Source organism: Hemicordylus capensis, chromosome 4 (assembly GCF_027244095.1).
Source record: "Hemicordylus capensis ecotype Gifberg chromosome 4, rHemCap1.1.pri, whole genome shotgun sequence".
Taxonomy (NCBI): Eukaryota; Metazoa; Chordata; class Lepidosauria; order Squamata; family Cordylidae; genus Hemicordylus; species Hemicordylus capensis.
Window position 1 is genome coordinate 271143780 of NC_069660.1, and position 144179 is coordinate 271287958.

Genomic DNA, 144179 nt, shown 5'->3' on the forward strand with positions numbered 1-144179 from the left:
GTTGACTATATTTTATGTTGTAAACCATCTTGAGGCTGTTGGTGGAAGATGAGCTGTAAATCCTTTAAATAAATAAAGGAGTAAGCAAGCACACATGCGTGCACGCAAGAGAAAGGAAGAAAGGACATGTCTCTGACTTAAGCAGCTGGCAACCTCAGTTAGCTCACCTTGGTGTGGCATTGCTCTTGCCTGCTAGGCAACTGTTCCTTCCTACCTGAAGGACTGAACTCAGCCTTTCCCTTTCCCTGACAAACCACTGGTCACTGAGACCCTGGAAACTAGTCTAGGATTCTTCCTTTCCTTTGTGTATGACTAGGGCACTCTGGAACAAAATGGGTTTGGGACCCATTTCCCAAGATTGAGTCATCAAGATAGTATGGAGGTCTGGAGATGAAAGAAGCCTTCCTGTGCTGCGAACTGGGACACTTTCGGGATTTTGTCTTAGAGATTGCTTCTAAGGAATGTGGTCAGGGTTGGACACATGACCTGAAGGAAGATGAGGATGAGAGGAAGCTGGACCCAGCAGAGAGCTCCACCTCAACAGCAAACCCTGGCACTAGAGCAACCAGAGTCTGCTGCTGCCACAGACACTTCATGGAGCACTGAGGATCTAGCACCTCTTCATGTGAGCAGCCCCTGCCCTAGAATCACCCGAGGCTCAGAGCACATGTTTTGCTGGCAGAGCACCTGTTTGGCTGCTCAGAGCTTACCTTGCAATGTGTCTTCTCAGGAGGAGTGGAGAGTCAATTTGGCGGTCTCCTCAGAAATAGATCTTCTCTGGGGAAAGCAGGAAAGGCTGTGGATCCAGCAAGCTATACAAGCTTCTAGATCCAGCTTGCCTGTTGCTGGTTCAGCTCCATTCCTTGTGAGCTCTACGTGTTCTGAGCTCTGCGTGGACAGCCTTGCTGTGTGTATCAGGTACTGACAGCAGACACATGGGGTGGGTTCACACGTAGAGCCAAACCTCAGGTTTGGTGGAGATGCTGGAGTTCTTGGAACATGTATGAGCCCTATTCCCAGTTCTGGGAACGATATGCCAAGATTGAGTGTGTCATATGAACCCACAAAGCTTGGTATATTCTATCCAGTTTGCAGAACCTGACATCTGTAACTAAGATTTGAAATGAGTGACAGATGCTTTGTTCCCTGTTGGAAGTAGGGTAGGATTGTTGAGATTAGTGGGTTTGTAGGATATGCCTAATTTTGGCATATCCTTTCTGAGGCTAGAAGTAGGGTTTTCTTGTCTGTCTGGGGCTGTGGCAGTTCCACCAAACTGCAGGTTTGGCACTGCACATGAAACCGTTCCCCCATAGTGTCCAATGGATCTACAAGCACAGAATCAATTGTGCTTAAGCCCACTGATTTCTATGGATTTGATGTACTCACTCTGAATTGGATTGTGGTCAGCACATTTTGTGAGTGGGATGCTAGAACTAGGAATGGGATCATATGATATAATGCAATGTCCAAATGTGGATAAAATACAGAAAAAACTTCATCAGAATATTTAAACACTGGAATAGTTGACATAGCTCTTGCCCTAAGTGACAAAAGCGGTGACTTTCCCATTTCAAAATACACTATTAACCAAGAAACAAGCCAGTGGATTGACAGTGTTTCACTGCCATCTATTGGATTTTAAAGGAAGAGAAATATACAAAAGGACATTATTACTGAGCTGGTTCCTCAGAGTGAGGGGGAAGGGGAAGACAGCCAATTTATTTATTACATTACATTACAATCCAGGCCGAACTGTCAAACTCTCTTTTCTTGGACCAATTGTCTGGTGATTACTCCATACAAGCTTTATAGTTCTTCATTCTTCACGTCAAAGATGATGGCTGCATAGCAGGCACTTGCAGGAGCCAGAGGTCTCCCTAAATTACGTCTGAATGTGTGCAACTTCAGTCCCACTCATCCAGCAACCCAAGGTTTCGCTCTGCAGACTCCAACTGGACCCTTGGTTTGAGGCAAGTTTTGCTGGTCATAACCGGGGTTCCATCTGTTGAGCATTATGTGCGAATGCAGCACTAGAGGCAACCGGAGTTGAGGGAGGAAGCCCCCCTCTCTCTCTGGTCGTGGTTGGCTGTGCGGGCTGTCCTTCAAGCAAGAAGGAAACCCACACAGTCAGTTCCCCTTCCTCTCTGCAGTTTCCCTAACAGGGAGAAAAACTGAAAGCGCTGCAGGGGGGCAGGGAGGAGAAGCTGCCAGTGGCAGGAGGAGGCACAGACCAGCACTCAACTCATCGCGGACCGGCACCGGTCCGGGGACCAGCGGTTGAGAAACTGTGCTCTAGAAGACATCCCCTACTTGCAAGAACCTTTAGTACAGGAAGATGAAGTTAGATCAGCACTCTGGTCATTGCCAAGTCGGAAGGCTACAAGAATTGATGGAATAGCTACATAAATATGGCGAGCAACAGAAGAAGAATCAGTCAAGGCTCTAACCAAACTATGCCAGCAAATTTGGAGAACACCACAGTGGCCAACAGATTGGAAGAGGTCAGTCTACATACCCATACCAAAGAATGGAGACTTAACAGATTGTGCAAACCATTGCACAATAGCCTTAATTTCACAAGCTAGCAAAATAATGCTCAGGATCATCCAACGCAGATTAGAGCCCTACGTGAAAAGGGAAATGCCAGATGTTCAAGCTGCTTTCAGAAAAGGCCGAGGAACAAGAGACATCATTGCTGATGCACGCTGGATAATTGAGAAAGCCAAACAATACCAAAAAGGTCAATATGTGCTTTATTGACTATACAAAAGCCTTCCATTGTGTTGGCCATGTCAAGTTGTGGAATATCCTTAGGAAAATGGGTGTCCTAGAACATTTCATTGTTCTCATGAGAAATCTGTACACAGGACAGGAAGTCACTGTCCAGACAGAACATGATGAAACAGACTGGTTCCAGATCGGTAAAGGAGCAAGACAAGGCTGTATACTTTCTCTTTGTTTATTCAATTTATATGCTGAACATGTAATGAGATAAGCTGGATAGGAAGAAGATGAGTGTGGTTTTAAAGTTGGAGGAAGAAACATCAATAACGTGCTACGCTGATGACACCACTCAGATAGCTGAGAATGTGGATTATCTGCAAGCTCTAGTAATTAAAGTCAAGGAGCACAGTGGGGGGAAAAGGACTATGACTTAATGTAAAGAAGACTAAACTAATGACAATTGTACAACAACTAGCCTCAGAATTGACAATGAAGACATTGAAGTGGTGGATAACTTCTGCCTTTAGGAACATAGGAACTGCTATATACTGAGTTAGACCATTGGTCTATCTAGCTCAGTATTGTCTTCACAGATTGGCAGTGGCTTCTCCAAGGTTGCAGACAGGAAACTCTCTCAGCCCTATCTTGGAGATGCCAGGGAGGGAACTTGAAACCTTCTGCTCTTCCCAGAGCAGCTTCATCCCCTGAGGGGAATATCTTGCAGTGCTCACACATCAAGTCACCCATTCATATGCAACCAGGGCAGACCCTGCTTAGCTATGGGGACAAGTCATGCTTGCTACCACAAGACCAGCTCTCCTCTCTGCCTTTTAGGATCGACTGTCAAGAGTAAAGGATCCACCAGTCAAGAAATACTCCACAGACTAGGACATGGTAGGGTTGCAATGAAGGCCTTGGAAAGGATATTTAGATGCCGTGATGTGTCTATACCTACAAAGATTAGAATTGTTCAGACAATGGTTTTCCCTATGACACTCTATGGATGCAAAAGCTGGACTTTGACGAAGCAAGATAGGAAAAGTATTGATGCTTTTGAACTTTGGTGCTGGAGAAGACTTTTGAGGATACCATGGACAGCCAGGAAAACAAACAAAAGGATCATAGAACAAATCAATCCAGAATTTTCACTCGAGGCACAAATGACCAGGCTCAAACTATCATATTTCACACACATTATGCGAAGACCCAATTGCCTTGAGGAGTCCATAATGCTGAGGATAGTTAAAGGAAAGAGAAGAATAGGATGACCAGCAGCAAGGTGGATGGACTCGATTACGACAACAATGAATGCACTACTGAGAGACCTTAAAGACCAAGTTGAAAACCGATCATCCTGGAGAAAATCTATTTATCCCTAAGAGTCGACACCAACTTGACGGCACTTAATCAATCAATCAATCAATCAATCAATCAATCATAGTAATGTGAATGAATGGAATGTGAGATAAAAGTACAAATAACGTAATCATCACAGCACAAGGCATTGTAGGCATTAACAATTCCACAATTCACAATCCCACAATTCACAGCAGAAGGCACTCTATGTCCATTCACAATTCCATCAAACTTTTCTTTGTGAAGCAAGGTAGGAGGAACCATGCTTCCCACCAGTGTTTCTTCATCGTCAGGGTGGTGGTGGTAAGTTTTGCACATTAAAAATTCACCTTTTAAATCATTTTTAAAAACTAGCGAAGTCGTGCTTGGAAAGAGTTTTCTATACGTATCACACACAGCACGCATATTCAATGTTTGTTGTCAACTGGCATTACAAATTCAAGCAATTCAAACTTTCACAACCAGGGTGCTTTCTGAACTTTTGGGTTCTAATAGTTGGCCACTGTAAAACAGGGAAACTCCTCTCAGTCAGAAGAGCAAATGAGTCATTTGGGGCCAAGGTTGCTAGAGTCTCCTATTAAATGTTAAGTACCTCTCTGAAACTTGAAACAAAAAAGTGGGGGTGGAATGTGGCAGAAGTGCGAGATATTTTTTTAAAAACTTCTAAGTTTCACAATAGTTTTCAAAGTATAGAGGCATAATAGTTCTATTTTAGCTGGTAAGCTCCTCTAAATATCATTTCTGGGAAAAGCACTAGATACAGGAAACTGGTTGAGAGTTGTAGAGGTGTAGGTGTTTTTTTCCTGTTGAATACTGTCTTATATTTTGATCTCAGTTACAAGTGTTTAACCTGGCAATGTGTGATGGGCTTAGGACTGGCACTGCTTTTATTTTGAAATCTCTGCCCAACAGGAAAAAAATGCTTGCTTATTTTCAAAAGGAAAGCACAGAAAGAGCCAACATTTTAGAGCATATGGATATAGTGATCACAATAGGGGTTATTATTATTATTATTGGTCCAGTTCACTGATATATTTCTGGGTGCTTTGATGACAGGTTTCCTGCAAAGTAAGGGTTGAGTCACGTCGACACCCCCCCCCCCCGTTAACTAAAGTTAGCCATTGAACATTCATGCTTTTTCTGTGCTGTTTGGTCCCTTTTCATTCCCTTGGCTGCTTCTTTTTGGCACCATATTCCTTTTTACCCTTACAGTCCTTGGCCTTGTGTGCTTTCCTATGCTGCCCTTTAAGCCAAGTAGCTGTGGTGACCCACATGATTTTGTTTACAACCATCTATGACATGGGCATTGTGATGTCATTTTAAACATTTCAAAAGGTCCCTAGAGCCAATATATGATTAAACAGCAGCACAGATTATAGCCTGAGAACTGTAAGAGACAAAGAAGAAGAAAAATGGTGCTAACAAAAAATGCTTAGATAGGGCTTGCACAAGATAACTTCCTGGTGGATTGTAACATTTCCCTCTTTTTATCTTGTAATGATGAACCTCTGAGAACTTCACCTTGTGGCTTAACAATACAATTTATTCTCTTGTTTTTTTTTTTTTTTTTTTTAGACTTCCTAAAAAGTAGTTAGTGTTGGAGTTGGAAAAATGTTCAGAAGTAGTTGTACTAAATATGAGGTATGCATGTTACAGTAGGTATTTACTGTATTAACTAAGATATGTTAATGATATTTGGACTTGATGGCTGATTTGATTGTGTATGTAGGTGTGTGAGACAGACCAGACACTAGTTTCAATATTATCATTTAGTGTAACTGGGAGTACAATCAGCATCAGGAATTTGCTACACACTGGACTAACTACACACACATTACGCATCTGGACTAACTACAGACTCCTGATCTTTTTCAGTTGCTTGTCTTACAGAGAGGAAGAAGTTTTGTGTATTTTGCTCTCTTACCTAAGGGTAAGACCCAAACATTTTACCCAAACATTCTGTTTATAGCTGTCATGGACATGCAACTGTTCCTTGTTTCTTAAAGAGGTCCAGACCTTTCGCCCTCAAGATAGTGAAGGTGGGACTACTGCTGCAGGGATCTTGCATTTCCCCATTGTTCATACTACTAGATTATGAAAACTGAAAATGCAGTTTTCTTCTTGTCAATTGTGATTGTCCATTTTGTAAAGATTATAATTGCATAAGGGTGATAGGAACCGAGGTTTCCCAAATGGCGACTTACTCCTGCTTCGCAACCCTTAGGGTGTGTGTGTTGTGGGGGGAGTTTCATACTAGAGAGTGATTTACAGTGACTTCAATACAGTAGCAGCAAGATGCTGTTCATACAGCCAGCAGCATTATTCATCTTTTTTTCTTGACGATTGGTGCTTAACACACAGTAAATGCATCCTTTAAAAGTTGCACTTTTAAAAACTTATTCATGGACTACACCATCATTTATATAGCACCGTATGGAGAAACCTCTGGAGAGTTCTAATTTCATTACTAGGTGTAAACAATGTAAGTTGCTCCCAACATGGCTTCATCTTTTTGAGAACTTTTTAAAGGTTCTATTTTTTTAAAGCTGCATTAACCATCTCATTCAGTTCCCCATTGATGTTACTGAATGCTGATGATTACACTTCCTTTCACACTTCCTTCATTCCCTTTCCTTCTGGCTTTTGGAAATGCAGGAGGCAGGAGAAGGAGAAGGAGCCATAGTGCCACTGGTGCCAGTGTGCTGCCAAGCAGGGTAAGGTAAGGGCAGGGGCTCACCTAGGTATTTTTGTCACCTGGACCTGAGACAGAACAGCTTTGGAGGGGCCCCACATTGCAAGGCCCCCCTTAATTTTTTTAAAAAATATTTCTTGGACGGCAGGCTGGCCCCACAGCTGATCTACCACCTGGTCCCTGCCATGTACGCTGTCACTATTTCCCCCTTGCAGCTGCTATTTCCCCCTCTTCACAACCGGCGGTGTGTGAGTGGAGCAAAAGAGAGGGAAAGAGCAGCGATGAGGGGGAAATAGTGGCAGTGCACACGGCGGGTGTCATAAATCTGTTGGCTCGGCTAACCCGACAGGATTTACAACCCCTTCAGCTCTACTTCGGTGAGTTAAGCAGAAAGTCTGGAAATAAGAGTAGAAGCGAAGCTGCACGGATGAAAGCAAATAAGACTCACAAAGAAAAATAGTAGCAAAACAAAATAAAGACCCTTGAACTAAACTAAGTACCCCCCCTTTACGATAATTGAGTAATAACTGGAAAAACAACAGAGCAAGGAATGAACAGAACAAGGGCAGGCTGGAACACGAAAGGTTGAAGAATGCTAAGTATGAACACGGTCTGCAATAGCAAAAGTTGCTAACAGCAATCTGTGCCAATAACAGTCTGCTTAATATAGGGCTCAAGATAACCAGCAGCCAATCAGGCTTTCCTGACTCAGCTCTTTTATTCCCTCTCCTGTGATATCTTGTGCCTGCATGTCTCCCACTGAGCCTTTCTCTTGAGACACCTTCTTAACACAGGTGAAATTCCAGCTTCCTCCTGATCAGCCTCTTCAGCCTCATGTCTGCCAGCTGTCGAGATTCCTCTGTATGCTGCTGTTCCAGCCCAGGCCAGAGTCTGTTTCCCCAGCCAAATTCTGCTGCTGTGCCTCTGAGCCTGCACTCCCAACCAAGTCCTCCCATACCTCCTCTGACTCTTCTGACTCAGAGGTCTGAGCCATGACAGTGGGTCCCGGGCAGCAGTGGCGGAAGCTGGGCAGCAGCAGCAGGGCATCAGGGCTCTGGGGAGGGCCCCCAGAGCATTGGGGGCCCCCAGGAGGCCATGGACCCCAACCCCATGGTCCATGCCAACGTGTATGTGGAAGGGGGAAGAGTAGTCCACTGAGGTATAGTGGTGGGGTTGGTGGAGGTAGGGAAAGAACCAGGAGAGAGTGGTGCATGCCATTCACCATGTGTTGCCATGTGTAATATGTACATTATATGCATTGAGCTCGGTGCAGCAAAAGCAATGTTCAGTCATGTGAAATGGCCTTTGATATTGTATTGGATCAGAATGTTTTGTTTCGTTTTTTAGAAATACTGTATATCATCATCAAGCTCTTCGTGTGGCTCAAGAAGCTTGTATACCTAAGCCAACTTTCTTGAACAAAGTAGAAAGTAGCTCAAGAACTTCCTTTCTTTCCTTGTTGGAATATGATCTTCCACTCCCACACACACTGCTGAAATCACATGTGCCCCATGTGATATACAGACGTATCATATACAGAGATACATCTACAAAGCTAAACAACATTTAGCCTGAGAATAAATATTGCCTTTGGATGAGATATGTTCACAATATCCAAGGAATACTTTAAAAATTTATTGCTCACAAAACATTTGTGGCTGGAGGAGAAAAAAATACTTTAAACTATTTACATTTTAGATCCAGAACAGAAGCAAGCAGTCTATGATAATAGAGACATGAAATTCACCCTACCGTCCCCATCTAAAATTACCAGTTTCGCTACCCAATGAGGAAGCAGCTTTTAAAATCCTGTTAACTGCTCCTTGGCTCATGTTAAATGGGTTATTCAAAAGGGATTAAACATTACAGTTTGTATTGCCTACATTCTCCCTAGCAGCAAGGTTATGCCTATTTACTTCTTCAGGATCCTGGAATACATTCAACACAGTTCTTTCAAAGGTTATCTCTCCCCCCGCCCCATTCCTGTCTGCTCTCTGCTCTGTTTTGTGTGTTGTGTTGTCAGACAAAGTTTTGAACTTCGGATACCAAGGGGCATGATCCCACCAAAGTTATGTCCTTCCAATAATTTCAATGGGACAGATTTACATGTGTTTATTTGTCCATTGAAATCAGTAGGATTTAGCTTTTATTGTATTGTTTCTCCTGCAAAAACTAAGATGGGGTAGGCCACTTTGGCTGTCCAGCTGTTGTTGAACTACAACTCATATCACCCCCAGCCACGATACATTGACTGGCTGGGATGATGAGAGTTGTAGTTCGACAACAACTGAACAGCCAAAGTTACCTGCCCCTGAACTAACAGAAACTCCTACAAACTGTCCTCTCTCAGTGACTAAAGCTTAAAAAAAGAAAAGAAAGGGTCTTGTGGCATCTTTAAGAAGAGCATATTTATTGCATCAGAAGCTTTGTTTATTTATTGCATCAGAAGCTTTCCTGATGAGCACACTTCATCAGGAAACTTCTGCCACAATAGGTTAGTCTTTAGCATGCCATAAGACTCTAGTCCAATTCAGACATTATGCTGTACAAGTGTACAGATGTCTGTAAACTCGTACATGTTTGTGTGAATGATTGTACCTGTGTTCATTTTAAAAGTGAACCTGGATACCACCCTTCAAATGCTTGGTGCAGATAGGAAGTGTACTTCTGTACCTGTGTTCAGCATAACATGTGAATGATTGTACCTGTGTACAGATGTTTCTGTGTACACTCTACACTTGTACAAGTGTAGAACATTATATGTGAATGAGCTTTCTGTTGTTTTTTTTGCAAGGGACTAATATGGTGACCTTTCTTGAAATTAAGGCTGTTTAGTGCAAACTTAGTCACTTTAAGAGGTGCAGCAGAGAAATGCTTGACTAACAAGCAGAAGGTTGCCTGTTCGAATCCCCGCTGGTACTATATCGGGCAGCAGCGATATAGGAAGATGCTGAAAGGCATCATCTCATACTACACAGGAGGAGGCAATGGTAAACCCCTCCTGTATTCTACCAAAGAAAACCACACAGCTCTGTGGGTGCCAGGAGTCAAAATCGACTCAATGGCACACTTTACCTTTAGTGCAAACTTATGCAGATATCAAATGTTCAAAGCAGTTCCCCTTTCCATGAGAGAGATCCTGCACTGATAACTAGATGAACTATGCATGCATAATAAATTCTCTTTCCCCTCTGTAAAGGGGGATACCTTGCTGAAAGGAAAAAGCCTGCTTGATCCTTTAAAAGAAAAACTTACATCCAGGAGATACTGGCTAATTCTGGAGAGGGAGATTACACTCCATTCAGTGAAAGAGAAGATATGTTCAGGACTTCTCTTTCATGCATACACCTCACACATGGAGGGAAGTGGGAGTGCACTTGCTTGTTAGTCCCAGCCCAATGTTGCCATGCCCTCCTGACCTCCATACATACCCAGTGACTGAACTGAAGGTCTGCAAAAGGTTCCCTAGGCACTCAGTGTGATCAGCAATCACACAATGTGCAGGGTTCTCAGATACACCGTGTCTCTGTGCACAAAGTGCTGTATGCACATAGGTGGCCCTTTTCAGATTTTCCAGCTAATGCAAGGAGGTTGTCGGTAGAACTAACAGGTTATTGTGATGTCGAGGTGGGGCCATCTGAAAGAAGCTACAGCTATATAAGCTTCTCTGGATAAGAAAACAAAAATAGGGAAGGGATGTTAGGTTCTCTTATGTAGAATTATGTAGATCACTTGGGATCACTTTTGGTGGGAGTTACCATCTCTATTTGCTCTAGAAGCAATTCTGAGTTTGTTTACATGCCCCCAGAATGTTTGTAGAGTGGATGGGAGGTTCTGTGATCAAAAACACTAATAAAGAGTGACGCCGGCATGAAAAAAAGAAATGATATACCTATAGAGATGGTAAAGAGGAGATGGGTAAGAATCAGTTCAGCTGTACCCTCATTCTCCCACTTACAAGTTTGTCAGGCCACACAAGCCAGTTCTGCGTCTCCCTACCCCTCACTGACTGAAACCCTTTTAGAACACACAATGTTGCCAAGATCCGGGCAGCAGTGCACAAAATTTTCTGGGATCTGACCACCAGCAAGAATTAATCAGGCCTGACACAGCTCATACCTGCTCTGCCACCCCTGCTACCTAGTTATACAGTTTTCATTTTATCATATTTTAATCACATTTTAACTTGAATCTTAACTATTTTATAATTTCGCATAGATTTTCATTTTATGCTCACACTTTCTAACTTCTTAACCTATATGCATTTACTTCATCATGTTTTAATTAACTTTATAACACTCCATAGATTTGAGTTCAACAAGAAGATTTTAGCTTTAACTTTACTATTACTGTCTCCACAGGCATAGACTGCTTTTAATGCTACTGTTGTTATGTTTTATCTTATGCTAATCAAAGACCAAAATAAAGATACTGATTGACTGAGACTCAGTTCAAACCATCTTACCTGTCTGGAAGGGAGAATGGTGATGGATGTGAACGCGTATGACCTCATTCATGTGGTGCCAGGTACAAGATTTTCTTGAGACTTGTGTTTGCTTTACTGCACCAGGTACATTTAAACTAGGTATCAGATCAGACTGTGACCAGAACGCAGAAGCAGACTGGAGCTTTCTTGTATTAGAACTGTGCTACTGTGGTGGCAGGAGTGGACAAATAATGTAAACCCAAGGGATCCAAAGCGAGGCTGCACAGGCCAGTTCTACGTCTCCTTATTACTCTCCGACTACATAACCCATTCGTATGAAATGGATTACGTAGTTCTATTTATTACTCTCCTGAACAGCTAGTCAAGCATGATAGTGTCTTACTTAATGAAAGCAACTGTTAATTTCTATTTCTTCTTGAGGATACCCTGAAATTTGAAGAGAATTTCCACTTTTCTACAAAAATCTCCTCAGATATTTTCCACAGCTCTTCCTGTTGCATTTAAGACAAAGCAGAGCCAAGTAAAAGTCCATAGCTATCAACTATCTCCTAGCTGCTCATAGCAGCAAACAAGTCTGGCCTGAAAGGTTTCAGAATTCCACTTGACCTGCTCTGGCCTATTGGACTTTTCTTTCTTGTTGTGGCTGGTCTCTACAGGTCTCTTGTTAGGCTTTAGCTGGTTGGTGCAGAGATTAAATCCTTTTATTTTAATTTAATGTTTTTTGACATTTTGTATTTTACATACATCTTTCTTTGTTTCCTCCATCCCTTCCCCCTGCCCCAGAGCCTGACCTTCCCTCCCCAGCCAGCCTTTGCACACTGCGCTGGCTGTGGGGAGGTGAGAAAAGAAAGGAGAGATAGAGGAAAAGAGAAAGAGGGAGACAGGGAGGGAGGGAAGAGGAGGAGGAAATACACACCATTGCACCAATAGATCACAAAGGGTTTTTTAAATTATTAATATTCTCAGAATAGTTGAAGAAAGTTATCCCAGATTTCTGACCATTTATCCAGTTTATTTACTTTTATGAGGGCCCGTTTTTCATGTGCCACTAACTGGAGCAGATCATGCACACATTCCTCACTCCTACGGGGAGTGAGAGATTTCCATTGCCACAGTATTAATTTCTTGGCTACCAGTAAGCTTCTCCATAGCCATTGTTTAGGACCTGATTTTAATCCCCACTCCGTTGGGATATAACCCAGTACTGCATTCAGATCCTTCAGTGCAAGGGATGAATCTATCCCTAAATTAATATGCGTAATAACCTCCCTCCAGAATCCTCACACTAGGGGACAGTCCCAGAACATATGTATTAATTTGGTGTGAGGATTATTGTATCTCCAGCAATTACTATTTGAGGCCATTTTTAATCGCTTAAGGTGTAGAGGGGTCCAATATGCCCTGAAAATAATCTTCTGTTGGATAAGGTACAATTTAAGATCCATTACATTACATTTAACACTACCTAAAATATCTTGCCATTGCACTGGTGATAGTTTGTGTGTAAGTTCCAGGTTCCATTTGTCCCTAAGTATATCCAAGCCAGGGTCCTTGTCTCCATTCACAAAGGCATACAGAAATGTATTTAGTTTTGAAAGAGGGGACATCTTAATGGCATACACTAATATATCTGGAGTTGTTGGGGCTGCCAGTGCATTGGTTCCAAATTGAGCAGATATACTATGTTTCAGTTGCATATACTGCCAGGTACTGGATGGGGGTAAGTGGAACTTCTCTTTCAAGAAAGCAAAGGGTTGGTAGTTATCCTCCTCATTTATCAACTGTGATAGCCAGTTGATTCCTTTTTCCACCCAGTGCTTCCATAAAATTGGCTGTTTACCTATCAGTATATGCGGGTTTCCTCACAGTGTCATTTCCATGTGGGCGACGGGCGTAGGGGTCAAAGTTTAGTTGTCTTGCCAGTTACTTCTAGGCATATTGGGCTGCTTGTATTGTAGGTGATTGGTAATTGGGGTGTTTAAGATAATTGGAGCCTGTTGCTTCCCAGCCTTCTAAGGGCTGCAGTTCTGCTAGCTCCATTTGTGCCCATTCTGGCTTTTCGCTTTCCCTTTCCCTGCTGGATCACCAATGTTTACTTTGTGCAATTAAAAACATATTATGATACAATCTAAGGTTCACTAGGTTAAAGCCCCCTGTGTTTGCAGCTAGCTGAAGTTTGGTATAAGTATCTGAAGTATCTTTGAGGAATAAGCAGTGGAAGTCCTCTTAAAGTATAAATACATCTGGGCATAACATTCGTCTTTATCACATTTATCTTACCCCACAAACTCAGAGGGAGGTCAGCCCAGGGGAGGGGATAAATCTTAATCTGTGTGAGTTTTCATCTACATTAGTCTTGGCTCCCAGATTAGGTTGCTTAGTAATCAGAATTCCTAGGTATTTCTGGGAGTCTGCTTTCCATGTTAAGGGCCATAGGATTTCCCTTCTATAAAGAGGTAATTTCCCTATGGACATAGCCTCAGATTTTCACCAGTTAATGTTATATCCACATAGGTCCCCAAATTGGCACAACAATCCATAAACTTAGGAACAGATTCCTGAGGTTTTGCAAGGAGCAGAAGGGTATTATCAGTGTATAGCGCAATTTTATGTTCTTGTCCATCCACCTCAATCCCCTTAACACCTCCATCTTGTCTCACTGTGCAGGCCAAGGGTTCAAGGGCCAACTTAGAGCAGAAGAGACAGGGGGCAGCCTTGTCTTACCCCACACTTTAGAGAAATGGGTCCTGTCTGCTGGCCACTGGTTGTGACCCTTGCTGCAGGCATTTTATACATAGTATGTACCCAGTTTAGAAAATTAGTTGGGAACCTGAATTTCTCAAGGGTTGCCAGGAGAAAGTCCCTTTGTACCTTGTCAAAGGCCTTCTCTGCATCAAGGGACAGCAGGAGGGCCTGTCCATTCCTCCGAGATGTAATAGTAACCAGATTGTGCACCAAACATACGTTGTCTGCCCCCTGCCCCCTAGGTATAAAGCCAGCTTGTCCTGGGTGTACAATATGATGTACACATCTATTAAGATAGGTTGCCAGAGTTGTAGCAAAAATGGCAACATTTAGTAATGATATTGGTCTATAGTTTTCACATTGGTGTGGAGCCCTTTGTGGCTTTGGTATAAGAGATACGTTTGCCTCATACATTGTACGTGGCAACTCATGTATATTTGTAGCTTCCATAGCCACCTCTGCCAACAGTGGCTAGAGAATGTTTTGTACCAATCAGATGGGTAACTATCCTCGCCTGGGGCCTTTCCGGATTTGATTTTTAAAATTGCTCCTTGGATTTCAGCTAGAGAGATAGGCGCAGCAAGGAGTTTAGATTGTGATTCGGTAAGGGTCAACATCTGGATTATATCCAGGAATTGCTGGATCCCTTCACTATCATGGGACAGGACATGGTTATATAGTGCTGAATAAAACATAGGTATGAGGGGATGGGTAGGCATTATACCCAAGCCAAGCCATTTGAGTTTCTCTTCTGAGTCCTTGTTTCTCTTGAGCTATTCTTTTTTAAAAAATATGAGGCAAAGGCGATAATCCTGCCTCATATGTATGCCTTTGGAGTATCCCAAAGGAGCACACAGCTAATTCCTGGGGTCCTATTAGACTGCAAGAATTCTTGAATTTCCGTTCCAATCACTGTAATAAATTCGAGGTCCTTTAACAGGGATGTATTTCGTCTCCATTGTTTCTGCTTCAGCTTTCCAGTATCAGTCAATAGTATTTTTAATACTACTGGTGCATAATCCAAGATAATAAGTGGGCCGATTTAACATGCAATCACGTTTCCTCATAAGTGGGGGCAGGAGCCAAAAGTTGGGCTTGTTTTATGGGTTTTTAATAAGAGAGTGTAATCCCTGTGTGTGGGATGCAACAGTCTTCATGCATCATAGAGGCCAAGGTCCTCCATTATATCATTTAAAAGAACCCGAGATTTTGATAATGTGGATTATTTTGGATAATGTGGAGCCAGCGTGGTGTAGTGCTTAGAGTGCTGGACTAGGAGCGGGAAGACCCAAGTTCAAATCCCCATTCAGCCATGATACTAGCTGGGTGACTCTGGGCCAGTCACTTCTCTCTCAGCCTAACCTACTTCACAGGGTTGTTGTGAAGAGAAACTTAAGTATGTAGTACACCGCTCTGGGCTCCTTGGAGGAAGAGTGGGATATAAATGCTAATGCTAATAATAATGTGGATTGTTCCGTGCTTCTATCAGTTAGAGGCTTCAGGACTTCATTAAAGTCTCCCCCATATATTAGATTATTCTCCCCTGTAAGAAGCTTAGAGTGAAGTGCTGCAAAGAAGGAAGGGCAATCCCCATTAATAGGAAGATTTTGGGTCCGATCTGGGCTTCCACAATGATGTATCTTCCTAGGGGATCCACTTCTACATTAAGAGGGTTAAATGTGATGCTCTTATGTACTAAAATTGCCACCCCTCTTGATTTGGAAGAGGATGCAGTCCCTATTCCATGGCCCACCCAGCTCCGTTTGAGTCTGTGAATATCTTTTTCTGAAATGTGTTTCTTGTAAAAAGGCCATGTCTACTTTTTGTCTCTTTAATTATCTGAGAATTTGGGACCTTTTTTGCAGCATTCTCAGCCCCTTAACATTCCAGGTAACAATATTCATATGCCCTGCAATGCTGAAATTGTAAAGTTATAAATTGATGCCCGAAGATCTATTGTCCTAGTGCCTGGCATTCTAAACCCATTAGGTCTCTTTCACTCACTCACCGTTCCCCAGATTGGTTCATTAATGCAAGTAGCCATGAGTCCTTCCATCAGGCATCAGAGATCAGGTGTTGTTTGGGCAGCTCGGTTCAAGAACTTCAGTGGGAGGTCACTATGACCCTCCCAAGTTGGACCTTTAGAACTCAATAGAAATATGTTTTTTTTAAAAACAGGTTGGTAGACATCAAAATGGAGCACCTATATAACTCTTTGTATGCTGGGATAGCAGTTCCGGCATTTATTGGTGTCGTTGTAGCAGTGAGTAAAGTGTGTAGGGAGCAGTGGAGTAGAGAAGTGGAAGGTAGCAGGGAAGAGGAGAGAGTTAAGAATCAAAGGTAGAAGAAAAGGAAGACAATCATTATTAAACTTTTCAGAAGGGCCAGCTATGAGGCAATTCCCAAGTTCTCCCCACCCCCCACACCACATCCAGCACAAAAACTGTAAACCTGAGACAATTCCTACCCTCCCAGTGTTCTATACACCCTGATTCCGACCTCCCATTCAAAAGGCCAGAGCAAGTTAACAGGACAAGAATAATTTCTGTGCTTTTAGCTGTTGTAAAAAGGCACCGTGTGAGCTGGGTCTCCAAGGCTGATGTATAGCATTCTCAGAAAGGCAGTTTCTTTGGTGTTTTGTGCGTGTGGGCACTTTGTGGAGGTTATAGCTCCCATCTTCAGTTCCCAAGAGAGGGTGTCAAATGCACGCCCCCTGCCAAAGGCACTTTATATAAATTGTTCATTCCTACATCCTTACACAGTCTGTGGCCATCTAAACCTTTCATATGCTCCCTTGGATCCTTTGCCATGCATCCAGTTATCATTCTTTTTCTTCTTTCTTTCACTTTAACACTTTAAACCTAAGAGGGAAAGAACCCAGCAGCTTCACCCAGAGAAGAAATGTAGCACACAACATATGTTATGGAAATATCTTACTACAACTATTTTATTTTATTTATTTTATTTTATTTAACACATTTGTATACCGCCCAAAATACAAGTCTTAGGGCAGTTTACAACAAAATAATAAAAACAACAAATAAAAAAGTTAAAACATTACAACAATTTAAATTTAAAAGGTAAAAACTATTAAAAACACATTTAAAACAATATCTAATTAAAAGCCTGGGTGAACAAATGTGTCTTGACTGCCTTCTAAAAGGTTGTAAGAGATGGGGAGGCTCTTATTTCAGCAGGAAGTGTGTTCCAAAGCCTCGGGGCAGAAATGGAGAAGGTCCACCCCTGAATAGCCACCAGACGAGCCAGTGGCAACTGCAGACGAACCTCTCCAGGTGATCTCAATGGGTGGTGTGGTTCATAGTGAAGAAGGCGTTCTCTTAAATACCCAAGGTCCAAGCTGTTTAGGGCTTTATAGGTTATAACCAAAACCTTGTATTTTGCCCGGAAACTTATCGGCAACCAGCATAGCTCTTTTAAAATAGGAGTGATATGGTCTCTCCAAGATGACCCAGAGACCAAACTGGCTGCCACATTCTGTACCAATTGCAGTTTCCATACTACCTACAAAGGCAGCCCACATAGAGCACATTGCAGTAATCAAGTCTGGAGGTGACCAGTAGATGTACTACTGTTCTGAGGTCATTTATCTCAAGAAATGGACGCAGCTGGTATATCAGCCGAAGCTGATAAAAGGCACCTCTGGCCACTGCCTCAACCTGGGACACCAGGGAGAGGTTTGTGTCCAGAAACACCCCCAGACTGCATACCTATTCCTTCTGGGGAAGTATGACCCCATCCAAAACTGGCAGATCAAAATCATCTCCCGAGTTCCGACCCCGCACAATAAGTACCTCCGTCTTATCTGGATTCAGCCTCAGCTTGTTATCTCTCATCCAGCCCATCACTGCCTCCAGGCAGGCATTTAGGGAGGTTATGCCTTCTCCTGATGAGGCTGACATGGAGAAAAAGATTTGGGTGTTATGAGCATACTGGTAAAACCTTGCACCAAATCTCCTGATGATCTCTCCCAGCGGTTTCATGTAGATGTTAATATCGGAGAAAATACAGAACCCTGAGGGACACCATACTGAAGTTCAGTTTTTGAAGAACAACAGTCCTCGAGGACACCATCTGGGATCTGCCTGAGAGGTAAGAGTGGAACCACTGCAAAGCACTGCCTCCCACCCCCAGTTCCCTAAGATGTTCCAGAAGGAAACTATGGTCAATAGTATCGAAAGCTGCCGAGAGGTCCAAAAGGACCAACAGAGTCACACTTCCTCTGCCAATTCCCAATTGGAGATCATCCATATGTAGATCATCTATGTAATTAAGAGTCAGCCATTTGCTTGCATTCTCTGCAGGAATAATTCAGCTGTGTTCTCAAAGCGATGCATTTTGCCCTCATGGAGGCAGCACAGAATTGCAGGGTATTTGAAGAGGCATGATTCCCCCCGACCCTCTTGCTAAGGTCCTACAAAACTGGAATTTCTTTCTTTGATTAACGATCACTTTTGGGAAATCCTGAAACAGATAAATCCTGTCTTCATCTGGGCCCCACGTTAGTGTGCCTTTTGCTCTGGCCCTTGCCAGAAGATCTTCTTTAGTTGTAAATCTTAGTAGTTTAAAGACAATGGCCCTTGGAGGAGCATTTCCAGCTGGAGGTGTACCCAGGGCTCTATGCGCCTGCTCAGTCTCAAGATCATAGCTTTGTGGGAGGTCCAGAACTTGTTGTAAGAGGGTAGTCACAAACCTTATCATGGCGCTTTCCAGACTAGTTGCTCAATGGCAGCAAAATGCCTCCATTCAGGCAAGTCACATTTGAATAGTAAACAGCAGGGGAAGCAGTCTTGCGGAAACTAACAACCCGTAAAAACAACAACTTTTTAACACCGGATATACAGTGCCCTAGCTCTATATAGCAGTGATTAAATTTGAAACAAGGCTTTGGAAATGTGAGTGGCACCCGGCTGTCTGTGTAGGGACTGCGGTGTCACAACGCAGGAAGTGTGGAAGCACTGTGTCCCCCCCCCCCAGAATCCCTGTCCCAATTTCTGCCAACGCAATGTTGACAACCCTAGTTCTCACATGTTTGATTAGGCTATTCATAACCCCACTATTCAAAGTGGGGTTGCTCAAAAAGGTGAACACCACTCTCAAATTATTATAGGAGCCCCAATTTGAGATGAACACTGCACTTCGTACTGGCCCACGCTAGAACTGGGGCTTGCACCCTGTCTCCACTTGCAGCCAGAGATAATGCAGCTGGTTGTTATCTGCATGGATCTCATTTCCAGGGATGGTAAGATTTTGGCTGTAAATAAGCACCATGTAGGTTATAAACAGTTATGCTGCTTATTTACAGAGGACATACTCTATGAATAAGCAGCATGTAGAGCTGAACTAGATAATGCTAACATCAGTACATGAATCAAGTGACTTGATGAGCTGTGACAGCTAACTACTAGATGACAGTGCAAAAGAGGACAGGACTTGAATAAATGGCAATTGGAACAGAAGCTGTGAGCTGTAATAGTTACACTTCCACATTTGCCAACACCAAATTTGTACAACATTCCATAATATCTTCAACAAAGCTCCATAACATCTAGAATTACTTCTCACTCAATCTCTCTTCCCTATATAGCCATAGATTAGTTTCTCCTCCAGTGCATCAGAAAATTGCCACAACTAGGGACAGAATGTTAGGTGGCTTGGAGATGTACCCAATAAACCTAACTTGAGGTGGCTTGGTTGGGGTTGCAAACCTGTTTATGCTTTTCACCAAGGCAGTCTGTGAATTGGACATTCATGTATAGTCTCTCACTACTACTACTACTACTACTACTACTATTACTACTACTAATGGCTAGGAAATTTTGACATGGATGCTCAAAATCTGGGAGTGGCTGAAGAAAGGAGACGAGTTAGCATGACAGTGTCTACCCTCTGTTGTCACTTTAATCCCTTCTACGTGTGTTGGTTGGAGAAGATGGGAGTGGATAGATTATGACAGTGACTTAGAGATTATGCAGCCCCCGACTCTTCCATCAGTGGGGCATGCACACTGAATCATGAGTGTGGAGATCCCATCAACACTCCATGCCAACATGCAGAGCCTCAGTGGCTCTTAAGAATCACGTTGGCACTGTAGGATGATTCTGATATTATTCCTAATGGAGAAAGCATCCTACAGTGGTGATGTGGTTCTTCAGGACTGCTGAGGCTCTGCACATTTGCAAGGAGAGTCAATGGGCTTTTCACACTTATGGAGCTAGTACCTGCACCCGGCTGATGAAAGCCAGTGTTTCCTGATCACTCTTGTGCTCTCTTCTGCTGTTAATTGGCTGACTTAGGGCTTGTGTTGACACTGCTCCACTTAGAAGCGTAGGACTGAGTTCATAGAGAGAAAAAAGAGGAATCACGCTAGCATGAGCCCTAGATGGTTTAATGGATAGCAGAAGGCAGAAGAGTTTAGGGGAACAGACTCATCACACTAGTCCACTCCCTCCTGCAGCCTTGTCTGTCTCTCCTCCAGGATCAGAGGAATGTTAAGACTGTAAAGAATATGCTTTTCTTTAATCAGTGACCTTGAAGTCACTGAGTTGAAACACCTTGAGCTTGGGGTGTAGCAAGGTTTGGCCCTGGGACAAAAGTGGCCTCTGCTCCCCGACCTCCTTGCCTTTCTCTTTGGAGAGGGGGAGAGCAAAGAACAAACCATTGTTCAGCTGGCAGGCCCTCCTCTCCGTCAACAGCACAGGGACATTTGCCCCCCTCTTCAGTTATAGCTATGCCATTGGCTTGAGGCCAATAAACTAGATCTTGAGTGCACCTTTTAGGTTCCCTCTCTTGTTGGCCCTGGCAATGGAAACACCACTGTGCTTCTCTGAACCCTGCGTGATAGTAAGAAAATGACTGCTCAGTCCCTAAACCCTACCAGCTGCTCTGAAGAGTCTGCTTCCTTGGCATCAGAACCAGCTTCTCCTTTCAGCTTCAGGAGAGAGTAAATACATATTCTAAATTATACCAATAAATTTAATCAGAGAAGCAGGAGGTGACCGTTTTAAATCTTTGTTTCCATTCACTACTTTTCTGATGCATCTTTCCACTCCCGAGCTGCTATTCCCACTGCAGAATTCTTTTTTTAAGGCAGAAAACCCAAATCCAGCGGTGGCATGCATAGGCTTGGTAGGTGGGCTTCACTCACACTCTGGCTGATTACCATTTTTAGAGTTGGAAATGAACTGGGGAGATGTGTGGCATGGTTTGTTGATGTAAGCCAGAATGGCCATCTTGAGGCTCTCAAAATGTTGCTGGACTACAACTGCCATCATCCCCAGCTGCTGTTTATTGTAGTAAGTATGATGGGGGTTGCAGTCCAACAACAGCTGTATAGCCTTCTCTGAAGTAAGTAATCTAAAACTACTTGTTCTCTGGCTGTGGCACATTTGGTATGCATTATTTAGGTTTTTGTTTGGGGGAGAGGAGAATCAATGACTCTGCCAGGAAGGATCTGAACTAGACTCCTTCCAATTCTGTGAAACTACTATTCAATCACTTAGGCAATATTCACATGGGGCGACTGTGTGTATGTATTAACAAAACCCCTGAAGGCACATACAGTGGAGAAATAAGCAGAATCATAGGTTTCTATGTTGTATTAATTTGTTGGAACTAGAAGATCCCTACAGCTTTGATCTTTATCATCTAGGTGGGTAATGTAGGACAACATTGTTTACTTAATAATAATAATAATAATAATAATAAAAATAAAAAATAATAATAATACCAAAATAATCCCAGTGGTAATTGGCGCCCTAGGTGCAATTCCAAAACAACTTGAAGAGCACCTCAACAACATAGGGGCCACAGGAATCACCATCGGCCAATTACAAAAAGCAACTTTACTGGGAACAGCCTATATTCTGCGACGATATCTATAACAACAGCAACAACATTGATAATAAAATTCAGCCATCCCAGGTCCTTGGGAAAGACTTGATGTCTGGACAAAACAAACCAGTCAATAACAGCTGTCTGACTGTGTAAACAATAAATAATAATAAGAAGCTGGTACATCAATGATCTAAAGTAGGTATTCTACTACTACTACTACTACACAAGTATTTATATACAGCTTTTCAACACTTATTATTCTAGACTCAAAGATTTTACAGTGGTTGTCACTACACAATAAGCAACATGAGAATTTTTCATCAGAGTACCTAAAATTCTGGTAGAAGCCATAAGAATGTTGAAGGAAGGGTTCTCCTCTAGTGGGAAATGACAGAACTTTTATTACTTTGCATACAGATAATGGCCACATTAGCCATAAATATTTTGGGGTGTCATAAATATTTCAAAAGATGTACAGTAGCCTCTTAAAATCAGTGCTATACATTGATTTTCCAGGAGAGGGAGTGAGGCACCTACAGACTTACCTTTCTTTATTTGAATGGGACCTGATGGATCATATTTAATTGTAAATTCTTTTTTTTTTTTAGTAGTGAAGGGACAAAGATTCTGCTGTTGATAGAAGCACACATAGGCAGCACATGTTTACACACTACATTGGGCTACAGTAATTTAAAATCAGTCACTAGATTCAATTAAGTATGACCTGAGGAAAGTGCTGTTAAAAGTTGAAAAATGCCAGCAGATTGTGTCAGAGTTTTACTAAAGTGCTGAAGAAAACACACAAACTATTGACACTGAAGGATCCACTGCAAAGAAAAGCAACACCACTTAATGGTGGAATCAGGTGTATGCCAAATCCAAGGAAACCTAGAATTTACTCAGTAATGCATGCTGATGCACACATTTGTCTTGTATCATCACATAATGTCATAGGTTCAGCTAATATGCCACCAAAGATAAACAATCTTTGTTAGGACTGGCCTGAGAGATATTGTGGCACCTGAGGCGAATCACCAAATACTGCCTTGCCAGACACCCCTGGCTGAGGCCAGTCCCCAATTAAAAGCATTGCAGGTTTTGAAAGTAGTGCAGGGGGCAGGGAAGAGGATAGGTTGTTAGCAGCCTTCTCTTCTCTTGTGCTTCTTGCAGACTTTGCAAGGAACGTGAGAAGTGCAAGGGTCAGATGGGTCCTCAAGAGCTGTTCCAATGAGAGCAGCAGGGGACATCTTGCTGCCCTGCTGCCACCTAAGGCAACCACCTCACCTCACACCATCAGAAAGCTGCTCCTGCTTTTTGCAATGATGTGTGTTCACTGCATCTGGCATCATGTGTATCAATGGTGCATATTTGATGCGCATGGTGCCAGATGCAGTTTCATATTTTTAGCTTAATATTTTTAATTGTCATTTTTATTGTATGTTTTTTAACTTTTGTAAACCGCCTTGGGATTGTTTTTAATGAAAGGCGGTATATAAATTTAACAATCAATCAATCAATCAATCAATCAATGCTAATGGAGGAGCATGCCCAGGGAAAATAAGCAATTTGATATGACATGCATGTTAAAATCCATTCAAGGGGACTCAAGAGTATTTAGACATATATCACACCCTTTTAGTTATCTCTTTTGGTGGATACCAGGCCTCTCAATTTCAGATTTGGAGGGCAACATTTGTCCCTACTGCAGTGCAATGGTTGTGTCTCCAGGTGAAATGTGCAAAGAATGGGAGAACCTTCATATCACAGGGACCACAGAGGGGCACAATATGTCATCGTTGCATACTGTAACCCCCTCTCTATTTGCATGATTCATTTCATATGTGAACATATGTAGCAGCCTTATATTTAATCAAAGCATTGGTCCATCTAGTCAAATATTGTCAACTCCGATCAGCAGCAGATCTCCAAGGACTCAAGCAGAGGTCTTTCCAAGCCCTGGTCTCTGAGATCTTTTTAACTGGAGATGCCAGAGAGTTGGAACTGGAAAATTAAGCATGCGAAGAATATGCTTTTTACTGAACCAGGGCCCCACTGAACCATGGTCCCTCCCCTAGATGAGATTACCAAGCTGCATCATTCACCATGCACTTCTGCATAAATCAGATTTATTTTCCTGCGCTAAATGCACAGATAATATAAACCTGAGACTCTGAGAAGCATATCATTGCAAATATATACTTAAGATAAATTTGAATGAGAGATCACTGCCTTTGTACTACAGGTTTCTTGGGCCAGAACTAAATTCATAATGTCAACAAAAAAATGTTAACAAGACACAGTGTACAACCCAATGAACAAAGAAGGGAACAGAAGATGAGGTTATTTACTTTCACACCAAATTGCTATCAAATGCATGCAGTGAAACATAATAGGCTTGATAGCTTGAGCAATGAACTGTCAAGAGCTAATATTTGGGAGTAATATTATTTAGTTAATCAATCAGTCAATCAGAAAAATAAATAATGCCATTCCATTTTTCAGGCAAAAATTGGATCCCAAAGTAACAAGAATAATTCAGTACAGTTAATACTTAAAATGCATGCAGAATACTGCTGCGTAGAGGGTTGCTTCTCAGCTGAGAATGAGTTCAGCAAAACAGTTGGACACCCTTTTAAGTCCTTCTGTAGCATCAAGAATGGAGAGAAGTTGAGTGATTATTAGACAGTGGCAGACATGATGTGCAGTAGTACATTGGCTTAAGAAAGGCTGAGGGTCTGTAAGGAGCCTCTAGCACCCCGTAGTGATGGCCCATTGTGCAGCTGAGAGGACACAGAGTGGGAGGGGAAAGCAATTTCTGATTCTTTCCCTGCCTCCAGAAGTCCTTTCCACTTGCATAAATATGTCCACGAGGACTGTGTGATTCTCAGGGACACATTTATGCAAGTGGAAGGGAATTCTGGAGGGAGGGGAGCGAAGCAAACATTGTTCCCCTCCCCCTCCACACCCTCCTGGTTGCACAGCAGGCCATCACTGCAAGGCCCCTAGGGACTCCTTGTGGGCCACCAGCCCTTCTTAAACTGATGTTCTGCTGAACATCATATCAGCCAAGACTAATAATTTCAATAATTATTCATGTACTACTTTCAGTATTCAAAGCACATCACCTACAGAAGCTAAGAGAGAATGGCTTGCCTATGGCTATGATGTGAGATTTGGTGATGACCTCATGTGCTTACCCACTTTGCTACACCAGTTCTCAGAGCCTATGCCGCTTGGCTCTATATGTACTGTTGAGTGTTCTTCTCTTCAGCTTGACCGCCATCTCTTTTCAGTCCGACCCCAAAACATCTGCTGCCTTCTTCATATTCACACTCATCATATTAGCCCCTACCGTTAGCTGGGGGTAGGGTTCCCCTCCTCCAAGCTCTGATGGCTAACACTGAAAAGAGAATACTCTCCGGACCATTAGCACCTATTAAAGAAATATCAACCAGGCTTCCTGAATTATTAGCCAGTAATCTGCCTAACAAAAGAAATGGCTCGCAAGCAGCCTTACAGTACTCAAAAGTCCCAATACATTGCATTCTGTAGAATCTCTGCCAGGTACAGGCAGTCCGAGTTAAGGCAAATGGCACTGAAGACACTGGTAAATTGCCACCTTGTTTCAACTTTACAACTGTGCTTCAACTATACAACATTTGCCACAGGAGGGGAGGCTCTGCTAGGCAGTTGCTGGTAGGTTAGAGGAGGAGGAAGAGGTGACAATGGCAACTCAGACCCACATTTTCATCTATACTGGCTCTTCTACCATGAAGCAGGCCTAAGCTGACCCCATTCAGACTGTGGAGTTTGGGGGCACGTTCTCAGGGACAACATGGCAGTCATGGAAGACCTTCCTGTAGAGAAGGTAAGGCACCATGCTGTTTTCTTCTCCCCTTCATAATAGGAAAGGAAGGAAGGGGGACAGATTTTGAAAAAAAGCAATTTGGGGTATTATTTTTAATAAGAAGAAAAGATAAGGAGGATGTTAGTGTTCTGATTCAGGCAGCAAAATATCTCGGGCAAGACTGCATGATGTTATCCTAAGCAGCCAGCTGTGGGGCTCTGTTAACATTTCCCAATCAGAAGGAATGACAGGGGGCAGTGGGCGGAGAGAGGCAACTTCAAGACTGCCTGACTGAACCAGAATCTGATTCCTGTTATGCTAATCTGTCAGTGTGATTGTGAAGCCAACTTGCTGCATGGTTGAAGAATGTGCTTAAGTCCTGCTTTTGAATTACATCTGTTTTCACTCAAGGTGTATTGTGCACAGAACTGTACATTCATGCCACTTTACATACAACTGATATAGCCAATCCCCCACATCATCTTGTGTAGCCGTTTCTTGAGAGATGACAGCCAAGATCCTGGAATGACCAAACTTAACAAACTTTCTCCCCTGAAAAGTACGAAGAGCAGAACTATACCTGTGTTTGATAGGCCAAGTCAACTGAAGGGTAGTCACTTCGGTTCCCCCTGGATCTGCACACACTGTACCCGGAGGCACACTAGTGATTGAACAAGACCACATGTACACACACACACACACACTCTCTCTCCAAATAATAAGTTAAGAGTATTTTGAAGGTGATGTATATGTGAGAAGGGGAATAAGTTGATCTTGTGGTGGCCAGCATGATGTGTCCCCTTGCTAAGCAGGGTCTCACTTTGCATTTGGCTACATGTGAGTGCTGTCTGCTGTAAGATATTGCCCCTAGAGTACAGGGGCTGTGGCTCAATGGTAGAGCATCTGTTTTGCATACAGAAGGCCCCAGGTTCAATCCCTGGCATCTCCAGATAGAAAAAGACATCTGCCTCAGAGAGCTACTGCCAATCAATGTAGACAATACTGAGCTAGATGGATCAGTGGTCTGACCCTGGTATAAGGCAGCTTCCTATATTCCTATGTACCTGTACCCAGTAAGGGTAAACTATGCAATGTGAGAACTTCCTGTTTTTTAAAATATATTTATAATTTGCTTTTCTAGCATTCAAAGCAGCTTTAAGATATTCTTGCAAGTTTATTTATGAATCTGATCAGCAAAGTGTGCTTAAATGTAATGCATTTAGTGTTTTGGAGTAGTATGTTTTTCAGTGTGGGAGTTCTCAGGAGGAAAGCAAATGTTTTATATATGCTAGTTTTGTGGTTGTGCCACTGTGGGACTGTGGTTTCAGTGGTGATTACTAGTTCTCTTCACTGCCTAGCATGCCTCTTTTACCACTTAAACAAGCAGGCTGATGTTGTGGTGGGGCTAGCAGCCAAAGAGTAACGAGTCAAGGCCAATCAATATACAGAAAGCAATTCTGTGCAATTTCTTCTTACCATATCAAGTTATAATTAGTCAGAACACTGGTGAAGGGATACCTTGCACAGAATTATGATGCCAGTGAAGAGGATAGAACGTAACAGAAATATCCTCATTTAACAGTAACAACCTCAGCTTTAAATTTGTAAACAAATGCATCTCTTTCTTTTATTAAAGGATGTAATAGCATTCTATTGCTTGTCATCTTTCATTCTGTCTTTTGTATATGTTATCTTTTTAGTCACACTCAGCAATGTTTAACTGCTGACATATCACTTGCATATCTCTGATTGATGGGCTTCAACCAACTTTCAATCTAGATGGATGTAGCTGAGTACCAAGTTATAGGAAGTAAAGTGTGTGATCAGTTGGATAGATAGATATCTACTTCTGGTTTCCCCCTGAAATACACATGCTTGTTGATTAAGCAACATATGCTGTTGACTAAGGGTATTTAGGCCTCTTAAGACTCATATCTATAGCACCCTAACAAGAAAATGCACCATGCACAGATTGATTGACACATAAACAACATAGAACAACAAAGTCCTGGAAGGGTCCTCATAGGTCATTAGGCTCTTGCCAGAGGTATGGGGTTATCTAAAGCTGTCTATTTTCAAACTGTTACACATGTTCATCCGTTGGATTATGAATGGAATTTCTCTAGTCAATGCTTCTGTTTGGATGGATTGACTCAATCAATCATTCTAAACCTAACTAAATCCTTCTCTGGCCTAAAGACCTTTATAGAAGACCTCATACAACTCATTAATGAACATATTAAATAGCACTAGACCCAGAACAAGACTTAAAGTAAGGTAAAGTGTGCTGTCGAGTCGATTTTGACTCCTGGTGCCCAGAGAGCCGTGTGGTTTTCTTTGGTAGAATACAGGAGGGGTTTACCATTGCCTCCTCCCACGCAATATGAGATGATGCCTTTAAGCATCTTCCTATATCGCTGCTGCCCAATATAGTACCAGTAGGGATTCGAACCGGCAACCTTCTGCTTGTTAGTCAAGCATTTCCCCGCTGTGCCACTTAAGGTGGTGGACAAGATCTACAGGAACCCAATTTGTTATGTCATTCTTTTAAATGCTGAACTACTCTTCCACATAGCTTTCCAACCCGCTGTTACTCTTTCTGTGGCGATAAAAGCAACCCCATACTTACTTAACATGATAAGAAACTAGAAGGCATTATCGAAACCTTACTGAAGTCTCGAGATGACATCCTTCTTATCAACAAAGGTTGTCATTTTAGCACAGAAGAACATCAAGTTTGTTTACAGTTATTTCTTACCCCATAAGTCCATGTTGAGTCTTCGTAAATAGTCTTCTTCATGACTTCACAGAGACAGCATCTTTCCTGGTATTGGAGTGAGACTGACTGACTGGTCAGTTTTGGTTTCCTGGATCTTCCTTATTCACCCTTTAAAAGATAGGTGGCACATTTTTCTTTTTTGTTCTAGGACTTCCACAGAGTCTTTAATTTCTAACAGTACATTGAATGCTCTAGGCCAGCAAGTCCCAAGCCGGGGGTCTCCAGATGTTGCTTCACTACAGCTCCCATCAGTCCAACCACGGTTCTAGGCCATGTACCCCCACTAATGCGATATTTAACTTCTCTTAAGCTTTTTATGTCAAATCAAGACAAATGTGGCTGTAAGATGGAGTCAAAATTGGCTGTATGAAAATGCAGTGTACAGAAATTTCCCTAGCCTTCTTGAATATTTATTGAAGTTGTGATCAAGTGAAATAGTAAATGATAGTTGATTTGTTTTCTAAACCCTACTTACTGTTCACAGCAAATATTACTTGCCTCTGAACAGAGGTAAGTTTACTTAAAAAGATACTTGGAATTCAAGTGTGCTGAGATGTCAAGCAAACTGATTGGACAAAAGCTTACTTTGAAGATGTATAGTTTAGGGGAAATTATTCATTCATTTTCCCCATGTCAGTTAAAGGAAGTTCTGTGGGTATCCTAAAATCCTTGTACTGGAAAATAGCTTCAATGACCACACACCGAGTTTATAAAAAAGTACTCTTCTTTTGTATGCATTTTAATACTAGCACTGTGGTGAGAGAAATAATTTCCCTTGTATATCACAATTGATCCGATATATGTCATGTGAATTTTAGACAGGAATGTAACCACAGAGATTCTGAGGTTCTGAATTATTCAGTGTTACAAGTAAAACAAAACTCGATTGGGGTTCAATCCCACTTTGCACCCAAGATAAACTTCAGCTCAACCAAGTAATGCTACATGTTAAGGTTGTTCACACAACCTTTAATTGGGATGCTGAGGGTGGGGTGGGGAGGAGACAAGATAGCATCTACCCCTACCTCCCCCCCGACAATCTGGTGGCTTCTTGTGGCTGTGTGGTTTGTGCACCCACACAAGCCACACATGTGAGCCATGTGGGCATCCAAAGACCAGGGAAATAAAACCTGTTCTCCGGAAATCCCCCAGTGCACTGTGTGAGGAATGCAGTGCATTGTGGGGATTTCCACAGAGCCAGGTGCTCTAGCTACCCAGCTCTGTGTCTGCAATGCAGCCTGAACAGACACATGACCAGGGAACCATGTAGTGTGCTCTTCTACCTGGGTAAAAGCCCGGGGGGGGGGAACCTTGGGCTACCCAGCAGGGCAGCACTGGGATCGGCTGCAATCCCAGCACTTCACATGAGCAGTCCTACCCTGGTAGGGCTGCTTGTGCGAACAGCCTTATTGTCTAGAGTAATTGCCCTCAGTTTCTAAAGGGAATTACGAATGACTAATCAATGGTTGTTTCTTGGAGATGCTGATACAGACAGCTCCTACACCTAAGCATACTTGCCCCTTCACATTGCTGTCTGTCCGCTTGGATTTTTATGTGTGCCATCTGTACCTGGTTTATCTGTCTGCTTGCTTGCTTGTTTGCCTTGCCTTGCCTACATGCCTGATTTTGTCCATTTTATCTGTCAGGAGCTGCTTGGCTAGAATCAGGAGGCTTATGGACCTATATGATGCTGCTCTATGTGGTAAGCCATAGATTAAAGTGTTCCCTGGGTTGTGAAGTGTTCCTGGGCTCTGCAGTGACTCTGTTCAATCAGGCAAGCCATTGGTCTCACCATGACCTGGAAGAAGTATAAAGCTTCCAGGTCAGCCTAGAACTTTGCCTGGCCAACACACTCTGTGGCTGCCTACGGCTCAGCACCAATACCATCTCTCTTTCTGATCCTGAACCTGCCTATTGTTTAACTGTGACATATTGCTTGTTATATATTTCTTTTCTACTGTTGCTTGGTTTCTTTTCTTGATCATCCTATTTATTTGTTTTGAGTTGGTTTTCAGTCCTGTGCAAGACTTCTGCTCAGGCCTTCTTTTGTCCCAAGCCCAACCTATGCACTAGGCAGACCTAGGCGATTGTCCAGAGCACCAAATTTTCAAGAGGGGGTGTGTGGGCACCACCATCCCACATTGAATAACCACAACTCCCAGTGACTTCTGGGGCAATGGGGTAGTAAGGGAGCATATTCTACCTTTTTAAAAAAATCATATGTCCCACCCCTGCCACCTGCACAGCTGTGCCATTCCATATGGAGTCCACCCTGCTCTGCACCCTGCTCCCACTGCTCAGTTGGCCAATTCACATGTGGGTCAGCCATTTGAGGAATCAACCTGGTAAGAACTTTGCTGGACTCACCCCACAAGCAGCGGCTGTGCATGCGCACCAACCAACTGAGCAGCAGGGACATGGTGTATGGTGGGGTGGACTCTGCACGGAATAGGAAAGTACTGCAGAGAGGCAGAAGCGGGATATCTTATACATTTTCAAAGGTATAATCTGCTCCCTTACTCTTCCCCCTGCCCCAGCCAGTGCTACCCATCAAGTATGACTTTGGCACACCTCCTTACATTCAGTTACAATTATATTCTGTAAAGTATAGAGTGTAATTTCCATAGAATGCAGGGAGGAGTGCCCAAGTCATACTTTGCCTAAGGTGCCAAAAACCCTAGGGCCAGTCCTGATCTGTCCTGAAACTCTGGATCTTATTCTGACAAAATGGCACAATTGCCCGGTTTCTTATAACTTCTGCTTTTATTAAACTACCTATGAACTTAGTTAACACTGATTGTTTTATGCACTTTCATCAAGCTAATTTTGCCTATACTTTGGAAGAACCTTTTTTTTAGCATTTAAAAAAGGAATGTAAAACATCTGGAATCAATGCTTTATGCAACATTTTAAAAGACCCCCCTCATTTGGGGAACAGAGACATTTCAAAAGCTTTCTCCAGATTGCTAATAAATATATATAATGTCTTGCTGACAGCCCCCCCACCCCGAACCTTATCATCCTAACTTAGAGGGTGGGTGGTCCCATCAGGAATTAAAGGGAGGAAACACATAGCATTCATAGATTTGTACAGTAAAAAGTGGGTTACCACACAGTTCCTGTGGGCATATGGCATGTGAGTTTTTACTGGGCATGTAACATTTAATAATCCATTCAACGTGAACAGCATGGAGGAACCAACAGAACATTAGTAATTCATCATCATTTTTTCCTACATCTAAGCCTGCTTGCCCATTCACCTTGCAGTCTATGTCTGTATGAACATGGAATTGGCCATCAGTTCTTTATTAAAAGGATAAATAGGTGTTATGATATCCTTATGTATGCTGCAATTTGGGATGGTTCATTCTAGATATTTCCATTCCTTTCCCACAAAATTATTAAACTGGGAGTCTGAGTAGCATCTCTGATTCTCTGCAAACAGTGAGCACACAAAAAAGTCAAACATTTTAAAGTTCTACAGATCTCAGTAGGAGAGATTTAAGCACAAGCTTACAAATGCTTAATTATGACTGAACTGTGTCCATAGATTGTAATAATTTTGAATACAGTGCATGTCATTTACTGATTACTTTCTCCTAGGCAAAGTGATTGCTGAATTATGCAGGTTTTACCTTTAATCCATGATGGGCCAGTGTGGTACAGTGCTGAGTTTGGCCTGGAATTGGTTTGTACAGCTTTCACAAGGTGTTACTTGAACCACTACCGATTATATATTTTGTGTGTATTATGTTGTCAAAAAATCAGGTCACTTTCCAGCAAAAGTTAGTAATGATTTAAGTCCCACTGAAACCAATCGGATAATTTGGGTGCACCCAGTGATTTCAGTGAGACTTAAATGTCCACTGCATTTAAATTCCCAGTGAGATTAGATGCATTCCATTTCTTCTAATGAGACTTAGCCATGACTAACTTTTACCAGATTGTACCCACTGTACTGACAGATATTAAAAGTCCATCCAACAGGGCCAAATATTCACCAACCCACAACTGTTCCAGAACACAAGCAGAGAACAGGTAGCTTGCAGAACAGACACCTTTGCCCTGCCCACGGTACTTGTCGTTCAATGCCTGTTTTATAATTCACATAATGATTCTTTATAGCATCTCCAAAAAGTCAGAAATGGGCAAACAACAACAACAACAACAAACCCTGGCCTGACATCTATAAAGCAATTTGCCCAGTACAAGGAAGCACTGTTTAGCCAGGTTAACACTCAAGCCCATAAGCTGAATTGTAAATGACTAGCAAATAAGCTATTAATTAAAATGGAAATTGAATCCATCTTATGGGATTTACAGGAGAAATCTGATTTTCATAAGGTCTCTTCTGAGTGCTCTTTGAGTTTAGCTGGAAGCTGTGCTTCAATTTTTGCATAAGCCAACTCAATAATTAAAATATTTTTTCATATAATTTAAAATATTAATAAAATCAGAACAAGTCTAGCCAAACTGCTGCTGGGCAACACTCAGAAACTACTAATGATAATCCTCTTTGAAAATGCATTAACTGTCCATTACAATTGTTATTCAAAGCTACACGTTATTGAAATAAGTTAAAATGAGATAATTGGTAATAAGACATTGTCCATCATTTTGTTACATAATCTCTTAGTTGTCATAATCTGAGATTCTAAAAAACATTCAACGTTGATGCAGACAGAATGATAGCAAATAGGTGTGGAGCTAGGTAGGGCTGTTTCAACCCAATAAGAAGTAAAGAGAACTCCCTAGGGCATCATTATCCCAGGGACTGCAAGTTAAGAACATCTTTTAGGGGAAACTGTCTCCTGGCCCAGACTGATAAGGCAACATTGCCTGATTTCAGCCCGCTTTTCATCATCATCATCATCATCATCATCATCATCATCATTGACTGATTTGAATTCCTACTGGGACCTACCCTGTGGTGGAGATGGTAGTTTCTGCACAATGGTAGCTTGTGCACAGACTGCACAACAGTCTGACCAGCAGACTGTTTCTGAGTGATAAAAGGTCTATAATGATTCAGCCCAGGAGCACAGTTATCAGAACCCTTGAAAGCCCACTGTGACCAGACACAATCATTTGCTTGGACTCCATACTAGGAGCAGCATCAGAGCTGAATAAAGTCAATATGCCAGCTGGTCATGTTGTTATGGATACCTTTCAGCTTGTTCATCCTGAGGCCTACCACACGAGCTTGACCTTTGCCCTCCCTAGCTAATTGAAGTGACCAGAGTTGGCTTATGCACTTGTGTTTCAGAGGTTGCTAATATCTCCCTCAGAGAGAATGGCCACCTTCGCATGTAACGGCAAACCCAAGGCAGATGAGTCAGAGGTTAAAAAAAACATGGTAGTCTGAATGCAGAAAACAGCAGTTTCATTGCCAAACCACGGGTCAGTTTTAGCCCCCAAACTTGGATTGCCAACTTAGGTCTGTAGTGAGTTTTGCCACCGAGACCTCAGGTTTGAAAGCAGCAATGCGTTGTCCGAAAACTGCCACCATGTTCTAACCAGGGTTGAGGGTAGGAAGCTCCTCCCCTTTCTCCTAATGAATTGACTGTCGTGCCTGTCCTTCATGCTGTGCGAGCAGCCAGTGCCCCCCACTTTGCAGTCTCCCAGACTGCATATTGGATCATCCAGGAGCATGCGGGAGGAGGGAAGAAATGGAGGCAAACTGCAGGTCTGTTATGTGTGAAGGCAGCCATTGTGTACTTTCTCTACTGTACAGAAAGCAGTGGTACAACACCTTCTGAAGAAATCTATCCTAGGTCTAGCTGATTTGAACAAGCTGCCATTTTTTGACAGGTTGCCAAAGTGTATGGTGGCATTTATCCAAACAATAGCTAACATGGGCAACCAGAGCTGAGGAGGCGGTTCCCAGAAGGCAGTCTCCACTAGGGATGTGCGTTTCGTTTCAGATACAAAACATTTTGTGAACATAACAGGCCATTTCGGCTGTTTTGTAGCCAAAACAAAACACCCAATGCTCAAAACAGAAAATTTTGTAGCCAAAACAAAACGTCCCTGTTTCGGATACAAAATGTTTTGTTGTTTCGGCTGTTTTGGAACTCCATTTTGCAATCGCAGAAAGTCTTTCTCCTTCAGTCTCCATTTTGAGTCTTGACATCTGTTTGAATTTCCAGGCCTTCCAGCCCACAGATAGGCCAGCGAAAGCATGGGCTGATCTGCTGGCAATTGCCTCCTTATTCCTTTTAACAAATTTAAGGGTAAATTTTACCCTCATTGGCCAGTGGAGCAGTGTGCATTTCTTTGTTGTTATTTCACACTGTTGTGTGTAGCTCAATTGCATTTCGGGCGGGGGGGGGATGTGGATGTGCATGACCTTTGGAAATCTGCTTGATTTTTTCCAAAGCTCTGCTGTTGTTGATGTGTGATATTGATGTTATTTGGGGTGGATTTGGGGCAGAAAGGGGGCTTTATGGGCAGAAGAGTGGTTCAGGTGGTAGTGTCTCAAAGGGCTGATTTTTAAAGAATTTCTGAAGTTGAAATGTCTTTGGGGCAGATTTGGGGCAGAAAGGGGGCCTGGGGGGCAAAACAGTGGGTGGAGTGGCAGTGCCCCAAGGGGTGCCTGCCACAACCCAGATTCCAAAGGAATAGGGCAAAGGGCTGATTTCTTAGGAATTGTTGGAAGTTTACACTTCTTTAAGGTTCCCCCCCCCAGGGAATAACGGAGGTTTCAGCAGACCCATAACTCCACCTGGGGGGCACTGGGGTGGCCGGGAGTGAGTGGTGGTGTAGTGCACATAGGGTGCCAACCGCCCCCATGGGTTGCTAACCCATGGGGTGCTGTGTTCTGTTGTTTCTGAGGTGTTCTGAGTGTAGATTCTCTGGTAGCATATGAGATTTTCAATGACAAACCATGAATCCACTCTCATATGCTACCAGAGAATCTGAATCGACACTCAAAACATCTCAGAAACAACAGAACCCAGTACCCCATGGGTTAGCAACCCATGGGGGTGGTTGGCAACCTATGTGGTCTACACCACCACTCGCTCTGGGCCCCCCTGGTGCCCCCCCAAGTGCAGTTATGGAGCAGGAATTATGGAGGTCCATCATTTCCTATGGGGAAGAACTTTACAGACATGCAAAGTCCATTACATATTTAAAAATCAGCCTTCTGCCCAATTCCTTTGAAATAATTCTGGCAGCTTCCTTGCCCCCACTGGGCACTACCACCCACCCTACTCTGCTCTGGGCCACCCCTTTCCCCCCAACATGAAGCTATACTTTTGCTAAAACCTCAATTCTTCCCTAAGTGAAAAATCCTATACTTCAAAAATTCACCAAAACCCAGCCCTTTGCCCAATTCCTCTGAAATTTGGGTGGTAGATTCCACCCATTGGGCACTACCACCCCCACCCACTAGTTTTCCCCCGAGGCCATTTTTTAAAATCCAAAACGTTTCGGATTCGGATTTTGCAATTCCGAACAAAGAACAAAATTGGGGTGTTTCGGATTGGCTGGTTTCGAACAAAGAACAAAACGGGGGTATTTCGGATTCAGGTCAAAAACAAAACGCACAACCCTAGTCTCCACCCTCTCCCACATGGATTGAGCCAGTTCCATTGAATTAAATGGGGCTTATTCCTAAATAAGCTGCTATAGGATTGTAGCCTTTGTTCCCCGCCCCTGGAAAATGTCCTGCAGACGTCCATGTAGTAGCAGCAGCAGCAACAACAACAACCTCATTGTTCTTCTTCTTCTTCGTCACCCTGATCTTCTTTGTCACCCCAAACTCACAAAGATGTTTTTGTATGAAGCACATTTAATCATGTACTTTTTTGTTTGAGAAACTATGTTTAAGGTATTGCAGAATAAAATATATATGGAATTATAAACTCCTTTTACCCAGTAAATGAAACCATTTAAAAAGAAAGGACAGTACCTTTTATATCTTTAACCTTCTGGCCTTTTAAATAATGCCATTTACAAGCTTTCTAAAATTAGAAATAATTGAATGCAAACTAGACTTTTATTTACCCTCCATATATGTAATTCATTTTGACTTCAACGGCTGTATAGTGACTCATTCCAGTTTCAGTCAAATCTGCATTTGTCAAGGTCGCAATGTTATGTTCCCACAAATCAAACAAATGTATGATCATAAAGTTTAAGTGCTTATTTACTCTCTGATAATTTAACAGCCAAAACTGAAATTGTAATCATCATAAAATCTATCGTTTCTCTTATATTTTCCTGAACATAAAAGTTGTAAATTGTAATAAATTTTAAGCGGAGATGCATAATGAGTACATAAGAACATAAGAAGAGCCCTGCTGGATCACAGCGGAGCAAAGTAAAATATTCTACTGGATTAAATTTTGATGATGCAGGAGTATACACACCTGCATGTCATCCCAAACTGGCAACAATGACATTACAACTACTACTTACTACTATTATTTATATACTGCTTTTCAACAGTAGAAAAAGTTCTCAAAGAGGTCTACACAGGAAGAGGAAAAGGGAGAAGGAAGAGGAGGAGGAGGCACCCTGTCCCCCAAAGGGCTCACAGTCTACAAAGAAATGCAAGGTAGACACTAGCAACAGCCATTGGAGGGTTGCTGCTCTGGGTTGAATAGGGCAAGTTGCTTTCGCTCTGCTAAATTTAAGAGAATTACCATTTTGGAAGGTGCCTCTTTGCCTAATTTGCAGAGGACATACAAACATAACAGCTGTATGAACACAGATGTTTCTTTTCATAATAAAATATTTTACAAGAACAAAATTATAGAAAGACTAGTATTTTTAAGCCCGTTATGATAACGGGCGCTAGCTTTCTCTCACGCCTTTAAGTTTTTTGTTTTTTTAAAAAAACCTTTCTGAGGCCGGGACCGGGGGCGGAGCGGAGGCCGTAGAAATCATTTTTTAAAATGCTGATGCCGCCGCCGACCTACCACCCTCCCTCCCAACTGCCGAGTCCACCTTACCCCGGCCCATGTCAGTTGGGCAAAGATAGTCCTTAATTTCAGAGGCAGAGAGGAGCTTGCAAATAGAGCTCCTCTCTGTGCAAAGGCTCCGCCGGAACTTGCAGTATGGACGTAAAGGACACAGTAGGCGTCCTTTGCGCCCAAAACACCATTTCGGGAAGAGGCTTTGCAGAGAGAGGAGCTCTGCTTGCGAGCTCCTCTCTGCCTCTGAAATTAAGGACTATCTTCGCCCGACTGACACGGGCCGGGGTAAGGTGGACTCGGCAGTTGGGAGGGAGGGTGGTACGTCGGCGGCGGTGGCCGCGGCAGCATTTTTTCTCCCTCCTGCCTGGTTCCGGCGCCGCCGCCAGGCCTCGGCGGCAGCTCTGCCACCACCTCAGCCGGCTTCCCCAGCCGCCTCTTCCCCCCGTCCGGCTTCAGCGGCGCGGCCAGGCTTCGGCCGCACCTTGGCCAGTTCCCCCCACCGCTGCATACCCGGCTTTTTCGGGACGGCCGCTTCTGGCTGCCCAAGATGGCCGCCGGGTGCTGGCGGTTGTGTCTCCCTTGCTGTGTTCTGGGCATGCGCTTCGCGCATGCCCAGAACAGCCTAGGGAGGCACGAACACACAGCTTGGTGTCCATCCACGGACGGACACCAAGGCTTTTATTAGAGAGGATATCAAGCAATTATACAAGTGCAAACAAGGAATATGGATGGATATTTTATGTTACAATAGTTTATAACGAAAATTCACTTTTCTTACAAATTTAAGAATTCTCCTTTGCTCACCAATAATAATTAATGTTAATTTCATTCACAGGGCTATATCCCAGATATACTTGCACCAAAGTGTTGGACTGCAAAGAGATTTCCAAACAAAATCTACACAGAGTCTAGCTGCAGTTAACAAAGAACCAGCTACACATAATCAAATATAATTTCATAATTTCAAAGATCCAGCGTGGTGTAGTGGTTAGAGTGCTTGACTAGGACCGGTGAGACCCAAGTTCAAATCCCCATTCAACCATGATACATGCTGGGTGACTCTGGACCAGTCACTTCTCTCTCAGCCTAACCTACTTCACAGGGTTGTTGTGAAAGAGAAACTTAAGTATGTAGTACATCGCTCTGGGCTCCTTGGAGGAAAAGCAGGATATAAATGTAAAATAATAATAATAATAATAGATTCTCTGATAGCAAATGAGAGTGGATTCAATGACAAACATTCCACCCCACTCTCTTGCCCCTGAGACCCATTTTTCTTTTGCCCCGAATCAATTCGGATTCAGATTCAGAAAAATCGGGTGCAAATTGAATCTGGGGTGATTCAGGGGGCAGATTTGAACCCAAAACAAATTGGGGATTATTCGATTTGGGTACAAATTGAGAGAAAAATTGATTTGTGCATAGTGATGTGCACGGTCCGGAGAAGTCTGGACCGGCACCGAAGGGGGGGCCTTGTTTTTAGGGCGGGGAGGGCTTGCTTAGCCCTCCCGCCTCCTTGCCCCCGCCAGCGCCTGTATTTTCTAGTATAGGGGTGCTGGAAACCAGCCGCCCCCCCCCCGCCGTGGCGGCGAAAGAATTCCCAATGCCAGCCCTCCCTCCCTCCCAGCTAGCTGCCCGCCCGCCCGCTCGCTTGCTCACCCGCTCACCGCATAGGAAACGAGAGGAGCTCCGGCACAGAGCTCCTCTCGTTTGGAAGGCCTCCGGCATAATGGTGTTTTGCGCGCGCGCGCGCATGCGCGCACCGCAAAGCACGCCGTTCTCCGGAGGCCCGGTCTACCCACTGGGAAAGGGCCGGGTAGACCGGGCCTCCGATCGCTGGGTAGACCAGGCCTCTGATCGCCGGAGGCCCAGTCTACCCAGCGATCGGAGGCCCGGTCTACCCGGCCCTTTCCCGGCGGGTAGACCGGGCCTCCGATCGCTGGGTAGACCGGGCCTCTGGCGATCGGAGGCCCGGTCTACCCAGCGATTGGAGGCCCGGTCTACCCGGCCCTTTCCCGGCGGGTAGACCGGGCCTCCGGCGAACGGTGTGCTTTGTGGCGCGCGCATGTGCGCGCGCGCAAAACACCATTATGCCGGAGGCCTTCCAAACGAGAGGAGCTCTGTGCCAGAGCTCCTCTCGTTTCCTATGCGGTGAGCGGGTGAGCGGGTGAGTGAGCGGGCGGGCGGGCGGGCAGCTAGCTGGGAGGGAGGGAGGGCTGGCATTGGGAGTTCTTTCGCCGCCGCCGCCACGGCGGCGGGGGGGCGGCTGGTTTCCAGCGCCCCTATACTAGAAAATACGGGCGCTGGCGGGGGCAAGGAGGCGGGAGGGCTAAGCAAGCCCTCCCCGTCCTAAAAGGCATACCCCCCACCCGGACCCGAACCAGGCAGGGCCGGACCGGTCCGGCAGTTCGGCCATTCTTTGGAATGGCCGCCGGACCGGTTCGGGCACACTACTATTTGTGCACATTCCTAATATCCAATTATTTTCCTTATCTTCTCCAGACCTTTACCCATTTTTAAAAAACTAAGAGACACATAGAAAACAATGGGTGTGTGTGTGTGTGAAAAATGTCATCACATGACACTTGCAGACTTTCCACAGAATGTGTGGAGATTGGTAGCTGGGTGGGTGGGTGCCATCCTGCTCTCTTTCCACATATTCAGTATACAATGAAGGGAGGATATGAATTGGGCTCTCCTTGCAGTCATTGCAGTCCCAGGGGTGGCATTCTCATGAGGTGAACTGAGGCAATTGCCTCAGGCATGCCTTTGGATAGCCTTTTCGGGGTAGCAGAATGTGCTCCCAAAGGTCCCATGCCCCCTGCCTCCCACCCATATAGTTGCTTGCCCCTAGTGGGCTAGAGCCAACCTAACCCAATCCCAGGCTCCCAAGCCCAAGTGCCACTCTTAAGAATGCATTGTTGCTGTGGCACTTCTGAAAATGGGCAGGACACTGCCTGGACTTCTCCAAGCTGCCTCACTAGCAGCAGTTAAGCTATAATTGGGTGAATGGTTTCAAAGAACCCAAGTCACCCCGCTCTTGGGGGTTGTCTGGCACACCCCTCCCACCCCTCCCGCTGCCTGAGCTCCAGGGCCTCATTTCCCACTCGGCTTCATTGTTGGCTGGGTATTTTCTTTGTTCTCTCCTCGCTTGGAGCAAGGGAGAGAACAAAGAAAAAACCTAGCCAGCAAGGAAGTCAGCTGTGAAATGAACTCTGGAGGGCCAAGCTGGCCACACCCCAGCTCGGAGCGGTCATGGCAGTGGCTGTGGTGGCAGCTCCCTGGTAGTGGCAGCAGCCCCTCTTGCCCCCCCCACTTCCCCCCACACTGTGGGCTGGTGGGTGGCCCACAGTGTAGGGGGAGCACCAGCAGGGCCAAGAGCTGCTGCCACAGCCAGTAAGGTCCCCTCTTGTCTACCCCCAAACTCCTTTATAGATAGGGAATCCCTCTTTGCTAGTAAAGCGGAATCCTTACTGGATTCCCCTTTAAAATCAAAGCCCTTGAACCAGGTCGAACTGGGTCGACAGCATGAACCAAACCACCACTGGTTCTAACGAACCAGTTTGTGGACTGGGCGGTTCAGTTCAAATTAGAGTTGAATTGGAACAAAACCGCCCGTACCTGTTCCATGCACATCCCTAGTACAGACTGCCTCTTTTCAAGATGAGGATACAAAGGATATGGATCACCCCCCAATAGAGGGCAAGGCACTTCAGATGGAAGTAGGCACTGGCTTGGCTGTGTCTGTTGTTTATTTTATTTTATTTTATTTTATTTTATTTTATTTTATTTAACACATTTCTATACTGCCCCATACGCAAGTCTCTGGAAGGTTCACAATCCTCAGACAGAGTATGAGAAGAAATTCAACAATGTACGCTTGTGTTCAACAGCCATCAAACTAAAGACATACATGGGACAAAAACATATCCCTCCCTGGAATGTGTTATGTGGCAATTCAGTGCAATGGCCAGTTTCAAATTTTAAATCTATATGTCGTTCCCACAGGGGCGTTAGCACTTTTTTGGACACAGTTAGTTAAGGGCAACCCAGTTACACTGGAAATCCATCATGACTCTCTGAGTACCTTGGAGGACTGATGTGCAGGCACAGCTGGACATTCTTTTGTCTACTGCTTCTTGGGTTTTTGAGCAGAGTATTGACTGGCTAAAGAATATTAAGGCCAGCATCATTCTTGTGGGGGGAGTCTGGCCGAAATTCTTAAGAGCTCGACAGGTTCCACTTGCCATTAAGGATGCTGTTGTCACAAAAGAACTTGAAATACTTGAGACCATGGGCATATTGGCTAAGGTTGATTGGAGTGAGTGGGCTATACCAATTGTTCCCATCGTGAAGAAAAATGGCTCAACAGGGATTTGTGGTGATTTCAAAATGACCATCAATCCTATGTTGAGGCCTGAACATTATTCCTTGCCTTGTACTGAACATATCTTATCATTAGCTGATGGACAGAAATTCAGTAAACTGGATCTTGCACAAGCTTATCTACAAATGCAAGTGGAGAAAGCACATAGGAAATTTTGACCATCAGCACGGAAAAAGGAGTGTTCTAGTACAATTGCCTGGTGTTTGGAGTGGCATCAGCACCTGCCATGGATCAAGTACTGCAAGGCATACCTGGCTGTAGGTGCTATCTTGATGACATTATTGTGACAGGGTCCAGTGATGAAGATGATTTTAAAAAATCTGCTGCAAGTCCTGAAAAGACTGGAAGAATATGGACTGGGTGTGAATTGTGATAAATGTGAATTCTTCAAAGACTCAGTCACATACTGTGTACATATTATTGATGCAAAAGGACTATATAAATCATCTGACAAAATAAAAGCTGAATTAGGAGCACCACGTCCAGAGAACGTCTTACAGGTTTGATCGTTTATTGGTTTTGTGAACTATTGCCATGAAGTTCTGCTTAATCTGGCAACTGTACTTTCCCCCTTGAATTAATTGCTTCAGAAGGAAAGGTGTCGAGAATGCTCTGAACAATGTGAAAAAGCATTTCAAGAAGCCAAGCAACTTGTTAGGTCATAACAAGCATTGACTTACTTCAATCCTGAGCTGGATATCAATCTGGCTTGCAATGCCTCCGCATATAGACTTGGAGCTGTTATCTCCCATGTCATGCCTGATGGCACAGAGCGACCCATAGCTTTAGCCTCCGGCTCAATAAGTTTGGCAGAGTGCAACTAAGCTCAAATAGATTAAGAAGCTTTGGCCTTGATCTGGGGAGCTAAAAATTTGAACATTATCCTTATGGTAGGAAGTCCACCTTGGTTACAAATCAAGCAGACCACAAACGTCTGCTGTCCATTTTCCATCCTACGAAGGGTATTCTGGAAATGGTGGTGGGCCATATTCAGTGTTGGGCATTGTTTTTGGAGCTCATACATATGATGTTATGTTCAAAGGAATGGCTCAACATTGCAATGTGGATGGCTTGTCATGACTGCCACTGCAGGACATAAAGGAAGAGAACAACCATCAAGACATGCTCTCTGCTGTGGAAGTGTTCAATATGACACAAATGAATATCTTGCCAATCACATCAGCAGTATTACAGGCCAAAAATGTTTACTGGTGGAAGTCTATGATGCTACTTTAAGGGGTTGGAAGGTGAATCCCGGAGAGAGCTTGAAACTCTTTTTTCACCGAAGGCATGAAATTACGGTTTCCGTGGTTAAGTTTAAGGCTTTGGCTTATGTCTGGTGGCCTGGCATAGATGGCCAAATTGAACAGTTAGCTAAAGACTGCTCGGGTTGCCACCCCTTCACCCATGAAATTGGCCCATGACCCCATGAGAATGCATACGCTTGGACTTTGCAAGAGCCTTCCTGGGTACCAATTTTTTGGCGGTGGTGGTTGGCTATTCCTGAGGTTTTTTGTTTATCATTCACAGCTTCTGCAAGTACTATCCATGTTCTCCAGAGCCTTTTTGCTGGAACTGGACTGCATGCACATATGGTCACTGACAATGTACTACAATTTGTTTCTACAGAATTCCAAACCTTCCCGAAGCAAAATTGGATCAAACGTGTGACTTCTGCACCTTATCACCCTGATGTGAATGGGTTAGTAGATAGAATGGTTCATCCAAACAATGAAGCACACCTTGCAAGCTGCAGAGGACCAGCCAGGCTCTTTATCTGTTAAACTGGCTAATTTTCTACTGGCATATAGGAATGCTGTACATAGTTAAAAACATAAGAACAGCCCTGTGGATCAAGCCCAAGGCCCATCTAGTCCAGCATCCTGTTTCACACAGTGGCCCACCAGATGATGATGATGATGATGATTTATATTTTATATCCCACTCTTCCTCCAAGGAACCCTGAGCAGTGTGCTACATACTTAAGTTTCTCCTCACAACATCCCTGTGAAATAGGTTAGGCTGAGAGAGAAGTGATTGGCCAAGAGTCACCCAGCAAGTATCACGGCTGAATGGGGATTTGAACTCAGGTCTACCTGGTCCTAGTCCAGCACTCTAACCACGACACCACGCTGGCTTCCAGATGCCACTGGAAGCCTACAGGCAGGAGTTGAGGGCATGCCCTCTCTCCTGCTGTTACTCCCCTGCAACTGGTATTCAGAGGCATCAGGTGGCCTATAGCCCTCCGACTAGTAGCCGTTGATAGACCTCTCTTCCATGAAGTTATCCAAACCCCTCTTAGCAAACCAAAGCCCTCTTAGTTCAACAAACCAATCACCTGCCAGTTTGTTTGTTTCTTTCACAACCTCTGATCTCATATGGACCTTTTGAAGCCTGACCTGTACAGAGATGTTATCAACAAACAGACTGACCAGATAAAGCAATGGGAGCATTGCAGGCTGCGGGGACTATGCGTAGGCCAAGCTGTTTTTAGTTGGGCCTACCATGGTAAGGACAAGTGGATTCCAGGTACCATTTAGGTGGAAAGTGGACCATATTCTTATGATGTCTCAGTTGCACCTGATGTCAGATGTCACCTGGCATCACCACATCAAACAGATCCAGGACACAGTTTCAACACAAAACTGTACACCACCACTGTCAGCACTGACTTTGGGCTCAAGAGTCAATGTGCCCTCCTCCTTCGGCCTTCTGAAGAACTCTGGCCTTCTGAATTTCTGAAGAAAGTTATGAGTCCACACAAACTGGCTGATGAGCTTCCAGCCATGAGTGACCAGGAAGCCCGTCAGCCAGTTTATGTGGTCTCACAACCTTCTTCAGAAATTGTAGTTTCCAACGCCTCCCCAGAGGGTTCAGCTGAAGTCTCAGCAGTACTGAACTGGTGTTATCTTGTTTGCATGTGTAAGACAGACTCAACCTTTAGCTATATTCTTTCCTGTTCTCAATTCTGACATGCTGTTAGAGAGCTAAGGAGGGGAGATTTCTTTATCTGCCCCAGCTACAGCGGAAGTGCACAGGTAAGGGAGCACTGGTAGTTAATACTGTCTAGAGCCATGGAGTTAAAGGTTCCAAATAAAGTAGTTTATTTAGGAAATCTATCAGGGAGATAGTTTAAGACCTACATGCCTGATTGCTAGCTACATACAGGAAGAGGGGAAGGGAGAAGAAGGAAGTATGTCTTACAGGAGAGAGGGTGAAACATGAGACTATCAGTCTAACAAAGGGGAAGTAGAGTAGAGAAAGCATAGTCAGAGAGGGAATGCCCTTACCAGCTGCCTCTACCCCTAAAGCCCCTAGTGGTCAATAGGGTTGCTGGTACTAAAAGTTGATGCCATGCAGGAGTTGCATCTGCAACATGTGCTAGTTGTTATTTTTATGTGTTTTAGAACTGCTTTATTTGTGGGGGTGGAGGGGGAGGAATGTTGTGTACTGTATGCTCTGCCAAGCCAAGCCTCTAGGGGGCGTCTGCTGCTGTTTAACTTTTAAGAAGCTGCTGCCTGCCTGTAGAAGTTCTGTTTTAATAAAGAACCTGTTACTGAGGGTTTTGTCCAGTTTGTGTATGACCCACGGATTTAACAGTGGCGGCGGCGGCAGCATTCTCCAGCCCTTACTTGGAAGCAAGGCTCGAAGAATGCTGCTGAAGCGGCCTCTGCCACCATCATCATTGCTGGACGTGTGGCTGTGGCGGCATTCTCCGACCTTTGCTTTCAAGCAAGCTGCCTCTGCCACCACTACATAATCTAGACAAGGCTACCACATACCCCGTAGAGGTGGCGGTGGCATTCTCTGATCCCCACTTCCAAGCGAGGGTTGGAGAATGCTGCTGCCACCACTACACACCCAGCTGCACCACACACTCGGTCAATGTGTGTGTATGGCGGGGGTGGGGGCAGGGAGAATGCAGCTTTTTTGCTGATGGCCTCAGGCACAAGCAAGTGTCCGCTCAGTGCTGTGTAGTCCATATATTTGGGAAAGTGATGCTGACAGAACAACTCAGAGGCTATTCACACAATGGGAGAAGATCAAGCTAGCGGAGGCTAGCTGGATTTTCTCCCATCGTGAGAACCACCAGGCTCGGCTGCAAGCCCGGTGGTTCTTAAGCGGGTCACCCACTTAAATAACCCTCCCCTAAACCTGGGCTCTACGGTTGTGAGTTGCTGTGGCGTGGCTCCGTACCACAGCAACTCATGAGTAGACCCCCAACTGGGAGGCTTAAAAGCAGCCTCCCAGCTTGGGGGTCTCTCCAGCATGCCCTACGCACTTGCGCAGGGCATGCTGGAGCTTCCAAGGGTCGCACAGCCCCCGATCCCCCCAGCCCCTGCCTGCTCCATAACGGAGTCGGCAGTCGTGTGGGCGGCTGGTTCGGCTGCCCGGAGCAGACCACTGGGTTGTCTGCTAAGCCCGCTCTCCCCGCTAACCCTGCTGAGGCGGTTCCCACTGATTGTGGGAACCGCCTCCCTGTTTCTTCTGCTGTAGTTGAAACTGGGAATGGGTCTATAACTCAGTGAAAGAGCATCTGCCTGGCAGGCAGAAGGCCCCAGGTTCAACTCCTGGCATCTACAGGTAGGGTTGGGAAAGACTACTCTCTCAAACCTTGAAGAGCTGCTGCCAGTCAGAGTGCACAATACTGAGGTGGATGGATCAGTAGTCTGATTCAGTACAAGGCAGCTTCCGATGTATTGATCTCAGCTGACGTGATGTTGTACAACCACTGATATGCTTTAATTTCACATCATAGCAAAACAGGAGCAAGGATGGTTTCGACTATGGGCCTATTTCCACGATCAATGGAAAGTGGGCTATGCAAGCAGCTGCCCGGGCTCAGGGTCTCTCCATGATGCTCTGCACACTTGTGCGGGGCATCCTGGGACTTCCGGGGGCCACACAGCCCCCAATCCCCACAGCCCCCACCGGCAGTTGTGTGGGCGGCCGATCTGGCCACCCAAGGCTACAAGCTCGATCGTCTGTGAGGAGAGCGGGCTAAGCCCACTCTCCCCGCAGACCCGACAGAAGCTCTTCTCAGTGATCGTGAGAAGAGCTTCATAGACTCTTTCTTGGCATCAGATTTTTGTTATCTTATAGGACATTCATCACCGATCACAAGTGTTGGTCTTCTTGGTGTTGTGGGTTGCTGGGCTTGATTTGTTTAATTTTGGTTAACATTTTGGGAGATAGTTTGCCTATCTGTTTGTAATCTATGTTAGTTGTGGATGTGCTTTATTCTGTAATAAAATTTTTTATTATCATGTCTTTATAGGTATTGAAAATGTTATGAGTCACATTGGGTTAGCAACAGCAACAAAACAGAACAGAAAATTTAAAAAATAAATAACAATGTTAACAAAGTCAGTAGAGTCAGCTTATCATGTGAATTGTTGTAGGGCCAATTCAAATGTTATCTGTGTGACATAGCTTCTGTTTTCCATGTGGTCTGGTTTCATGAAGCACAAGAATGTGTGAATCATGAACCCTGTTCAGACAGTGGACTCTTACACACGATCAGAAGTGGGTGGTTTGGGGCTGGGAAGAGTTCTTGCCCTATTTGAGTCTCTGGTCAGCTCTGCAAGCCCCACTCCCAGACGAGCAAAGCAGCCACATTCTCCACTGCTACAGCCAGGAGCTGAACAACAATGACAAAAAGGAGCCTCCAAGCACTGGGGAAGCCTCTCCAGTGTAGTCCATGCTGCCGGGATAAAGGAAACCTCCTGACATTATTGGCTTCCCTCTGATTGGCCACAATGGGGAAGAAGGTGGGGCAAGCCCCATTCAAGCCATTTTGAGCAAGCTATTATAGAGTGTGCTGTGCAGAGCAGCACATTCACAGATCACAGCCCCTCTAGCTGCAGCGCATGGTGGCTGGCTGCTGGGTAGGGGTGTGCACGGATCGGTTCGGAGGCCATTCTACTGGCCTCCGAACTGGTCTGGAGAAGGGGTGGTTTTGGTTCGGGAGGGTTAGGGTGGGGGGTTCCATTAAGGGTGGGGGGGGCTTTATTTACCCCTCCTACCCTTTGCTGCTTTGGCGCCATAAATATTGCAAGAAATCCGGGCGGCAGGATCCCTCGCCGCCCGCTTCTATTACTAATTATGGCTCTGCTCCTCCTCATTTTAAAAATCGGGCCCCCTCGAAGCCCCCTGCTGCCGCTGAAGCCCACTTAAATCTCGCCCGGACCGGAGAAGAAACCGTGCTTGGGCGAGTGGCAGCGAGACGTATGTCCGCCCGCCCGCTCCCTGCCTTGCCGAGTGCGAAGTGCAGGGAGCCTTCTGCGCACGTGCGAAGAAGGCTTCCTAGTTCCTTCTTCGCGCATGCGCAGAAGGCTCCCTGCACTTCGCACTCGGCAAGGCAGGGAGCGGGCGGACGTACGTCTCGCTGCCGCCCGCCCAAGCACGGTTTCTCCTCCGGTCTGGGCGAGATTTAAGTGGGCTTCAGCGGCAGCAGGGGGCTTCGAGGGGGCGGCAGGGAAGCACCCTGCCACCCCCCGATTTTTAAAATGAGGAGGAGCAGAGCCATAATTAGTAATAGAAGCGGGCGGTGAGGGATCCTGCCGCCCGGATTTCTTGCAATATTTACGGCGCCAAAGCAGCAAAGGGCGGGAGGGGTAAGTAAAGCCCCCCCCGCCCTTAATGGAACCCCCCACCCCAGCTCCGAACCGCAGCTCCGCGGTCCGGTGCACACCACTACTGCTGGGACTTGCAAAACCCAGGAAAAGCATATACATGATCAATGACTGGGGCAGCTCCTACTCTTCACTAACCTGGGTTAAGATTGAGCGTTCGAAGCAGGGTAACCCAGATTCAGACTACCAGGGCTTGGAGGATTTGCCTTAGTTCACAAGCATGCAGCCCTGGGCTCTCTGTCTCTAACACAGATTTTGATTATCGTGTGAAGAGGTTTATTATGTTGTACATACATAAAGATGTCTGTACACTTGTACATGTTTTTGTGTGAATGACTTTGGACTGGGAATGACTTTGGACGATCTGTGAGACCCGGTTTGGGGTGGTGAGTGGGAAGAGCGGGCTAAGCCTGCTCTCCCCGCTCACGAGCGGGGAGGGAGTGAGACGGAGGCGGTGGGGGCTGGGGAGCTCAGGGGCTGCACGGCCCACAGAAGCCCCAGTATGCCCTGTGCGAGTGCGCAGGGCATACTGGGGAGACCCCCAGAGCTGGGAGGTGGCTTTTCACCTCCCCTACGGGGGTCTACTCGTGAGTAGGAATGGCGGGAAGCCGCGCCTCAGCTACTCATGATTTTAAAAACCAGGTTTGCGGAGCACTTGCTCCGCAAAACTGGTTTTGGGGCAAGGGTTCTCAAGTGGGTTACCAGCTCCAGAACCACCGGGCTCGCAGCTGAGCCCAGTGGTTCTGATGATCGGGAAAAATTGGGCTAGGCTTTCTTAGCCCAATTTTTCCCAATTGTGGGAATAGCCCCTTTATATGTGTTCATTTAAAAAGTTAACTTAGGAATGGGGCTGCTCAAACAGAGGGTACAGATAGGAAATGTCCACTGAACATAAGGTATGAATAGATGTACATGTGTACAGATCTGTACATGCATGCATTTTGCACAGATTGTGCATGTATTGAACATAATTTGAGATCAGGGCTAGAAGGATTTTAGAATTTCAGGACTAGAAGCAATCTTGGAGGTCTTCTAGTCTAAATGCTGAAATAAGAGCCTCCCCATCTCTTATGACGTTTAAAAAGGCAGTCAAGACACATATGTTCACCCAGGCTTTTAATTAGATACTGAATGTACCCATGATTAACAGAAAGCTGGCTAGGAGGGCTTAGCCCACTTTCTGTGGAGCAGGGGAACCGCCGGGCTCACGGGCAAGCCCGGTGTCCCCTAGGTGGCTAGCCACCTAAAGCACCCTCCCCTTAAATGAGGCTAACAGAGCGAGTGCTCTGTTAACCTCATTTCATTGCACGTGTGTCGCCACGGTGCGCGGCAACACATGAGTAGACTCCAGGATGCCCTGTGCGCTTGCGTGGGACATCCTGGAACTTCCGGGGGCCATGCGGCCCCGAATCCCCACAGCCCCCATTGGCTCAGTGGTGGAGCTGGCAGTCGTGTGGGTGGCTGATCTGGCCACCTAGCTATGAGCGGCGGAACCCCGTCAGGCGCTTCACAGGTGTCGTGTGCAGTGCCTCACTGTTTTAATAGTTTGATGGTTTTTAATAGTTTTAACATTTTAAATTTTAAATTGTTGTAATGCTTTAACCTTTTAAACTTGTTTTTATTGTTTTGTTGTAAACCGCTCAGAGACTTGTGTTTTGGGAGGTATAGCAATATGTTAAATAAATACATAAATAATTCCTCTGCTCAGTGCAGGAAGTGCTATAGCACCTCTGACAGACTGCGGTCTAGCCTCTGTTTGAAAACCTATAGAGAATGAGAACCCACTAGTGCATGAGGTAGGCTGTTCCACTGTCAAACATTGAGGCTATTCACACACGCGTGCAAAACCAGGCCAAGGAAGCCCAGTGTATGTGAACTGCTGCGATTGAGCCTGATCCCAGTGGCAGCATGGTGGCAAACCCACCTGTGAAGCCATCCCTCAAAACGGGGTTAGGAGGGCAAGTGCTCTCCTAACCCTGTTTTGGCAATCATCTGTCAGCCGCAGCTGGCAGACTTGGGGGTGGAGGGGGGAGCCCAATAATGCACTGCACATTTGCATGGTGCATTGTTGGAGCTCCGGGGATGGGGGGTCAGTGTGAACACTGTTCGTCTTCAGGGAGGGTAAGTGTAGCCCGCTCTCCCTGCAGACTGCCCCGGAGCCCTTCCCATGGATCGCAAGAAGAGGCTCAGTATATACAGCTAGGAAATTCTCCCTAATATCTAGCCCAAATCTTCTTCCTTGTAATTCGGTTCTACTCTATTGGTTCTACTCTTGCCCTCAGGAGAAACAAAGAACAGTTCTACTGTGCGACAGCTCTTCAGATATTTGAAGACAGCAATCATATTCCCCCTTACTCTTCTCTTCTCCAGGCTAAACATGCCCAGCTCCATCAACCATTCCTCATAGGTTCAGGAATTACTTACTTCCCAGGCTAGCATTTCACAAGGATTTCAGAAGTGGGTGTGGCATTTTCTCACTTGCGTGTGTGCATGTTTAATAAATACATAAGCTCCAGTTTACAGTGGTGTGCATTCGGGCTGTGCACGAACCAAAGGTCCATGATTCGGTCTGAATTTTGACTGAACCACTGGTCCAGAAATTGGTTTGGTCCAGTTCGGCACAACCGCAAACCACTTTGGCAGTTTGAGGACCAGGGAGGGCAGTGCCAGGGGCGGGGCAAGCGGCAAGAGGCATCTTATGTTTCTTTTAGATTGTGAGCCCTTTGGGGTCAGGGATCCATCTTATTTATTTATTATTTCTCTGTTTAAACCACCCTGAGCCCTTTTTTGAAGGGCGGTATAGAAATCAAATAAATAATTTAATAATAATAATAATAATAATAATAATAATAATAATAAAAGCAAATAAGCAGCTCCTCACCTCTGTAATGGTGCAGCGGATAAATGACTTGACTAGCAAGCCAGAGGTTGCCAGTTTGAATTCCTGCTGGACTATGTTGCCAGACTATGAGAAACACCTATATCAGGCAGCAGCGATATAGGAAGATGCTGAAAGGCATCATCTCATACTGCATGGGAGGAGGTAATGGTAAACCCCTCCTGTATTCTACCAAAGACAACCACTGGGCTCTCTGGACGCCAGGAGTCGACACCGACTCAATGGCACACACTTTACCGGTGAGACCGGCACTCCAGGCAGCTTCCTGTTGCAGTGCTGCTCCCCCCAGCAGCCCGTGCACAGTGGCGGCGTGGCTCCGGCAGTCACCTGGCCTCCGCACGCACCCCTAGAGCGTATTCTTTTTCCCACTCCAAGTACAAAAATATCTGTCGTTGGCATTTGAGGGGTTGCATGCACACTGCTGGCTCTTGGGGTGAAAAGGAGTGTCTAGAATTGCAATGTTTCTCTGGGGCAAGACTCCTCGCTCTCCGCAGCATTCCAGGAACTGTACATCCGTTCAGCTCTGCTTGCCACTCAGGGGATCAAGGGTACAGATTTCCCCTCAAGCACCTGAGGAGTCCCCTTTCTCATTTTTCTGAACACTTCCAAAACATGTTTTCCTCCCCTTTCCAAAAGTTTTTCCTCCCCACCAGTCCCCCCAAGTTAAGTGAGGACTTCCCCTTGGCTGGCACCCTTGCAGCTGACAACACGTGAGCTCGGTCAGAGCCCTCCGTAACAGAAACTCATAGCAGTTCCATTTTGCTCTCGGAGAGGGGTCACTCTGGGGCCAGCCAGGTAAACCCAGGGTTCCCCCTCTCCCACATCAGTGAGAGTAATTGTCCACTGACCCGCCCTGAGCAGGTCTTGGAATAACATCACGCCGCGCGTCTCACCCAAGTCCCTGACGTTGGCTGCTCCTGCGGCATCTCCTTACCCACACGGGGGCAAGCTGGCTGGCAGGAGGGCTGCCGGGGAGGGGAGAGCAGCCCGAGCGCGTCATGGTGGGTGTGGGCGCCCTTCAGTTCGAGATAAATGGCTGGTGGCAAAGGCGGCAAGAGGAGAAGCGCTGAGGCTGAGCTCCTCAGACATAGCAGCTGGCGGCAACTGGGAGGCGGGGAGACTCCGTCAGTGAGAGAGGGGGACGGGAAGGGGTCTCCCACGTAGCCAGAGCGCGGGAGAGGCGGGAAAGGCGCTGAGCTGCAACTCGGGCACAGACTTGGAGGACGCGCAAAAGTTTGCAGCAGGCAGCGCGCCTCTCCCCTCCCAGGGCCGGAGCCAGACTTTCCCAGCAAGGCTGCTGCAAACTCGGGTTGCTAGGAGCTGAGGGAGAAAGCGCGCTCGGTTCTTTTGAGCTCTGTGTAGACCGCGCGACCTGCTCTCCAGAGAGGCCCGAGGTAAGAGCTTTCCTCCTTGACTCTGGCGCGGTCTCGTCCTTGTCCTCGCAGGACCAGCCCAGCAGTCTCTCCTCTTTCAGTTGTGCATCCCTGCAGACATCTGAGCCCTTGAATTGCTGCCCCAGAGCCCGGCAGCTGAGCGGAGGCTTTTAAGGGAAGAGTCCACTTGCTCTTCTTTCGCCGCTCCAGTGAGATCATCGTGCCCAGTTCTGTGCAGAGAAGGGGAGAAAAAGTCATAGTACTACTACTCCATACACCCAGTTATCGGCACAGGAGCTGTGTGGCTCCTGGGGAAATGGCACTCTGAGAGTTGCTTGATGAACCTTTCATAACTAAAGAGCAGATGTAGTATCTGTGGTTGTTCAGAATGACGCAAGACACTTTTTGATTGAATTAAAACCTCCAGGCTCATTCCACTGAATAGGAAGGTGGCAGAAAAGTAGTATTCTTCTTCATAAGGGGCAAAACCACCACCAGATATTCTTTTAATAATACATTATTGCTGCTCTCAGGTGCTATGTAGGAATTTATAGATTGCATTTTACATTGTTTCCAGTAATAAATTGGGTGGGGGGAATCCTTCTCCACCTCTGTCCTCCAGTATCTGGGACCACAGCTGTGTCCTCAGTTTTTCAATAGGGATGATGTAACATCTTTAGGACTGAGTCACTTTCCAAACGAAGCAATCTTCTGTCAATAGCAATTTAAGTATATATAAGCTCCATTAATTTCTGTGAGACTTGTCTGTGACTGAGTGCAATGCTATGTATGTCTAATTGGAAATTAGTTCAGATTAATTAAATTAGTCAAATTAGAATTATTTAAAGGGGCTTACTTCTAAACATGAGGCTTAATTATTGCAGGTTTGCACCCAGATGTTCAGAACTATTTGCAACATTTACTAGAGTAATTGAAATTTGAGCTATTCATTTAAATCTCTAAATTATTTATTCTTTGTATGGTACAGTAATCTTAGTGTGTGGCTTAAATGTTTTTAAAATATTGAGTTTTGATGGTACATGGGGACTTGAGGATACTTTCAAAAGCTTTTCATCAGACTTTTGAAATGATACAGCCAACATGAACAACTTGATATCAGTCAGAGACTTGGACACATGCTTAGTTGTCTTCCACTAAATTCAATGATTGACATACAGAGTGAGGATTCACCAGTGCAGTGAGAGCAGTCTAACAGAACTTCCCAGTTAACTGCATCAGTGCAGGGGGGAAGTGGCAACTTTTGACATCCTCTCCTTCCCCAGGAAGCCCTCTGTGCCATATAAAAATATGTCCCCAAGGGCTGCCCAGCCCTCAGGGATATACTTTTTTAGATGGCACAGAGGGCTTCCTGGGGAAAGAGAGGGTGTCAAAAAATGGCCCTTCCCCGCTGCACCAGTATAATTAGTTGGGAAGTTCTGCTAGGCTGTTTTCTTGCTGCGCTGGTGCATCCATGCTCTGTATGACAGCCAATAGGATTTGACATGTTTATATTTGATTAGATTGTGCCTTTACTTTTTAAAATTCTGACTCAAAGAAAGCTCCTACATTTCCACATGCTTGGTTGAATTCCTAATTGTGGAGTAATCTTGGAATTTACAAAAATATATTTCAGAATATCTTGTTGTAAGGGAACAGAATTAATCAGTTAATACTGTGACTACCTCTTTTGAGTACCTTCATGGGGAAAATGAATTTCTTTCATGCAGGCTCTGAAATGCAAATTCAGGTAGTTTGTACAGTCTTCAGTTCATGAGGGTGGAAACACGTTGTAGATTCAAAACCATAGCACAGATGTTGAGTGTCTGCATTAGCTGGCTTTTTAGTCAGTCTCCATAGATACCACACTGGCATATTCTCTTCGACTAGTTCGACTTTTGTTATTCAATAAACTAATTCAGGGCAGTACCTTCATGCTAACCTCACTTCACTCTCTTTTGCTGTTGCAGCCAACATACCTAGAAGAAGGCTTTGTCTTGGAATTAATCCAGAATTGTTTTGAGATCATCATGTGGTGCGTAGCTAAGGAATGGCTCAGAGTAACTGCTTTGCTATTCATAGCTCAAGCAGTTTCTGCCATGGTACTTCCCAATGCAACACTATGGGAGGAGCTGCTAGAAAAATACATGAATGAAGATGGTGAATGGTGGACTGCCAAGCAAAGAGGGAAAAGGTCTATCACTGACAGTGATATGCAAAGTATCTTGGATCTGCATAATAAATTACGGAGTCAGGTGTATCCGCAAGCTTCCAATATGGAATATATGGTAAGGATATATTGTTCCTGGTTTCCAGAAAACAAAAATAATGTAAAGGTTTCCTTCTTGGTATAACATTAAGATATTGCTTGCTTGACATTTACCTGCTTTAGAATTTACCTTTCAGAAGTTATAGAATCTTCAAAGCAGCTTGGGTTTTTCTTGTGTATTAAACACTTTGTTCAAAAAATATGGAACATTTCTCTCAATTCCACATCTCAGAATTATATATTTAAACTCCCAGAATGCATCATTGCTGCCTCAGAGTGGGTAGGAGGCCTTCCCTGTCACTAGTTAACTTTCTTTTGCAAGGATAAGTTTGCTTGGGGGAATTGGTGAGGAGGGCTGCTATCAGTGGTGGCAAGCCCATTATGAGTTGAGCCTCAGCTTCAGGAAGAGGTTTAGGTTTGGCTTGCAGAAGATCATGGGTTTCTGAACTATGGGAGGTCATAGTGCAACTCACCCATTCCAAAATATTCATTGCCATTACTACTGTTCCCAATTATCTGGAAACATGGTGGAACAGAGGTAAAGTGTGGGAATGTGTCCCCTGCTAACTGGGCAAAGAGGCACCTTTTACCGTGGTGATTCTCTTTATTTAGCAGGGGGAGAGTAACTGGCCCTATCCACCCCCAGTATCTCTAGTGACTGTTGCTGGTGTCTGTCTAATGTTTCTTTTTAGAATGTGAGCCCTTCGGGGACAGGGATCCATCTTATTTATTTATTATTTCTCTTTGTAAACCGCCCTAAGCCACTTTTGGAAGGGCAGTATAGAAATCGAATTAATAATAATAATATGTACATTTCAAATTAGTGGTGTGCACGGAACTGCGGGGATGCTTCTTTAAGAGTGTGGGGGGGGTGCACTTAACCCTCCTGCCGCTTTTACCCTGCCGGCGCTTTTTTAAAAAAAAACTTATTGGGGCGGCAGCGTACCTCCCTGAGACCCCTGCCCCCATTTTCGGCTGGAAGTGGCCAGAAGTACCGTGCGCTCATGTACACGTCCATTGTGGAGGCGTGCATGCGACATGTGCGTGTACACACAATACTTCTGGCTGAAAATGTGGGCAGGGGCAGCAGGGAGGTACGCTGCCACCCCAAGAATTTTTTTTTTTAAAGGAGCATTGGTGGAGGAAAAGTGGCGAGAGAGGTAAGTGCACCCCCCACCCTTAAAGAACCACCCCCGTGGCGCTGAACCTTTGAACTGCGCCACATTTGAACCAGTTTGGAGGCCTCTACAATGGCCTCCAGACTGGTTTGTGCACATCTCTATTTCAAATGTCTCTTGTGATGTACATTATGCATAATGCTTAGGATGTATATACCATATTTACCTGAATCCAAGGCTAGGTCCCCCCCACCAATTATTTGCTGTTAGAAATCAGATGACCCAGAGGGGTCATCTTAAATTCTGTCTTCTACTTTTTGAGTAAATACAGGCATAACCTGTATTTAACCTGCATTTTGTAAGGGCATTGTCTTAAATTCAGAGTTGCCTTTTCTTTTCAGGTAAATGTGGTAGCACTTTAGAGCTCTTCACATTAGAAATCCTTCCAACCACTCTGTAAGGTGTCTCAGGAGTACAATTTGTATATTGGAATGGATACATGTAGGCCTCTGTGGATGAGAGAGAGTGACTTGTGCAAGGCAAGAGTTGAGCCTGGACTTCTTTAAAACCTAGTGACTACACTACATTGGATCTCAATTCTGGCAAAGAATGTTTACTCTTTCTGCAACATGTCAGTTATACAGAATAACACACACCCTCATTGTGTGCAGTGTTCTTTGGAGGGTAGATTCAATTATTACTCCCCAGGTGTAGAGACCATGGACAAATGCTTCCACATGACATCATTTCAGAATAGGGGCTATAACATTTGAAATCCACTTGCCACATTGATTGCTCCACTATATGGAGAAAGTCCTTTACAGCACTAGTACTTAATTTTGATTCTTGTTAAGAGATGCTGGTCATCAAAGCTAGCCCTAGGAAGCAAATGGTACCAGATTGGGGGTGGGGGGAGGGAGAGGAAGGCTCTTTACAATGAAGGGTGTGAATGAAATATTATTATTTCTTGTTTACACAGTCAGACAGGTGTTATTGACTGGTTTGTTTTATCCAGACATCGAGTCCTTCCCAAGGACCTGGGATGCCAGGATTTTATTATCAATTGTTATAGATATCGTCGCAGAATATAGGCTGTTCCCAGTAAAGCTGCTTTTTGTAATTGGCTGATGGTGATTTCTGTGGCTCCTATGGTGTTGAGGTGCTCTTCAAGGTCTTTTGGAACTGCACCCACGGCGCCAATGACCACTGGGATTATTTTGGTCTTTTTCTGCCACAGCCTTTCAATTTCAATTATTTCAATGTCAATTCAATAATAATAATAATAATAATAATAATAATAATAATAATAATTATTATTATTATTATTATTATTATTCTTCATATAGAGCTTTGCCATTAAAAATGTCTCCAAAGCAATTTATATAGCAAATAAATAAATAAATAAATAAATAAGAAAATGGTTCCATTTCCCAGAGGGGCTCACAATCTAGAAAGAAACTCCCATGCTTCTGCCAGTAACTTTTGAATGTGGAAGTCATATGAATTGAACTAATGACATGGATTCTACTCATACAAGACAAAGCTAGCATGGAAAAAACAGTATCACTGACCTTACACACGTGATTGCTATCATTTAAGCATTATCATTCAAACAGCATAGGTGCACTGAAGATAATATATGTTTTGGGTTACATATAATATGTTTTGTGACAGTTGTACCATCTTTCTGAGTACTTTTGCCCCTTCTTCAAAGTGCTGGTTTTAAAGTATGGCTTCAGCCCATCCTATCTCAAGAGACCAGTTTTCCTGATGAGCCACCAACAGGGTGGTTGAGGAGTTAAGTCCCCTACCAGGTGACTTAGTAGCCCACTGGGCTCAGACAGGGCAAATGAGAGAGGAAGGGAGGTAGCCAAGGTGGGACAGAATAGAACCATCACAGGCTGCACTTGCGGCTTGTTTTCACACACACCCCAGCTTGTTTGTACTATCTACCACGGAATGTTGTGTTCTGCCCACCAGTACAAAACTTTGTTGGATGATTTCTAGGCCTCAAACTTCTGTGGTCTGCCCAGGGATTAGAATCATGTTGGTATGATATCCTTCAGTGCCAGTCTTAAAACTTTGTGGTAGCTGTGGCATCTTCTAGGTTAGGCTTGAGTCATATGTTATCAGAGCAGCATGGGAGTTATTTGGCTGTGTTCTCTCTAGTCCCATGCTGCTCCAGTAACATTTGTACGAAGGAACCATGTGGTTTGGCTGAATGACATAATGCTTTCCCACTACAGAATCTTCTCAGTTCCCATGTTACTTTAGCAGCATATGACTCAAACTACAGAGGTGGCAAAAATGCTGAGGTGCTGAAGTTGGACTGGTCTGGCTGGAGTTAAGGAGGCTGAAGTAGCTCTTACCACAGAGTCAGGGTTCTTCCAAAGATTTCTTAATTTGAGTGAGGAATGAGACATTTGGCAGAGATTGCAAAGCTCAGGTACCAATTGCTTTGATACCATTTTAAAATGAGCATGTACATCAGCCTATTCATGAATTTTAAAAAATGTTTTATATTTTTTAGTTATTCAGGATTCAAGAGTTAGTATATACAGGTTTTGTGGTGAATGGCTTTATCTTTCAGTTTTACCTATTCCCTAAATTATTATTGGGCAGGATCCAGACTAAGTTATTAATAGCTAAGTCATATTGAAATTATTGGGACTTAAGTTAGACACTAATTTGTCTCATTATTTTCAATCATGTTTAGTCATGTCTAACTTAGCCTAGATCCTGCTCATTGCTGTGTTATAGCAATCCCCATGGCTTATTATAGCCATGAGGGCTGTACATTGAAAAAATTAATATATTCTCGACGTTTTCATTACTTCATTAAAAAAGCATATTCAAGAATAGGGAGAGCTTCTGGACAACATTTGGTACTTCTGTGGTGCTTTTGCAGGTGACTGGAATGCTGATATGTTGGCATGCTAGATACTCACAAACTACGGTAGATGTCAGAGTGCTGCAACTCATTCTGATCACTGCTTGTCCTAATACAGGCTGCACAACTTTGGCCCTCCTGCAGATGTTGAACTAATCCATTATTGGCCAGTGGCTGGGATATTGGAAATTGTAATCCAAAAGCTGAAAGGCCAAAGTTGTATAGCCCTGTCTTAACATAATATCAGGCAGCATGGGGGAACATAAATGACTGCACAGATTTCTTGTGTTCTTCTGTGAGGTACTTCCTGTTTTGTCTTTTGTTGGAAGCTACCATAGCAGAGGAAACTGATGCTTGGAAGCATCCTTTTATTCAAGCAAGTATAATGACAACAGGCATAATTAATAATGTTGTTTGGATTTGTAATACAAAACTTTATTTTTAAAATATTATAACCATCATTCAAGGATTACTAGTACTGTTGAAAGATAAAGCCGCATTCGGACATAATGCAAACATGCTAGAGGTTTGAGTTTGTGGTCGTCCGAATGTATGAAACAGCTGTTTTGTCACCCAACAACGGGTCGATTTCTGCTTAGAAGGTCGCCTTGTGTTGTCCAAATTCTGTTGCTGCTGTAACCTGGGATTCATGCACAAGCTCCTTCCACAACCATCAAGAGGTCCACTAGGGATGTGCAAACTGGTTCAAACTCGAACCGGTTCGAATTCGAACCGGGGTGGTTCGATGGTTCAGATTCGAACCAAACCAGCCATCAGATTCGAGCTGCAGGTTTGAATTCGAACCAAACTGGGGGTGGTTTGATTCAAACTGGTTTGAACTGGTTCGAACCTCCAAAGGTGGGTGGGGTGGTAGCTGGCACCCATGGGTACCTACCACCCAAACTACAAAGCAATCGGATACTCGTACAATTTTTTATGAATTTTTGAAATTTATTTTTATTTTCCTCTCATAGGGCATAATGGGACTCGAACCAGCCCATTATTCCCTATTGTGTAGCACCCATGGGTGCCAACAACCACCCAAACCCTGAAGCAATTGGACACTCCTATGATTTTTTATGAGTATTTGAAATATTTTTAATTATTTTTCTAATATTTTAAATTATTTTTCTCATAGGGTATAATGGAACCCGAACCAGCCCATTATCCCCTATTGTGGAGCACCTAGAGGCACAAAAGTGGGGTAGGTGGCAGGCACCCAGAGGTGCCTACCACCCACAAAACCCCAAAGCAATCAGACACTCCTCCGATTATTGGTGAATTTTAAAAGTATTTTAAAATTCCTCATAGGGAATAATGAGGATTGCAGCAAATGTATAGCTTAACGTCGGGGGGAAAGGGGTGTCCTAGAGTGGAGTGTGGTGGGTGGTAGTGCCCAAGGGGGGCAAGGAAGTTATCAGAATTATTTGAAAGGAATTGGGCAAGGGGCTGATTTTTAAGTGATTTTTGAAGTTTACGTGTCTTTAAGGTTAGCAAATGAGAGTGGATTCATAGTTTGTCATTGAAAATCTTTAATGCTACCAAAGAATCTACACTCAGAGCACCTCAGAAACAACAAAACCCAGTACCCCATGGGTTAGCAACTCATGGGGGTGGTTGGCACCTCTGTGCACTACACCACCACTCACTCTGGGCCACCCCAGCCATGTTTCGTGTTTCTCAATGGCCACCTCTTGGAGCTGACGCCCTGCCCTCTGCCATCTCTTTCCTCCTCCTTCTGCCTGGCAACAGGGACACCATGTCCCTGCAGTTCCTGCTTTTAAAGGGAAAGAAACATATTGATGAATGCCCACTTTTCCCTGCGACTTATCCCCCCCCCGTCCATCCCCAGTAAAATGATGGGATGAAAAGACAGGGACAGTGAGAGAGGTCTCCAGCAATTCAGGACTGCAACGATCTGTGCACAAACATCCGACAACACAAGAAATTGAACAACTAGATTGCTTTCCCACAAAGGGCACATATGCCATGCCATTGGGGGAGTGATACTGTGGCATTTTCAGAAATAACAATGTGCCAACTCTATACACAGTGGGGTTCCCATCAAAGCTACATAATGAACACAGCTGCAGAAGCCCTGGCCATAACAACCTTCCTGCTGTCCAGTCAATTAAAGAGACAACATATTGCCCCCCAAATCGATGTCTTTTTTTATCTGCCTCTGTCCATTGCACCCACTCATCAACAGTGGGACCTGTGTGCAGGGAGGTGGTAAGAGGCTAGCAAGTCAAGTCTTCTGTGGCACTTCTCATGTGCTGCAGTTTGAAAGAGAAGAGTTCCAAGGGTCTGGATAGGCAAAGCTTGACTTGCTCCAAGGAAGAGAGTGGTTGGTTTCTTGTGCTCTTGGCACCAAGAGGGAGTGAGGATTGGATTTCTTAAGCAACCTGCAATATATACCTTTGCGCATTGCCTGGCATGAAGAATTTTTACTTAGAATTACCACAGAAAACATTTTGACAGCTTACATTGGGGGAAGGAGAGGAGGCACATGTTCAAGGAACCCTTCCATTCACAAAACACAATCTAGTGCAGCTGCTCAACAAGGCTTCTTTTAAAAGGTGTTTCATATGTTTCATGTCAGGTTGCGCAGCAGGACATTGGTTGCCTTGCATGCCTGAAAATTGTCTGTAAGTTTAAAGTTCTGTTTTGGAGGTACCCCAGACTGGCACGTTATAATGCATTTCAGCAATGGGATAATCAATCACGATTGGGATAACCCTGAGTTAAAATAAAGCCCTTGGTTTTTCCAGTGATCCTATTTTTTGTACCAGATTGTAGGGGAAGGTGGACCCAGCCACTTCCCCTTGGGTGAAGGCATGCAGTCTCAGCCATGCCTCATGAGCGGAGCCATACAATGAGATAAAGGGATTGGGCTCAAAAGCCCTGTGTGAAGATAGAACATGCAATAGATGCTTATGCCCTTCTCCCAAGAACTGCTCTCTCATGAGAGTGACTAGCCATGGAGACACGCATGTGGGCCGGAGGACTGTTGCTGCCCAGCCCAGTTGCTAGTTCCATATAAGCCCCGGGGAAGGGTCCCTCAGCAATACTTTTCCCGGTCCCAGCAACTGGTGCAAACCAAGAGTGTCAGTGCTCCCTCTGATTCCCCTCCCTGGAATAACAGATAACTAGCCTCGGACCTTGCACCTGGAGTCCTTTCCCGGGATTCATTAGCATGTTCCTAGGTCCAGTCTCCCCACCTCTATGTACATTTATACCACACTCAAAGCTACATCACAGTATAAGCCCTATTGCAAACAATGCAAACCACCAGCTCATGACTGGTTCTCTCCCCTGAGACCCCATCACCATCTCCAAATGCCCCTCTCCATCTCTCCCCATCAGTAATTATGCTTGTGCAAGATTGTATAGCTGCAGGGCTCCTGCAAAGGCTGTGTGTGGTACAAGTGGTGTGAGGAAAGGGTTAAAATGTATTTTCCTTGCTGAGGGTGAGCGATAGTTGCCAAAAGGGCACGGTCGCACTGAGCATGCCTCATCAAAAATCGTAGCCAATAATTGCCACTTTACTGACATGCTGACACCTTGCTCACAGTCTGGCTGGTGACACAAATGGTAGGTAGCTTGCTGGGATGCAGCCTCAGTGGACCAGGAAGAAGGAGGGGTCCCTCTGCCCAGGAGCCAGAGGTTGTGAAACTATGGTTGAACGATCATCTGAGGACTGATTCCCAGCTTCACAGATTGACTGCAGATTAGTCTACCCAAGGTTTCATGCTATTTCCGAATGGGCCCACAGTCTACCTCAAAATACTGAGCCACTCATTGCGTTTGAGTGAATGAGAAAATAAAAACATTGGACTTGGTGGCTTCAAGAGTAGCAATCCTTGATTCATAAAGAGGACCACTCTTTATGGTAACTCTGTTTTTACAGGATAGTACACTGTAATCCTTGGGTCACATGTTTCAGGTCATTGCCATGCTTCCATCCAGCAAATGCAGAAGTGTTGCTTTGTTTGCTTATGAGCTAAGTGGCAAACTTTAATTTGATAAATTCATTCTGATCCTTTCCAGCTAGGCTCTTTCCAGTGAGATGGGTGGAGCTGTGAGTTGTTATAAAGAGGTGGCATTACAGTATTGAACTTGTGAACTTTTTCTCTAAGCTTACTCTTTTCAAGTATTTCCCAAATTGCAGCAAGTAGCCATACTTTCCAAACTATAAATGGAGCAAGTAGATTAATTACAGTTCCCACAAGATCGTCATTCTGTTGAAGTGTCACAGTTGTATTTGTTCCCAGTTCTGTTTAATATAAATGCCCCTTGATGCAGTGAGGAATTCCCTGGCTCTTGGCCATGCACTACTGAGAATACTGTTTTGCAAGCAACTACTGTAGCTGGAAGTTAACAATAACACAGGATTTTTTAAAAAGTTCTCTAGCAGCTTGGGTGTAACTAGGACGAGGGGAAAGAAGCAACTGTAGAATAAAAAGATTTATTTCATGAAGTGTTAGTGAAGTAGCTAAAATCATACAAGATTTAAAAAAAATTTTTTTTACAATGAATCTGTAGACTCTTGGCTTCAACTGATTTTGGTTGTAATTATGCTTGTATATTTAGAAGCTGTACTTGATATCCCTTTCCTATGTTGCTTTCAGGAAGCAAAAGAGAATTAACATTCAAAATCATACTCTAATCTACCCATTAATAATTGTATTGTGCATATTGTCCCTTGTTTCTTTTGAATAAATTTATTTTGATGTCTTCTCCATATTGGTAAGCAAAACATGCATAGAATACTGTTCATTTCCAAGCAGTGGCAGCTCATTACTTCTGTATGCCTGAGGCAGGGTGCCAAATGTTACTGCCTTGTGTGTAACCTCTTCCCCCTCTTTCCCTTTTTAAAAAAGTGGGGGCAGGAGGACATCTTGCTGCCTCACTGGCATCTCAGTGATCTGCTACTTGAGGTTACCTCTTCACCTCACCTCATGGAAGAGCTGCCCTTGTTTCCAAGATGTATTGTCTTTGACATAGGTGGTGGCTCACACAGTTTAGAACATGGAAATAACCCATAAAGTATACAAGCTTTAATTTATTTTTTCATATTTAAAAAAAGTTACCCCAGTAATTACCCCTGCTGAAGGAGAACCAACATGGCTTCTGCAAAGGTAAATCTTGCCTCACCAACCTTTTGGAGTTATCTGAGAGTGTCAACAGACATGTGGATAGAGATGATCCAGTTGACATAGTATACTTGGACTTTCAAAATGCGTTCGACAAAGTTCCTCATCAAAAGACCTTGAGAAAACTTAGCAGTCATGAGATAAGGGGACAGGTTCATGTGTGGATTGGTATCTGGTTGAAGGACAGGATATAGAGGGTAGGAATAAATGGACAGTTCTGAAAATGGAGGGAAGTAAGAAATGGGGTCACCCAGGGGTCTGTACTGGGACTAGTGATTTTTCATTTATTCATAAATGATCTAGAAGTTGGGGTAAGCATTGAGGTGGCCACATTTGCAGATGACACCAAACTATTTAGGGTAGTGAAATCCAAAAGAGAGTTAAAGGAGCTCCAAAAGGATCTCTCCAGCTGAGGGAGTGGGTAACAAAATGGCAGATGTGGTTCAATGTTGGCAAGAGTAAAGTGATGCATATTGGGGCAAACCACCCCCACCCCCTTCACACATATGATGATGGGGTCTGAGCTGTCGGTTACTCACCAGGAGAGATATTTGGGGGTCATAGTGGACAGTTTGTTGAACATGTCAACACAATGTGGAGCAGCTGTGAAAAAGGCCAATTCCATGCATGTAATCATTAGAAAGGGGACTGAAAATAAAACTGCTAATATCATAATGCCCTTATACAAAACTATGATGTGGCCACATTTGGAGTACTGTGTACATTTCTGGTCATCACACCTCAGAAAGGACATTATAGAATTGGAGAAGCTGCATAAGAGTGCAACCAAGATGATCAGGGGCCTAGAGCACCTTCCTTACAAGGTAAGGCTACAACATGTGGGGCTTTTTAGATTAGAAAAAAAGAGGACTGAGGGGTGATGTGATAGAGCACTGTAAAATTATGCATGGTGTGGAGAGAGAAATTTTGCATAACACTAGAACCAGGGGTCATCCGATGAAACTGATTGCCAAGAAATTTAGAACCGACAAAAGGAAGTACTTTTTCACACAGTGCATAATTAGCCTATGGAATTCTCTTCCACAAGATGTGGTGACAGCCACCAGCCTGGATGGCTTTAAGAAGAGCTTAGATAAATTCATGGAGGGAAGGTCTATCAATGGCTACTAGCACAGCATAGCATAGTCTTTATTTCAAACTTGACCAGCATAACAGCAAAATAGACAAAAATGGTTCAATCTACTCCTACAAAATGATAAAAAGTATCTATAAAATTACTTAGTATAATAAGTAGAAGAAGCTAGAAGTTAAAACTATGAACATAAAACTATATATAAAAGTTAGTCAACACTAATAACAGAATGACACTGCGTATAAAGGTAGCAAGACAGCAAAATTATGTAATTAATACAAAGCGGTGTTAAATCTCATCTCATATTGTATTCTATACTATGTATGGCAGCAACATATCCAGCGAGTGTGGCAACATACATATAGGCTTTAGAATATTTAGTGCTTAATTAGCTCTAAATGAATTTTGCTAGCTATAAGGCAGAATTTAGCCACATTATAGGATCTAGAGTCATTCTGATCTGCCAAGAGGAAATTTAGGTAAAAGGAATCAGTACAGCCTGGATATAAGCTAATATCTGAAGAGATGAGCTTATGCCGAATATCTCAGTAATAGTGACAGTACAAGAGTACATGAACCTTTGTTTCAATATCACTAGAGCCACAGGGGCAAATACGCTCTCCATATGGAATTATTTGCTCCTCTGTAATGCCAGGTCAGTTCAGAATAAGACCAAAATTGTCCACAATTTGATCATAGATGAGGGGACTAACCTGGCATGTATAACTGAGACCTGGTTGGGGGAGGCAAGTGGTCCTGTGTGGGCTCAGCTTCTCCGACCAGGTTATTCTGTCATGGAGCAGGCTAGAGGATTTGGGCGGGAGTGTGTGTGTGTGTGTGGAGTGGCTGTGGTCCATAAGAATACCATTTCCCCTACCAGGGCCCCTGTGAGACAGCTGACTTATATCAAGTGCATATTTTTGTGGCTGGGAACGAGGGATAGATTGGGGGTTCTGTTGGTGTACCATCCACGCCGCTGCCCAACAAACTCCCTAACTGAGCTGATGAAGCTGGTCGCGGAGTTGGTGTTGGAGTCTCCTAGACTTTTAGTGCTGGGGGACTTCAATATCCACTTTGGGACTGGCTTGTCTGGTGTGGCTCAGGAGTTCTTAGTGGCTATGACAACTATGGGCCTATCCCAATTAGTTTCTGAACCAACTCACATTGCCAGCCACACACTTGATTTGGTCTTTTGTTCAGATCAGGGGGGTGTTCAGTGGGTGGGAGATCCTGTCATTTTCCCTTTGTCATGGACGGACCACTACCTGGTTAAGGTTGGTCTCACAGCCGCAATCCACCCCTGCAGGGGTGGTGGACCTATTAGGATGGTCCGTCCAAAAAGGCTGATCGACCCAGTGGGATTTCAAAAGGCCTTGGAGGATTTTGATGTTGGTGCGGCCGGTGATTCTGTTGAAGCCCTGGTGGGAACCTGGAACAAGGAACTCATCAGGGCAGTAGACATGATTGCTCCTCAGCGTCCCTTTGGACCTGCTTCAAAAATGGCCCCTTGGTATACTGAGGAGTTGCGGGGGCTGAAGAGGTTGGGTAGGCGACTAGAACACAAGTGGAGAAGAACTCGGTTCGAATCTGACAGGATACAGCATGTGACCCATTTGAAGACTTATGCGGTTGCGGTGCATGTGGCAAAAAAGAGATTCTGGTCTGCATGCATTGCAGCTGCAGGTTCGCGCTCAGCGGAGCTATCCCGGGTTGTGAGGAGTTTAGTTTCTTCTCCTTCGACTTCCAATCAGTCCCGGGGGTCGTTCAGCTTCTGCTGTGATGCTTTTAATGGGATCTTTGCGAACAAGATCTCCTGTATTCGGGCCGACTTGGACTCCAGTGTTTTTGCAGGGTCTATGGAGGAGGTGTCAAGCAATCCCTCTTGCAGTTTCAGTCTGTGACTCCTGAGGATGTGGACAAGCTGCTTAGGGCAGTGAGGCCTACCACCTGTTTTCTGGATCCTTGCCCGACTTGGCTGCTTCTATCTAGCAGGGAGATTGTTGGAGATGGCCTAGTTAATATCATAAATGCATCACTGAGGGAGCGTAGGGTGCCCCCTTGTTTGAAGGAGGCATTGATTAGACCACTCCTAAAGAAGCCTTCTCTGGACTCCTTAGTGATGGACAGTGAGAGGCCAATCTCCAATCTCCCTTGGTTGGGCAAGGTGATTGAGAGAGTGGTGGCCTACCAGCTTCAGGCAGCCTTGGAGGAAACTGATTATCTAGATCCATTTCAAACTGGCTTTATTGCTGGCTATGGGGTTGAGACAGCTTTGGTTGGCCAGATGGATGACCTTTACTGGGGAACTGACAGAGGGAGTGTGACTTTGCTGGTTCTTCTGGATCTCTCATTGGCGTTCGATACCATCGACCATGATATCCTTCTGGATCGCCTGGGGGAGTTTGGGATAGAGGGCACTGCTTTGCAGTGGTTCTGCTCCTATCTCTCGGGTGGATTCCAGATGGTGGAGCTTGGTGACAGTTGTTCCTCAAAATGGGAGCTGCTATATGGAGTCCCCCGGGGCTCCATTCTGTCACCAATGCTTTTCAATATCTACGTGAAACCATTGAGTGAGGTCATCAGGAGATTTGGTGCTGGGTGTTACCGGTATGCTGATGACACCCAAATCTACTCCTCCTTTTCATCTTTAGGAGATGGCACTCATTCTCTCAATGCCTGCCTATAGGTAGTAATGGGCTGGATGAGGGAGAACAAATTGAAGCTGAGTCCAAGCAAGACGGAGGTGCTCATTGTGAGGGCTCAGAATCTGAGGGATGAGTTAGATCTCCCTGTGCTGGATGTGGTTACACTTCCCCAAAAGGAGCAGATGCGAAGCTTGGGAGTATTCCTGGACCCAGGCCTCACCCTGGTATCTCAGGTGGACGCCATGGCCAGGAGTGCTTTCTGTCAGCTTTGGCTGATTTGACAGCTGTGCCCATTCCTTGGAGAGGATGACCTCAAAACAGTGGTGCATCAGCTGGTAACCTCCCGGCTCGACTACTGCAATGCGCTCTACGTGGGGCTGCCTTTGTACATAGTCCGGAAACTTCAGTTAGTTCAGAATGTGGCAGCCAGGTTGATCTCTTGGGTAACCCGGAGAGACCATATTATGCCTGTTGTAAAACAGCTACACTGGCTGCTGATATGTTTCCGGGCAAAATACAAAGTGCTGGTTGTTACCTTTAAAGCCCTGAATGGCTTAGGTCCGAGTTATCTAAGAGAGCGCCTTCTATTACATAATCCCCACCGCATGTTAAGATCATCTGAGGAGGTCCGTCTCCAGTTGCCACTGGTTCTTCTGGTGGCGACGCAGAGGCGGGCCTTCTCTGTAGCTGCTCCTGGGCTGTGGAATGCACTCCCAGCAGAAATTCGTAATTTGAGATCATTGCTGTCCTTCTGGAGAGTCCTAAAACCTACCTATTTGGCCTGGCCTTCCATGATTTTAAATGATTAACTGTTTTAAATTATTTTAAATTGTGGTCCTGATTTTCAGGGCTTTTAGCTGTTTTATTGGTTTTATTGTGTTTTAATAGTTTGATTTTAATTGTTAATTTGTTTTAATTGTTTTTATCATGCTGTGAACTGCCCTGAGCCATTTTGGAAGTGAGGTATATCAATCTAATAAAATAAATAAATAAATAATTTGATATCTCCCTTCCGTCACAATGCCTTCTGTTCACAAGGCATTGCATCAGGCCATTGTCAGGGCTCTGCGGTACTTTGGGACTGTTAACAGGTTTAAATAGTTGGCAGGGGTAAAGCTCAGAATTGGATTGCCCCAAAAGACACCAACCAGAATGGAGCCCTGATCAATTTGCCACTCTATATCATAAATTCTTCCCTTTATTTTGAGTCTGGCATTTTCCTAACCTAGGGCTAGCAGTGCGGTGGGAGAAAAACCGTAATAATATAGCCTTTCCTCCACCCCTTGTTCCCACCTTGACTGATATATGTCCTTTAGCACCACTGAAGCTAAACCAATGGGATGGAAAATCATCTTAAGCTATAATTCAAAAATAATAATCCAAGCCCTAGCCTTTATTTTGAGCAACCCTGCTCCCAACCGCCCTAGGAACACAGCTGGGGACCTGAAATACATTCTTCAGGAAATTAGATTGAACTGCTTCTAATTTAGAGAAATTAGGGTATATATGCCCAGCTGCACGCCGTACAGGAGCTGTGCATGGACTTTGGTTCAAAGAGTTTAATAGCCGCAGGGATAAAATGGGCACCCTTGGAGTAGTAATAAGATTGAATTGCCTGTGCTCTTCTTAGCATTCTGTCTAACATATTCTCTGCACAGATCTGCATCCAGAGGCCTGAAATATTACACCAAGGTACTTAAATTGTTTTACTTGTTCCAACTTGTACCCATTTAGCATCCAATTGTTAATGTTTGGTCTTTTCACAAACTCTAGAACAGGGATTCTCAAAGTTGGTTCCCCAGATGTTATTGGATTTCAACTCCCATAATTCCCAACTAAAGGCCACTGGGACTAGGGATTATGGGAGTTGAAGTCCAAAAACATCTGGGAACCCAACTTTGAGAATCCCTGCTCTAGAACCTTAGTTTTACTAGAATTAATTTCAAATGAATGCTCCTTACAATAGGAGGCCAAAGAGCACACTGTTCTTCTTAAAACTATTGGTGTTTGTGAAAGAATGACAGAATCATCTGCGTACAAGAGAATATTGAGATGCTTATCCACTAATTTGGGAGGGTGATGATCCAAATTGTTTAAATGGGAAGCAAGGGAATTAATGTAAAAGTTAAACAGTAGTGGAGCCAAAATGCATCCTTGTCTTACTCCCCGAAATGTTAGAATTTCCTTGGTGAGGTGCCCCTGTGCACTACAGCACACTCTTATATGGGAGTTTTCATGAAGTCAGTGACTACTAGTCTGAGGGCTACAGGCCACTTACAGGCTAAGAGGCAAGATACCTCTAGATACCAGTTGCAGGTGAGCAACAGTAAGAGAGGGCATGCATTCAGCTCTTGCCTGTGGGCTTCTCAGAGCATCTGGTGAGTCACTGTGTAAAAAAGGATGCTGGACTAGATAGGCCTTGGGCCTGATCCAGCAGGGCTGTTCTTACATTCTGATATTAAATTGTTTCTAGCCATTTGTGGTTGCAAAGATAGACTTGATGGTAGGGATGAATGAATTTCCTCCATTATTTGGTGGTAGTGCCATTTTTTGGTATCACTTATTTTGTGAATAATTATTTTAAAGTTTCTGCCAATGGTTCTTTTTCTCCTCAGTTTCCTCTTTTTATTGGAGTCTTTCAGGCTCATTTATTGAAACTTAAGGTGCTGGTGCTAAATGCCAGATTTTTCTATGGAAAACCATTTGCCATCTGTTTGCACCACCTGAATTTACACCACCAGAACCTGTTTGGATCAGGCAAATTATGTCAGTCTGCCCCAGTTATGTCCTACTTATTTTGTCAATTCAGAACTAAGCAGCTGAGGTAGACTGGTCATCCCATACCTAAAGGACTTCCTGCGTAAGCTGGTGGAAGTGAGGATGCCCAGGCTCTTGGTTCTGGGGGGACCAACATTCACACTGAGGCCATCTTGTCTGGTTTTGTTGGCTGGGAAACCTTTTGAAGATTGGTGTGTCCACACAGTGCCATCCAGCTGAATATAAGGAGTCTTTTTCATATGGGTCCTCATTTGAATCCTCAACAGCATGCTGTTACTTATTTGCAAAGCACTTTGTGGATAAAATTGCTTGCATTTGCTCTGATCAGGATGCCACATTGGATACTGTACAGCTACAGGATGTTCTCTTAGGCTTTTCTGTTTGCTTCTGCTTAGGTGAGTTCCAGTTATTTCAGTGACAATATGGACAGTTACTTGGAGGAGTGTGGCCTGTATTCATACCCTGTGTTTATACTATTAACATATTCACATTTTTGCTGTATGCACCTAGTATAATTTAAGTGATTTTATAAAAAGAAAATGATGGTGATTTTAGACTGTTGTACCCCAATCCAAATGTAGTCATGCTTTTAAAAAAGGATTTACACACACACACACACACACACACACACACACACACACACACACACCTACCTTTTTAAGATTACTCGAGAATGTGAAAATGAGCATATTAAAAAGAATGCAGTGTTCATAAGAGACATCTACACTCAGCTGCACTCCAGTACATATGTGGATACCCATCAGATTTGTGCCCATGGTTCCAAATAGAGCAAATAATGGAAGCCCACTTCTATGAATGTTTCTCCTTAGCTAAATACAGGTGTTGATGTATAATTAAACTTTTTTTCTTTGCTATGATATTACAATGAATATTGTAATTAGGAAAATTGCAATGAATTATATTAGGAAAATTACAATCAATAAGAAAGAGACAACATGCATTTTTGTATCTTTCACTTCCTTATTCATTGTAATTTCCCTCAAATAATATAGTGACTGTATTTACTATATTATAATTATTACCTTAAATATTATAGTGACTATAATAATATAGTTATTAAAAAGTAAATCAGTACAGGGCCATGCTGTCTTGTAATATTTACTTTACCAGTTGGTTCCTTATATTTAGAATGAATACAGCATTGATGCCACGGCAAATGTTTACTCTTGTTGGTGCCAACTGTATGCATTGCTGTCTTTTCTAAGTCAAAGTCTTAGCTCTTTTTAATTTTACTTTAGGTTTCTGCCTCTGACTGTGCCAGGATTCTTTCTGATCTGTATGCCACTCAAAGGGGTTGAATACAGATTAAAAGGTGCCTATACTAGCACTTGGCAATACAATTAGAAAATGAAAATGAGTAATTTCATTATCAATTATTTGAGAAGGACCACATACTCTTACTTTGAGACTCAGTCTTATGTGGAAGCTTCCCAATGTGAGGTTCACACTATATTCACTCTACATCATTCAGAGCTTTTTTGAACACTTTGGGCCTATTCACACATGCAGGCAAAACCGGGCTAAGGAAGCCCAGCCCGGTTTTTCCTACATGTGAGAACCACTGGGAGCTGCACAGTTCCTGGCAACAGAACTGCAACAAACCCTGTAGGGAGCCCGGCAGTTAGCCAGGGTTAGGGGTGCGAGCATGCTCTTACCCCTGGCTAACTGTGTGTTGGTGCCACACAGCTCCATGTAGCACTTATACATGAGTAGCCTCCTGGCCTGCATCGGGAAGCTCCCCATAATGCACCACGCACTCACGTGGTGCATTATAGGAATTCCAGGGGCCAAACCTCCCGTCTGCTGGTAGCAGCCAGTGAACATCTGGGCGAGTGATCTGCTCACCCAGCCAGAAGACAAGGATCATCTGTGAGAGAGGTAAGCATTTGAAGGCTTCCTCCCCTGCAGTGTGGAGCCCTTTCTCTCTGATCGTGAGAGAGGGCTCTTTGAGTCATAAACTGGACCCAGGGCAATGGGGAGTTTGGGGTGGATTTCGAGTTCATGTGCTTCCTGTAATGTAATTTATCCATTCAGATCTCATATTTTGTGTCTTGTGTCATACCAATCATAGTAAAATTAAAGACCAGCCTAAAAGGATGATAACTGGTGCTTTTCAACAACATACGTATTCTGGTGAGCTGGGTTGTATGACCAGATGTGAATGAAGACTGGATGTTGTCAGTACCTTGAATAAATGGATTAGCACATAGTTGGTTATACAATTTATGTTTTTATTCAAGATTACTGAATAAATATTGTCCATTTTCCTGTCTTGAGAGAGGATAGATAAGTTACACAGAGCTTCAAAATGTAGGAATAGTTAATAGCATGAGGAATGGGAAACTTAAGCATGGATATATTATTAGCACTAGTAATTTGGAAGTTGATTTTTATTGTGCTTTGGATAACTTCCTTTTTCCTTAGGTCTGAAACCTGATCATTAGTTGCTGACATGATACAGAGCAGTATGGTGTCACTGCAAGCCATGTTGGGGCTGCGCCGGCCCCATAAAGCCGCCCCAAGGCTGTAGATAATATGTGGTTGTGCAGGCATCATTGTTGCAGTTTCCCCTATTCATAAAAATGGGCAAAGCTACAGCCAGTGGTGCACCTAGGTGATTTGGGCACCTGGACTGCCCCCACCGTGAGGCGCTCCCACCGTGTCCCCAAACCGCCACATTTCTGTACTTTTAGCTGCCATGTGCACACCCGGGAGTGGGTGGGGGTGAGCCTAGCAGCCTCTCCTTCCTGCACCGGTGGGCAGAGTGGCCGCTGGTCCTGCCCATCTGGCCGAGCAGCCCTTGAAAATTGCCAGGTGCAGCTGTGCAGTTCGAATGGATCATTGCAAGCTGCGCGGCTCACCCTCCACATGGTGGCTAAAGGTACAGAAAAGCAGTGGATCGGTTGTGTGGGATGGTGGCAAGAGGCCCCCTGGTCATTTGGAGGTCCCCCGGACCTTGGATGCCATGGACTGGGGCCAAAGGTCCGGGGGTAAGAGTGCCTCTGGCTACAGCGGCTCTGCTAATGAAATAGCATGTTATCTACAGTGTTGGGGCTGCCTTAAGGGTGTGAGCCATCCCCAACATGGCTCACTGCGTCACCATACCGTTGTGCATCATGGAAGCTGCGGATAGCAATCTTTTGACACTTATTCATTATCTAAAGTTTATTCTGAATAAAGGCTTAAAGCTGTTCATCGGTTTTCTCTCTGAAAGTGGTATAGTTTTCTGGAAAACAACCTGAATGGATGAAAAGTGAGGGGAGCTGAGCTTCCTATGCTCCTAAAACCCAATTGGGAATAAATCTTTTTTCTTCAGCTGCACAGTAGAGGATAAAGGGAGTGGAGAACTATAGTGAGCTGCTTGAAGGCAGGCTGGGTGTCAGGACCCAGCCAGCCCTCAGTCCTGAAGTGGTCTTCAGGAAGAGGAGCTCTCTCCTCCAGGAACCTTGCAATGATGATGTTCCTGCAGTGACCTCAGTCCTGGATGAACTGCTAGAACCAGATCCATAGGAGGATTTAAGGGGATCTGATAACTTCACCTGGATCCTTGCTTTAGATCAGGGCTGCTCAACATTGGCCCTCCTGCAGCCGTTGGCCTACAACTCCCATAATCCCTGGCTATTGGCTGCTGTGGCTGGGGATTATGGGAGTTGTAGCCCAAAAACAGCTGGGGGCCCTAAGTTGAGCAGGCCTGCTTTAGACCCCCCCCCCAGCCATCCCCAGGAGGCACTAGATCCAGACTGGCATGCAGAACCAGGGAAGCAGTGCTCACCTGGGTAGCTGAAGCCTACCCAAGAGAAGGAGGAAGCCAGTGGAGCTCTTCTCACAATTGGTGAGAAAAGCTCCTTTGAGATCTGTGGGGATACTAGGTTTATCCGACCCTCCCCACAGATGATCACTTACTCTTTGCTGGATGGGCGGATCACCTGCCCAGATGATTGGTGGCTCTCCCACGGCTAACCCGGCCACTCCGGGGGTCGGGTTCAGGGAAGCACCACTGCTTGGTGGCCCACTGACCAGACCCCTAATAATTAGTGGGATCCCCCCAAGTGCCCCCCAAGGGTGCCTGCCACAGCTGCAAGCAACCACGGCAGGCACACGATCAAAAAAATGAGGTCAAGGGAGCACTCACTCCCTTAACCTCATTTAAGCAGGAGGCTTCATGGGCGGGTTTGCCACCATGTAGCCACCAGGATCGGGCACAATCCCAGTGGTTCAAATGAGCATGCAAAACCAGGCTGGGCTCTCTTAACTCAGTTTTGTAAGCTTGTGTGAATAGCCTCAGTATCAGGGCCAAGTTAACACCTGGAAGGTGGGGAAACTCCTTCTCTTATATCAACTCTTTACTTGCTCTAAACACTCACCCTGGAAAGCTCGCTGGGAAGTCTGTTCTTCTAATGAAGGGCTGGGCAATCTTGGCCCTCCAGCAAAGATTCCTCCACAATGTATTGTGGCTGGGAATGATGGGAGTTGTAGTTCAACAACAGCGAGATGGCCAGAATTGCCCTCCTAATGCCTTGCTGCAGCCTTCCTCTGTGATTCCCAACCCTATCCTTGTTCCAGTTTCTGCTCCAGTATTCTTTTCTGGTTCCCGATAGGTATGTGCACGAATCAATTTTTTTAATTCAATTTGTACCCAATTTAAATCACCCCTGATTTATTTTGGGTCTGAATCTTGCCAGCTAGTACAGGGGCGATTTGTTTTGTCTACAAATCACCCAGAACAGGTAGATTTGGGAACAAATCATTTTGTACTCGAATCAGTTTGCACAGACAGCAGGTGCAGGCAGTGATTCTCTCAGCAGCAAGGGGGTGAAAAAAATTTATCTCCTCTTTTCCTTAATCAGGAAAGCAGGAACAAAAAGAAGAGAATCCACTCCAGGCAGTAGGCAAGGCAAAGCAAAGCTGCTCAGGTGCTCTCTCTCTCACTTCTCCCATGAGGCAGGAAGGCAGAATGGTGGCCGTCTGCCTCCTTACGTACATTTGAAAATCCCCCCTTCAAACTCCCTCCACCCTTGTCCCTTCTTTGACCCTTCCACTAGCCAATGCTGGGTCAGTCACACCTGGCAACACAAGATTTGAATGGAAACGAGCCAATCTGGAACCAGTGGGGAATTGCCAGCCAGTCATTGCACACTGTAAGTCGCCAATCTGAAGCTTGGGAGGGTGGGATTTTCTAAAAAATTTCCTGACACAAAATGAAGACAGCAAGAGAGATTGCTACAAAATGGAGGTCCGAATCTACACATTTTTCGGGTTTGAAATCTGGGTGATTTGTTTTGGACCCGAATTTGGCAAGCTAGCACAGGGGTGATTTGTTTTGTCCACAAATCGCCCCAAACAGGTAGATTTGGGTACAAATCATTTTGTACCCAGATAAATTCACACATCCCTAGTTCCAGGCACGAATTTTGCTCCAGTGTCCTGCTCCAGCTTTACTCTCTTATTGTTGTCTCATTCTGACTCACCTGCTATTGCTCCAGCTTGGCAATTGCCCAGGTCACATCTCCACTGTGTATCTTGTAGATTTATTTCCCTGGGCACTATAATGTAATAAATATCTCATAGGAAGATATACCTTACCATCCTATATTATATTGGTTGATATTATGGGATCAATATTCAACAGTATATCAATATTCAACAGTATATCAATATAAGCAGTTTTTAACTTAAATATTAACATTCACATTTGTTTCCTTCCCCCTGCCCCCTATGTACAGTTTCCAGAATGGCCCAATGCCTTTCTGCCCAAATCTGTTATTGTTTGGAACATACCTGAAGGCTCCTTCCCTCCCCCCCCCCCGCCTATTTGCTCCCAGTTGATGGCATGTTTAATGCAGAAGTACACTCAGCTATTGGACATGAATCAGTACTAAGAAAACAAATGGCTTCTTTGCACCAAACTTATATGTGTTGCTTACTTTTCAAATATAGCAGTGAACTTTTGCCAAAAGGTCAGAGGCCATATACATTCTTGTTTCTACAGCCAGAGATGGAGGATAAGCAAGGAAAGTATTTTGTGATGTGGACACTATAGAAAAAAGAATATTGTTCTTTGACATTTGGCTGGAGATTGTTTTGAAAAATGTAAACCTTTCAGAAACTTCTTGAGTATTCCATCCAACTTCAACAGTTCCCTGGAGTGTATGTGTTCATTTGTCATGAGTATCCACAATAAATGAAATGTTTCATTGAAGGTTTTTTGAAGTGGTTGGGACAGCTGCATTTTTTCAGTTCTCTGCACAAAAATGGTTTCCTGTTAAAAAATCAATTTCCTGTTAAAAAAATCACAAACATTGTCTTGCTTATCTGAAGATACTATTGATAGATCTAGCAGTTAATCAGAGTTGAATACTAAGATAGCTGTTTAAAGATATTGATATTTTGGGATGAAAGTGTGGAGAAAAAACCTTGAAAATAGCATTACTTATCCCTCAACAAACCTCTGGTAAAGACTTTCTGGGAAGGAGGCTGATCGGGCTCGAGGAATTGCTCAAAATTAGAATGAGGTTTATTTGAAGAAATAATAATCTTGGAAAATTCAGCAATGAGCATTGCACTATTTAGTTTTTCTGTATATCTCATTACAAAGAAGTATAGTTATAAGGAAGGTCAAAAAGAAAACAAGAAAACAATACGCTGAGTGCTATGAGACACATCCACAGGTTCAAGAATCCATACATATGAAACACAAATGAATGCAGAATCTAATCAAATGTATAAGCTAAATGACTAGAGAAAATAATTGTTCTTCTTTAGGTTTTGTTTTTACTATTGTTTTTGCCATGCCATGCTGAGTCTGTCCTGGTATCATGAGTTCTGTCCTGGTATCTTCTGGTGTATAACAGTTATGAGTCTGCATTGCTTGACCTTTTGGACACACTTTGATAAACCAACCAACCATTTGTGCCAGAACAAATGTGCTAGTTTTTAACATTTCTCAATACTCTTTGTTGTTTTTTGCTGCAGCAGAATATTGTGGTACAAGGAGCTTTATTGCTAGCTGTTAAATTCTTTGCAGAAATAGGTCTGTTCAGAAGCAATTCTAATTCAGTCTGCTTTTTTGGTACAATAGTACATAGGAAGCTGCCTTATGCTGAGTCAGGTCATTGGTACATCTAGCTCAGTATTGTCCTACTTTGACTGGCAACAGCTCTCCAGGGTTTCAGACAGGAGCCTTTCCCAACCCTAGAGATGCTGGGGAATGAACCTGAGAACTTCTGCATGCCATGGTGATGCTCTGTCACTGAATTATTATTCATTCATTCATTCATTCATTCATTCATTCAATTTATATACTGCCCTTCCGAAATGGCTCAGGTCGGTTTACAACAGGATAAAAATAAAAACCAGTTAACAATTAAAATCAAAACTATAAAAACAGAATAAAACCAATTTAGACGTTCAAACAGCTAAAAGCCCTGGAAAACCAGGGCAACAATATAAAACAGTTTACTGTAGTTTAAAAACCCTGGAAGGACAGGCCAAATGGATAGGTTTTAAGGGCTCTCCTGAAATATAGTAATGAACTCAAATTATGGATTTCTGCCAGGAGTGCATTCCATATCCCAGGAACATCTACATAGAAGGCCCGCCTCTGAATTGCCACCAGACAAACCGGTGGTAACTGGAGACGGACCTCTTTAGATGAACTTAATGTGCAGTGGGGATAAAGTAGAAGAAGGCACTCTCAAGATAACTCGGACCTAAGCCATTCAGGGCTTTAAAGGTAATAACCAGCACTTTGTATTTAGTCCAGAAACATACTGGCAGCCAGTGTAACTGTTTCAAAACAGACATAATATGATCTTTCCGGGTTGCCCCAGAGACCAATCTGGCTGCTGCATTTTGAACTAACTAAAGTTTCCGAACTACGTACAAAGGCAGCCCCAGGTATAGAGCATTGCAATAGTCAAGCCGGGAGGTTACCAGCTGATGCACCACTGTTTTGAGGTCATCCTCTTTAACGAATGGGCACAGCTGTCGAATTAGCCGAAGCTGACAGAAAGCACTCCTGGCCATGGCGTCCACCTGAGATACCAAGGTGAGGCCTGGGTCCAGGACTACTCCCAAGCTGCACACCTGCTCCTTCTGGTGGAGTATAACCCCATCCAGCACAGGAAGATCTAACTCACCCCTCAGATTCTGAGCCCCCACAATGAGCACATCCATCTTGCTTGGACTCAGCTTCAATTTGTTCTCCCTCATCCAGCCCATTACTGCCTATAGGCAGGCATTGAGAGAATGAGTGCCATCTCCTAAAGATGAAAAGGAGGAGTAGATTTGGGTGTCATCAGCATACTGGTAACACCCAGCACCAAATCTCCTGATTACCTTACTCAGCGGTTTCATGTAGATATTGAAAAGCATTGGTGACAGAATAGAGACCTGAGGGACTCCATATAACAGCTCCTATTTTGAGGAGCAACTGTCACCAAGCTCCACCATCTGGAATCTACCCGAGAGATAGGGGGCACTGCTTTGCAGTGGTTCCACTCCTATCCCAAACTCCCCCAGGCGATCCAGAAGGATACCATGGTCATTAGTATTGAACACCGCCGAGAGGTCCAGAAGAACCTGCAGAATCACACTCCTTCTGTCGGTTCCCCAGTAAAGGTCATCCATCAGGCCGACCAAGGCTGTCTCAACCCCATAGCCAGCTCTAAAGCCAGTTTGAAATGGATCTAGATAATCAGTTTCCTCCAAAACTGCCTGGAGCTGGTTGGTCACCACCATCTCAATCACCTTGCCCAACCAAGAGAGATTGGAGATTGGCCTATAATTATCCATTGCTAAGAGGTCCAGGGAAGGCTTCTTAAGGTGTTGTCTAACCATTGCTTCCTTCAGACAAGGAGGCACCCTACCCTCCCTCAGCAATGCATTTATGATATTAACTAGGCCACCTCCAACAATCTCCCTGTTAGATAGAAGCAGCCAAGTTGGGCAAGGATCTAGAGAACAGGTGGTAGAGTGCACCGCCCCAAGCAGCTTGTCTATATCTTCAGGAGTCACAGATTGAAACTGATCCAATCTAATACTGCAAGAGGGATTGCTGGACACAGTGACACCTCCTCCATAGATCTTACAGAAATAGTGGAGTCCAAGTCGGCCCGAATACAGGAGATCTTGTTCGCAAAGATCCCATTAAAAGCATCACAGCAGAAGCTGAACGACCGCCGGGACTGATTGGAAGTAGAAGGAGAAGAAACTAAACTCCTTACAACCCGGGATAGCTCTGCTGAGCGTGAACCTGCAGTTGCAATGCACACTGGCCAGAATCTCTTTTTTGCTTCACGCACCGCCATCACATAAGTCTTCAAATGGGTCACATGCTGTATCCTGTCAGATTCGAACTGAGTTCTTCTCCACTTGTGCTCTAGTCGCCTACCCAGCCGCTTCTTCTTCTTTCTTTCTTTTTGCATTAAATTTTTATTGATTTTAACAATATCTTGAATATCTCATTACATCCAATTAAACAAAAATTGACTTCCAGCTCACCAATCAGCACGAATCACTAACTATACAATTAACCCTTGCTATAATAATTCAAAACATATAACCTATATCTTACCAAACTCGATTTTAGTCTACTCAACCTGCTAATATTACTAAATTTCAAACCCTGTTGAAAAATCAATATTAGGAAAATAGTTCTTTAGGTAGAGTAAGAATGATTTCCAGTCTTCTTTAAAACCTTCCAAATTTTGATCTCTTATCAGTACTCTAAGTTTTGCCATCTCTGCCTATCCCAAAATTTTTATCAGCCAATCTTCTGTCTACCCAACCGCTTCAGCCCCCACAACTCCTCAGTATACCAAGGGGCCATTTTTGAAGCAGGTCCGAAGGGACACTGAGGAGCAATCATGTCTACTGCCCTGATGAGTTTCCTGTTCCAGGTTCCCACCAGGGCATCGACAGAATCACCGGCCACACCAACGTCAAAATCCTCCAAGGCCTTTTGAAATCCTACTGGGTCCAGCAGCCTTTTTGGATGCACCAGCCAAATAGGTCTACCACCCCTGCAGGCGTGGATTGCAACTGTGAAACCAACCTTAGCCAGGCAGTGGTCTGTCCATGACAATGGGGAAGCCACTGGATCCCCCACCCACAGAATACCCCCCTGATCTGAACAAAAGACCTAATCGAGTGCGTGGCCAGCAATATGAGTTGGTTCAGAAACTAATTGGGATAGGCCCATAGTTGTCATGGCCTCTTTGAACTCCTGAGCCGCACCAGTCAAGCCAGCCCCAAAATGGATATTGAAGACCCCCAACACCAAATGTCCAGGAGACTCCAACACCAACTCTGCGACTAGTTCTGTCAGGTGTCAGGGAGTCAGTTGGGCAGCAGGGCAGACAGTACACCAACAGAATCCCCAATCTATCCCTTGTTCCCAGCATCAAAAATATGTACTCAGTATAAGTCAGCTGTCTCACAGGGGGCCTGGTAAGGAAAATGGTATTCTTATGGACCACAGCCACTCTACCCCCCTGCCCACTTCCCCTAGCCTGCTCCACGACAGAATAACCTGGTGGGAGAAGCTGATCCCACACAGGACCACTCGCCTCCCCCAACCAGGTCTCAGTTATACATGCCAGGTCAGTGCCCTCATCCACAATCAAATTGTGGACAATTTCGGTCTTATTCTGAACTGACCTGGCATTGCAGGAGAGCAAGGCCAGACTCTGCGGGTCACTGGAACAGCTCCCCGAGGCCTGAAGTTACCAAATTACTGATTTCCCTTTCCCTGTAATGGCCAGCTACTCTGCCAGTGCCAATTCTTCTATTTCCCACCACTACAGCAATAGCTGCCCCAGAGCTGCTTGGCACACCCCCAGCACTATCCCACTCAAGAGAGCCCCAACACATACCTGCAAAAGACCTGGCACAACCCAAGCTCCAGACATCAGCCCCACCCTCAAAGGCCCAGCCCCTAACCCTTCACACACCCACAAGGGATCTTGAGCCAAGCAACCTGGCCCTGGCCCTCATTATCCCCTGAGATGACTCCCCCAACAGTGACAGGCCCAGTCAGTGTTCCTGTAAAGCCCAAAGCTGAGCGGGTGACCTGAGGAACTGCTGAGTCACCCAGAAGCTGGTCCCAATCCTGCACACACTCCCCACAGATATTACCCAGAGGCAGCAGCCCCACAGGGGAAGCAGGAACAGGCAGGCAACAGCAGAAGGAGCCCACAGCACCCACCTGGTCTCTCACCCCAGGCAGCACTGGGTGGGAAGCAGATGGACTCTCTCTCTCTCCTGTGCTGGGCTTCTAATTACAGAATTACAGCCCTATCCTCCTGTTTCTGGATAGATAGAACTGTGGCTGTGAAAAGGCTATTGATTACAGATGTTGTGACAGATCAGAAGGCTTTTAATAGACCTCTTAAATTGCTGAAATAGTCTTTGTGGAGCAGTTGTAGGAGCAAAGAACCTTCAGGAATCTAAAACAGAGTTGGGAAAATATATGAAGAATGATCCCTGGTTTTTCATTCTGTTTCCTACTTCTTCATCTTAGGAAGAATAATCAAGGACTGCCACACTAGAGACAGTTTGCTGGTGACACTGTGTACCATCATTTCCCCCCAAAAGCACTTGAGAGAGCACATTGATTTTCCCCCTTCCAGATTGGTCTTCTCTAAGGTTAGGAAGGAACCTTCTCTCTGGGAGTGTTTTCCCACAATCTGTAAAATGTCACTTGGCTATTTTGCTCTTTGAGCTCTATGTTTCAGTGTCCTTGTTGTTTCCTTGTACATATAATGATCTGCATTGTATAAATAGATCAATAGAGAGTCTGGTTGTCCTTTCTTGAGATGAAAGCCTGGATTAGATGGCAATTTAAGCACTTGTATCTATGACTTTATAAAGGTAGCATATCTCTTAGAGATTTTCCTTAAAATCCTAAAGTGAGGGTTTCCAAAGTGAGGGTGTTCAAGTGAGGGTGGGGGACATTTTTCTTTCATAAGATTGACATTTGTAAAACCAACAACCCTTTTTTGTTGTTCTTCTTCCCACCCTGCTTCAAATACAGACGTGGGATGTAGAGCTGGAGAGATCAGCACAGTCCTGGGCTGAAACATGTCTTTGGGAACATGGGCCTTCAAGTCTACTTCCATCCATTGGGCAGAATTTGGGAGCACACTGGGGAAGGTATGAAAAGAAATAGCTGTTAAAAATTATTTTAGAATAGAATGAAAATGTGCTTTTGGCTAAGTGTGTGGTTGATAGAATGACCCTAAATCTGGGACCCTCGCAATTGAAAAACAAGGCAGACTGTTCAGGGGATGAGACAGGGTGAGAAGACCCTGGCAACCCCACAATGCTGGGACTCCCAGGCCAGGAGAATGATGGGTCTCCAATCAGCACCTCCTCCAGAACCTCAGGACACAGGCTGCCTTCATCCTCTGACTTGAAGAAGTACTTTGAGGAACTAATAGCCCAATAGAGGTCCTTCAGTGCCACTGGATTCAACACTTGGAAAATTGGGCAAGGCCCCTTTAAGAAGCAGAGCTTTACCTAGAGAAGGGGGCAGGGCTAATTTGCCTGGGTAGCAGCCATAAAAACCATTAGTCTGTTCTAGGCAGTTATGGAGTAACAACTCTCTTGTGTTGTTAGACTTGGCTCTCGTAGATTATTGCCTGGAGCTAGCTAAGGTTCTGATCCTTTTCCACTCTAAACTTTCTGAGCCCTGTGTTTCTTTCAGTTCCCTGCCTCAGTGGAGACCCCTGCTAAGCCAAGAACATGATACAGAAACATTGTCTTTACTAATGGCAGCAACAGACACTTTACTGACTTTTGATGTTTGAGTGATGAGTGTCTTGCGTCTGATCTGGAGCTTTTTCCTCCTTCTAGACAGATCAGTTCCTTGCTATTCTGATCTATGCTTCCATAACTTTCAGGCTTGATTACTGTAATGTGCTCTGGGTATGGTTACTCTTGACAATTTTTTGAAAGCTACAACCCATCCTAGTACTGGGATGTAGACACGTATCCAGTACGTTCTTTGTCTGTTATACTGGTTACCTGTGCCTCCATAAAGTATAACATATCCTTAAGATAAAAGGGTTCCACACCATGCAGAGCTTTAAAGGTTAAAACCAGCACCATAAATTGAGTGGTGCTGGTTTATGGTGCTGGTTTTAACCTTTAAAGCTCTGCATGGTGTGGAACCCTTTTATCTTAAGGATATGTTATACTTTATGGAGCCTCATACTCTAAATCTTCATACACTTGACTTTGAGTCTCTTTGCCTTTGTGGAAATGGCATAAAATATATTAACCATTTATTTCTTTTCTTTTCTTTTTGTAGATATAGGCCTCCAACATTTCATGTCCAAGCATGGTATGATGAAGTAAGAGACTTTAGCTATCCTTATCCTCAAGAATGCAACCCTTATTGCCCCTATAGATGTTCTGGTCCTGTATGCACTCATTATACACAGGTATGCATGCTTATTTCCAGTTTATAGTCATTAGTTTAGATATAAGATAGCTTAGACCAATAGAAATCAAAAGGAAGTTGCTCAAAAACATAGGAAGTCATACAGTTCAGGATTATTTCAAAACCTTTACCAAGGTATGATTCACACGCACTTTTTTTTTTTTTAGTTACAGCAAATATCCATTGTGGTTTGTTCCCCCTTCGCCGCCATGTGGATGGAATATGTACATGCCTAACTTGTCATATGGTCATGAGCATATACGGCTGGTATATATGTAATGGATTATATGAGAAAATGCACATATCTTATTTGCGTGCATACTATGAACTATGAGGATTTTCTGATACAATCGATAGCATACATGCCAGCACTATATGCTCCTGGCCACTGATTCATAATTTGATTTTTGCATGTGGCACTTCATTCATACAATAGGCTCATTAATCACTGAAATGGATGGGTCAGCCTGCTACAAAACAGATCAGTGTGGATACTGGCATGTGTTATAGATTAGGATGCTGATTTTCTAAGTTTATAAACATAAGAAAATATAATATACAAATGGATAAATTGTATGTCCAGCTGTCAGACCCGGGACATTCGTGTTTGTTTTTGAATTCTGAAATAAAAAAGACAAAGTCTGTTGCTGAATCCAGCCCACATATTACTACGTATTACCAATATATATATTATACTTTACTCATATGTACACATGAGATCAATTCCTGAATCTGCAAAAACATAGGATGCAAGTGGACTCTCTTGTCAATGTAACATGAAGAAGAGTTCAAGTTCTCTTTGGAGCAGACATTACAAAGGATTCCTAGCATAATCATATCACAAATTAATTGTTTTTTACTCTTGAGTTTTAAAGAGTATTCACTTTCCATTTTTCTAAACATGTCTGTACTACTACCATGTATTATTTTGACTTATTTCTAATTTCAGAATGTATCTCTTTTAGCTGTTCAAATCACAAAGAGAAAAGACTGAATTAAATAATTTATTTAAATCAAGTATTTTGTTACACAACTAATACATTTCCTAAATGGATACATACTAATTTGCTTCTATCATAAAATAAAATACTGGGTTGCAACTTAATAAAAATATTAAAATCTTCACATTGCTTTTTTTAAAAAATCACATTTATATCCTGCTCTTCCTCCAGGGAGACCAGAGCAGTGTACATGGTTGTGCTTATTCTCACAACAATCCCTTGAGGTAGGTTAGGCTGAGAGATAAGTGTAACATGTGTCTGTCTCATTTGGGGGAATTTCTCTCTCCTTTGTTGCTCCCTGCACTACATATTCTGTTCTGAACCTCAGGAGCAGCTTTTCAGGTCACTTGGGGCTGAAATGGGGAGGAGTTGTGAAAGTCTACATCTGCAAAATTCCTTGCATTTACAGTACTTTGGATGTCACCTATGTCCGTGCTTTATTATAAAGGGGAATGTGACAATTACTGTTTTGCAACTTTGGTAGACTACATTTTTGTACACATTTGTTTTTATTTGGAAGAGATGTTTAACTTTTTCTTTTTTGTCTTCTAGGTGGTTTGGGCAACAAGTAGCAGAATTGGTTGTGCCGTTAATTTGTGTCATAACATGAATGTCTGGGGTCAGATATGGCCAAAAGCAATTTACTTGGTGTGCAATTATTCTCCCAAGTAAGTATGTGCTGCAGACTAAGGGGCAATGCACATTGCATTGTAAAATGTGTAACAGAGTACCAATGCAATTTGTTTACAAAAACAAAACCTACTTTGGATAGTGTCATTTGGATTGGAGACGAGGAGTGGCAGGGAGGAGTTTAACTCCTCTCCCTTCACACTTCTGCAATCCAAATCATCCCAAATACCAAACAACTTTCTGCACTATGCCGTTCCAAACAAAAGTTAAGGGTTAAGCACCTCTAAAGCAAGGGTGGGTAGGGGTGGGCCCTCTAGCTGTTGTTGAGCTACAACTCCGATCTTCCCCAGCCACAATAAATTGTGGGAGTTGGAGTTCAACAACAGCTGGAGGACCAAGTTTGCCCACCTCTGCTCTAAAGTCGCCTTTAAGCAACATTTATTTTATTTTATTTGAAAATGAATCAGGACTCTGCTGCACCCACATTTCCGTGTAATGTGTAGGTACACCCCGACATTTATATTTATTTATAAAGATAAAATAAACAAATAATTAACTAGATAAGGTTGCTGGGGAAAAATCAGATCAGATTTTCTATCTTGAGTTTCTACAATGTGATGCATTGTTTCTAGTGGGAATTTGACACAGTGCAACGCTATCACATTTTAAGTTAGGAGAGCTCCAACTAAATCTGTTGTGGTCCAAAATTGCAACATTCCAAGCATTCTTTAAACTCTGCCAGCTCTATTTATGAACATAATCTGCTCATTTCGTAAGTGATGATTAGAAGAGATTTGATTGGCAGCATTTCACCTGAATTATGGTTTTTAATAAGGCTGCTCAATCGTGCTTGGCATTTGAGCAGCATTAAGTCAGGTAAAAACGGTATGGGAACTTGTGGTTTTGCGTTTCTGTGGTTGGGCAATATATACCCAACTTCGTTATCCGCGGTACATGGTTTCAAATATTTGCAGTTTTCGGCAGCACAGTCCTGCCCTTACATGGCCATTCTCTTGATGCACATGCTCCTGGGTTGTGAGAGGAGTTTGCAGGAGGATAGTGGAGTGCTTTGATCTGCATATTTAGAGATGTTGTGTTTTCTAAAAGCCATTTGGGGTAGCATTTGGTATCCATTGGGAGCCTTCTGGAGCTTTTGGTGGCTTTTTGGAGCCATAGCTCTTGAGCTTCTGGAGCCTTTTTAGAGCCATTCCTGTGGAGTTTCTTAGAGCCATTTTCTGGACCCTCTTGCAGCATTGTACTGCCCTTGTAAGATGCTAATTATCACTTTTATAAAAGTTAATGAAATTTTATTTTTAATTAAAATTTTCAAATTAAAAATTAATTTTAATTTTGATAATTACAGAATTGAATTGAATTTGAATTTCAATTAAAATTCAATTTAAATCAAAAATTGATTTTAATTATTTATTTTATATTATTTACTTATTCATTTGATTTATATACCACCCTTCCTAAAGTAGCTCATGACAGTTTACACTCCATTGAACACTGATTCTCCATTATCCATTGTACACTGATTCTCCTCTCACTCCTTGATTCTCACACACTCCTCTGTGTGTGTTTACTTGAATTGGATTTAATTTTGTGCTATTTCTTTGGCCAACCTACCAACCAATCAGGCCATGTGCTGCTAAGTTAAAAACCACCTGTGGGCTAAGGAAACATCATGATTACGCATTACTGGAGAAACTGGGGGGCATTGCTGGAGAGTGGGAGAGCTGAGGTGGCCAAGGTAGCATGCTGTGCTCCATCCTTATTTCTGCATTTACCCTGCTTTTTCAGTTATTTCTTGGTCATTTTCCTGGGCTCCGGAACCTAATCCCCCAATTCCCATTGACTTAAGGTTTCATTATCCACAGTTACATTATCTGCAGATGTAGGCCAGAACAGAACCCCCCCACTGCGAATAACAAGGGCCACCTGTACCCCACTCCCAGTGGAATGTCCATTTTGTGACCCGGGCCTTCATAATCAGTAACTGTCCATGTGGTTGGGTAACTTGAACACAACCACATGAAGCTGGTAATGGAAAAAAATCTAGTCATGAAAAAACTCTTCACACATGCCCAGGGTATGTTTCAAGAGCTTCTAGTAAAGTCATAGTGGGCTGCAGATGACTCAGCTTCTGGGTGAGATGAATGTAGACAATATTAGACACCAATACTTCTGGTAGCCCTAGCTCAAAGGAGATGTGTTATCAGCTTCTGTGCAGGTAATGGTGATGATGAAGAAGAAGAAAACTTCTCTACCATCACTGTCAGAACCATCTCAGGTGGAGTGTGTGGTCGAATCTATTGCCATTTGTGATTTAGTTGTCTTCTGGACTCTTTCAGCAATATAGCAACCAGAAATCAAGGGCTGCATTAGTACTCAGCCCAACATTGCTCAGGCTGAGGTGAAACATGGAAAGTGGCACAGTTATTAATTGTCTTCATGACATTATATTTCTGTCCCTTGGTCTGCCATCTGACCCATCCGCCTTCACAACATAAATGACAGCAAAAGCTTATAAAATTATCCAAGCCCTTTCAGCTTTACTCCAAGTAGAAACTTCCCTAAGGAGTATGTAACCCAGTCTCCCCACTGCTCTCATGAGGAGAAACGTCAGTAATCCTGAGTTTGCATACTGATAGCTCTCATTTGGCAAATTTACCAAAATCATCAATAGAAATTCCACTCAAAAAAGAGGCAAACTATAATCTTCAGGAGATTCTCTAGATGTTCAGGAGATAGCTCTAGATGTTGTAACTAAATCACATTCTCCTCTTAAACCAAAAGCATTTATTGTGCCTGTAGTGCAACAGTTCAAAAAACCCCAACAATATGTTGGGGGTGTTCTGGACTAAATGAGCATGATCATCATGGTGGAACAGTCAGCCCCACCAGATTAGTCAACATTATGTTCACAACCACAGGTGTCAGTGTATCATGTTAACTTAGTGAGAACCTTTTTTAATATGTGATAAATATTTGTCATGAGTTTTATTTATTATTTATTTTATTACATTTATATCCCACTCTTCCTCCAAGGAGCCCAAAGCAGTGTACTACATACTTAAGTTTCTAAATTTAATAATATCCTTTTTTCTCCCTAGGGGTAATTGGTGGGGTCATGCACCATACAAGCATGGTCGCCCATGTTCTGCATGCCCACCTAGTTTTGGAGGTGGCTGTAGAGATAATCTTTGCTACAAAGGTGTGTACTCAACAAATTCATTTCTGATATCATTGCGTCTAGTACCAGCACTATTGTTGGTGCTCTAGGCAGAAGAAAGGAGGATTCTGATTTCAGATGTTTTATTGGCCTTGCATGTGTTTTCTCCTATGAAAAAGAGCTCTGTGGGCAGCAAAATATAACTGATAATTGTTTTATATCCTATTCGCTCAGCTCCTTGCCCTGCGTCACTAGCCCAAATGAGCTATTTTCTCAGCTGCTGAATCCATCTAGTATATAATGGTGATTGAATTAATTGTGTAAGAATCAATGTGATTAGTTCCAATAAATCGAAGCCCTCAAATATCAGAAAACAAGTTTATTATTTTAATTATTGATTTCTGCCCTAATTTTTGTTCTTGTAATTTGCTTTAGAACCTTTGAATACCAACGTCTGATTCTTTGATTTTAGCTGTTTGAACATGTTGTAATAAAACCTGAAACAATGAGGCTATTTACACAAGCGTGCAAAACCAGACTAAAGGAGCCATTGCACGCTCATGTGAACCACTGAGATCACGCCCGATCCCCGTGGCTACATGGCGGCAAACCCGCCTGTGAAGCCTCCTGCTTAAATGAGGTTAAGAGAGTGAGCATTCCCTTGACCTCATTTGCTCGTGTGTCTGCCTTGGCTGTTGGCAGCCGTGTCAGGCACACTAGCGGGGGAGTGGGATCCTAGTAATGTACCATGCATTACTTATTGGAGTTCTGGTGGTGGCACTTCCCTGCAACCAACCCCCAGAGCATCTGGTGGAGGCACAGGAGAGCCGCAGGTAAACCACTGCTTGTCTGGGCTGACAATCCGCCTGCCCAGCGAAGAGTAAGTGATCATCTGCAGGGAGGGTCAGGCAAATCCACTCTCCCTGGAGACCTCGAAGGAGTTCTTCTCCCCAGTCATGAGAAGAGCTCCCACTTGTGTTATATCTTTTTGGAGTTTATTCATGAAAAAACATCTCCAGTTCTATCATATCATAAATCAGAATTGTCTGAACTCAAAGAGAGAATCACTCTCATTTTTTCAGGAGGCTTTGCATTTTGGTTCCTAATTAGACTGGGTTTTGGTTTTGCCATGCTATTAATTTCCATGGTTAGGTGAACCGCTCTATAAAGCAATGTTTGGAAGTAAAAATAACGAGCATAAGCCAGTCAGTGTTAAACATTTTAACAACCGATTGATTTCAGGGGGAGAACTATAAGAACAATGGAACTTAGAAGTGGACAATTAAATCCTATTTGTTTCATTCACTATAACAGAAGGTTCCGAAAGGCTTTACTCTCCAGAGATGGAAACCAATGAAATTGAACGGCACCAGTCACATGTTCAGGATGCATCACAAAATCGGCTGAGGTCACATCCATCCAGAGATGACAGTGAAAGAAATGAAGTCATAAGCAAGCAACAAATGTGTAAGAAAGCATCAATTTTAAAATATATACTTGCTTTTCTAATTGAATCCCTACCCAAATATTCTGAAACACAGCAGTAATACAGGCCATTTCCCCCCAGCTCAAATAATTTCCTGTGAAGTACGGTTAAGGGACCAATGCAAAGGAACCACTTGCAATAGGTAGGATACATTTTATATTTTATCCAGAATTGCTGAGACTACATTTCATCTAATAATTATATTTCCATCATAGATTCTCAGATCAATTCCTATTTAATTCTCCAGGTATGAGTGTCCCGCTGGCTGCTTGGACAGCAATGCCAAAGTGGTTGGAAGTGTGCATTATGACATGGTAAACATATTTATAATTCATATTCAGTGCAGTTCTATTTTATTTTATTAGCTAGAAGGATTAACTAATGCATATCATGAGCCTCTTCTCACGATTACAGAGAAGGGCTTCAGAAAGGGCTGCGGGGAGAGCAGGTTAAACTTACCCTCCCTGCAACTGATCCCGCATGCATTGCTAGGTGCACTCCCCATGCGCCCAGATGATTCCCCGCATGCCAAAGCAATGGGGAGTATTGGGGACCGGGATGTGTCGCCCCACCCCCTGGAACTACCAGGATGCACCACGCAGGTGCATTGTGTATCATGGGGATCCCCCTCCCCGAGATCCCTGCAGCAAGCAGCCGCAGTTGCCACATGATCAAAAAATGGGGTTAAGGGAGCACTCGCTCCCTTAACCTAATTTTCAAGGGTGGCTACATAGGCGGGTTTGCCACTGCGTTATTGCTGGGATTGGGCCCAATCCTGGTGGTTCACATGAATGTGCAAAACCAAGCTGGGCTCCCTCCGTCCGATTTTGCACGAGCGTGTGAATAGCCTCACTATGTTCAAAACAAAACCCACCTAAGGATACAACAAACTTGACATACCTTTTTCAAAAAAATAGCTATTAGGTTTGCACAGCTACATCAGACTTTACTCATCGTCTTATTTCTGAACAAAAGAATGAGGTCTGACTTGACAACTTATGTATAAAAAAATGCACAATCATGTATGTCAGAGTGGCACAGCATTCTGACATCTGTTAATTCATGTTAATTCAGCATGAAACCAAAAGTGGCTAATGTATAATTGCTGCCAGAACAACACATTTAACAAAACACAAGTATTCTCTTTGTAATAGAAATTCTCCCGCCTTTAAAATGTAATGAAAAAAGTCAGATTGTATTGATCATAATTTCTGTTTCTGTGTTTTAATTCCTTAGCAATCGAGTGTTTGCAGAGCTGCTATACATTATGGCATCGTAGACAATGATGGTGGCTGGGTAGATGTTACCAGGCAAGGAAGAAGAAATTATTTCATTAAGTCTTATAGAAATGGAGTTCAGTCAATTGGGTGAGTAAAAATGTAACAAATTTCCAACAAAAATTGTACTTAGGACTCAAACAAATTTTCAGTGTTTTTAATGATTAAATAATTTATTTGGAATTTCTGAAAAAGCTATATGTCCGAAATTTTCATCTATTGACTGATACTTTGTCGCATAACAGTTATGGAGAACAAGTATAAATTTATTTTTAAAAATAGATCAGCAGTATCTCAGTCTTCTCAAGTCCCACTTGCCTTGTTTTATCTAGTCTGAGGCTCTGGCTATTGCTGCTCTAAGCAAGCTCCACCCTGTAAGTTCAACCAATTGCCTTCTCCTGCAGCAGGAAGAATATAAGCAGCTTCCTGTTTGAAGCAGTCCTTGCCTCAGTTTCAAGGTCTGCTTCAGTGTTCCCTCTAACAAGAATTCCCAGATATTGTTGACTACAATTCCCAGAATCCGCAGCCAAAAGCCATTACACTTGGGGTTGCTAGGAGTTGTAGTGAACAACATTTGGGAATCCCTGTTAGACGGAACACGGTCTCCTTGTTCCTGGTGCAGTTACTCTAGTAGTCTGTTACTCGGTGGCCTATTACTTGGTGGCCTCTCTACCTGACTACCTGGGGAAAGGTGAGACCCATTTCCCATCAAGCTAACCTCAGTGCAGTGCTTCACTTCTCCCAGTGCTGGGTGAGTGGAGAGGGCCCTGTCAAACCACAGCATAATCTTGGAACATGTACAAGGGGTGCTGGGAAGTGTAGTCCTTCCCAGCACTTCTTGCTCTACTGAGATGATGTTGGGGGCTGAGAGGTCTGTTTCCCTTAAAGGAGCCTCACCAGTGCTGAACAAAGCACAGCACTGCTCAGTGGAATTGGTTGCTCCCACACTGGACCAGAGGGGTCACACTGAGTATTCTGCTTCACAGTTACTTCAGGGAGCTGCACTTAGGCTCAATGGGAGCCACCCATTTTGACATACATGAACAATTGCAGAGTTAATGTATGTCATTGTTCTTCGACGTGGTCTCTGTCTCTTACACAAATGGACTATGCACCAGTGCAGAGACCTTGTCGTAACCTAACAATCTCTATTCTCCTGCTTCGGGTGGGAACCCTGCTCCCAGCCGCTATATGCGGCTGCACCACTCCTCATCCCCTCAATCTTCATCATCCGCGCTTCAGTAGACATCGTGGAATCTGCAGCTCGGCAACGAATAGGAATCTCCTTTCTCTCGCGCACGCTCTCTCGCGCTCTCTCTCGCGCGCTCTCTTATTTTTCGCGTAGGTTACGTTGTTTGGACATTAGGAGGGCATTATCCTTCTATGTCCAGAGATCTGCTGAGTGGAGGAAAACTCCTTCTCTGTTTATTCTGTTTGATGGGCCATGTAAAGGTCTCCAGGTTTCTGCTCAATCTATGTCTAGGTGGATAGTTTCGACAATTGAACTTTGCTATACATTGGCTTATAAGCAGTTGCCTGCAACCGTTAAGGCGCACTCTGTTAGGTCTGTGGCAGCCTCTGTTGCCTTTGATCACACGGTCCCCTTGGCTGCTATCTGTCAGGCAGCTACTTCGGCTTCACCCCACTTATTTATCAATTATTATGTTATTTATGCCAAAGAATGGGATGGTGCTTTTGGCAGGAGTGTCCTGCAGTCCATTTTCAGTTGATGTACTTGTTTCTGAAATGAATACTTCTTGCAGAGTGCATCCTTGTTTCTGTTTGTTCGCTCCACCTGGGGTGCTAGCTTGTTTTGTGCCCATTGGTGTAAAGGACAGAGACCCCGTTGAAGAACTACAGGTTGCTCACCTGTAACTTTGGTTCTTCTAGTGGTCATCTCTCCTTTTACATGCCCTCCCATCCTCCACACTGGGTCTACTGAAGGCAGACTCCATGACTGATGGGATGTGGAGTGGCACAGCTGCATATAGCGGCTGGGGGCAGGGTTCCCACCCAAAGCAGGAGAAATGAGCTTGTTAGGTTCCGAGGAGGTCTCTGCACTGGTACCCCTGGTGGTGCAGTGGTAAAAAACTGCTGCCCTGTAACCAGAAGGTTACAAGTTTGATCCTGACCAGGGGCTCAAGGTTGACTCAGCCTTCCATCCTTCCGAGGTCGGTAAAATGAGTACCCAGAAATGTTGGGGGCAATATGCTAAAATCATTGTAAACCGCTTAGAGAGCTCCGGCTATAGAGCGGTATATAAATGTAAGTGCTATTGCTATTGCTATTGCTACATGTAAGCAACCTGTACTTCTCCAGTGCAAGGCCCAGGAGGCAGTGGTGACTCTCATTGACCTTAAGTGCAGCTCCCTGACTAATTATTTGGACTCTTTTGTCAGTGTTTTTTATTTTTAAAGAATTTGTCAGTAATTATTATATTTTAAATTGTTTTACAATTTTATTGTTTTATTGTACATCACCTTCTGTAACCTACAAAAACCAGTTCTGCATATTAATAACAATAATAAAATTTATTATTTTTATTGCAGCAAATACCAGTCTGCTAATTCCTTCACAGTCTCTAAAGTAGCAGGTTAGCATTTATTTATATATTTACATATATAAAGCATTAATGTTTTTATAGATAATATGCCATTTAATAGGCTATATATACTTGTGTTACTATTTCAGTGCAAGCTATCACTTGTGAAACAACTGTGGAACAATTATGCCCATTTTACAAGCCGGCCACACATTGTCCAAGGTAAAGCAATTAAATCATTATTTTTTGTTGTCAGCTGATTGAAGAAGAATCTATGAGTAACCAAATTTATTTATTATGGACATTTATAGCCCTCTTTTCCATTAGTAAAAAACCACCCAAGGCAGCTTACAAAACTTTAAGGTACACATACATCATAGCATACCACCCAAGGAACATGTGCTCATATGGACACAGCATGTGCTGTGTCTATATAAGTAAAAACCATGTTTTGGCTTTTCCCAAGCTTGGAGAGACTCTGTCGCTACTATGGATTGCATAATCACAGCAGTGATGACCCTCCCATTGGGAATAAAGGTCTTTGCCCTTTGTAGCTGGTGATGATGGGTGATGTAGCCCAACACTATATGGGGCCCAAGTTTGAGAACCCCTTAAAACCCTTTGCCTTAAGGTTTCCCAATCCTAAACTCTTTAGACTTTAATGATCATCATTTTGAATTGGGCTCAAAAGTGGACCATCAGCCAATGTAACTGTTGTAGTAACAGGTTATATGCTCCCAATATCTGGCACCAGTCAGCAGTCTGGCTGCAGCATTCCATACTAGTTGCAGTTTCCAACAGTTTTCAAAGGAAGCTCCATAGAGAGATCACTGCAGTGATCCAATTGTGATGTCATCAAGGCATGTGTTACCTTGGCCAGGTCTGAATGGAGCCATAGCCCAGTGGCAGAGTATCTGTTTTGCACACAGAAGATTCAGGTTCAGTCCTTGGTATTTCCAGATCGGGTTGTGAAAGACTCCTGTCTGAAACCCTATAAAATCACTGCCAATCATAAGCAATATTGTATGTTACTGTTGTGGTACTGTTGTGCCCCTTTGGGGACCTTTCACTAAAGTTATTAAGAAGGCAGTTTCCTAGAAAGCAAATACAAATAAAAATGTATTTTATTGAATAGAGAGTGAGGCTTGAATGAAATAGAACATGCAGGGCATTCCCACATATTACAAAATATGCAAGATGGCTCCATGTCTGGCCATTAATACTTAATCTCTGCTATACTGGCTATTTAAATGTATACACTATCACAACCACAGGCTTCCCTGAAGTGAGGGGGGAAGGGCAGAGAGTAGAGGATAAGGGAGAGAGGGAGAGATCTGAGCAATATCAGACAAAGCAGGAAGTCATTGCTTGTGAAAAGATACAGAGAAGGAGCAAGAGGAGAAGACAGATCTGAATGAGTCTGGGTAGAGAAAATGGATTGAGCTCATTTGGAGCTCCAGGGAGGAAGCAGAGGAAAGTGGAAGAGAAAGCCAAATGAGTTCAGGAAAGAAAAGTAGCTCATCAGTCTGATAAACCGGAAGAAGAGCAGAGGGAAGGACAAAGAAAGCTCAGATGAGTTTGGATAGAGAAAGCAACTTGGGTTGGTTTAGAGGACTGGAAGGAAAATGGAAGAAAGTGGAGAACAGATCTGGGCAAGTTCAGGGAAGGAAAGCAAGTTGAGTCAATCCAGAAGACCAGAGGGAAGCAAAGGATAGACCTGCTCAGGTTTGGGTAAAGAAAGCAGATTGAGTCCATTCAGAGATCCAGAGAAGAGAATGGAGGATAGTGGAACAGAGACTCAAATGAGTTGGAGTAGACAAAGCAAATTGGGTTTGTCCAGAGGACTGGAGAGGAAACAGAAGAAGAGAAGGACAAATACAAACTAGTTTGGGGGAGGAAAGTAAACTGAGTTGTTCCAGAGTACTAGAGAAGGGAGCAGAGGAGAGAGTGAAGAAAACCCTAACAAATTTGGGTAATAAAAGTAGATCGAGCCCATCTAGAGATCTGAAGAAGAGAATGGCACAGAGAGATCTGAATGAGTCCGGGTAGAGTCACTAGGAAAGAACAGGGAGAATTGGTTTCATTCTGTCAAGGAGGGCCGCAGTTCGAGTCTCTATGGAGAGAAGTTTGAGGCGAAGTTATATAAATAAAAGAGGACTCTTGCAAATTGGACATGATACTGAAGCAGATGGCAATCCCTGTGTCAGCAGCAGGCCATCACTGGTGAAAGTGGCGGATGGATATTTTGAGCTGATGATGGATTGGATAACAGGGCGGAACAGCAAGGCAATGTGGTAGGAGTCACCTGAATCAAAAGGGGCACTGAATTGGTAACCTTGGCTGGGAGAATTTGCTGGAATTCATTCTCCAATCAGATGTTTAACGTCTGAGGGATCCTTTGTGAGTGTGGCTCATGCTTTCATCACAGCGGTCCGTAGGAAGATGACCATTTGTCTTTGTCTTCAGTACTTCATTTTTTTCCACCCTTGGACAAGTTCATTTGTTTGGTTACCCCCAAATAATGGACCAGAGTGGTTTACTTCTCTTAACAGACTAATCTCACATGAGCCTGCAGTCTCCAGGTTGGACCTTCAGGTTGGAGTCCCTATAGGGGCTCTCTTTTTATTCTTGGGAGGAGTTAACCACCCTTCCCACCTGGAAAGGAGTAAATCCCCTTTCCCACTTCTCTGATTAAAAATGGATCTAAAACCTTTCTACCTAGTAGCTTACACACACTCTCTCTCTCTCTCTCTCTCTCTCTCTCTCTCTCTCTCTCTCTCTCTCTCTCTCTATATATATATATATATATATATATACACACACCTATGCAGGGACTGGGGTTGAAAAATAAACAGCTCCCAGGATTTCAGGAAGGGAATGGGGGTCTCTAATTTTACCTGTCCAGTGTGAAGAGAAGGAAGCTGAAGTCGCAGTGGAGAAAAGGGAGATGCAGTGGTGACAAGCAGCGGGGCAAGTGCCTTGGGATGGATCCCACAGACTGTGCAAATTGGCGGGGGTGGGGTGGGTGGGTTGACCACATATTTTATAGAGTAAATGACACTAAAACAATGCCTCTTAGAGTTAAAATTAATGGGAATGTTCTTTAATAGGAAACAATAGAACAATGGATTCAAAGAGGAATTACCTTGGAAGTGAAATACTGAATGTAAAGATTTGAAGGGCTTATTGACTCTAAGGCTTATTTAGATCCAGGAAGAAGAACTGAGTGGTTTTAACACCCAGGTGAAAAATTGAGTGTGTGCTGATAAATAAAACAAGTGAAGTCATGGATGCCTGTCTGGGGTATCAGGAAGGCTCTAGGGGGTCATACAGAAAGTCTGTTTCTGGGTTCATGGAGCCCTGTGCGGATTCCTGTAAGGTTAGATTTGGTTGCTATACCTCCTTCCTTGCTTGACTTCCCGGGCTGCCCTTAGTTTCAGTGTTCAACACTGTCTTTTACCTGGACTCTTTCTCTCAAGCACAGGTCAAGTCAGACTAGGCACTTTCATATGGGTGCCAAGGAGAGTGTATAGGCAGTCCCATTTCTGGACCTCTTAACATATTGACCAGTGTGTGATCTGACTCAGTATAATCAGCTTCATATATACCTGAATGGTCTTGGCATGGGTGCAGTTGGTGCATGAACTGAAGTTCGTAAAATGTATTTCTGACCACATCTGACAGCTGTGTATCCAGGTCAAAGCCCCGTCTAGGAGCACACACAGACTATGACCCATATCGTCAATCTTAAAGTGATACTGAATGTGCAGTGTGACTCAATTGATTCTAAAGTTCATGAGACTTTAGTATCTTTTGACATTCAGATAGTTCAAAATATGCCAGGTTTTCAGAAGAGAATATATTAAGAACTATACACATGGAGTGTCCCACCTTCATTTATTCAAAGAAGCATCCTCATTCACACATCAGAGCTCCATATGCACATCAGAATACATACAGAGCTATGAACTGGTGTCACAGTCAGACGAGAAGTCTTCAGGCAATCCATAGTATACTGTATTGAAGTCCAGATGCTGGAGAGAACAAGGAAAGGAATAAAACAATGTGCTGGAGCAACACAATACAATTATTTAGAAGTTTAATTTTTCCTTTCATTGAGTTAAAAACAGCGGGGGCGGGGGGAAATAAAGCATCTGAAATAATTATGTTCATGTTGTCCAACTACTGATTTTCTTTTCTTTTCCCATTTTAAGAGTCTATTGTCCTCATAATTGCATGCAGGCAAATCCACACTATGCCCGAGTTGTTGGAACACGAATTTATTCTGATGTAAGTAGAATTGCATATTTCTAAATTTGGAGTGTGCAGTACAGGTGGCCCTCGTTATCCGTGGTTTCAACAATCGTGGTTTCATGTCTCTGTGGATGAATCTTCGAGACCTGGCTTCTTTTATCTGTGGTATAAAATTAGGCTAAAATTCACCTATTCGTGGTTTTGAGTAGCCAGAAATTACCTGGAAATGACTGATTTTGTGGCTCTTTAACCCCCCCCCCCCAAGAACCCCAATGATTTTTTTGTGAAGATTGGAGGAATTGGGGTTGTGAGAGGGGATTGCTGGAGACCAGGAGGGCTTGGTAGAATACTTTATTTTTCTTATTTATGCTCCCTGCACTCCATTTTTAGCCTTTTTGTTTGTGTAGTAACCTAACCCCTAGATTTCCATAAGGGTAAGATTTGGGTATTTGAGGTTTATATTTATGCCTATAGGCGAGAATGGAATCCCCTTTAATAATGAGGGCTATCTGTATTTGCATTTCTATAAGTAAATATTACTGTCAATTTCCTTTCTTTAAGATATTTTGAAACTATTCAGTATTCGAAGATGAATACTTGTTCTTGCGAAGATGAATTCTTGTTCTGCCCTTGTAGGGCGGCATTGCATGTCAGCCACTTGCTTTAAAAAGTGGTTTGATAACTGGTTCTGCTGGTTAAAAAAACCTGAAAGCTAGTTTGGTTTGATAACTGGTTCAGCTGGTTTGAACCAATTCAGATTCACTTCATGCAGATTAGTGTTGGTAGGAGAAAGGCTTTTCCGTGGTAGTGACCAGCATGTGGAATTCCAAGTCCTGCGAAATCTGCTTTTCATCAGCCTCCGATGACATTTAAAAACTTTATTGTCCTTAACTTTATTGTCCAGTCCTTAACTTTATTGTTGCCACAGTCCTGGTTAACATTTAAGTACATTTGAAACTGCCTTATATTGAGTCAGACCTCTGGTCCATTAAGACCAGTATTGTCTACACTGACTGACAGTGGCTTTCCAGAGTTTGACAGGCGGCATTCCCTGCTCTACCTGGAGATGCCAGGGATTGAACCTGGGGCCTGCTACATGCAAAGCAGATGCTCTGCCACTGAGCTATGGCCTCATCTGTTTGTTTTATTTATTATCTCTTCTTTCCCCACACTCTTTTTGCCCTAATATTACATCCTTCAAAATGTTGTCAGCCATAGCTGACCACTGAGAGGACAGTATGACAGTGTGAGCAGACACTATATACGGAGTCATTGTGCCATCATCATGATGTACATTTTACAAAGGAACCATAACTCAGTGGTAGGGCAGATGTTTTGTAAACATGAGCTTGCCCTAAGTCATCAGTATCTCCAAAAGAAGCTTCGGTAGCAGAACTTAAACAGATCTCTTCCTGAGGAACTGACATTGACTTTGCCCAGTTCAGATATATCTGAGTGGTGGCAGTCTTCATGAGATGGAGGAACACATGTGCACACGTATCAGAAATTTAGCCCAGTTTTTTAAAAATCCATATTTTCTCACCATTGGAAATCAACTGATGACATGCTTCTACAAATGTTTCAGAATGGCCACTGCTTGTTGTATGCTCAGGTGATTTACTAGTACAATTCACTCTTCACATTGTGTGACTAAAGAGCATATTCACATAGCATTTTCTTTGCCTGGATAATTCCTTAAGCTGTAAAGGACTCTCAAAATGACTGTATAAACCGTTTTTGGTTATTTTCTTCTTTTTCTCGCCCCACACTCTTTGTGCATTCAGTGGTTGACATCTAGCCTAAGTTACTCAGTAGTACTGCTTAGGAGTTACTTTAAAGGACTACTAAATTTCAGTAGGACTTCCTCTAGTTAATGTAGTCAGGATGTCAGCCAGTAGTGATTTATGAGCCTAGCTCCTTATTGTTAGCTTGTAAGCTCACACTCTCCTATTGAATTATCTCCCACCCCCACCCTTTCTTTTAATTACACAAGCTTTTCACAATTCTGTCCTGTATTTTTATAATACAATGTGACTGGTGCCTTGAATGGATTTTCAGGGCAATCTGTAATTAATTGTACTACATGCTGATTTCACAACTAGCAGAGTGATCTTACTTTGCTTGAGGAATGACAACATTCCTTCCTTCCGCTAGCAGCTGACATCCTGACTAACACACAAGTGCAAGCAAAAGAAGCATGCATTCAGTGGCTGTGGTCCCACTTCAGTAGTGCTGCCACTCACAGGTAAGGTGTATGTGCAATTTTTATTGCTCCCCCTTCCCCTGGAAGCACCCGTTGCCACCTGAAATAATGTATCTAAAGGTCTTGTAGAGTGTTTCCAGGGGAAGAAAAGATCAGCACAAAAATATGACCACCATCCCCATGCATGTGTGAGTAGCCACATTGCTGAAATGGGCCTGAAAGTACTGCACATAAGCTTCTTTTGCTTGCCCGCTTTCAGGGTTAATCAGCATGTTAGCCATTGTGTTCCGGATCCTTGCTGTTCAAGTGTTTTGATAGGATCCAGCCATTAAAAAAAAAAAAGTTTTAGGACAGTGACCTAATTCTCACGAGCAGCCTAACCCAGACTAGCCTGGCCTGGGTAAGGCTGTTAGTGTGCAGTGCCAGGATCAAGCCCAGCTCTGGCACTGTCGTGGTGTCTAACCCTACTTTTAAACCCAGCCATTAGCCAGGGTTAAGGACACAAGCACACCTTTAACCCCACATCTGGGATCGTGTGTTTGCTCAAGCTGCAGGTGGCCCAAACAGACACAGAGATGGGCACCTAGAGCGCCCATCCCACAGGGGTATCTCCCAATGCCCATTTCACAGGGATATCCACCAACTTGACACATGGTGCATTGTGGGATATCCGGAGGCTGGGATGCATCGTCCTGGCCTCTGGAGATCCGTGCTTCTGCACCCCGCATTCTCTTGATTGTCTGGGGGGGGAGGTGAGTTGGACCCTGCCTTCCCCGCCCCCCTGCTCATGTACATAGCCTTAGTGTATGTCAAAGGTGCAATGAGTACAAATTGCACAAGATGGACAGGAAATTAAGCCCCATTTCAGTGCTGTGCAAAATGCACCAACAGCTCTGCACATCCATTGTTTCTTAAAAGCACAGTGCTGCTATTCTTTTTTAGAGAAAAGTGCAGAGATTATTATTTGGAAAATCATGCAGCCAAAACGTGTTTGTCTCTTTCATACCTGTGTCTTGCTCCTTGAAATTGCAGTTGGTTCTAAACCATCCACAGGCACTTAGAGGTTACAAGAGGAACATGGTATAGCTGCCAGTCAAATAAGTTAGGCATGGTTCCTGCCAAATGCATGTTTTCTTGCCTCATTTCCATGACTTTCATCATTGCCTGATAGCAGTCTTCTATTGTTAGAAAATACTGCACCAATATTGGCTTATTCAGAAATGTGTGCAAATTGTTAGTCTTGTGGCTCTTACAATACACATGCTGATGGCTGCAATTTGTATACATGAATACAGGTGATATTGGGTATTCTGCTACCCTGTTTCCCCGAAAGCAAGACCTACCCCGAAAGTAAGACCTTGCAGTAATTTCTGATGTACCACTAATTGCCCAAGTGCATTTTTGGGGCTAAAATTAATATAAGACACTGTCTTATTTTTGGGGAAACACGGTATATATCAGCTGATGACCATGTTGCAATTTGGTCTATATAGAAATATCTCTTCCCATATATTTGAAAGCACATTCATAACTTTCTATTGCAGAACAAGCAGAATTGCCAGGAATCCCATCTGTCATTAATAATACTGGGAACAAATATTATCTGTGGGAATAAAGGTTTAAAAGAGCCTTTAAAAATGGTTAACATGCCTTTGCAGACTAATGCTATGCTGTTGTAGATATCTGGTATTTTGCTGAGTAGCAAAAGAAGGAAAATGATTAAGCAGCTTGGCATTCAGAGTCTGTGACCTGTTAAATACTGATGAATGCCAAAGGGTTCACAGCACAGCAATAAAGCAAGGCCTTGTAATACTGTATGAAATGTTTGTGCTAGCTTAAAAAATACATTAGGCTGTCTTATGTATGCTTGGTGCTGTATTACATCTCTGAAAACTTATCAGCTCAAAGCTGCTGATCAGACTTTCAGGTGAAGGTATGCCTTTAAGAGAACTTGAATAAATGTTGCTTAGCAAAAGGTGTTTAAAACAAATGCAGACAATGAACCACCTTTCTCAGCTAGCAATATGTGTGTTTAGTTTTATTAGTGAAACTTTATTTTTAAAAAAGTCATAATGAGGATTGTTGTGCGAATGTGCAGCTTCTGAGATGTGTAGGATGACTAGCATCTTTTTCTAGTGTTTTGACGTTGTTTCACACCATATCTTCAAAGTTGTCAGTGATTTTGTACATCTGATCTTGGCTATATCATAAAGAATTTAAAAGGGAGATCAGAATAGCTCAGAGTTCAAGTTATAAAAGCAAAAATGTGCTCCAGAATAATCATGTAGAATACCCCACACATGAATATCTATGAAAGCTTATACTACAATAAATATAAGGTGCCACACAGCTCTTTGTTGTTGTTGTGTGTTTAAAATTTATTTATTTGTATTTATTTCATTTATGTTGATGTTGTTGTTGTTTATATTTTATATCTCGTTCTTCCTCCAAGGAGCCCAGAGCAGTGTACTACGTACTTAAGTTTCTCCTCATAACAACCCTGTGAAGTAGGTTAGGCTGAGAGAGAAGTGACTGGCCCAGAGTCACCCAGCTACAATCATGGCTGAATGGAGATTTGAACTCGGGTCTCCCCAGTCCTAGTCCAGCACTCTAACCAGTACACCACACTGCCCATTCCAGAATGGCTCAGGGCTGTTAACATACAGAATATTTAAAATGGCAACATTTATTTTTTTTAACATAAACAAAAAATAAAAGCAATTAAAATTAACATAAAACTCATTTAAAAACCTATTTAAAAGCAATTAAACATTATTAAAAGCCAAGCTGAAAAGATGGGTCTTTAGGGCTCTCCTGAAGGCCTCCAAAGATGTTAAGACTCCTATATTCATGAGGAGTGCATTCCACAACCTATGGGCAACAACTGAGAAAGCCCGATTTCAGGTTGCCACCAGGTGAATTTGTGGCACCTGAAGACTGTGCCATCAATCTTAATGAGTGGTGGAGATCTTGCAGGGAAAGGCGTTCTCTCAAGTAACTCAAGCCTAAGCTATTCAGGCTTTAAAGGTGATAACCAGTGCTTTATATTTCATCTGGAAACATACTGGCACCAGTGCACTGTTTAAGAACAGGCACAATGTTTTTGAAATAATAAAGATTTCTTTGCAAATACTTATTCTGGTGTATATGATGCACAGTGTCATGGCTTTGTAATGCTGTGCCCTGGGGCTGCTGTCGACTTCAAAGCAAGCCCTGACACTCTCAGGGTGGATGCAGAAGCAGAGTTTCAGTGGAGGTCCCCATTCATAACAATGGGAAAACCTGCAGAAATGCTGCCTCCACATTCACTTTCAGAACAGAATCAGGGCTTGATTTCAAGTTTCTTAGCAGCCCTGGAGTGCAGCGTTGCAGCTCTGAAAAGCTGCGTATAATGCCAGCCTTCATATATAAGGATGAATGGATAAGTAGAACTTAAGTAACTTGAAATTCCAATTATCTTTCCCCCTTAATTTCAATAGGATTCTAACATTTTTCTGGTTTTGGCTGGAGTAAAACAGTTTTCAGTCTTCCATTGATTTAAATGGGAGATATCTGACTATATGCTTATCATGCTCACTGAAATCAATGAACAGTATTGTTGCCTAGAAGTGTTTGTTAAATAAGGAATTGACAATGATAGAGAAGAATTGATCTGCAATACTCTGTTGTATACCTACATTCTTCTAATGTTCTTTCCTTCAGGTGTCTAGTATTTGCCGGACAGCCGTACATGCTGGAGTAATTCGCAATGAAGGGGGCTTTGTTGATATTATGCCAGTGGACAAAAGGAGAATGTACATTGCTTCATTTCAAAATGGAATATTTTCAGAAAGGTATAAAGCAAAATGTAAAGAACCTTGGCTGACATCCCAACTAAAGGAGTGTCACCACACTGGAAAAATGCAGCCATGCTGCAGAAACTTCCAGAGTACTGCAGTGTGAAGGGTGGGGTGGGCCATTTTCTCCTATTTGCTTCCACAGAAATGCCCTATGCCACCCCTATGTCCCTGATAGCTACACAGCCATGCTCCATGCTGTGCAGCTAGGAAAACTCTCTGTGGAGAGAGTGCATCTTCTCATCACGATTATGATTCCATAGTTAAGATGTTAGCCAATATAAACTAACTGGTGTGAAATTTTTTTTAATATTCCTTTATTTTCCTTCTGCAGTTTACAGAATCCCCCAGGAAATAAGGCATTCAGAGTGTTTGCTGTGGTCTGAAAGCCACCAGTAAACTGTAAAAATGATGGCACAATGCTTGGAAGAAGAGAAAGAAAATGTCATTTAATATACTTTCAGAATTTTGTATAAAGATGTAATATTGCTGTACAGAAGATATATACTGTTTTCTAATTGAAAAGGAGTTTAGCTGCATGTAAATCTTAATAAGAAAATATCTGTAAAGTTAAACATGGGACAAAAATGTGCGTGAGAAAGTATGATGATAAATAACTTCTTTTGAATCCTGTGTTAAATATTGCTATATTTTCTTAGCATTTATTCCTATGCAGATCATTCAAAGCTCATAAATGTTCCACATTTTTTTAAATGAAGACATTATTATCACAGTGTTTTATGTATGCCACTAACATTAACTGTAAAGTTATATCTATGATAGATTTTTATATCCACTGTATATATAATTTTTCATTGCTGATAAACTAAAAAATATATAACTGATGCCCTGAAGCAGTGAACACTTATTATTAGAAAAATATATTATGATAATCATGTAAACTCAAGAGAATTGAAATATTTTGCCAGTTTTATATAATTTCCCCCTCAACCTATTTTTAAAAATTCAGTTAGAACAAATCTTGGAATGCAAACTATAGTTTTTTAAATTCATTAATTGTTATGGACAATTTGTATTGTTTACACAGTCCTTTAAAAGGTAAATCATTACTAAATGCTGCTAAATTTGTGCTTGCTAAGCAGCCATATGCATAATAAAGAGTAAAATATTTTTAAAATTAAGCATTTCATTTTACAGACTGGTAAGGCATAAGTGGGATTTACATTTGAGAAAACGCATAGAATGGAGGTACATCAGACTAATTCATTTAGCTCCAGTAAGTCAGTTATTAGAATTACATCTAAACAGATGCTTCTTTTTAGAACTGAAGCCTTTGGTAGTTTTGTTGTCATATGTGGTATCATTGAATAGTGAAATTGCACTGTCAAAAATGGATAATACAGGCCCCAAATACCCTTGATTTCTTCATCTGGTATATATTCCTGCAGGGCAGGACACAGTGCCAGAGAGTAGTATCCAATACATTCTCCCACCATTTCATTTAATTTCATCTATGGCAAATAGACCTGTGCATTATTTCAAACCTATTGTGGTATATTAGAAAAACATATAATGGTGACTGTATCAATCTTTCTATGAAAAGCGTAAGACTGTAAAACTGATAAATATTATGTTTTTGTATTTTTGGGTTTTGTCATTGACTTTATAATTCCTTCCAAAATATTATTGATACTGATATTCTTCATACATACATGCAAATATTTTCTGCCCTTTGTTTCGCTACATGTACTACCTCATGTAGTTAGGCAAGTATTGTTAGCTTGTTAGAAATATCTTTTTTTTGAATAAAAGTCGATTAAATGACAGTATATTTGAGGTCTTCTTTGTTCAACAGAAACATATATCTGGCATATTGCAATAAACACGCTTGTATTGTCTGTATGTAATCTAGGATTTCAGATGGGTCTTTCCCAATATGCACAGCCCTCAAAACCAGGACAGAATTATATACTTTAGGTAAAGTTTAAAAATATTGGTGTCAGCTGATAAAATATCCCAAATATACATGACCCCCCCGCCCCAAAAAATCACTCATTGAAATATAATGTGCAGTATTTAATATGTAAAAGAAACCTGAAGTTTACTGACTGACATACTGTGCAGCGCTCTGTCTGCCTTGTTTGCACAGTTGCACAAGAGTGCTCTTGTGCAAGAACACAACATTCTGCAAATGGGGTTGCACAATAGAGGGTCATTGGAAATAAAGGCCCTCTATCATGCAACTCCATTTGAAAAATTTTGCTGTCCTGCACCAACACTTCCTTCCAAGGCAGATGGATTGTGTGGTATGTCAACCAGTGATACACAAAATAGTAAGTTTTAAAGCAAGTAACAACTGTTTGCCAATGTTCGGTTGTTGGTCAGATGCATTTAGAGCTTCATTCAGTCTTCATCAGTGGCTCAATATGAAAATTCACAAATTGTGGACTACAACTTTGTGCAACTCCTTAGCCTTGAGTTTTCACAAAAACTGGCACTCTCCCCACTCTCATAATGGCAGATACAATGGATACCACGTTGACTTCTGCCCAGTATAATGCAAGTTTTTCTTTAAGTCTCCTCTTTTCTAACCCCAATTGTGAACTGAAACAAGATTTACATTCCCATCTTTACATTGTGCACATAAAGCATGTGCTCTTCCACCAAGTCAGAGATTCAGTCTCTAGCAGGTCCAGACAGTGAAAAGGTCTCAAGGGTAGGACTGAGAAAGACTGCTGCTTGAGATTGTAGAGTGCTGCTGTAGTCAGGTTAAGCAGTGCTTGATTTCTTGAACCAATAGCCTGACTCCTATCAGCTAAAGACTCATCCAAGTTAGCTACCTAGCCAGTCCTTTACCTATTCCTCCCATTCATCAATGAGACCATTGCCTCATGCAAATCAAAGGCTGGGACCTGACTTAGAACCCTTTCTCACAATCGAAGAAAGGGCTCAAAAGGGGCGAGGGAAGGAAGCTTCGAAATGCTTACCTCCCCTGCAGACAATCGTTTCTCCCTTGCTGGGTGAGTGGATTGCTCACCCAGATGATGGCCAGCTCCTGCCTGCAGTAGAGAGTTTCTGGGGCTGGGAGGCACCCAGAACTTCCATAATGCACAACGCAAGTGCACAGCACATTATGGGAAGCCTCCCGACACTGGACAGGAGCCTACTCACATGTAGGTGCCGCATGGAGCACCAACACACGATCCATTAGCCCGGCTTCTGGGCACCCTCACACCCCAAACCTGGGCTAAGTGGCGGGCTCCCTAAGTAGGTTTGCCACCACACCACTGCCAGGAGCAGCATGGCTCCTGGTGGTTCACACACACCCAGTTTTGCCTGCACATGTGAATAGCCCCCTTGTCTTGTAAATCTGGCTGGCCCTAACTCCTTTTCCTTCAGTGTATGCAGAATACCTTTTTCCAGACAAAACACTTTAAGTAAAAGGAATGTGCTCTGCATTACCGCCTTCTCTCCCATCTCAAACATGGTCTCTGGTTTTCAGGATGGGAAAGCATGAATCATTGCCTTCCTGCAGTAACCCAGGAACTGCCTTCAGGATGGGAATAACATTGCTTGTTCTACTTGGAATCCTGCAGATCCTGATGCAGAGCTACTTTTACCCATAGAATGAGAGGTAGACCTTCGTTTTTATGGAAGTAAAAGGATGCAAACCAGGAAAACCTGCTTCATGCTCCTGGTTATTCTGACTACTGAGAATCAAAGTCCGTCTGCCTGCATAGCCACACCTGTGGCTGTGTTTCTTGGTCATGCCAGAGTATGACGCAATCTCGGAAACTCTTTCTTAAATACATAAATGTATAGATAGGTTTTAAAAAATGTCATTGGCAAGACTAAAGTAGATCATGGATGAACTGTGGTTTGCAAAGTTCCATTCCAACATACACACTGCACTAGGACATTGCCTTCCTCTGATCTGCAATGAGAATGAGGCCTCCTCAGCAATTGCTGGACGGAGATGTTTTGCGGTGAGGGCAATGGGAGATACACAGCTTATTCAATAGAATTATGGAATTGGGTGCAGTGTGTGTGTCTAGGGCCTTTGTGATGATTTCATCATGAGAGGCAAGATCAGGTGGTATACATGGGGTGGCCATTTTAGTTAGATCTCAAATGTGCTCTCACTCACTTTCTTAGGGTCACTTTTCAGGCTTGACTGGTCTCTCTTTAAGGGGGCCAAAGGAGAATTTTTATCTTCATTCTGCTTGGCATTGCATAGAGGGATGTTCACCCTCATCAAGGTTTTTCCAAAGTTTAGTTGATTATGTTCTGTATTTGTATTTGCACAACTTGGCAAGGTAGCTTGATGACATGAAGTAAGCTGGTCTAGTAGGCTGTGGGGTGGGGCTTGGGACATTTGAAGGAGCAGTGGGTTAGTGGATGGTGCTTGCTTGGGGTTTGGAATGGCCTCAAGCGGCACACCTTTGGTGAGAGGACTTGGGCAAATTGCAGTCAAATGGCCAGGTTTTTGCCATGTTGCTGCTCTTGGATGAAATTCTTGGGCTAGGCCTAAATGGCTATAATTTGCAGCAGGAAGCTTCTAGCCAGATCCCAGTGGGAAGGATCTACAGCTAGTCCACATGGCATCCAGCTGCATAGACAATGCCTGTGTTTGTTATGCCATGTTTGATCAAGCTAATACAATTGCCATGCATTTTATGCTTTTAGCCCATATTTACTTGTCTCATTATTGCTTCTCATTGCAATACTGTATAAGATTATATATACTCTACTATATAATATCTCAGGTTGAGACAACTGAGAATGAAAAATGAGAACAGTCAGTTTCACAAAATAAAACTTGCTTTTTAGTCTCCTTAGTCTTTGTTCCTTATTTGCTAAAAGCCATCTGTTTCTTGTTTTATTTTTATTTATTTTGGAAGTGTTTGCCTTCTGAATAGGCAGTTCTATTATTGTTTCATAGCAGCTCCAAAGCCTTTTGGGCAGCAGGCAGCATTAAGCACAGAAACCGAGGGTTTTTGTGGGTTTTTTCTTCTTCTTCATCTTTTTTGTATAAAAGCTTAGTTTCCAATTCTGGATTAAAACCATTTGAGTGCACAAAGGATTGTATTGTATGAACTGATTTAATACTTTCTGCACTGGGGGCGATATGCCTACCCTGGCACAACTATAACTGATCCAGGAGCTAAAGAAATGGTTTAGTGAAATACTCTGATCCTCTCTCATTCACCTAAAATGAATTATGGGCTAAATTAGTTTGAGGGGTGTGTGTGTGTGTGTGTGTGTTAATGAACAAGTGATTTATTTATTTTTAGCAGTGGTGTTTCAGCTGAAGGTAACTAGCACCCAGCTCTTTCACTATTGGGTTTATGGTTAAAGTATGCTGTGTTAACTGTACACTGAACTTCAGTTTACAAGTTGGCTATTTAGGATTAATATTAACATTGCTATTAAATCAATTTACATTCACAAAATTTCTTATTCTATACATGTACAAATGTCAAGCTGTCAAGAATGATAATTAAGCATTTTCACAACCTGAAGGGATTTGCACTGGAACACAGTAAGAACCCCTAGTGGGTAATGATGTAATATTTCATAAAATAGAATGGTTGCATCGTAGCAGAGTCATTCACTTATGAAGCTTACTAAATGGCTGCAGACTATCACTCAGCTAAACTGATCTCACACCGTTATTTGAAACAAGTATGAACTTCTTGAAGGAAGGAAGAACACAAATGCATTAACCAAACAAACCAAGCCTCCTTGGTGAAAATGTGCCAGTTTATAGATTACTTCATTGCCGTTCAAAGTAGAGTTTTACGTAACTTAAAAAAAATAGTTAACCCTTTCACTGGAAGTCACAACTAACTGACTGGTTATTTCAAACCAAGACAGCACCTTCAGTCCCTTTCTTCCTGACTCTAGCCTTACCGACCCTTAGGGGTGCTGGGTCACAAAGTTGCAGCACAAACATAGCATATGACCCCTCCTGAGCATTGAGCATTTCTTCAGAGCCCCTCCACCCTCATCATGCCTCCTTGTCCGTGCCCTTTTCTTCAAGTCCAATTACCCTTTGGTGTCTTCTTTCTTAATCCCTGGCAATCTTTCTTCCTTCATCTTCCCCCTGGAGCTACCTGTCTCTTAGCATCCCAAACTTGCCAGGCTTCGGCAAGCCCCACAAAGTTACTCCAGTCAATAAGACCCCTATGAGCCTTTAATTCCCTAGCCAAACTAGCAGTATTCCTTTTCTTCACAGATGCAGAAAACTTTGCTTTTCACGCACATAGGGTGTTTGTGAATGATCTGTGGTACCATACTAGCTGAGCTAATTAGTGTCAGAGGTTTTATCACCACAATTGAGACTAACACGGCCCCACCAACCATAGAGCTGCTTCTGTGACTCTTGATTTGCCCTAGGGGGGAAAAGGTCACATCAGTGGCATATATTCCTTTTTCTAGAAAGGGATGCCTACCCATTGGAATAGAAACAGTGGCTGACATCCAGACTAATGAAGCACTGGTGCTACCAGTGTTCCTGAACAGTTTAACTATTTCAGCTCATGCAGCAGGGAGCAAATTTCAACAAGTTCCCTTTCCCCTGGAAGCTATCTGTGCCACCCAAAAATATGTCACTGAGGGCTCCACAGCCCTCAATGACATATTTTTTGGGTAAGCACAGAGTGCTTCCAGGGGAAGGGTAGCTGCGATGATGAAAATCGCCTCCCCAGTGCAAGCATCCAGTGCACAGTTAGTCTGGAACTCATTGGTGCAACACCACTGGTGCTTGTCCTGCAGCACTGGTGCTTTGTTAGCCTGGATACCAGCCAGAGTCATTAAAATGTGGTCAATTCATTATAGAAAAAGTCGATAAAAATATATATTCCATAAAACAATTTTGTAGTCCCTGGTGGTAGGAAAGTGGGTCTGGTGTTCTTTCACATTTAGATTTCTGTGTTTACAGTCCTTTTGCCATGAAGCAATTGTTTTGGAAAAGCAGCTCTTTCATGTCATTTTAAATTTCAGCTTCAACATGAAAAATAAAAGAGTGATGAAAGGATTGAAGGGCATAGAACTGAGCTGTGTGACAATGAACCAGAACATTCATAATGGGAAGTAGAGGGGGGAAATTGGACATACTGAATTAGGCATAAGATGAGCCCAAAGTAGCATACCTTTGTGTAGAGGTGAAAACATTTTAATGGAGAAATTCTGCTTTGTTGTCAAGCACGTCTATAAAACAGAGAGCTTCCTTCTCATGCATTCTCTTATCTAGGAACTATTTTGGTTGTAAAGGGCTGTATAATTAAATTTCTGCAATCTCTTGTGTTGCTTCTGTATCCTAAACAAGTCACTGCCAAAGTGTAAAAAGAAAATCAAAAACAAACATCACTGGTCTCACTTATACAAATAAGTAAATCCATCAGTATACAGAGCATATTTGCAGGAGTATTCGGAAACAAAATTTTGTTTCTCTATCAAAAGCAAATACAAGTACTCTATTGATAAAAAGTGGAGAAGCCTTTGGGGAGGGGCAGCATTGTTATTTTTCATGGAAAGAGTTTTTCATGATCTTGTCTTGCGCAAAAGAGCTTTTGTTCTTTCTTGGAACCAGTGACTCCTGTGCTTGTACCCTGAATTCGGAAGCTACTAAACAGCTAGTTTGAATTGTTTGCCCTTTTTCTGTTCCTAAAGGCACTGCTTCCTTTTCTTTTTTAATTTAGACATGCAAGGCAATCAAATTTAATTTAGATATTGGTTCTTTGGCAATCTCAGGGAAAATATCATCTAACTACACACTTTGTGTAAACAGCAAAAATAGCCTTCTTAATGTGTGTAGTAAAAGTCAATAAGCATCTTCCAACATAAGCAAACCAGTTTGCCAGCAAAGCCAGATAACTCCCTAATAAGGTTTCTTGAGGGGGGAAATAGTTTGCCTTTATAATAAACTATAAAAGCTGAAGTATTTTGCAGAATTTAAAAATGAGTCTGATGTTACAGTAAAAACAGTATGGGTTGTTAGAATGAAAATGCCTTATGCAAGCGAAAGATGCTGAAGTGTCCTGACTTTACTCCTCAGCAAAGTGCAAAATGTTGGCACCTTAGTGGTGAATATGAAAAGAATGTTAGAATAGGTTAGAATAGAAAAGAATGTTAGAATAGGATCAGATAAAAAAGCATACTGCCAATGGCCCAAATAACAAAGAAGAAAGAGTCCACATTCACATGTACAGTCATCTGACACCAACCACTAGAACTCTGTTCTTGCATAACCTCACTGTTGGCAAATTCGCGGTTGTCAAGGCATTAAAGTCTATGGGAAACAGGGGGTTCAGGGAACCACAACTTCAACCCCCCCCTAAAAACAAAGGAAATTTTTTTTAAAAACCAAGCTTTAAGAATCCTGTAATATAATCAAGAGTCACCAAGAAGAATGAGCAGATCAAACCTCTTGAAATTTTTTGAAACACCCCCCCCCCAAATCATTCAAAGGTATTTTAAATTGGCAAGGGACAGCAAGGTCAGCAAGGGTCACCAAGAGCAATGAGCCGATTGAACCTCTGAACCTCCCAAAATAGCAGACCCCCCAAATCACTTTAAAAAAACTCCTGGCCAACTATGGATACTTGGATTGTGGTTGGCAAGACCTGTCACAATTTCTTGGCTGTGTAAGCTGGCTGTGTGGGCTTCCTTCTTTACAGAAGGACAGCCCACACAGCCAGTCAGGGAGGGTGGGAGGAGCTTCCTCCCTCAAATCCAATTCGGCCAAATGCAGCCTCCAGTGCTACATTTGAATGAAAAGGAGGCTCTCTGGATCATTTGTCTGGATCAGCGAAATTCACTCCAAACCTAGGGTTTAAACTGGAATCTTGTTAGCACAACCTCAGGTCCTGCTGCCAATGGGACCAGAGTTGGCTGGGTTTGGACATAATGGTAAGTATCCCTCCAACTTCGGTCCCTCACTATGTGTGGACATGGCCAGAGATTAGGGTTGTGCATTGAATTGGAACAATAATTGGATCTGATTCCTATAGCTCATATAGGCAGCATTTTGCATCATATCATTTTTGATGCACAACCACTAATACTGGCATTACCTGACACAATATTTTTTGATCCAAAATAGCTAGAATTGGCATTGTCTGATACAGTAGCAGACTGTTTCCAACTCCATTCAATGATTGGATGGCTGTTTACACTTTTCTCTGTTGCTGATCGAATCTTGATCGAATTTGGTAATATGCCATATTTCAATAATGCTAAAAGAGGAAGAGAGTAGTGATGTGATTAACGTGCAGTGCCTTGGGCTTTCAGCTGCTCCAAGCATGCTGCACTTGGTTCATCTCCCTTCCAGTTACAGTGCTCGGGGAGAGAAATGTTGAATTGTATATTACAGGGTGTCTGAGCCAAAACTCCACCATTTCATGTGACTCTTCAGAGGAGTGACTAAAGAGTGACTCTTTAGAGGAGCGGGATGTGCTGTCTTAAAAATGTCAACATGACCATATCTAGAGAGGGCACTTTAGAGGATCAGGGAGATACTGGTTACCAAGGGAGGCTGCAACTAAATATTATTTCTGTTATCTGAACATATATTTTCAAAGTAAAAGTCTGAAGCAGGGGAAGGTTTGCTTGCTTCTCTGAAAGCCTGGCACTTCTTCATGAAATAGTATCAAGACCTACGAAGGGTCCACCATCAATTCAGAGGTCTACCATGCCTGAAAGTGTTATCTGATTCTAGGAACATAGGAAGCTGCCATATACTGAGTCAGAGCATTAGTCTATCTAGCTCAGTTTTGTCTTCACAGACTGGAAGCAGCTTCTCCAAGGTTGCAGGCAGGAATTTCTCTCAGCCCTATCTTGGAGAAGCCAGGGAGGGAACTTTGAAACCTTCTGCTCTTCCCAGAGTGGCTCCATCCTCTGAGGGGAATATCTTACCATGCTCACACTTCTTGTCTCCCATTCATATGCAACCAGGGTGGGCCCTGCTTAGCTAAGGGGACAAGTCATGCTTGGTACCACAAGACCAGCTCTCTTCTCTGGGCAGTTAAGAGTGATATAAAAACAAAACAAATATAAAAGGTTAAAACAGTTTAACCACAGTTTAACAACAGAGACAAAAGTTTGGGCGGTCTATTAGTTAGATAGATAGATAGATAGATAGATAGATAGATAGATAGATAGGAGGACTGAATCATGCTGCTTCCAAGCATGTGTGTCTGATCTTAGTATGTGTTTTTAAGATCTTATCTAGCACCAAATAAATTGTGACTTGTGACTTATGAGCCTAAATTCTAACAGAGTGGTATTTTAAAAACTACCACTTGAAAGCTGCACTAGTCTTTTTAAAACCAAAGATACAACTTAGAAAACCTGTTTCTGCAACAAGGAAGTCACATCAAGTAAGCTTTCAGCAGTTACAATATAGATTTTTAAACCGGATTAGTTCTTCTAGCCTGCTTGCATTTATGAATTCATGAACTCTGGAGATGATCCAGCTTTATTTTCTAGCTTGTGACATGGTGCCCAGTCTCTGATCTGTACAGAAATGAGATCAAGGGGCAGGCATACTGATTTGTTTACATTCCAGTGAGAGTAGAAGGACCAAGCCTGAGACAGCACTAACTCTCTCTAAGTATGTTTTAATAAGGGTTTATTTCATATTAACTCTAGTGATTGACCTTCACAGTGGGAAGTGGTGCTCAAGCATCATTCAGCAGAGTGGGGGTGGGAGCGGGAGGGTGGGGAGAGAGAGCGAACTTTCCCTTTAAGCAGTTTAAACTTTTCCAGCATCATTCAGCAGCGTGGGGGAGGGAGCTTTCCCTTTAAGCAGTTTAAACATTTCGTGTTTATCAAAACTGAACATGTTTAGAACGCTGCAAATGATAAAGCAAATTAAAGACTTTGCAGGCAAAGACTCTGAAGAATAAAAGTATTGCCTTTAGGTTTAGCAAGCAATGATGGTAGAAGTTGTGTGCATGCTTAAACTCTTTTTCCCTTAAGGATTACAAAACCTGCACCTAAACAATAGCCACCCCTCTTATCTGAAGGCAGTCATGAATGAGGGATGTGTAAAATCCCCAAGGAATTCTACCATTTTTCTACCTGTTTTATGGACCAAGCAGACAGGTTTGTCTTCCTTTTAGATTTCAGCTTTAGGAACATAGGAAGCTGCCATATACTGAGTCAGATCATAGATCCATCTCGTTCAGTATTGTCTACACAGACTGGCGATGGCTTCTCTAAGGTTGCAGGCAGGAATCTCTCTCAGCCCTATCTTGGAGACGCCAGGTAAGGAACTTGGAACGTAGATGTTCTTCCCAGAGCAGCTCCATCCCCTGAGGGGAATATCTTACAGGGCTCACACTTCTAGTCTCTCTTTCATATGCAACCAGGGCAGACCCTACTTAGCCAATAGACGAGTCATGCTTGCTACCACATCGCTGCTTCAGCTATCAATTACAGGATGCAAACAGATCCATGTGTGTATTTCTTCAGAGGCACACTGCTTAATATTATACAAGTACTTTTTTGTTTAGCGTCAAATGCAACATAGGCTTTGTATTCTGAAGGTTATACAAATAATAAAATAATATCTTCCTTTACTATATTTGATGTGCTTAAACAAGGAGGATTGCCATATCAGTTATACTAATGGACTCTAGGTTTTGAGGGTGGCCTCTGTGGGCAGCCCTCCATGACTGAGACCACCAGCTCCTTGTTACTTTCATTGCTGCCCATTCATTTTCTCTCTCTCTCTGGAAGCAATTTGCACTACTGCCTAGAGAGAAGGGGGTATGTGGGGGTGTAACCTGAATGGAGGGTGCTGCTCTTTCTCTTTACTTCTGTTGCACTGCCTTAACAGCATCACAGGTTTAGTATGCATGCAAAGTCACAAGCCATGTTAATATTGTTAGTCTTCCTGTTGGTTTATGTAACTCTAGCAGAATGACTTAGTCTATGTGTCATAGAATTAACCAGAAGCTATTCTGAGCATATAAGCAGAGAACGGTTAGAGGAGTCTAGTAATCAACATATACAGAATCATTTGGCCAGGTCTGTCTCAGTCAGGAACCAATGAGATGCTGGTGCTTCTTTTGCCTTTGTATTTGCCTTCTCCCTACCAATCCTAACAGTACCGCTGAACTATTGTTCTTTTACCTAATGAGTAGAGATGTGCAATCGATTTGACCTCAAATCAATTCAGGTTGAATCAGGGCAATCGAATCAGGGGCAATTCAAAATCAAACTGAATTGCCCTCAAAATAAAGGGCCTAATTCAGGGTTGAAGGAATCACCCCCAAATCGATTCAGGTAATTTGAGCGCCATTTTGATGCCCATTTGCCCAGGGAGAGCTGGTTTACCAATTGGGATCGACAGCTAGACCAGCCCTCCACTCTGGACACAGCACGTCTGCCTGCCTTGGAGAACTGGTTTACCTGGTCTATTCCAATTGGTAGATCAGTTCTCCCTGGAAAAGCAGCGCCATTTTGAGGCCTGTTTTTCCAACTCTCCCTGGAAAAAAGGGCCTCAAAATGGTGCTTGAATCACTCAAATAGATTTGAGTGATTCGAGGTTGATTCATCGAGACATCTGGCCAATTTGGATGTTTTTGACAAATCAATTTGAGCTTTTGCAACTCAATTTGAGCTGGATTCAATTAGAACTTGATTCAATTCGCAAAATTGCAAAATTTGATTTGTACATACCTCTACTAATGAGTCCAAGCTCCAGCCATCATCAGTCTGGAAGAATTCATCATCAACCTCACAAGTTTTACTACTTTCTCTGTGAAACAGTACTTCTGATATGTGAGTTAATCTACATGCTGGATGATAATAAAATCAATTAAACTTTTACTGGATGTTTGGCTTGTTTGACTAATGCTGGCTGAAATTTTTTGATGTCTAGCATGCCTGTCACTGCTCACTTGGTCAGAAAGGGCCGTGACAGCAACAAGGAGGAGCAGTAGGGAGTAGAGAAGCAGAGGAGACTGGTCTTGTGGTAGCAAGCGTGACTTGTCCCCTTTGCTAAGCAGGGTCTGCCCTAGTTGCATTTGAATGGGAAACCACATGTGAGCACTGTAAGATATTCCCCTTAGAGGATGGGGGCGCTCTGGGAAGAGCATCTGAGGTTCCAAGTTCTCTCCCTGGCATCTCCAAGATAGGGCTGAGAGAGATTCCTGCCTGCAACCTTGGAGAAGCTGCTGCCAGTCTGGGTAGACAATACAGAGCGAGATGGACCAATCATCTGACTCAGTATATGGCAGCTGCCTATGTTCCTATTAGAACATACCTAGAGACTATGGTAGTGGGCAGTATACAAATATAATGAATGAATGAATGAATGAATACATATACTGTATACATATGTACATACATACCACCTAGGCAAGTACCACCTAGGCACTACAGGTACAGAAACACAGGAAGCTGCCTTATATCAAGTCAGACTATTGGTCTATCTTGCTCAGTATTGTCTATTCTGACTGACAACAGCTCTCTGGTGTTTCAGACTACCATTGTGATTATTCTTATATTTTACTATACCCTCACTGGCTGACTGGTGTCCTCCCTAGTGGCACTGCTGCTTCCATGTCTACAGCAGTGGCAGCACAATACCCTCCTCTTGCCCTTAGCCTTGTGTATCGTGCCAGCCACTATCTGTAAATGGAGTTTAGATGAAAGACAGTATAAACATGTGAATAAATAAATAGATGAATTTGATGCAATCTAGAGATGAAAGGGTGAAATAAAAATGTAATCAATAAAAACAAATTAATGTGAAGCAGCTGGTGTTCTTGGCTCTTGGGAGCTCAGAGCAAGAGACAGATAAATGTCCCAAGCCTCTCCATCCCATCACAGCCAGAAGGAGGCAGAACACAGGCTCCTAAATAGGCAGAGTGGCTTATTGTCCACATGTCCACAGATTGTGACATAGAGTACATTTAAAGATCTATGCTCTGGCTATATGTGTGCAGCAAAGAAGTGTTTCTTTTCTGCCCGTATTGCTTCCGCAGGCTCTCGTCCAGCGGAGCTATTCAGGTTTGTGAGGGGACTAGTAGGGCCCCCTACTCCCCTGAATCCGAATTTGGAACCATCAGTTGCCCACTGTGATGCTTCTAATGAGTTTTTTTGTGGACAAGGTCTCTCGTATTCGGGTCTATCTAGATCTAGATTTAGACTCCACAGTTATCGCAGTGTCAGATGCAGAGATATCCAGCAACTCCTCATGTGTGGTTAGACTGGATCAATTTCAGTTTGGGACTCCTGAGGATGTGGACAGGCTGCTCGGAACGGTGTGTCCTACCACCTGTCTGCTTGATCCTTGCCCAACGTGGCTTATACTATCTGGCAAGGGGGTTGTGGTGGAGAGCCTGGTGGCAATTATAAATACCTCTCTGAGGGAGGGCAGGATGCCTCCTAGTTTAAAGAAGACAATTATTAGACCTATTCTTAAGAAGCCTACCTTGGACCCCTTGGAGTTTAATAGCTACAGGCCTGTCTCCAACCTCCCATGGTTGGGCAAGGTGATTGAGAGGGTGGTGGCCTCCCAGCTCCAGGCAGTCTTGGAGGAAACTGATTATCTTGACCCATTTCAAATTGGTTTTCAGACAGGCTATGGGGTGAAGACTGCCTTGATCGGCCTGATGGGTGATCTCCAATTGGGACTTGACAGAGGAAGTGTAACTCTGTTGGTCCTTTTGGACCTCTTGGTGGCTTTCAATATTATCGACCATAGTATCCTTCTGGAATGTCTGAGTGAGTTGGGGGTGGGAGGCACTGCTTTGCAGTGGTTCCGCTCCTACCTTTCTGGCAGATTCCAGATGGTGTCTCTTGGAGACTGTTGCTCTTCAAAATCTGAGCTTTTATATGGGGTCCCTCAGGGCTCCATACTGTATCCAATGCTTTTTAATACCTACATGAAACCGTTGGGAGAGATCCTCTGGAGATTTGGTGCAGGGTGTTATCAGTATGCTGATGACACCCAAATCTATTTCTCCATGTCAACATCATCAGGAGAAGGCATATCCTCCCTGAATGCCTGCTTGGAAGTAGTAATGGGCTGGACGAGGGATAACAAACTGAGACTGAATCCAGACAAGACAGAGGTACTTATTGTGCGGGGCCGTCACTCGGGAGGCGATATTGATCTACCTGTTCTAGATGGGGTCACACTTCCTCAGAAGGAACAGGTACACAGTCTGGGAGTGCTTCTGGATCCACACCTTTCCCTGGTTAAGCAGGTTGAGGCAGTGGCCAGAATCGCTTTCTATCAGCTTCGGTTGATACGCAAGATGCATCCGTTTCTTGAGGTTCATGGTCTCAAAACAGCAGTACACTTGCTGGTAACCTCCAGACTTGATTACTGCAATGTGCTCTATGTGGGGCTGCCTCTGTACGTAGTCTGGAAACTACAATTAGTACAAAATGTGGCATCCAGGTTGGTCTCGGGGACATCTCTACGAGACCATATTACTCCTATATTACAGGAGCTGCACTGGCTGCCAACAAGTTTCCGGACAAAATACAAAGTACTGGTTATAACCTATAAAGCCCTAAACAGCTTAGGCTCACGGTACTTAAGAGAGCATCTTCTTCTGCATGATCCCCATCGTCCACTGCGTACATCAGAGGAGGCTCGTCTGTGGCTACCTTCATGTCATCTGGTGGCCACCCAGGGATGGGCCTTCTCTGTTGTCGCCCCGAGACTTTGGAACATGCTTCCTGTGGGAATAAGAGTCTCCCCATCTCTAGCGGCTTAAAAAAAAGGTCTAAAGACTCATCTTTTTACCCAGGCCTTTTAGCTTTTTAACTTTTTAAATTTTGGATTGTTTATTGATTTGTTTTAAACTGTTTTTAGTATTTAATTGATTTTAATGCTTTGTTTTTGTTTGTTGTGAACCGCCCTGAGACCTTGGGTTGGGTGGTATAAAAATGCGCTAAATTAAATAAATAAATAAATAAATAAATAAATGTCCACTTATTCCAGTTGTTATGAACAAGCCAACTTATAAGCAATGTACAGACAGATTTTCACTTTTTTTTTTCCAAAACACATCCATGCTGAATGACTATTTTTGAGCTTTTATAAAGATGTTCATTGTAGTGCTGTTTACTGGGTTTATTTTTTAACGTTCGACCATTTCCACATACATGCGCATCATACATTACACATGGCAATAAAACACCTCCACGAGCAAGAAAGCTTTCTTATCCTCTTTTTCTACTATCTTTATTCTTTTTTTATCGTTTGAATGTCTTCACACACCTATATATCACCCACATGAAGTGTATACAGTTTATGCTCCGCTCATATATTTTTATATAAATCAAGGGAATTCAAGGCAGAAAAAAATTTATGGAACAGGAGCTATCAGCCTCTAAAGAGGATGAAGCAGAAATGTAGCAACAAAATTATGGCTCCCACACAGTATTTAACTGCATTACCCATATAACAGGGAGACATAAATAAGATAGGATTCAGTTACAAGGAAGTTTATGCATAGCAGGATAACTTACTCAAAACTACAGTTCTTAAAGCAACAGCTTCTTGTTCAGGGTCAACTATAGCACCTTTGGGAACCATAACTTTGCATTTTCTAACATTATAAATGCAGTTATTGGTCTGAATTTATCATAGTTTCTTTCCCCAGAAACTATTTGTTCCAGACTTAGCTGAAATATCTGTCAAGCAGAGAAAAGATTGAGGCTGCTTCTCCACTACTTTCTTTTTTCTTTTTATGATGGATTTGACATAGGGTGACCTATGGCAAAGGACTCTTGTGGGTTTTTTTTAAAGGATTATATAGAAGAAATGGCAGCAGCCTTTTCTCATCCCTCAGTCGACAAGCTGCACTTGCCAAAATTTCCTTTTCTATTAAAGACACAGGTGCCCCCTCCTCATTTGCCTATGGAACTTTCCACTGGGCATGCTTCCATTTCAGCAGGATTCATACTTACCACCACTGGTTTATTTCTTTATATTCTGTATGTACTAGTGTGGCTTTTTTCCCTCCTCCACTGCAAATTGAGGCAAAATGTGCAAACCCAAGAGTTACAACCTCTGTCCGCTTTGGTTAACCTAATGAGTTCTTTCTGATTCATGGTTCTGATTCATGGTTTTGCTCCTGGAGGATCAGGTAGCATCTGTGGCCAAAAGAGCTTTTGCACGGCTTCTGAAACTACATCAGCAACAGCCCTTCCTCGAGAAGTAAGATCTGGGCTGGGTTCACACATAAGAGCTAACCGGAGTGAAACGTGGCCAAGTTTTCAATTTGTAGCTCCAAATCGCACCACAGCTGTGGGCAAGGGTGCACATGTCCACATGGGCAGACAGGCTGGCAGGGTGCACATTTCTGTGACGGCTTGTCCACAGTCCCCAAGCACTCAATGGGGTACCTCTCACCCCATGGCTTCCCTCCACTCAGCCACCTGGCTCTATTTAGAGCCCCCACGAGCTGACACTCTTGGGAGGGAGGTGTCAGAGGGAGAAGGGGGTGTTTTGCCATCTGGCATCATAAGAGATTTGGCTTGGCAATTCTATCCCCTCTCCTCTGATGGTCCTTCTCATGAGTTGTGTGTGAGTGTCCCCATGGCCTTTTGCTCATGATTGAGCAGTGCACCTGGGGTTGGGTGGCCGTATCTTTGAAGAAGGAGTTCAGCTTCCCACTACTGACCTTGGTGACCAGCTTTGATCATGAGTAAGCCTAGGGAGATAATATCAAAAACAAACAAACAAACAAAACACCCACTCCTCGGGGAAGTGCTGATCCCCCCTTCCCCAACCTTTCTGTCAAAAGAATACAACTTGGCTGCTCAGGAATTTCTGCTGGGGACTGGCTTTCAAACCCTTCCCAGAGCCCCCTCCCCCCCTAAAAAAAATATTGCGTGGATGGGGCAGACACCAGGTCCAGGCATGGACCTTTAAATCCATTCAAAGTTCCTGTGTCTGGTGTGGTGCCCTATGCAGATCTCCTGGCATGGGTATTCCCAGGAGAGGAGAGCCCTGGTTTCCAGAAGCCCCGGGACAAGCGGAGTCAGCCCTGGGGGGCATGGGCAGGGGTGCACATCTCCACATGGGCATGTAGGCTGGAAGGGCACATGGGTTTGACAGCATAACTGAAACTACAGTTATGGCTGAGTGTAGAGTTGAATGTAATGCTCCCACAGCCAAACCTCTGGTCCTGACAGCAAACCTTAGAGATAACGAAAGGTAGAATTTGGAGTTTGCCGTGGCAAACGAGAGGTCACTTTTGGCCTGTAACTACAGTTTCATGTTTTCAAACATACTGGAGTAACAACCTCTGCTACTTTTAACGCCAGTTTGCGATTACTTGTGAACCCAGCCCTGGTCATGATTATCCATGCCTTGTTTATATCTCATTTGGATTACCGCAACTTGTTTTGTGTGAGGCTGTCCTTAAAGAGCATTTGAAAGTGAAAACTGGTGCAACATGCTGCAGCCTGAGTAGTGGTTTGGGGCTCAGCCTAACCTCACAGGGTTGTTGTGAGGAGAAACTTATGTATGTAGTGCACCACTCTGGGCTCCTTGGAGGAAGAGCGGGATATGTAAAAATAAAAATATTGGGAGCACATCACTCCCATTTTGTTTGATCTGTATTTTGGTGAATGTTATGTGGGAGAAACAGGAAGGCCACTATTGGCTAGGTTTAAAGAACATCTGGCACTCTCATAGTATATTAATAGAGGAAGACCTTAGCCAATACACATGAGAGATAAGCATAAAGTAAAAACAATGCCACTTAAAGTGTGTATCTTGGAGACAGAACATTGCACCCTCAAAAGGAAAATCAGAGAAACATCGTACTTTGAAACTAGGGATTAATGGCAAAAAGGAACTTAAAGCAATGCTGAGATATATTGGCCTCTAAAGCTGTTTAGCTTATTCCTTTCCCCACCCCCTTCTTGTTAGTGCTGAGCACAGGAAAGTAGTCTTATCTTTTCTCCCCTGTGCTTTCATCAGCTTCAGGTGGCTGGGAGAGTTTCAGCTTTTGCTGTATATGAATGCCGGCTCCAACACTGTTAATCATCAAGCACTGATAATGAAGTCTTTATGTCGAAACATTTGCTTTTTATAAAATTCTGTTGGATTAATTTCCTTTGGTATGCAATAAAAAGAAGGTCTACAAAGGAGATCTGCTTTGAGTGTCATCGTGCATATCTCATCACCACTATACCAGCTAATTAGATCTGTATTGGCTTCCTGTCTATTTCTGGGTGCAATCAAATGCCCTGGTCATTTCCTTCAAATTTCTAAAAAAGCTTGAGGCCAAGTTAGTGAAAGGGTTACTTTCTTCCATACCAGCCTGTTGAGATCTTCTGGGACATCTCTGTTACATACAGGTGAAACTCGGAAAATTAGAATATTGTGCAAAAGTCCATTAATTTCAGTAATGCAAATTAAAAGGTGAAACTGATATATGAGACAGATGCATTACATGCAAAGCGAGATAAGTCAAGCCTTAATTTGTTATAATTGTGATGATCATGGCGTACAGCTCATGAAAACCCCAAATCCACAATCCCAGAATATTAGAATATTACATGGAACCAAGAAGACAAGGATTGTAGAATAGAACAATATCGGACCTCTGAAAAGTATACAGTGTACTGTGCTTGATTGGCCAGCAAACTCGCCTGACCTGACCCCATAGAGAATCTATGGGGCATTGCCAAGAGAAGGAGGAGAGACATGAGACCAAACAATGTGGAAGAGCTGCATTGCTGCTAATGAAGCATCCTGGTCTTCCATAACACCCCATCAGTGCCACAGGCTGATAGCATCCATGCCACACCGCATTGAGGCAGTAATTGCTGCAAAAGGGGCCCAAACCAAGTACTGAATACATATGCATGCTTATACTTTTCAGAGGTCCGATATTGTTCTATTCTACAATCCTTGTCTTCTTGGTTCCATGTAATATTCTAATTTTCTGGGATTGTGGATTTGGGGTTTTCATGAGCTGTACGCCATGATCATCACAATTATAACAAATTAAGGCTTGACTTATCTCGCTTTGCATGTAATGCGTCTGTCTCATATATCAGTTTCACCTTTTAATTTGCATTACTGAAATTAATGGACTTTTGCACGATAGTCTAATTTTCCGAGTTTCACCTGTATACCTGCACTTTCCGAGGTTCTGCTGGTGTGCATGAAGGCCCCATGCCAGGGCCTTCTCTACTATAAGACCTATCCCCTGGAACCTCCTCCCCTAAAAGGCCCACTTGGCACTGTCCTGCTTGGCCTTTAGGTATTCTTGAAAAAATTGGTCATTTTGCAAGTCCTTTGGCCTCCAGGGTTCAATAAAGGCCTTAAAGGTAAAGTGTGCCATTGAGTTGGTGTCAACTCCTGGTGTCCACAGAGCCCTGTGTTTGTCTTTGGTAGAATACAGGAGGGGTTTACCATTGCCTCCTCCTGTGTAGTATGAGATGATGCCTTTCAGCATCTTCCTATACTGCTGCTGCCTGATATAGGTTTTTCCCATAGTCTGGGAAACATACCAGTGGGGATTCAAACTGGCAACCTCTGGCTTGCTAGTCAAGTCATTTCCCTGCTGCATCATTAGGTGGCTTCCAATTCGATGATCCATAATGCCTGTTATGGTGCTCTTTGAATTCATAGAAGCATACTATTGGAGGATACCTTCTAAGACATCTAGTCCAACTCCCTATTTAATGCAGGAAATCCAGAACTAGAGTATCCCCAGCAGCTGACTATCCAGTCTCTGGTTGAAAACCTCCAGCCAGAGAGAACCTTCTTCCAGGTTACTGATTCCATTGTTGAACTGCCCTTATCACTAAGAAGTTTCTCTTAATGTTCAATTGAAATCTAACGTTCTGTAACTTAAGCCCATTAAAGCTAGTCCTGGGATAGCAAAGAACAGGTCTTTGCCCTCTTCGATGTAATAGTCCTGCAGGTATTTCAAGTGCATTATCATGGGACCCCTTCAGTCTTCTCTTTTCCAGGCTAAATATACCCAGTTCCTCTGAGCTTCAGGCTTCATTTCCTTCCTCTGAACCATTACATTGCCTCCAAAAAAAAAGTGTATTCCCAAACCTACATCGGCCAAAGTAAAATGAATGTGAGGGCTGAGTATCAACTGTACCTGTACTGGAGGATGGGAGGCAAAAGGCAGTGCTTAACTCTTCCTGGGTTTTGTGGATTCACCCCCGCAACCATTTCCCTCTAAAACAGACACCTTAGTCTTGGAGAATGGCTGTGGAAAAACTGAGGGAGTGGAGAGCATTTGCAGAGGAGAATCAGTGGCTGGGGAAAGGTTAATAACCTGGTGATTGTTACCTGAAAAAGCTCCCCTGGTCCTTGTATTAACTCAAATATAGGGTTCTCATTGTTACATGTAATTCCACTCTAAGGCCACATTCACACATATAGGAGAACCACAGTTGAATGGGCTGGTGCAGTGATGAAACTGAAGGTTCAGAATTGGGACTCCAGTATGAACCCTCGGGTTGTAATGAGTTTCGTCGCTGCAGCCCAAGGTTCCAGGCAGCCTTCAGTGCGTCTGAATTCAGAACCTCAGGCTGCTGGCCCTAGAACTGGAGTTGAGGGAGGAAGCTCCTCCCTCAACTCCAGTGTGATTGGCTGTGCGGGCTGTCTTTCAGTAAAGAAGGAAGCCCACACAGCCAGCTCCCCCACCTCTCTGCAGTCTCTCTGACTGCTCTCCTAAGCATCCAAATTTGGACAGGAAAGCAGGAGGAGAGGGTATGGAACTGTGGGTCCATTGGACCCACAGTTATGTGTTGCATGTGAATGCGGCCTAACTGTCTAACAATAATGCATGTGTAGAACCAGTATCCTAGCCTGATAAGAAGTAATCAAATGTGGCTTAAGGGGGGCTCCTGCCCCCTCCTCTTTACATGGGCTCCATAGAAAAGCTTTCATTTTGGTTTCATTTTTCTTACTATATTCCATAAATTCTCCACTTTTCTCCTATTTACTCTATTGGGATACTTTCTATACTGTACTGTACTTTCTCATATTTAGATACTTTCTTATATTTCCTAAAAAAGCTGGGATAAGAGATAAAAAGTGGCACTCTAGCAATGAAATCATGTCCTGGGTAACTGAACCACTTGGTCTCTCCAGTGGAACCATCTGCACTCATTTTTTAAAAGGGTTTTAATAATGCAATAATATTAATAAGACTGGATTTTTCTTAACTGAACATATGTGGCTGCCCTAAGTCATCAGTGGTCCAAACCTACTTTGACTGGCAATGGGTCTCCCAGGTCTCAGAAAAGGGTCTTTTCCAGTCCTGTGACTTCAGAGCCTCTCAACGTCAGATGAGCGGAGACTGAACTTAGGACTCTAAGCATGTACTCTGCCACTAAGCTATGGGTTCTTCCTAGTTCATATGCTCTACAGAGAGGCATCTATCCCTGTAATAATCTGTTTTGCAGAAGAGTGTTCCTTACTAATGCAATATGACCTACCTGATTGACATAAATAGAAGGGACATGTCACCACATGCTGCGTCACTGTGGCAAATAGGAACAGACGTGCTCTTCAGAGAGCCATGGTTAAAATATCTGCAATGTGTGATTAAAGCAATATTTGTTTTTCAAATGTAAAAGATTTTCTACCCACATGAAAATGTCAGACTAGCTAAGGACTTTCCTTTTCAGCAGCAAAGCTTCACGCTTTCAATAGCTACAGTCACTATAGCATTGTATGCTACTTAATCTGTCAGGCTTTCCATGAGATATGAGAGTAAGAAAGAGTTAAAATATTTTCCATATTTTGTCACATTTGTCCCAACAATACTGACTGAATGAAATTATCCCTTCTAAATGGGACATTTGCAGTTAACGGCAACATTTTATTCTGTTATTATTATTACTATTTATTAGGGAAAGCTTCTCTTTGGAGAAGGAACATCTTAATAAATATCAGCTCAGCACCTCAAAATACAGATACAGTGCCCAGTACTTGATCAAGCTTGTTAAGAACTTTGGATATCTAAGGAGCTTGTTTGAATGTAAAACTGGTTGTTATGTTGAGGAGCGGAATGAATTAACAGAAAAACAGAGCAACTGGATGATGGTGCAGCAGAGAACATTCTTTGTGTGTCCAGTGTCATAAAGATTGGCATGAGTGGTAAAACATAAATTTTCACAAACGTCTAGCTTAATAGTAGGACATATCTATCTAACCTGCCAACAACTTATTCTTCTCAAACCAACCTCCAAAGTAGCCAGAATAACTCACTTCCTGTGGGTTGTTAGAATAATCAATCCTGGACTGATGCGGAGGGAAAACTGACACTCAGAAAATCTGGCTCTAAGCAAGATCCATCCAAGTCATATAAGGCTTTTGTTCAATAAAGTATTATTCCTAATGACTTCCTTCTTTTTGGATCATAACACAGAATCAGTGTGAAAGTTTCATCTGTGAAGAGAGCAGCAGAAAATCTGAGAAAGGTTCAGAGAAGGATAAAAACAAACAATTGAAAATAGCCTCATGTTGAAAGTTAGGTTTAATGGTGGTCCTAATTCTGAAAAAAATAAAGCCCGCTGCATTACTTGAGATAGTAGCTAGCAAGCCTCCATGCATCAGGGTGCATTGAGTTAAATAAAGGTAATTGATTTAAGTAAACAAAGAAGTCCAATTTAGATTTTTTTTTTAAATGTCATTTATTATTTGGATACTTCCTCAATAAAAGTGAAGACTCTTGAATGGTGAGTAGTATTGGTGAGTCTAACCAGGTTATGCTACTGGTTATTCTACTGGCATAAAAAAGGAATAGATGGTCACCCAGATGGGTCAGTGGACTTGCCAAGTTGGGTTAGCAGGCTGGATGCATTTTAAAAACTTTCTGAGGCAGGGCCTGTGATGTCACAAGGCAGGATAGGGCAGTCACAAGACTGCCAATCCTTGAAAAATGTGGGGGGGGGATATGGTACTAGGACAGGACTAGAGGTAAAGGGATGGGGCTCTTTCGTAGAGGATAGAAGGCAGTAACGGCCCTGGAATGTCCTGAGATTAACCTTTGCTGCCTGTCTGCCCGAGAAAGCAAAAAGCTGGATAAATAGGGTCATTTCTGGCAAACTGGCAAGCACACTGCCAGTCCCTGGCTCCCATTATCAAGCCATATTGTGCTTGCTGTATGACAACTGACAAATATGTTTTCCTTATAGTTCTTTCTTTCCAAAGAAATCACGCTTTCATAAAAGGAGTTGTACACTCACAAGAAAGCTATGAATCCAAACTTAAAAGATTTTATGTTTGCACCGAGTTCAGATTTTATTTTAATCCAGTTTATTCTAAAAAGAGAAACTTGTTATATCTGAAATCTAATTCTTTTTTAAAACACTCAACAAAATCTTATTTAAATGTGAAACATCCCACTTTTCTCTCTTTTTAAAAAAAAATTATCATTTTTGATCCATCTTGATACATACATATATCAACAGATCTCCATTAATGTCAGGCTTCATACTTTTCATGTCTGAAACATTGATCCCTGAAACAAAACCAGGTCTGCACACCAGGAATGATTTCATTGCAAAATTGAAGGAAATTAACAGGCATGTGGTCGGTTACAGGCTTATATACTGCTCAGTACCCTGCTGATCCAAGAATGGAGTGCACACACCAGCTCCATGCATCCGCAGACCCTGAGAATGCTGCTAGCAAGCTTACAGAGGCTTTGTTGTTACTACTAACAATTGTGTCATACAGCAACAATGATCTCCTATTATTCCCAATGGGAGAATTGTCGCTGAAGTGATGACACAATAGCAATGGAGCCTCTGTGAGTTAGCTAGCAGCATCCATGGGATTTGGGGATGCACAGAGTTAGTACCTGTGCACCACTCTTGGATCATTTGGGTGCTGCACAGTATATAAGCCACAATATATAGCTACCGTTTGGCTTGGTGGATCAGTGTCATGAGAACATTCTAGCTGTGATCGCTGACTGGCAATCACCATTTTGTATCCTTTAAATTTTCACAAGTGCTGGTGTTAGCCCCTATTTCACATAGCCAAGCTATCCCATGGCAAAAACAATTGTGTGAATAGGTGCATTTTTGGACTGGCACTTGAACTGGGTACAAAACCTGGCTCAATCATACAGTAGGTTCATTGGATCACTTTTTGAGAAAGCTTTGCCTCATTTACTCTTCTGTGAAATGAGAAGAACATTTGCTATAAAATATGTTGCTTGTTAGTTTTGTACCCTGCCCTTCAATCTGAATATTTTCAGACAAGATAAAAGTGATAATGCTACAATAATATCAAAAAAGCTAAAGACAAAGCCCTACATCCTAACACAGTCCACATGTAGCCAAGGACGCATATGTGCACTTGACGAGTTCCAGCACAGGCACTTGCACAAGTGGGAGACCATTTTTGTTTATCTCCCCTTCCCTCTGAAGCACTCTGTGCTACCCAGAAATATGTCCCTGAGGATCATGCAGCCCTCAGAACATAGGAATCTGCCTTATACCGAGTCAGACCATTGGTCCACCTAACTCAGTATTGTCTACACTGACTGGCAGCAGCTCTCCAAGGTTTCAGGCAGGAGTTTCTCCCAGCCCTAACTAGAGAAGCCAGGGAGTGAACCTGGGACCTTCCGTATGCAAGCAGATGCTCTACCACTGAGCTACAGCCCCATCCTTTAGGGGGATATCATTTTACAGTAGACACCCATCCAAATGCAAGCCAGGGCAAACCCTGCTTAGCAAGGCATCATTTCATACTGCACAGGAGAAGATAATGGTAAACCACTCCTGTATTTTACCAACAATGCCATATGGATAGACAAAATGGAATGATTGTCGATGTAGTGCCGGATGATGGGCCCCTCAGGTCGGATGGCACTCAACATGCCACTGAGGGAGAGCTGAGGATCTCTCAGAATACTGATGGTGTTTATGACATGGTTAGACTAAAACCTTTTGGACATCTAGCAGCTGATGTTGCTGTGTGGGAAAAGAAAATCCAAAGCTGCAAAGACAGAATTACAATGGGAATGTGGAACGTAAGAAGCATGAATATGGGAAAGCTTGATCTAGTGAAAGATGAAATGAATCAATGACAGATTGACATCTTGGGCATCACGAATTAAAATGGACTGGAAGGGGACACTTTCAGTTAGAAAATCATACTGTTTACTACTCAGGACATGAAAACCAAAGGAGGAAAGGTGTTGCTTTCATAGTCAGGAAGGATATAACAATGACAGCACTTGGGTACAATGTGGTCAGTGACTGACTAATATCATTTAGATTTAATGGACACCTTTTAACATGACAGTTCTTCAAGTCTATTCTCCAACAACTGATGCAGAAGAAGAAGAAGTTGATGAGTTTTATGCTCAAGTTCAGTCTGAAATAATAATAATAATAATAATTATTATTATTATTATTATTATTATTATTATTATTATTATTATTAAATTAATTCAATTTCTATACCGCCCTTCCAAAAATGACTCGGGGTGGTTTACACAGAGAAACAACAAACAAATAAGATGGAACCCTGTCCCCAAAGGGCTCACATTCTAAAAGGAAACATAAGATAGACACCAGCAACAGTCACTGGAAGTACTGTGCTGGGGGTGGATAGGGCCAGTTACTCTTCCCCTGCTAAATAAAGAGAATCACCACAGTAAAAGGTGCCTCTTTGCCAAGTTAGCAGGGATTGACAGAGACATGCAAGCAATTGACAGAACATGCATGCAACTGACAGAACATGCAAGCAAGATGTGATGCTGGTGGTTGGAGACTGGAATGCCAAAGTTGGAAAAGTTAAGAAGGAAAACATACTTGGCCTATATGGCCTAGGAAACAGGAGAAGCAGGAAAACAACTTATTATTTTCTGCCAAGCCAATGGTCTCTTCATTGCTAACACATTCTTCAAACAACCAAAGTGGCGCCTATACACATGGACATCACCAGATGGAGTACCCAGAAATCAAATTGATTACATTATTGGTGCAACAAGGTGGAAGAGCTGAGTTATAACAGCAAAGACATGGCTGGGGGCCGACTGTGGAACAGATCATGAACTACTCATGTGCAAGTTCCAAGTCAAGCTAAAGTGGAAAAACAAAGCTATCCAGCTTCCACGATAAGATCTTGAGAATGTTCCCACTACTTTCAAGGAGAACAACAGGAACTGCTTTGAAGTTCTGAACCTCATTGATAGGGAACCAGAGGAACTGTGGAATGAAATCAAATAAGTTGTTAAGGAAGAATGTGAAAAGAGACTGCCAAAGACCAAGAAACAGAAGAAAGCAAAATGGAGGTCAGAACAGACGGTGGAAATTGCCCAGAAGAGGAGAGAAGCCAAAGTCAAGAAAGAAAAATACCTCAGGAAGGAACTTTATAGGGAATTTCAGAAAGCTGTTAGAAGAGACAAGGAGCAGTACTACAATGACATCTGTAAAGACCTTGAGGATGGAAATAGACACAGAAAAACAAGGCAAGTTTTCCAAAAGATCTCTGAACTCGGAGGGAGGTTCCAGCTTCGAATTGGTATGTTAAGGGATGCCAAAAGACAGATAGTAACTGATTCAGAGAAGATCATGAGATGGAAGGAGTATACAGAGATGGAAGGAGTATACTGAAAATCTGTACAGCAGGGACGTCAACATCCAAGATACTCTAGAAGATATTCCCTACTTGCAAGAACCTCTAGTATGGTAAGATGAAGTTAGGTCGGCACTCAGGTCATTACCAAGTTGAAAGGCTACAGGAATTGATGGAATAGCTACAGAAATATGGCAGGCAAGAGAAGAAGAATCAGTCAAGGCTCTAACCAAACTATGCCAGCAAATTTGGAGAACAACACAGTGGCCAAAAGATGGGAAGAGGTCAGTCTACATACCCATACCAAAGAAAGGAGACCACAGATTGTGCAAACCTTTGCACAATATCCTTAATTTCACATGCTAGCAAAATAATGCTCAGGATCATCCAATGCGGATTAGAGCCCTATGTGGAAAGGGAAATGCCAGATGTTCAAGCTGGTTTCAGAAAAGGCCAAGGAACAAGAGACATCATTGCTGATGCACGCTGGATAACTGAGAAAGCCAGAAAATACCAGAAATAAGTCAATATGTGCTTTATTGACGACAGAACAGCCTTTGATTGCATCGACCATATCAAGTTGTGGAATATCCTTAGGAAAATGGGTGTCCCAAAACATTTCATTGTTCTCATGAGAAACCTATATGCAGGACAGGAAGCCACAGTCCAGAAGGAACATGGTGAAACAGACTAGTTCCAGATCAGCAAAGGAGTAAGACAAGGCTGTATACTTTCTCCTTCTTTATTCAACTTATATGCTGAACATGTTATGAGAGAAGCTGGATTGGAAGAAGATGAGTGTGGTTTTAAAGTTGGAGGAAGAAATATCAATAACCTGTGCTACGCTGATGACACCACTCAGATAGCTGAGAATGTGGATGATCTGCAAGCTCTAGTAATGAAAGTCAAGGAGCACAGTGAAAAAATGGGACTACAATTAAATGTCAAGAAGACTAAACTAATGACAACGGGTACAGCAACCAGTCTCAGAATTGACAATGAAGACATTGAAGTGGTGGATAGCTTCTGCCTTTTAGGATCGACTGTCAACAGTAAAGGATCCAGCAGTCAAGAAATACTCTGCAGATTAGCACTTGGTAGGGTTGCAATGAAGGCCTTGGAAAGGATATTTAGATGCTGTGACATGTCTACACCTACAAAGATTAGAATTGTTCAGACAAGGGTTTTTCCCGCAACACTATATGGATGCGAAAGCTGGACTTTGAAGAAGCAAGATAGAAAAAGTATTGACGCTTTTGAACTTTGGTGCTGGAGAAGACTTTTGAGGATACCATGGACAGCCAGGAAAACAAAACAAATGGATTAAAGAACAAATCAATCCAGAATTTTCACTTGAGGCACAAATGACCAGGCTCAAATTATCATACTTTGGACACATTATGTGAAGACCCAGCTCCCTTGAGAAATCTATAACGCTGGGAAAGGTTGAAGGAAAAAGAAGAAGAAGAAGACAACCAGCAGCAAGGTGAATGGACTTGATTACGACAGCAGTGAATGCACCACTGAGAGACCTTAAAGGCCATGTTGAAGACAGATCATCCTGGAGAGAATCTATCTATGTGGTTGCTAAGAGTCGACACCAACTTGACGGCACTTAGTTAATCAATCAATCAATTATCAAAAAACTTCCTCCCTTTGTTGTTCCTAAATTTCTTGGCAATCAGTTTGATGGGATTACCCTTCTATAAACCCCTTTCTATAGACCAGCTCTCCTCCCTAAAACACCCTGAAGCACCCATGCTGCTTTAGTCTGGAATGCAGAAGCTGCATGCCTGATTCCTTTGCTGCACATGTATTGCATTACTCAGGATGTTGGTCAACAACGATAAGGCAGAAGAATCAAAGTAGCATACAAACCTGGATTATTGCATAGCAACACACACACACACACACACACACACACACACACACACACACACACACACACACACACAACATAAGAGCAACCCTGTGGGATCAGACCAAAGTCTGTGATCCTGCTTCCCATAGTAGATCACCACATGCCTTCAAGAAGCTCATAATCAGGACTTGAAGTCAATCTCTCTCCCACTGCTTCTTCCTGCAACTGGTATTCAGAAGCATACTATCTGCAGTCTGGAAGCTCTGTGATGTGGTGTTTTTGGTTAATCCATTATTTGATCCAAGCCAGCTTTGAATGGCGCTTTAGTTACTTGTATTCCAGTCCTGGAGTAGGGGCAGGGCTAAAAAGAACAGCCAGCAGCAAGATCACTGAAAAGCAGTCTGCACTTGCCTCTCTTTAAATAATATCTATTTTATTAAACCATTAATATTCCTGATTCTACTCCACTGCCTTGTCCTTGCATACCACAACTCTTTCCTCTTCAACATATGTAGGCACCATGAGTAATAGCCATTGACAGACCTGTCTTCCATGACTTATCCTATCCTAGTCAAAAACATCTAGATATGGATGTTTCATATGTACTACATATAAATAGTAAAATTGGTGCAATTATTGCCATTTAACCCAATTTTCAAGAAAGCTCCATAAAATTCCTTAGGGCAGTATGTCTTTCATAAAGTCTTATTTCAAAACAATTTTTCCATTGCTCCACCGCCCCCATGTCTTCAGTGTTATTAAATGATCCAGTCAAAGTTTAAGGCATGACACAAAAGCACCTTTCCACTGTGCCTTCTGAATCCCACAAAGCTTTTTTACTTCTTTCATTCACTTTGACATTCAAAGAATGCACCTTGGGCTAGATGCCAGAAGAGTAAATTTTGTACTAAAATCTAATTTAGAATAAAGAGGGGGACTGCTGTGTATTTTATAAACACAGAAACTTATATTTATTGGAAAAGTGTGCAGACTTTAATTTGTCTATATGCATTTTCTTCATATTACTGGGAAGTAAGATTATTGCATCAGTGTGTTCCATATTGCAATAAATAGTTCCAGATCTAACTATAGTTTCAAAAGAAAGGAGAGAAAGACACACAAAATTGGGGGAAGGGGGGCAGAAGATGCAGGGAATTCAGGGTCACAACGTTCTCTGAGACAGTGTGCTACACACCATACAAACCTCTCAGTTGATGGTCTGGGATCACATCATAAGCCTTTTCTATCCAAAGCTATTTGTACAGTGGTTCTTTAACGTGTCCACCTTATGCACTGTCTGTGAAGTTGACTAATATATGGCAAACATAAAAAGAAGACCACCATTTGAAGCCCTGCTCCATGTTGGCTGAAAGAGTGCTTAACAGTTTGTGGAGATTTTATCTACTGGGACTGCTACAAAGCTTGCACTGCTAACACCTTACCCCACTCCAAATGATTTCAACTGCAGCTCTCTGTGGTAGCTTGAAATAAACTTCTCATATTGACTTCCTAATTCATTCTATCTTTCAGTCCACTGTCCCCACAAAGGGCTGGATTGGTGCAGTGTTTGGGGAGGTCCTTGCATATTGTAGGTAGGTAGTGCATGACCCCAGATGTGCTTATGTATATGGACAATATATGAAGACAGCATCAGAGAGTCTGGTCATGCAATAAGCTTTATTTATTTATTTATTTGATTTATATACCGCCCTTCCAAAATGGCTCAGGGCGGTTTACAATTAAAACAAGCCACTAAAACAATGAAAAGCTAAAAACAAATTAAAAACAATATAACAACAATTAACAATTTAAAAACATTTTAAAACAGCAATTAAACAGTTACAGTAATTAAAAGCCCCAAAATCGGGTTAGAATTAAAAAACCCTGCAAGGCAGGCCAAACAAATACGTTTTAAGGGCTCTCCTGAAGGCCAATAAAGAATTCAAATTACGGATTTCCGCAGGGAGCGCATTCCACAGGCCTGGAGCAGCCATAGAGAAGGCCCGCCTCCGAATCAGCACCAGACGAGCTGGTGGTAACTGGAGACGAACCTCCTCAGATGACCTTAATGTGCAGTGGGGATCACGCAGAAGAAGGCGCTCTCTAAGGTAACTCGGGCCTAAGCCGTTCAGGGCTTTAAAGGTAATCACCAGCACTTTGTATTTTGCCCGGAAACATATCGGCAGCCAGTGCAATTGTTCCAAAATAGGCGTAATATGGTCTCTCCGGGTTGCCCCAGCGACCAATCTGGCTGCCGCATTCTGAACTAATTGAAGTTTCCGAACTACGTACAAAGGCAGCCCCACGTAGAGCGCATTGCAATAGTCAAGCCGGGAGGTTACCAGCTGGTGCACCACTGTTTTGAGGTCATCCTCCTCAAGGAATGGACGCAGCTGTCGAATCAGCCAAAGCTGATAGAAAGCACTCCTGGCCATGGCCTCCACCTGAGAAACCAGGGTGAGGCCTGGGTCCAGGAGTACTCCCAAGCTGCGCACCTGCTCCTTCTGGGGGAGTCTAACCCCATCCAGAACAGGGAGATCTAACTCACCCCTCAGATTCTGAGCCCCCACAATGAGCACCTCCGTCTTGCTTGGATTCAGCTTCAATTTGTTCTCCCTCATCCAGCCCATTACTGCCTATAGGCAGGCATTTAAAGAGTGCCATTTCCTGAAGATGAAAAGGAGAAGTAGATTTGGGTGTCATCAGCATACTGATAACACCCAGCACCAAATCTCCTGATGACCTCACCCAGCGGTTTCATGTAGATATTGAAAAGCATTGGTGACAGAATGGAGCCCTGAGGGACTCCATATAACAGCTCCTGCTTTGAGGAGCGACTGTCACCAAGCTCCACCATCTGGGATCTACCCGAGAGATAGGAACGGAACCACTGCAAAGCAGTGCCCCCTATTCCCAACTCCTCCAGGCGACCCAGAAGGATACCATGGTTGATGGTGTCAAACGCCGCCGAGAGATCCAAGAGGACCAACAGAGTCACACTCCCTCTGTCGATTCCCCAGTAAAGGTCATCCATCAGGCCGACCGAGGCTGTCTCAACCCCATAGCCAGCTCTAAAGCCAGTTTGAAATGGGTCTAGATAATCAGTTTCCTCCAAAACCGCCTGGAGCTGGTTAGCCAGTAGCCACCACCCTCTCGATTACCTTGCCCAGCCAGGGGAGATTGGAGATTGGCCTATAATTATCCATCGCTGAGGGATCCAGGGTAGGCTTCTTAAGAAGAGGTCTAACTATTGCCTCTTTCAAACAAGGAGGCACCCTATCCTCCCACTGCGATGCATTTATGATATTAACTAGGCCATCTCCAACAATCTCTCCGCTAGATCGAAGCAGCCAGGTTGGGCAAGGATCCAGAGAACAAGTGGTAGGCCGTACCGCTCCAAGCAGCTTGTCCATGTCATCAGGAGTCACAGATTGACTGATCCAACCTAACACTGCAAGAGGGATTGCTGGATACCTCCCTCACGGACCCTGCAGAAATAGTGGAGTCCAAGTTGGCTCGAATACAGGAGATTTTATTCGCAAAGAACCCACTAAAGGCGTCACAGTAGAGTATCTCTGGGAGCTGATTTGAGGCAGAAGGAGCAGAAATTATACTCCTCACCATCCGGGATAATTCTGCCATATGTGAACCCGCAGACGCAATGCGCGCCGAACAAAAACGCTTTTTTGCTGTGCGCACTGCCATTGCATAGGTCTTCAAATGGGTTCTATGATGCATCCTGTCAGATTCGAGCCGAGTTTTCCTCCACTTGCGCTCCAGTCGCCTACCAAGCCGCTTCATCCCCCCAACTCCTCCGTGTACCAGGGGGCCATCTTAGAAGCAGGCCTGGAGGGATGCTTAGGAGCAATAATATCTACTGCCCTGGTGAGTTCACTATTCCATGTTCCCACCAGTGCATCGACAGACTCACCGGCCGCACCAACATCAAAACCCTCCAAGGCCTTTTGGAAACCTACTGGGTCCAGCAACCTTTTTGGGCGGACCATCCTAATAGGTCCATCACCCCTGCAGGGGTGGATTGTGACCGTGATACCAACCTTAACCAGGTAGTGATCCATCCATGACAATGGGGTAACCACCGGATTCCCCACCCACGGAACACCCCCCTGATCTGAACAGAAGACCAAATCCAGTGTGTGGCCGGCAACATGAGTTGGTTCAAAAATTAATTGGGATAGGCCCATAGTTGTCATGGCCGCTATGAACTCCTGAGCCACACCAGACAAGCCAGTCCCAACGTGGATATTGAAGTCCCCCAGCACCAAGAGCCTGGGAGACTCCAACACCAACTCCGCGACCAGTTCTGTCAGCTCAGTTAGGGAGTCAGTTGGGCAGCGGGGTGAACTGTACACAATTAGTGTCTATAGAAAAGGGGGCCTACAGTAACAGGCCTAGAAGAATGGTTCCAAGGGCTGTCTGTCAATGGAGAAGTTCCCTCTTCCAAAAAGAACACTGAGGCAGGGTGGGGTGGTGGTGGAATGAGGAGATCTGGCATTCTCTGTCTGAGGTAATTCTGGCAGTTGAAATTGAGGAGAGAAAAGCCTTACTGAGTAATACCATCAGTATTACCTCAGGGATGACCCCTGAGGTAATAAAAGTATGTAAGAACATAAGAACATAAGGACAGCCCTGCTGGATCAGGCCCAAGGTCCATCTAGTCCAGCATCCTGTTTCGCACAGTGGCTTACCAGATGCCACTGGAAGCCAACAGCAGGAATTGAGGGCATGCCTTCTCTCCTGCTGTTACTCCCCTGCAACTGGTACTCAGAGGCATCCTGCCTTTGAGGCTGGAGGTGGCCTATAGCCTTCCGACTAGTAGCCAGTGATAGACCTCTCCTCCATGCAGTTAGCCAAACCACTTCTTAAAGCCTTCCGGGTTGTTGGCTGACACCACATATTGCGGCAGAGAATTCCACAGGAGAATTCCACAGGTTATGTGTTGTGTGAAAAAGTACTTCCGTTTGTTGGTCCTAGATTTCCGGGCAATCAATTTCATGGGATGATCCCTGGTTCTAGTGTTCTGTGAAAGGAAAAAGAATTTCTCTCTATCCACTTTCTCCACACTCTTCCGCACCTTTTCCAGTTCTACAATGTCCTTTTTTAGATGTGGTGACCAGAATTGTACGCAGTACTCCAGGTGTGGCCACACCATCATTTTGTATAAGGGCATTATAATATCAGCAGTTTTATTTTCAATCCCCTTCCTAATGATCCCTAGCATGGAACTGGCCTTTTTCACAGCTGCCACACATTGAGTCGAGACTTTAAATGTGTCATTGGTTACAATTGTCTTTGGTTACAATTGGTTACAATTGGTTACAATTGGTTACAATTGTCTTTGGTTACAATCCCTACTGAGGGAAAGATATCTGAATTACTGTATAGGAATTACTGTAATTACTGTATATTACTGTATAGCTGATAGTTAGGGGCATAGCTACAACTGAATGGGGCAAGTGCAAGGAAGACAAATGTTCCTGGTCCCCTTAGGAAAGGGAGGCACCAGCTGGGTAACAGCTCGCTCTTTGTTCTCCGTCTTATGCCTCTCTGAAGAATAAGGCAGGAGAGGCAAGAGCCCATCTTCCCTTTTTGCCCCATGGTCCACTCCAACCTTGCTAAGCCTATTTTGTTCCTTTGGCTTAACCTGGTCTGTGTGTTCGTGTGTGTTTTCCATTAGTTTGCCCTGAAAGCCTGTCCCTAAAGTGCCTAGATAAAACTCCATCATGTGGTAGAAAAACCTGGCTAGTTCAGTGAGTGAGAATTCCTCTAGAGATATCTTAACCACAATGCTTGCTACCTGATCATGTCCGTTTTATTACTGATAGCTGATTAAAAGAGCATTCCTTACCAAACCCAAATCCACAAGTGAAAGGAGGCGTGATGGCAGCATAATGAAAAGTCCAAATCTAGGTTCTTTATGTGTTTCATTTTACCTAACTGAACATGGAAAGTCTTCATGGTACCCATGGGAGGAGCACAAATGCTGACAGAACCACAGAGTTTAACTATTCCTTACCTACATGTGTAGGGTTGCCAGGTTTTCATGGTGAAACCTTCCAGATGGTGAAGTCATCATGGTGAAACTTCCCAGATGGTGAAAAAAGTCAATATGCACCAGCAAAAAAGTGGAAATAGAATATGCTTTTCACCAAAAAGGTCTCCAAAAAGTCTCCACTTTGCATAACATTTGCATATGTTTATTGATATTATATGTGCATATTTCGATAAGATCTGGATAATTTGAGAATAAATACAGTTCACCACTGTGAAGCTGATGACCAGCTGAGCTATATGTCTGCTCAGACTGCTGTCTAGGTGCAGAGTTCTCAAGGCCCCTGCTTCTTAATGGTAAATCCATCTCCTGGTTAGGTTCACCACACACACAGTCCTCTGTCCTCCTCCCCCATGTCGGCTCTCCCCAGCCAGGCCAGCAACTTCACCTCTTGGCTCAAGGCAGAGCAGCCAGATAGCTTCCCAGCCAGCCTCTTTGCATGCTGGCACAGTGGAGTGTGCATGGTCTCCCACTCTTGCTGTTCTCTACAGCTACAAACATTTCTATACCACTTTTCAACAGAAGGTTTCACAGTGGTTTTCAAAGAAAAATAAATAATACGATGATCCCCTGTCCCCAAAGGGCTCACAATCTAAAAAGAAATGCAAGGAAACACCAACTTCAACCACTGAAGGAATGCTGTGCTGGGGTTAAATAGGGCCAGTTGCTCTCCCTATGATAAATAGAAGAGATTTACCACTTTAAAAGTTGCCTTTTTACTCAGTTAGCAGAGGTAGCTGCTAACTGAGTAAAGTTAGTTAAATAACTGCTAACTTCTCATTGCCACCTCCACCACCAATGGAAGCAAGCTGCACCTGCCAGGCCCACCTATTCATGCTCCTGCATCATGTGGCGGCACAATCTGACACTGAAGGAGAACCTCTCCTCTGGCTTCCCCATTGGATGGATGGCCAGTAGGAAGGGGAAGGAGATAGAGGAAGAGAAGCTGCTCATGAGAGCAAAGAGTTCTGAGTGAACAAAATGTTCCAGCTGCTCCCCAGAACTCTGGACACCACAACACATGCAGAAAAAAAGTTGTCGTCAAAAATATTCCTCCTAATGCAAAAAAAGTCATTTGGTCCCCAAAATAGTCACATGTCCCCAAAATAGTCACATGTCCTCCATACAACCCGCTAGTTGGCAACTCTACACATGTGACAGTCCTGATCACAGCTCTGTGTGACTGTTACTTAAGTGAAAAGGAGCACAGAAAAGCAGGAACAAACAACATATGTACTGTACTATGTAATTTGGCCCTTAGACTAGGTACTTTGGCCCATGATTGATCCAGGGTAAGGATGTGATCAGGATCAAGGCTCATTTTCCATGCCTCTCAACTATATTCTGATCCACTTTGGTTTTTGAGGGAGAATATGAATAGCACAGTCTGGTGTAAAAATATATACCCAGAAAATGTGAAGTTGTGTACTGTGGGTTGTTGTCTTTTGGGTCCGTGGGTCTTTTGGACAAATTTTGATCCTATTTAGGAGACAGCTATGATGACTGCCAACCCAGCTACAACTGGGATTTCTTGTTATTCACGAGGTAGTGGTGGATATGAGGAAGTCATCGCTGTTTTCACTTATTTTAAGAGTAGTTAGCTTTATACAGTAGACTTCAGTGGACTAGAGAAGGGTTAAAGAATTCAAAACCCCATCAGTTAATGCAGTGTATGAACATTCACACATACATGCACACACTGCTTCTGTTTAAATAATCTTAATGTAGGGCAAGTAAATATAACACTTCAGTGGCATCTGAATTTTAGTGCTTGGTACTGGTGCTGGGATGATAATATTCACAGTTATCTATATACAGTACCACTTTCATGCTGAATGTTCATCTATCACCAAGGCCTTTTTAAAAAAAGGTTGCCAGGAATTAGCTTAGATGGACGTCATATGATGACTCTAGTTTAATGGGGTGCAAATATACCCTAAAATTAAAGTCTAGTGTTCTGTTTATCCCTGCTGTTTGGGAAGCCGTCAATAAACTGCCAACAACACCATCTCTCTAGTAAGGTTCCAACATCAGCTGTTCCTGTTGCCAACTTTAACCTACTGTGAATGGATTTCATTTAGTTTTTCCCATCCTCCATGTACAGTAGACTGACTATCCAGGAACCATATTTTATTTTCAGCTTGCTTTCCACTGCAAACAAAAATAATAACTGATTCATATCCCAGGGTTCCCACTGTTCCCAGTCTTTGTACTTAGGTAGAATAATGTGCATTTTATGCCCAGGCCTTCTTTTGGACTTCACAAGGGAGCCAGGTTGAGGTATCAGAGCATATCTTGAATACATCCCACCATGTCCCAGGCAAATGTGATGATATTGCTGCTTAGGAGTTGGTGTACAGATATAAATATGCCAAATTGATGTAGTGAGAGTGGTGACAGGCCAATAACTTAACTTCTTGTTTTCATTCCTATGAGATAAGCAAATCTGGAGTTTGCAGAAGAGGGGAGAGGCATAAGAGGGACTGCTTAAGGCTTAAGACACACCTGCCTTCACTTTTCCAGAAGTAAATCTTACTGAATTTAATGGGATTTATTCCCAAATAAGTGTGGCCCATGATCAGCTTAACTGAGAATCCTTGTAAATCTGAAGGACCAAACTAGATGTGACATTAAATCTGTCATCATCTAGTTCAGGGGTTAATTATCATTTTAAACAGCACCCACCTGACGTCCTGATCTGGACTGATGTAGTGTCAGTGTTGCTGACCACTCAAGATAAGAACATAAGAACAAGAACATAACAGCCCTGCTGGATCAGGCCCAAGGCCCATCTAGTCCAGCATCCTGTTTCACACAGTGGCCCACCAGATGCCTCTAGGGAACCCACAGGCAAGAGGTATGTGCATGCCCTCTCTCCTGCTGTTGCTCCCCTGCAACTGGTATGGAGAGGCATCATGCCTCTGAGGCTGGAGATGGCCCACAGCCATCAGACTAGTAGCCATTGATAGACCTGTCCTCTATGAATCTGTCTAAGCCCCTTTTAAAGCCATCCAAGCTGGTGGCCATCACCACATCCAAGATGGTGGCCACACATGCTCAGAAGCCATTCCTTGCTGGAAACAGGGAACTTCCTGTTCTTAAGCAAATGCAGCCAGCAAACAGAGAACCCGGCTGCTTCATACAAACAGCGCCACTCGGGGGAGGGGATGGAGGGGCAGGTAAGACCTGTCTTCCTCCTTTTAAATTGCCCACTCACCCCCAGCGAAAACGATATGTCTGGGGCAGCTCGAAGCATTTCGGCACCTGGAAACAGATGGAACGGCAACACCCAGATTTCCTTGACTCTGCTGACAGTGCTAGCGTGCCCACTGTGCCTGTGACTAGAGCTGACCAGGGCCATGCGAAGGCTTCCCTGAAGCAAGGCATGCTGCTGGTAAAGTGGTGGACACAGTCATCGAGCAAGAAGCATCCTGGTCATGTGAACTCATGTCTCCTCACCTGCCTCATAGGGGAGATGATGGCCGCTGATGACCAACCTTTTCAGGTGGTTGAGAACCTCGGCTTCTGCCGGATTATCCAGACACTATCACCCAATTACCAGTTCCCTTCAAGAACGACATTCAGCCGGACCGGGGTTCCTGCCCTTTACGCAAGATGCATGGTGCTCGTATCAGCCACCCTGTATCTGCGGTGCCAGCTGGCACCAGCGTGCATTTCACCACTGATCTCTGGAACAGTGTAAGTGGAATGCATGCTGCTTTCCTTGCCCTCACTTCTTAATGGTGGGGCAGAGAGTTGCTGTTCACAGAGTTCACAGCAATTAAGGTCACACAATGTTATTTTTTCTGAATGGAGGAGCAATTCCTATTCATTGCATCGAAACAGGCGGAAATCTTTAACAAAATTTAAAAAACATGAACCCCACTGGCTTGGGGCTCCAAGGGGGAGTTGTGGCACAATGTGCCCTGCCCCCAAACCCACTTTGGTTCCCAGGCATCCCAGGGGGGCAATTAGGCATCTCCAAATCCCCATTATTCCCAACCCCAATGCAAAAAATGTTTAAACAAATCGTCAAAAATAATTTAAAATTGCAGGAGTATCCAATTGCTTTGGGGTTTAGTGGGCAGTAGGCACCCATGGGTGCCTAACACCCACCCCAGTTTTGTTCCCCTAGGTGCTCTGCATAGGGAATAATGGGCCAGTGCTCTGCTTAGGGAATTTGTGTCCCCATTATACCCTATGTAGAAGGTTTTAGAACCAGTTTGAGTTGGGTTTGAATTT

At 43.4% G+C, this 144179-nt stretch overlaps 1 protein-coding gene and 1 non-coding gene across 3 annotated transcripts; both read left to right on the forward strand.

The window, feature by feature from the left end:
• Nucleotides 1–26542: 26542 nt before the first annotated feature.
• Nucleotides 26543–26614, forward strand: TRNAA-UGC (transfer RNA alanine (anticodon UGC)). The gene has a single exon. It is a non-coding gene; the product is annotated as a tRNA-Ala (tRNA).
• A 25745-nt stretch (nt 26615–52359) lies between these two features.
• Nucleotides 52360–106267, forward strand: CRISPLD1 (cysteine rich secretory protein LCCL domain containing 1). Of its 2 annotated transcripts, none has more exons than XM_053247698.1 (15): nt 52360–52683; nt 54630–54947; nt 82664–82782; nt 83942–84074; nt 85627–85742; nt 88821–88921; nt 90194–90346; nt 90447–90507; nt 90613–90679; nt 91602–91732; nt 94192–94235; nt 94334–94406; nt 98399–98474; nt 104344–104474; nt 104812–106267. In XM_053247698.1, the coding sequence occupies exons 2-15, from the start codon at nt 54690–54692 to the stop codon at nt 104861–104863; spliced, it is 1515 nt and encodes a 504-aa protein (XP_053103673.1). In that variant the 5' UTR covers nt 52360–52683; nt 54630–54689; the 3' UTR covers nt 104864–106267. The 2 variants fall into 2 exon arrangements, with proteins under 2 accessions (XP_053103673.1, XP_053103674.1); XM_053247699.1 differs by lacking the exon at nt 52360–52683 and adding an exon at nt 52849–52871.
• Nucleotides 106268–144179: the final 37912 nt, after the last annotated feature.

Bases quoted from the DNA above. Each gene is read 5' to 3' on its own strand.
- CRISPLD1 (XM_053247698.1), top strand. From the start codon at position 54,690: ATGTGGTGCGTAGCTAAGGAATGGCTCAGAGTAACTGCTTTGCTATTC. The intron at 84,075-85,626 runs GTATGCATGCTT...TTTGTCTTCTAG, and splicing joins TATGCACTCATTATACACAG to GTGGTTTGGGCAACAAGTAG. The intron at 88,922-90,193 runs GTGTGTACTCAA...TCACTATAACAG, and splicing joins AGATAATCTTTGCTACAAAG to AAGGTTCCGAAAGGCTTTAC.